At 42.4% G+C, this 110,773-nt stretch overlaps 3 protein-coding genes across 3 annotated transcripts; 2 read left to right on the forward strand and 1 right to left on the reverse strand.

The window, feature by feature from the left end:
- Nucleotides 1–13,202: 13,202 nt before the first annotated feature.
- kiaa1143 (KIAA1143 ortholog) lies at nucleotides 13,203–23,655 on the reverse strand. The gene is made up of 3 exons (XM_078199479.1): nucleotides 23,368–23,655; nucleotides 19,082–19,226; nucleotides 13,203–17,142 (listed from the first exon to the last, which is right to left on the reverse strand). The coding sequence occupies exons 1-3, from the start codon at nucleotides 23,473–23,475 to the stop codon at nucleotides 16,937–16,939; spliced, it is 459 nt and encodes a 152-aa protein (XP_078055605.1). The 5' UTR covers nucleotides 23,476–23,655; the 3' UTR covers nucleotides 13,203–16,936.
- Nucleotides 23,656–23,847: 192 nt separating this feature from the next.
- kif15 (kinesin family member 15) lies at nucleotides 23,848–90,578 on the forward strand. Its single transcript, XM_078199493.1, has 35 exons — nucleotides 23,848–24,031; nucleotides 27,502–27,538; nucleotides 27,959–28,145; nucleotides 34,362–34,438; nucleotides 36,348–36,385; nucleotides 37,462–37,562; nucleotides 38,710–38,889; nucleotides 39,465–39,674; nucleotides 40,544–40,669; nucleotides 41,004–41,126; nucleotides 41,715–41,838; nucleotides 43,256–43,356; nucleotides 46,365–46,574; nucleotides 47,723–47,900; nucleotides 48,109–48,250; nucleotides 48,580–48,721; nucleotides 53,033–53,230; nucleotides 55,399–55,506; nucleotides 57,822–57,927; nucleotides 59,651–59,816; nucleotides 65,228–65,387; nucleotides 66,386–66,471; nucleotides 67,901–67,979; nucleotides 70,666–70,752; nucleotides 72,768–72,872; nucleotides 74,263–74,385; nucleotides 75,388–75,534; nucleotides 77,730–77,825; nucleotides 78,691–78,855; nucleotides 83,210–83,307; nucleotides 85,623–85,695; nucleotides 85,915–85,952; nucleotides 86,377–86,542; nucleotides 87,910–88,041; nucleotides 89,274–90,578. The coding sequence occupies exons 1-35, from the start codon at nucleotides 24,013–24,015 to the stop codon at nucleotides 89,400–89,402; spliced, it is 4,257 nt and encodes a 1,418-aa protein (XP_078055619.1). The 5' UTR covers nucleotides 23,848–24,012; the 3' UTR covers nucleotides 89,403–90,578.
- Nucleotides 90,579–97,801: 7,223 nt separating this feature from the next.
- Nucleotides 97,802–104,484, forward strand: tmem42a (transmembrane protein 42a). Its single transcript, XM_078199505.1, has 3 exons — nucleotides 97,802–97,996; nucleotides 98,666–98,809; nucleotides 102,527–104,484. The coding sequence occupies exons 1-3, from the start codon at nucleotides 97,856–97,858 to the stop codon at nucleotides 102,668–102,670; spliced, it is 429 nt and encodes a 142-aa protein (XP_078055631.1). The 5' UTR covers nucleotides 97,802–97,855; the 3' UTR covers nucleotides 102,671–104,484.
- The last annotated feature ends 6,289 nt before the right edge of the window (nucleotides 104,485–110,773 follow it).

The raw sequence follows: 110,773 nt of genomic DNA on the forward strand, positions 1-110,773 counted from the left end.
TCTCATTCCTGTACTCTGTCTCGTCATTGTTTGAGATCCGACCCACTACGGTGGTGTCGTCAGCAAACTTGAAAATCGAATTGGAAGGGAATTTGGCCACACAGTCATAAGTGTATAAGGATAGTAGGGGGCTGAGAACACAGTCTTGTGGGACACCAGTGTTGAGTATGATCATTGAGGAGGTGTTGTTGCCTATCCTTACTGATTGTGGTCTGTGAGTTAGGAAGTTCAGGATCCAGTAGCAGAGGGAGGTGCCAAGGCCTAGGCCACAGAGTTTGGAGATGAGTTTCATGGGAATATAAATGTTGAAGGCTGAGCTGTAGTCAATAAATAGGAGTCCGACATAGATGTCCTTGTTATCTAGGTGTTCCAGGGATGACGGTGTTATCCGACTGGAATACTTAAATCTTTTGTTTCCCAGATAGGTTCCCCTTGTGTGACTAATAAAAAACAAAGAGCCAACTCAGATTTCACTTAAACAACTCTGTCTTTATTTAATGCTTCAGGTACCAATACTCAGCTTAAGTATACAATAGCTGCAACACTTATTTAAACTTAATTTACTTCATTTAACTTCAACTCTAACTCCAGTTTAACTTTAAGTTTGACTGAAAACAAATACTACCCGTTTGAATAAACTGGCCAGGTCCGGCCTCGGATTTGGATCTTCCCCGTGTTTTCTTTTTGGTCTTCTGATCTTCTTTGTTCTTCTCTGAAGCTGATCTTCAGGGCACATGTTGCAAATGTGATTCTCGAGTTTCTGCTAAGGAAAAGACTCAAAAAGTTCCTCTTTTTATCTCAAACTTTGCACATCCTTCCAGAAAATTCCCTGGTACTCAACCAATGATACCACCGGAAACTGCTCACATCGTTTGATTATAGCCGATGGAGTTACTCATAAACAACTCCCTGAATGTTTGTACCAAGCACACACCACCACCATAAATGGAATTGGGCAGGTATCGATGGTGCCATCCGTCTGGCATTTGTCCAAACAACCATCCTTATCTGGTCAACACGGAAAGTGTCAGGTCATGTCTCACAAACAGGCGTGACTTACGTCAGCCTTCTCTGACCCATACCCCTGTTAAACTCAACTTGGCCAAAATTCCCAGCATGCTCGAGTGTAGCTCTTAACCATTCTCATTGCTGCCTTGACCACCTGGCCACGACTGAGACAGTGGAGAGGGATTAACAATGAAGAGGGGAAATTATTTGATTTATTATTGTCACCTGTATTGGGATACAATAAAAAGTATTGTTTCTTGCGCACTATACAGACAAAACATACTACTCATAGAGTACATAGGGGCGAAGGAAAGGAGAGTGTGCAGAATTCAGTGCTGCAGTCACAGACTGGGTGTAGAGAAAGTTCAACTTAATATAAGGTAGATCCATTCAAACGTCTGATGGTAGCAGGGTAGAAGCTGTTCTTGAGCCTGTTGGCACATGACCTCAGACTTTTATATCTTTTTCCTGATGTGGAATTGTACGAACTAAGCAGTAGCATGCTGGGAAAATTGGTCAACTCTCTGGTATAATGTAAGAACGCTGACCAAGCTATTTCAAAATGCCAGACCCCTGTAAGAGTTAATAAGGCTGTATGAATAAATAAAACAAGAGAAGATCAGGGAGGAAGGAGTCACCGACCTTCTTCTGTTCCATCAAAGGACAAGATAAGGGTCTGAATAATGAGACAGAGAGTTCTGGGAGGTCAACAAGTTAAAACCTGATTAATGATATTGCTCACGATTCTATTACTAATCGAATTCCTGAATATGCTCTGGTCACGAAAACTGATAATAATTATGTATAAATACTGAACAGTTTCTCTGTGTAATTGCGGACTTGTGGAAGAATCAGCAGCTGTATCAACTGCTCTCTGACCCCAAGTTTCAGCCATATACTGCATGCAGTTATTCGTAAATAAATGCTTGTTATATTGACGGAACAAATTTTGTAGAGTCTATCTTTCACAGTCAAGAAGCAGGAAAGTTTCCACTTCAACACTGACACAGGAAGGTGATGATGTGGAGATGCCGGCGTTGGACTGGGGTAAACACAGTAAGAAGTTTAACAACACCAGGTTAAAGCTGCAAGAAAGGATGTCCCGAGGCATGGTACATTGGGGAAACTATGCAGACGCTGCGACAACGGATGAATGAACAGCGCTCGACAATCACCAGGCAAGACTGTTCTCTTCTTGTTGGGGAGCACTTCAGCGGTCACGGGCATTCGGCCTCTGATATTCGGGTAAGCGTTCTCCAAGGCGGCCTTCGCGACACACGACGGCGCAGAGTCGCTGAGCAGAAACTGATAGCCAAGTTCCGCACACACGAGGACGCCCTCAACCGGGATATTGGGTTCATGTCACACTATTTGTAACCCCCACAGAGTTTCACTGGCTGTCTTGTCTGGAGACAATACACATCTTTTTAGCCTGTCTTGATGCTTTCTCCAGTCACGTTGTTTTGTTTCTTAAAGACTTGATTAGTTGTAAGTATTCGCATTCCAACCATTATTCATGTAAATTGAGTTTGTGTCTTTATATGCTCTGTTTGTGAACAGAATTCCCACTCACCTGAAGAAGGGGCTTGCAGCTCCGAAAGCTTGTGTGGCTTTTGCTACCAAATAAACCTGTTGGACTTTAACCTGGTGTTGTTAAACTTCTTACAGGAAGGTGAAACAGAGTATGTTTGGGATGCGTGGGGTCCTTAATTATGCTGGCTGTTTTTCCAAGGCAGCAGGAGGTATAGACAGAGTCAATGGATGGGAGGCTGGTTTGCATGATGGACTGGGCTACGTTCACAACTCTTGGTAGTTTCTTGCGGTCTTAGTCGGAGCAGGAGCCATACCACGCAGTGATACATCCGGAAAGGATGCTTTCTATGGTGCATCTGTAAAGGTTGGTGAAAGTCGTAGCGGTCATACCAAATTTCCCTGGCCTCCTGAGAAAGTAGAGGTGTTGGTGGGCTTTCTTAACTATAGTGTCCGCATGGAGGGACCAGGACAGGCTGTTAGGGATCTAGATACCTAGAAACTTGAAACTCTCGACCATTTCCACTTCTTCCCCATTGATGTAGACAGGGGCATGTTCTCCACTACGCTTCCTGAAGTCGATGACTATCTCCTTCGTTTTACTGACATTGAGGGAGAGATTATTGTTGCCGCACCATTTCACCAGATTCTCTATCTCATTCCTGGACTGCGTCTCGTCATTGTTTGAGGTCCGACCCACAACGGTGATGTCATCGGCAAACTTGAAAATTGAATTGGTGAGGAGTTTGGCCACGGATTCAACGGGTCGAATGGCCTCCTCCTGCCACATATTGGCTCAATGATTCTAGAATGGTGATCAGGGTACTTAGAAAACTAGCTGCTCCTCGATGAGATCTCACCTGGACAGACAACTGAGAACCCTGTTTGGTATCTTACCTGTAGAACAGAAATTACGTAGTATCATCTGTCAGCAGTGAGATGGGTTGCACCAGTAAATTTGCTGTATTTTAGAGAGCTTTCAACAATTTTAGAAATTACACTCCACGTCCCCAAAGTGCCTGTTAGTAACAGATTCACTGAAGATTTAGTGGAGCAGCAATCGGCCTCTCATGTTCGTGGCAAATTTGAGAATTTACTGCCCTGTAGTTAGGTTGTTTATCTCGAGCATATTACCCATCTCATTAATTTACAGTTATACTCTTATCAAATGGCATTCTGCGATTACATATAAATATTGAGCAGGGTTACAACACGGTACATTCTAGTCTTAGTTACCCATCCCGTTTCCCTATTCCTTCACCCCTCTTCCTTATGAGCAGAGATTACACAAGTTAGATTGTATTCCCTGGAATTTAGAAGGTTAATGGATGACTCGATCGGGAGGTTTCAAGAGAGATTAAGTGGAACAGCTCGAGAGAAGATACTTTCAGTGGTTGGGGAGTCTTGGATTAGGCAGCATAGTCTAAAAATTAAAGTAAGACCTTTCAGGAGTGAAATTAGGGAATTATTCTGCAGGATACTGGCCTGAGGACAGGAGGGAATATGAAAATATATGTGTCGACCCAGCTACTCTGTAAAATTGTTTTTATTTTAAAAAAGGACCAAGCTTTACCCAGAATAGCAATGACTCTCAGCAGAGGAATTTCTAACCTTCAGACAAATAGTAAAGACTCGTTATCTCTAAAATGCGCTAATGTCTCTTCGGAACTACACAAAACCTCTTTACATTTCTAAAGAAGAATCCTGACTACCGGAGATGACATGTTTCCAAGGACAAAAGGGACACTGACTCCTCTATTAAACACTGCAAGATTCCAGACCTGGGGAAATATATCCTTTGTCCAACACCCAGGGGAAGTCATCAGGGGTATGTCACATGATCTCCCCCAATCTGCTAGAACATGTTATATTGGAACTGAACTCAGTTAGTCTCTGTTTGACTTCAGAAAAGAATTAGGACTCCAGGAAAACAGGTTGTTGTTGTCTATCATTGTTCCATCGAGCTGGTAGCACCAGATAGAGGTCTGCCTGGGAACATTTGCCTGGCCCCCAGCTGCACTGGGAACTACTGGAATATTTATGCCTTCAAGACTAATTCACCTCCACGTGGCTTCTCCCATCGCTGAAGTCCTTCCTCTGGCAAGACGGATCACCCTGAGACAGCCAGTCTGCTACCCTCTGGGGCGGCATGGTGGCACAGTTGTTAGCACTGCTGCCTCACAGTGCTAGGGACCCGGGTTCAATTCCGGCCTCGAGTGATTGTCTGATGGAGTTTTGCACATTCTAACTGTGTCTGCGTGGGTTTCCACTGGGTGCTCTGGTTTCCTCCCACAGTCCAAAGATGCGTGGTTGACTGGCCATGGTAAATTGCCCCTTAGGGTCACGGGGATTAGGAAGGTAAATATGTGGGGGTGCGGGGATGGGACCTGGGTGGGATTGTTGTCGGTACAAGCTCGATGGGCCAAATGGCCTCCTTCTGCACTGTAGATTCTATGATTCTGTGAATAGGCCATTGGAATTTTGATTCTGAACGCTGGACACACATTAAACCATATCTCTTATTTTTATCGTGATCTTGCTCTGTGCGCCTTTCTGTCCCTTATCCCTCTTTTATTGTATGAGTGCAAAAGGGACGGACATTTTGAAACTCTTTCCGACATTTTGTGCGTGCATCTAACATAAACCAACCCTCTTATTTTATCTTATCTTGAATTTGTTGTGAGGTTTTTAATAGAGGTTTGGATCACGCCTCTGAAGGATTAGGGAAAAAACGCCATCACTTTTAAAGGGGGAAATCAAGAATCAAAAACATCTTTCTGTTTACGCAGAGGAGGAGAGAAATCAGGACTGTTTAAATAAATCTCCCTCCTGTCCGTAACAATAACCCCAACATTACCATCCCTGGGTATGTCCTGTCCCGACCAACTGCCTGGACAGACCCACCAGAAGTGGCGGCACAGCGGAATCCAGTTGTAAGGGATTGCCCTGGGGGTCCTGAATATTTACTCTAGACCCCCATGGAATCTCATGTCATCAGGTCAAACATGAGCAAGGAAATCTCCTGTTGATCAACTCCTACTGCCACACACCTAGCCAAGCTGCTCCAGTACAGCTGTAACACTGGCATCTGCCCAAGTATGTCCTGTCCACAAAAAACAAAACAAATCCAATCCAGCCAATTACGGTGGCACAGTGGTTAGCACTGCTGCCTCACAGTGCCAGGGACCCAGGTTCGATTCTCGGCTTGGGTCACTGTCTGTGCGGAATCTGCACGTTCTCCCCGTGACTGCGTGGGCTTCCTCCGGGTGCTCTGGTTTCCTCCTACAGTCCGAAAGACATGCTGGTTAGGTGCATTGGCTATGCTAAATTCTCCCTCAGTGTACCCGAACAGGCGCCAGAGTGTGACGACTAGGGGATTTTCACAGTAACTTCATTGCAGTGTTAATGTAAGCCGACTTGCGACACTGATAAATACACTTAAACTTACTATTCAATCTGATAAATACACTTAAACTTACTATGCTACCAAATAAACCTGTTGGACTTTAACCTGGTGTTGTGAGACTTCTTACTGTGCCTTAACGTCAAGGCAGCATTTGACAGAGTGTGGCATCAAGAAACCCTAGCAGAATTGGAGTCATTGGGAATCATTTTGATTTGATTTGTCACATGTATTAGTATACAGTAAAAAGTGTTTTTTGTGCGCTATACAGACAAAGCATACCGTTCATAGAGAAGAAAGGAGACAGTGCAGAGTGTAGTGTTACAGTCATAACTAGGGTGTCGAGAAAGATCAACTTAGTACGAGGTAGGTCCATTCAAAAGTCTGACAGCAGCAGGGAAGAAGCTGTTCTTGAGCCGGTTGGTACGCGACCTCAGACTGTTGTATCTTTTTCCCGGCGGAGGAAGTGGAATAGAGGATGTCCGGGGTGCATGGAGTCCTTGATTATGCTGGCTGCTTTCCGAGGCAGCGGAAAATGTGGACAGTGTCAGTGGGTGGGAAGCTGGTTTGAGTGATGGACTGGGCTTCGTTCACGACCCTTTGTAGTTTCTTGCGTCTTGGACAGAGCAGGAGCGCAGTGGTTAGCACTGCTGCCTCACAACGCCAGGGACCCGGGTTCAATTCTGGCCTTGGGTCACTGTCTGTGTGGAGTTTGCACATTCTCCCTGTGTCTGCGTGGGTTTCCTCCGGGTGCTGCGGTTTCCTCCCATAGTCCAAAAGACGTGCTGGTTAGGTGCATTGGCTATGCTAAATTCTCCCTCAGTACACCCGAACAGGTGCTGGAGTGTGACGACTAGGGGATTTTCACTGAAACTTAATTGCAGTGTTAATGTAAGCCTACTTCTGAACAATAAATAAACTTTTTACTTTACTTTATCTTTGGACTATGGGAGGAAATCAGAGCACCAGAAGGAAACCCACGCAGGCAACGTGCAAACTTCACACAGACAGTGACCCAAGGCCGGAATCGAACCTGGGTCCCTGGCGCTGTGAGGCAGCAGTGCTAACTACTGTGCCACCATGCCATTCACTTTTTTATTTGTTTTAAATGTAAGACTGGATCTCTTTCCCGTGGAGAGTGGGTGGATCTATATTGGATGGACTGCTGTAGTTCAAGAAGGCAGCTCACCACCACATTCTCAAGTGCAACGAGGGGGATGGGCAATAAATGCTGGCTGAATCAGCAATGCCCACTTTCCATGGTGGAATAAAAAGTCAATGCAAGTCCTTGAGGAAAACTTTAATGAAGGTTTTAAAATGCACCATTGATAATTTAGTGGATAAATGCAATCACCGTCATGACTTTTTAAAAACTTGGTTGAAATCCTTATTTGAGACATTCTAAATTTTCATTGCTGCAGAAATTAGAGTTTAACATTTTTAAAAATGCATTTTGTACAATTCGTGGAGTAGACGTAATATATCACCACCTGGTGGTCTCAACCAGAAACGACAAGTAGACTCAAAGGTTTTTCAAATTCATCCCTCCTTTAAAGTTTATTTCACAACACCAGGTTAAAGTCCAACAGGTCTATTTGGTCGCACGAGCTTTCGGAGCGCTGCCCCTTCATCAGGTGAGTGCAGGATTTGGTTGCAGGATAATGTACAAGCACTCAACTGATGAAGGGGCAGCGCTCCGAAAGCTCGTGCTATCAAATAAACCTATTGGACTTTAACCTGGTGTTGTGAGACTACTTACTGTGCCCACCCCAGTCCAACGCCGGCAATTCCACATTAAAGTTTATTTATTACTGTCACAAGTAGGCTTATAATTATAGTCGCCACACTTCGGTGCCTGTTTGGGTACAGTGAGGGAGAATTTAGCATGGCCAATACACCTAACCAGCACGTCTTTTGGACTCGGAGCACCCAGGGAAACCCACGCAAACACAGGGAGAATGTGCAGACTCCGCACAGATGGTGACCCAAACTGGGAATCGAACCCGGGTCCCTGCCTCTGTGAGGCAGCAGCGCTAACCACTATTCTCTACCTAACAGTGCATGCAGTTTTCTTTTAGAATTACCCTGGGTTGCAGCAAATCAGTGGGTCTTACTTTCTTCCTCGCTGTGTCAAAAGCATCTGACCATTATGATTTAGTACTTGCCTTTGATGATCAAGGTGCATAAAGAAATGGCAACGACAGCAGATCTTTTTCTCACCAGTCTCTGGCAAACAGTATTGATGCACCACGCTGCAAAATAGTCCAGGAACACAATCGAGGGTGTAAAATAAAGTTGTGGCTGATTGCTCCCCCAGAGCAAGTTCATATAACAGCGCAAATAACATCAAAACACGATAGACCAACCAACATCCGCAGTAAATGCATTAATTGCTCAAGTCAGCTTTGTCATTTAATGTACAAGCAAAAAATAATGATCTGTATTCAACTTACCAGCAGGGGATGTCAGCAGGGGTTATCATTTAGTTTCTAAATGTCTCCATTAAAAAATAACAGCTCTAATTTACTAATTAAAAAGAAATAGGCAGTCACAGAATTAGTTGCAGTCTGGCGGGATCTGAATTCTATACTAAAATCCCAGGGTAAGAAAATTCTTGTTGGCAAATAACCTTATTGGCATATGGCAGAATCACTCATTTCCAATGCAAACTAACAAGGTTTATGGGACAATAAAGCTTGATACTTAACATTTCATTAGACACCACGTGAGACAGAAGTTCAACACATGTTGCTCTGTCTTTCCCCAGTTCCTGAGGCATCAGGCATCTTCTCTTGGTTCCTTGAATCTGGTCTCTTGACTCACGATGTCCTTTGAGATTTTAACTTTGTCATCTTAACTCTAACATATATACAATTCCCTCTGCAGCTTTAAGACTTCAACCCAGATTTCCCAATCTATATTAAACAGCTACCAGTCCATCTTAAGTGCTGAAGCTATGCACTTCACAGCTGTTTGCTGAGTGCGTCTCTCTCTCTCTCAAGCTATGCCTCGATTGAACAATTCCTTGGCTGTGAAATTGTTATACATTTTATATTCGCCCTCTATTAAGGACATTACCTTTAGCCCTAATACTGGACTTTAATACTGATCTCTATGTTGGATTCTTATAGCAATCCTTAACCTATGACAATTATTTTTGTCGCTTCTGGGTTCTTATAGCAACCCCCAATCTGGGCCAAATATCTCTCAACTGAGTGATGGACTGGGCTTTGTTCATGACACTTCATAATTTTTTGCGGTCTTGGACAGAGCAGGAGCCATACCAAGCTGTGATACAAACAGAAAGCATGCTTTCTATGGTGCATCTGTAAAAGTTGGAGAGAGCTGTAGTGGACATGCCAAATTTCCTTAGCCCCCTGAGAAAGTAGAGGCATTGGTGGGCTTTCTTAACCATAGTGTCGGCATGAAGGGATCAGGACAGGTTGTTGGTGATTTGGACACTTAGAAATTTGAAGCTCTCGACCATTTCCACTTCGTCCCCATTGATGTAGACAGGGGCATGTCCTCAACTATGCTTCCTGAAGTCGATGACTATCTCTTTCGTTTTGTTGACATTGAGGAAGCGATTATTGTTCCCGCACCAGTTCACCAGATTCTCTATCACTTTCCTGTACTCTGTCTCGTCATTGTTCGAGATCCAACCCACTACGGTGATGTCATCATCAAACATGAAAATCGAGTTGGAGGGGAATTTGGCCACAAGTCAGAGGTGTATAAGGTGTACAACACTCTCTGCCGGACAAATGCACCCTGCAAGTGTCTTGTGACTAATGCCATCCCTTAGTAAGTGCAAAGTGCTCAATGATGCATTCCTATTTAGCCAAAGTATGTACACCAGTGTCAACACAACTAGCAATTTCTTACTAAACATTTGCAACTCTTGACTAACGGAAGAATGTTCTTAGCTTCCCCCACAATTAGCTTCATGGACCTGCAACCCTCCTAACTATAACTTGTATCTTTTTGACAGGAGGTGCTGGGACACCTGGTGCTCTGACCACCTTCCGAACCATAATTTCAAGCTACTTGCTAGCTTTAAGACTTAACATATGCAAAATTCACAAATTATCCCAACAGTAAATACAAATCAAGACTTTTCAACACTAAGCTTACATACAGCAAAATCTGATCATTTAACCCACATTAGATTGATAGAATCCCTACAATGCAAGAGGCCATTCGGCCCATTGAGTCTGCACCGAACACAATCTCACCCAGGCCCTATCCCCATAACCCCATGCATTTATCCTAGCGAGTCCCCCTGACACCAAGGGGCAATTTAGTGTGGCCAATCCACCTAACCCGCACATCTTTGGACTGTGGGAGGAAATCCAAGCAGACATGGGGAGAACGTGCAAACTCCACACAGACAGTGGCCCAAGCCAGGAATTGAACCTGGGTCCCTGGAGCTGTGAGGCAGCAGTGCTAGCCACCGGGCCACCCCATTAATTACACAAATATACCAACAAGTCGAAGTTTTTCAATTTGCATATGGTTTGGGCTACATTAGGAAACTTGGTCCATTTTTCATTTGTGGCAGTAGTTGTATCACTTACGGGATAAATACTGGCCAGTACACCAGGGAAAACATCTCTACTCTTCTTCTAGTGCCGTGGAATCTTTTGCACCTCGTGGAGATCACAGGCAGGACACTAGTCTAACATCTCACCCGAAGTACCACACCTCAGACATTGCTGCACTCCCTTATTATTGCACTGGAGTGTCAATGTCCTGAAGAGAGTTGGGTGTCTTTGGCGTTTGCTTCCACTAAAGGCAGTTGAAGTAGAGTTTTTATATAGTTCAAGGCAGAGGTGGATAGATTTTTGATATGCACAGGTGTGAATGGTTATTGGTGGGTAGATGGGAATGTGGATTGCGGGTGATAATCAGCTCAGCCATATCATTGAATGGCAGAGCAGGCTCAAAGGGCCAAGTTGCCTACGCCTACTCTCAATTTGTATGCCATTACCTAAGACTTTAGAGTGGGGCTTGAACACTTGACCATCTGATTCAGAAGCAAGCATACAAACTTGAGCCAAGGCTAACGCCGAGTACTATAAATCAGGGATGTCCACATTGTGCTTGTGGACCGAATGCAACCATAGAAATCTGGCCCTCCGACAACTTGTTACCTATATATTTCTTACATGGTTTGTCCCGTTCGAATTTTCAGAGCCTGAATAATTGAGAAATGTTGGTCTTAGCAATATCGCTACATTAGTGAAAAAGCCTAATCCAGAATGCAAAAATTCATTGCATCTTCTGCTTACTCAATGTGCAGTGTGCCCTTTTATTTTCACAGTAACTTAATTGCAGTGTTAATGTAAGTCTACTTGTGACACTAATAAACTTTTAAAAAATAACAATGTTTAGCAGCTAGGCCTGAATGAATCAGTCTCATCTTGGCAACAATCTTGAGGCTTAATCAGACTGTTCACAATCTTGGCGTCATATTTGACCCCAAGATGAGCTTGTGGACATGTTTTTGCGCCATTGCCAAGAACACTCATCACCTTGCATCTCCCAACTCCACGTCTGCCTCAGCTCATCAGTTGCTGTAACCCTGATTCAGGCCTATTACCCTAACCGTAACAATTTCAGTGCACTCCTGGCCAGCATCCCACATGGAGGTCATCCAAAACTCTGCTCCCTGTGTCTTCTCTCACAGAGTCCCATTCACCCGTCACTCCTGTGCGTGCTGACCTACACACGCTCCTGTGAAACAATGCCTCGATTTTAAAAATTCTCACCATGGTCTTTTCTCCCCTCCCCATCTCTGTGATCTCCTCCATATCCCTCCTCCCAATATTTGCACTCATCTTATTCTGGCCTATTGAGCATGCCTGAATTTAATTGCTCTATTAGTGGCTGTGAAGCCCCTAATTTCTGCAATTCCCCCATTCCCTTAAACCTCTCCATCTTTCTCATCCTTTAAGATAACCCTACTTCTTTGATTAATCCTTTGACCATCTTCCCCAGGTAGCTCCTTATGCAGTCCAGTGTCAAATTTTGCTTTAAAACACTCCTATGGAGCACTTTGGAATATTTAATTACATTATAGATGTTAATTTGTTTCCTCATTTTGTTACAAGTCAGGTCGGATACTTCAAGGTGATCTCTGAAGCTCGCCTGACCTGTAATGTTTTACGTTGAATTTGGCTAGGATGAGCATGAGAAGTTTCACTTCAGGTGTGATTCAACTGACCCACGAGGAACTTTTATCAAAAACAAAGTTTAATTAAGAATATTGTTGACATGTATAGCAAGATACTTAGCAAAAACTTTTAACAATTACAAACAAGAAACACAACCACAATAAGGTATAACTCTTAAAGAATATCTCTGTGTTCCAACCAAAGCTAACATCCAATACACAAAACCCTCCAAATATACACAATACAGCATAGGTTATTGCCCACATGTTGCAGAAATCCAGCCTCCTGGGTTGAATGCAGAAAATGTCTTGTGAAGAAACTCAAGAGGTTGAAGTTGACTCTGTTTCCCAAAGCACAGCTTCCCATCCTCCAGCCTCCCATCCATTGACTGTCTACACTTCCCGCTGCCTCGGCAAAGCAGCCAGCATAATCAAGGACCCCCACGCACCCCGGACATTCTCTCTTCCACTTTCTTCCGTCGGGAAAAAGATACAAAATTCTGAGGTCACGTACCAACTGACTCGAGAACAGCTTCTTCCCTGCTGCTGTCAGACTTTTGAATGGACTTACCTTGCATTAAGTTGATCTTTCTCTATACCCTAGCTATTGACTGTAACACTACATTTTGCACTCTCTCCTTTCCTTCTCTATGAATGGTATGTTTTGTCTGTATAGCACGCAAGAAACAATACTTTTCACTGTATGTTAATACATATGACAATAATAAATCAACTCAAATCTTTTCTTTAAGAGGACAGGGAGAGAGAGACTGCTTCTTAGCTTGCAGCTAAACTGCTTCCCAAAATTAAACTGAGAGCCTAAAGGAAAAAATCCCTATCACCTGACTGCCACAGCTTAGCTCCATCCCCAATTACGTCACAAACTGTAAGCTGCATGATTTTAAAAAACCCTTTCTTAAAAGGTACACTCACATGACAACTTGGAGAGTCAACTTGCCTCTGCTTGCTGCTTCCTCCGTCTAAGACACCATAGATTAGGAAATAACTTGCGCATTGAATTATGAATAGGAAACTGCATCCCTCTAGAAATGTGCGTCTTATAATTAGTGCACAATTACCATGCTGAAATGGTAGATGTTACATTTCATTAATGAAAACCACAGTACAATTCATACAATTTGTCCTCCGAAGATGTAAAATACATTGGTTGCTTGAAAAAAAAAGTCAACATTGCATCAACATATAGGTACTGCTGTACAAAATACACACACAAAAAAATAGTCTAAACCTCAAGAAGGATAAAACCAAGGATGTAGTCACATCACTGTACAAACACATTGCTGGGCTTCCAAAAAGAAGCTTATTACACACATTCCCACATGCTCCATCTTCTTAAAGATGCTCATTAAAAAAACTCAGTTATTACTTATGCAAGCCAATGGTATTGTGCTCATCTCTTACCCACAAGACATACACATGCATTTACTTCTGGTAATTATTTAACTAATGAATAGGAATTCTCAAGATTCTTGGAGCAAAACGTACTTAAATGCACATTGGTTTAATATCAGTGCCCCCCTGCCCCTCACAACCCCCCCAATTACTTACTATGCAAACCTTTGTGCTGGAGAAGTGAAAAATCAGTACAGAAACCCAGATGTAAATCATCGTTCAGTGGCCTCTGCGGGGAAGCGGGTTTGCACGGACACTGGGCAAGGACAAAAGCTGGGTTCAGTTGTGACGCTGCTCCCATGACTTATTATCCTTCCACCATTCACAGCCAAGGCTCACACATAAAATGAACACTTGGATGGAGCGTTGGGAGGACAAGAGATGCCAGCAAAAAAGTCCAGGAGAAAACTGGCACAGTGACAGACACATATCAATGAAACGCTCACTTTTTCAATAAGCCAATCCTTCCGTGGGTAACTCGATGCTTAATATTCTGGCTAAAATTGCAGTGATTCAGAATTTTGGATGGGTCATTAAATCACCCACTAATATACAGATTCTTCCTTTTTCAAAAAGTCCATTGTCACAAATATTTCATTTGTTTTTAACCAACCAAGAGTTCATTAGCTGCCTAACCAAGGTAATGAGCCCGCCTGACCACAGCACAGTCCATTTTCAGAGAAATAAATGCTGTGGAGCTCTTACCTTCTTTACTCCATTTCTAATGAAACATGAACTCTTTGTCTCTTTCCACTGATGCCACCTGATCTGATGAGCATTTCAGTCATTTTGGCACAGGTGGCTGCCATTTGGCCCATTGGAGTTCATGCTGTCTCCCTGTATAGTCTAGTCAGTCCCACTTCATTTCTACAACACTGCAAGTTGATTTCCCTCAAGTACCCATTTCCTTTTGAAGTACTTTTTTATTTCCAGCATTCTCAGCAATTGCTTTTGCGGCACTTCATTGCCCGGTTTCTTTGGTTCTCTGCATATCAGAACGTTTTTACATACTGTTCTGAGCCAGTTTGACTGCTGCCATGGGTAAAGTCAAGCAGAGTAACAAATGTTGGGGGAGCAGACCACAGTTGTAATTTAAAGCTACCTGACTCTGACTTTCTGTAATGTAGACATGATGTGGAGATGCCGGCGTTGGACTGGGGTAAACACAGTAAGAAGTCTTGTGAGACTTCTTACTTTCTGTAATGTAGCCAGGAAGTATATGTGCTATTAAAGAGTTGGGTTATTTAGTACAGCAATTACAAGAAGATGCCCGCAAAACTAGGCTGCTAAAGAAAACGGGCAGCAGAGTGGCACAGTGGTTAGAACTGCTGCCTCACAGCGCCAGGGACCCGGGTCCAATTCTGGCCTCAGGTCACTGTTTGTGTGGAGTTTGCACGTTCTCCCCGTGTCTGTGTGGGTTTCCTCTGGGTGCTCCGGTTTCCTGCCACACTCCTAAGATGTGCGGGTTTGGTTGATTGGCCGTGCTAAATTGACCTGTCAGGGGACGAGCTAGGGTAAATATGTGGGGTTACAGGAATAGGACCTGGGTGGGATTGTGGTCGGTGCAGACTCGATGGGCCGAATGGCCTCCTTCTGCACTGTAGGGATTCTATGAAAACGATGACACTGAAGAACCTATGCTGAAATGCTCTACCATAAACTGAGCTGGTAGGCTAGGTATGCAATTCACGCTTAACAAATACCAGCTGCATTACTGAAAGAGGCACAATGTTGTTTTACAAACTATCCTATGGTGAGAAAAAAAGATGCTCAAGATGTCGTTTAAATTAAGGGACATTGTTGAAGTTTCTTTTTATTCAATTGTTGGCAGCAACAACAACCTGCATTTATATAGTGCCTTTAAAGCAATAAGGTGTCCCAACATTTGTCCTAAACGTTCCCAACAGCATTGTGGGTGTATCTATGTCACGTGGACTTCAGTGGTTCAAAAAAGGTAGCTCACCACCACCTTCTCAGGGGCAATTAGGGATGGGTAGTCAATGGTGGCCTAGCCAGTAAAGTCCACATTCCTCGAATGAATACATTAAAAAAAATATGGGGAAGGAAAGGTAGCGAGGGGTTTAGACAGGGACTTTCTAGAGGGTATATTAGTGGCGGCTTGCGGTACTGTCATTGGACTAGTAATCCAGGGTAATCCCAGAGAGACAGGGTAATGCTCTGGGGACCCGGGTTTGAAGCCCACCATGGCAGATGGTGGAATTTGAATTCAATAAAAACCTGGAATTACAAAAGTCCAATGATGACCATGAAACCATTGTCAACTATTATAAAAACCCATCCAGTTCACTAATGTCCTTTAGGGAAGGAATCTGCTGTCCTTACCTGGTCTGGCCTAGATTTGATTCCAGATCCACAGCAATGTGGTTGACTCTCAAATGCCCTCTGATATGGCAATCGGGAGATGGGCAATAAATGCTGGCCCAGCCTGCGATTCCCACGTCCCACGAACAAATAAAAGAAATACCAGACTCAGCCTTTGAACGGACTTGAAAATTAGAATTTTAAAATAGAGGTGCCATTTAAACAGGAGCCAATGTAGGCTGACAAGTGCAGGGGGAGTGAAGGATGAATGGGTTTGATGCGAGTTAGGACACAGATAGCAGAGTTAGATGATCTTAAATTTATAAAGGGTGGAGGCTGGCCAAAAGGGCCTTGAAACAGACATACAGCACTGCAATAAGGTGCAAAAATCTGAAACAGAAACTGAAAATACTCGGGCAGCATCTGTGGAACAAGAAACAGACGTAACGTTTCAGATCGATGACCTTTTACCCGATCCAGAATTTTCTTCCATACATGTACAACTGTGCGATAGATTTTTAAAGTAGATATCTGGCAGGGCATCACTTGCCAAACACATTGACAAAAATCAAACGCTGGCAACTAATTAATATTTTTGTTACTTTCTAAGACTATTTTTATTTCTCATATATTTTACTTTAACTTCTCACCGGCCTGATTTCATGCAACACTTGCTCTTGTAAAAATCCACTCTCCAGAGACTCGGCCCATTGATTTCAATGACAGGGAAATTAAACGTGGTGCTCAGTTTACTGCACACTGCCGCTGCAAAAGCAATATGCATTTAAGCAGGCTTCGGTGGACAAAAAAAAACAAGAGGATGGTATCTTCTTTTCTGAGCCTTCTCATCTTCTTTTCAATGCACTTACACTAACTTAACAGATCTTGACCATGATATAGGGAAGAAACAACACTGAGGACTGGGTGTGCTGGTACGGTTATGTGGCAATAACATACCAACCCTAGCTGTATCACCATGTAACAAAATCTATCGGGAATTGTACAGGACTGTTAAATCGCATTCATCCAACAGCAGGATGTTGATATCATTGAGAATTGAATGTAGGTAGCGTGCCTACTGCTCTCTAATCATCATCTTCATCATCCTCGAAAGACAGCAAGCTGCTGTTTTTCACTTGCTTCGGTTTATTCTCTGAGGTTTTGGGTTCTGCCCTCTCTTCTTTCTTCTTTTTGCTCGAAGTGGCAGTCAGACCTGCAAAGTTGTCATCTGACGAACGCTTTGCTGGTTTCCTAAATACAATCTTTCCATCCTCAGGTTCTGGCTCCTCAGCTGAAACACAAAATACAATAAAATTACGAATAATTAAGAGAATTCATTCCACGGCAAGAAAAAAGCAGCTCCGGTTACTGTTCTTCTTCTTCCATCGGGAAAAAGATATAAAAGTCTGAGGTCACGTACCAACTGACTAAGAAACAGCTTCTTCCCTGCTGCCATCAGACTTTTGAACGGACCTACCTCGCATTAAGTTGATCTTTCTCTACACCCTAGCTATGACTGTAACTCTACATTCTGCACGCTCTCCTTTCCTGCTCTATGTACGGTATGCTTCGTCTGTATAGCACGCAAGAAACACTGTGTACCGATACATGTGACAATAATAAATCAAATTTTTTTAAAAATCAAAATATTGTTCAGAGAGCGCACACAAATATTTCCGGCGACCTTTCTCTCTCTGCCTCATTACCCCACTGCTTTTCAATTAAAAGCGTCTTGGATTTCCTCGATGGTCAACCCACATAATAACAAAGAAACATAACCCGAGAGAGCAGAAGACTGAATGGGAGTGAATAAGTAACAAGTCTTGTCAGTAGATTCAGAGGATTATTTAAAAGGAGGAAACAGGAGTTAAATCGCCTGATCCTGGTATTATCATCATGAGATTACAGGAATTTGGTCACAAAAATTACTACTCCACAACTCAAATGAAGCTCTGCTACATCTAATGTTGACTTTTCTCCCCCCCCCCCAATTTATTCACTCACGAGATGTTTGCATCATGGCAAGGCCAGCATTTATTGCCCTTGATATGTTGGTGGTCTGCCATCTTCTTGAACCACAGCAGTTCACGTGTTTAGATATAATGTTATGGCATGGCAGATGGTAAGTGCCAGGCTGTCCAAAGGGAAACTTGAAACAAGCTACCACAATGGTTGGCAATTTGTATATTATGAGGAGGTACCTGAAGTCTAGATAAGTAACGCTCAGACCCCCACTTGTGATTTTAAATATTAAAGTTAAAGTAAAGAAAAAAAAACACAAAGTGCAAGAACAGCTTTACACAGTTAACGGTACTTCTACAAACACTTGCTAAAAGATTCTGACTTAAATAAACTCAAAGCTAAACCCTCTTTAGATGGCAAGGGTCCTCATAGAAAATTCCAATGATATTACTACACAATGCCCTGCTGTTGTCCTCTGAGGGTGGCAACAAAAATGGTGTTCACAGGTCTGGTGTCAGGACAGCAATCAAGATAGCACAGCCACACACAACAGCTTAAAGACGTCTTTTCCTCATTGATCTTCCACTCTCCTGTTTCTACAGTCCCTTAAAAGTTCCTCTTCCCAGAATTGATCAAACTTTTTTTTATTACTTTATGGCCGCTATAGTTATAAACTTACTATTTTGCCTCACACATTTACGATCTCCCAATTGTATATGCTTCCTTTCACATTCAACAGTCACTCCTCTTATCTGCCTGTTGTAAATTCCTGGCCCCTGTTTATTACCATTTCAACCGCTTGCCTTCAGACCTCCTGTATTGATGTTTTGACCTTTGCAGTCCAATTGTCTCCAGTTTGCTTAATCCATACTCACACACAAGCTGGTACCGAGTATATAGCAATATGACAATGATATTACAAAAACAAAAATTAAGAACTCCTACTTTCCTCAACGCCCGCAGTGCTATTAGGGAGGGAGTTCCAGGATTCTGACCAAAAGACAGCAACATATTTTCAAGTCATGATGCTGTGCGACTTCACCACAAACAATAAAATGTGCCAAGTGCACACTTACCAATTAAGCCACTGGGGAACACATTGCCTTTCAAACTACTGTCAATAGCTGAACCCAGTTCAAGGCAGCTCATAACAGATGTACTTTTGTTACTTTTAACAAACTGCTGTATAAATAGGGCACTGCACGCTACTACTAAAGGAAAAATTGATAAGTGAATGTTCACGGGTCAAGGACTGCACATTTACATACGTTTCTTCGAGCTTTCTGTGACCTTTTTGATTTTTGCCGCTTCATCAGCTGTCAAGTCACCCTGGCGGAGAACTACTACCTGCGGCTGCTCATCTTCTGGATCACTCTGCCCACTGTCACTGTCAACAGGTGCAAGCTGCTGCCTCTGAAAGCAAAAGAAACATTAATTCAATTTTCAAATTTTCTAGTGACCTTTTGCATCCTTTTAAAATTTGTCAACGAAAACATGGTTAGCAAGCGGCGATACCTTTGTAATCTTTGGATTTAGACTGGATTTGACAGTCAATGAAGCAAATGGCTGACCTCAAAGAAAGATGTCCTCAGAAATCTAGCGCTCTACATGGCATGGAGTTCCCCAGTTTGAATTTGGTACCAAGTCAAGGGAATCGTCAGGCAGGTCATCAAGCAAGGCAAGTAGCCAATGACATGGAGGTATTCTCATAGACAGCAAATCAGGTTGAAAAGCCATTGAAACTCAGTGGATTTAGGCAGATGATGAAATTTAAGTCAACTTAAATGTGGAATCTGTGAAAAAGGAGCAATGTGACATCCAGAAAATATAAAATTCTTTCTGGACCAGTGAGGCTGTTTAGCAATAATTATTAGACTGTTAAAAACCCTGTTGCAACTTCCTGAACAGAGTTGAACCTTTCCTGAGGATCTTTATAGTGGTATAGGAGCATACAAGTGGAAATTCTCATCAGTTCACTAATTTCTAATTGATTAAGTTTTTAAGTTTATTTATTATTACAAATAGGCTTACATTAGTACTGCAATGAAATTACTGTGAAAATCCCCTAGTCGCCACACTCGGCACTTGTTCGGGTACACTGAGGGAGAGTTTAGCATGGCCAATGCACCCTAACCAGCACATCTTTTGGACTCTGGGAGGAAACTGGAGCACCCAGTGGAAACATGCAGACCCCACACAGACGGTGGTCCAAGCTGGAAATTGAACCCGGGTCCCTAGCGCTGTGAGGCAGCAGTGCTAACCACTGTGCCACCGTGCCAATTATAGCTGGTAGGGTTCCAGCAGCCCACCTTGTTGAGAAGCATAGAATCACTGACAGCAACTTCTGGATTTCCACATTTAACTGTGAATATGTAGATTCCATAAGTTGAGGTCAGTTTCAAAGGAGTAATAGCAGCAATCATTGACAGTTTCACTGCCATTACTGAGGTAAAATCCAGGCTCATCGGTCGGTGGTTCAACCTTTGGTCAAAGTTAACTTTTTGGTATCTCAGGACTGGGAAGGAATTTTTCACTCCAATGGTTTTACAAAATTATTACAAGATTTGAAAAATAAAGAAATTGACAACGTAAAGCTAAGCAACCTACTCATCGTCGAATGTACAGATCACCTATTTTTCAAGCTGGAAATGGCTGTGGAACATAAGCAGCAACCAATTAATTGATAAGACTTGCACACAAACTGGTGTGGAGCAATTGGCAGAGAACAAACCTATTTTGCTAATGCTTTTAGGTAACTCTGAAGAAGCAACAATTTAATTTTTATATTTACAGTTTAAACCTAGTAAACTGTGTCAAGGTGCATTTTTCTCTACTCTAGTTCTCTGCCGGAAGGCAGGATCAATCCACGGCGTTGCTGGGTAAGGTACCAAAGCCACCACAACCGGCATGCTGTTGGCACCAATCTGATCCAGACACTTTTACATACATGTTGTCGTCCAGAGCTATGGAGAGTGATGGCAAAAGACTCCAATTTTCTTTCAATCACGTGGCTGACCCAGAATCTCTCCTACCCCTATTGTCTGTCATTGGTGTGTATTGAAAGGATTTGCCGGTTGATACGCAACCCATCTGGCCATCATGATATCCAAGTATCATGGTATAAAGTCTTAAACTGCATCTTGAACCCAGAGCCTCTGGCTCAGAGGCAGGGTCACTACCCAGTGTACCATAAGGCCCCCACAGGAACAATCATCAAACAGAAGTTGAGCCACATAAGAGATATGATCAAAAGTACGTTCCAAGCAGGAGGAGAGGGGGCTAAAAGAGGCTTAGGGAATCAATTCCAGAGATTAGAAGTCATAAGTAGATAAATAGAGATGAGATACTGATCAGTCACTAGGTCACTGAATGATGGAACAACCTTTGGGGTTTCTATTCCTATGCATAGAATAAGTTTCCAGGTAAATATTCAGCCTTCAAATATAAACTAGGAGAAAACAGAGAAATGACATCCCTTCAAAGAAAAAGGATGTTTAAGGCAGCACAGTGGCAGTGGTTAGCACTGCTGCCTCACAGCGCCAGGCACCCGGGTTTGATTCCTGGCTTGAGTCACTGTCTGTGCGGAATCTGCACGTTCTCCCAGCGTCTGCATGGGTTTCCTCCGGGTGCTCCGGTTTCCTCCCAGAGTCAGAAAGATGTGCATGAATGACAGTGAACAGCGTGTGTAATATTATTCATTTTTACAAATGTTTTACAAACCAATTGAACTCAAGTTGTGTCCTTCGAAAAACAGAGCAGTTTCTCCTTATTGGTTTATTAAGAAAAGACATCTTTTGAAAGGATAGGGTCAATTGTTTAGGTCAATAATCTTCCAAACTCAACCATTATCTCTCTGCCGATAGAATATATGATCTTTTGAAGTTTCAAGCAGGATGAGCCTTACTGGTGAACTTGGGAGACACGAGTGGAGTGCAACAATCACATGCAGGGTGGGCTCGCAGCCTCACCAATGAGCATGCATATAGGACAATGTGATGACAGAGAAATGACATCCCTTCAAAGAAAAAGGATGTTTAAGGCAGCACAGTGGCAGTGGTTAGCACTGCTGCCTCACAGCGCCAGGCACCCGGGTGTTTTCCAGAATGTTTTCTCCTAGTTTATATTTGAAGGCTGAATATTTACCTGGAAACTTATTCTATGCATAGGAATAGAAACCCCAAAGGTTGCTCCATCATTCAGTGACCTAGTGACTGATCAGTATCTCATCTCTATTTATCTACTTATGACTTCTAATCTCTGGAATTGATTCCCTAAGCCTCCCACAATCCAAAGATGTGCGGGTTAGGTTTATTGGCCAGGTGAAAAATTGCCCCTTAGAGTCCTGAGATGCGTAGATTAGCGGGTAAATATGTGGGGGTAGGGCCTGGGTGGGATTGTGATCGGTGCAGACTCGATGGGCCGAATGGCCTCCTTCTGCACTGTAGGGTTTCTATGGTTTCTATGACACAATGACACAGCAACCCATGTCCTTAAAAACATAATTTTAAAATTTCTACATGCAGCACTTCTTGTAATTTAGAGTGGGGGCAGGGGAACCTGATTACAAGTCCAGTTGAAAGGGGATTCAAATAGTTTGAGAACCACTTAAGTGAGAAACACCTGGCAGCACAGTGGTTAGCACTGTTCGCCTCACAGTGCCAGAGATCCGGGTCCATTTCCCAGCTTAGGCGAGTGTGTGTGTGTGTGTGAGTGAAGTCTGCGTGGGTTTCCTCCGGGTGCTCCGGTTTCCTCCCACAGTCCAAAAGATATACAGGTCAGGCAGGTCGATTGGCTATGCTAAATTGTCTAGACTCTCCCACGATGGAACGTCCTTGCCACATCCACCGTGTCAGTCATATGTTTCAATTCATTTTGGCACACACAAATGTGATTACGAGCAGATTTTTTTTAGTTATGTTGATTGAGAAAAGGTATTGGGCACAATACCTGGACTAACTTTTCTGCCAAAAGGTGTCATGGGATCTCTCTCTTGTAAAGATGTATTTTCACAGACTTCCTTAATGAATAGTTCTCCCTCAGCATATCCAAGCAGATGCAGAGTGTGGCGGCTAGGGTATTTTTACAGCATCATTGCAGTGGTAGTGTAAGCCTACTTGTGACACTAATAAATAAACTTTAAAAACTAAGCTATAGGCACCAACCCTTGAACAATACAGCACTGGATAAAAGCAAATTACTGCGGATGTTGGAATCGGAAACAAAAACAGAAAATGCTGGAAAATCTCAACAGATCTGACAGCCTCTGTGGGAAGAGAATTGAGTAAGAAGTCTGACAACAGTGCTAACTGAAGAGAATAGAACCAACGTTCCGAGTCTGGATGACTCTTCAGTCAGAGCGGGTCAGCACAGAAGCCGGCCATTCGGCCCCATTGCGCAGATGCTGCCACTCAATCTCACTGCACTTTCCTCATTATTTCTTCCCCTTTTCTGCTTGAACACGGGGGTTTTGAAGGGCATCAACCACTCCCCCCGCCGCCCCCAGATCAGTGGGTCCCGGCCTGGCTCGGGGGAACAATGAAGGTGTCGGACTGACCTTCGTTTCCACCGTCGGCCCGGCCTTGTAACCCACATCTTGCTTAAACTTCCTGAGGAAGGCGGGCTCGGCCGGCTTCACGTACGAGACATTGTTCCGTTTACTCATGGCTTTCGGTTGGTATATTTATCCGACGCGCACTTCCACCAAGGGCGCTCAAAGCTTGGAATAAGTCCCGCTCAACGCCATTAAAAAATGATAACCGGGGGAAGAGAAACAGGAGAACACCGACTTCATCACGTGACACGGAGCAACGGCCGCCAGTTTCAATCACGTGCTTTCCCTGCTGACCCCGCCCTCTAGTGATGTCACCAGCCCGCCTTTGTAATCGCGCCCTTCTCGACGGGCCACGCCCCTTTTGTGGACCCCGCCCTCCACCGTGCTACGCGACACGGCCTAACGTCAGCTGCAGTCACGTGCATGCCTTCTGGCCCCGCCCCCTCCACATCATGACTACCACGTGACCCCCCTCTAGCTGGCGCCCAAATTTAAACCAAACCGGCGGCCGCCATTTTGGAGTCATGTTTACAGCGAGAGAGTAAAAAGTCGCTGGTGGATTTTTAAAAATTTTCCCTTAAAAAAATAAAATAAACGACTCGTTTTTATTGCTTTGCTTTTTTTAAAAAAAATAAAAAGACGGGATAAATGTCTCCAGCCGGTAAAGGTTAGTGTTTGATCAGCCTTTCTCTCCGCTTGTTTGCATCCTCCACTCTTCTCCTTTCCCCGTTTGTTGTTGCCCTGAGGATTTGATTTATTATTGTCCCAGGTATTAGCATACAGTGAAAAGTGTTGATTCTTGCGCGCTATACAGACAAAGCATACCGTTCATAGAGAAGGAAAGGAGAGAATGTAGTGTTTAGCGTGTGGAGAAAGATCAGTCTCAATCCAGAAAAGCGCTTCACCCTCTGCAAAACTAATCGGTCAACACAAAAACAGGTCCCTATATTGTAAAACGCCACTAAGACTATGAAGAAGGAGCCTTACCAAAACAAAATTCACCAACCAGCCTCAAAGCATAGTACAGCTGGAAAATCAGCCCTAAAAATAAGTACTGTGATCATTATCAGTGCTTCTTCACCTTGGTAGTCAACACTGTTATTCCCACGAAACGCATCTCCAAACTCCATGGCCTGGGCCTCAGCACCTCCCTCTGCGACTGGATCCTGAACTTCTTAACTTACAGACCACAATTAATAAGGATAGGCAACAACAACACCTCCACGATCATCCTCAACACCGGTGCCCCACAAGGCTGTGTTCTCAGCCCCCTACTATACTCCTTATATACATATGACTGTGCGACCAAATGCCCCTCCAATTCGATTTTCAAGCTTGCTGACAACACCACCGTAGTGGGTTGGATCTCGAACAATGATGAGACAGAGTACAGGAATGAGATAGATAATCTGGTGAACTGTGACAGTAACAATAATCTCTCCCCCAATGTCAACAAAACGAAGGAGATTGTCATCAACTTCAGGAAGCGTAAAGGAGAACATGCCCCTGTCTACATCAACAGGGACGAAGGGTCAAGAGCTTCAAGTTTTTAGGTGTCCAGATCACCAACAACCTGTCCTGGTCCCTCCATGCTGACACTATAGTTAAGAGAGCTCACCAAAGCCTCTACTTTCTCAGAAGACTAAGGAAATTTGGCCTGTCCGCTATGACTCTCACCAACTTTTACAGATGCACCATAGAAAGCATTCTATCTGGTTGTATCGCAGCTTGATAAGACTCCTGCTCTGCCCAAGACCTCCAGGAACTACAAAAGGTCGTGAAAGTAGTCCAATCCATCACGCAAACCAGCCTACCATCCATTGACTCTGTCTACACTTCCCACTGCCTCGGCAAAGCAGCCAGCATAATTAAGGACTCCACGCACCCCGGATATTCTCTCTTCCACCCTCTTCCTTCGGGAAAATGATGCAAAAGTCTGAGGTCACGTACCAACTGACTCAAGAACAGCTTCTTCCCTGCTGCTGTCAGACTTTTGAATGGACTTACCTTACATTAAGTTGATCTTTCTCTACACCCTAGCTATGACTGTAACACTGCATTCTGCACTCTCTCGTTTCCTTCTCTATGAAAAGTATGTTTTGTCTGTAAAGCGCGAAAGAAACAATACTTTTCAATGTATGTTAATACATGTGACAATAATAAATCAAATCAAATTTCACCAGATTCTCTATCTGTTTCCTGCACTCTCTCTCCCTTCATTAATCAGATTTGCAAAAATATCATCTCACTATTTGCCTCACCATTCAACTGCACTGACTTGTGTAAAGTTGATGTATTTGCATGGTTTTCACAAACTAAATTCGCCACAATTTATGGGCCAGTGCCAATCAGTGAACATTCTGGCACTATTAGAAAAAAAACTGCAGGCAGGTGTATCTCAGATAGCTACAGTTTGATTTTCAGATTTAACCTCGCAGCCTTTGCATATAAATAATGGAGAGAGGCATTAGCTTTGTTTTTATTTTGTGTTTGAACAATATCAAACTGCTGTGGCTTAGCTCACTTGGTAAAACACGTGCCCGGGGATGTTTGTGACTTAATGAATGGCCTATCTCTGCCGGACTATTCTAAACTGGGTGGATGTTGAGGGTAATCGAAAATGTTTGTTTAGAATTTTCTTCACCAGAAATTGTCATTTTCCTTTAAAGAAACTTCTTGGACACGTTTATGTGAAGTTTATTTAATTTGTTGTTGCAGCAACTTATAAAAAAAATCCCCAGTGAATGAATTAACTACCTTTTAATTGGGGTAATCCTCTCGCTTCACTTGTGGAGTTTTCAATATTTTGAAACTGGATAGATAGTTGGAGTTAACATTGCATAATTATGTTCGAGTTTAACTGTGTGGCTCATCTAGTTCATCAATTCAGAAAGATCTTGTATTTTACCCTCTGCCAGATCTAATTGTTTCCTAAATGATTCCAGGGTTTTTACATTCCACATGCTGATCATCTTGTGTAAAATACTGCTTGATATAATAGTTTTACATTTTCTTTTACAGACTTGCATGCAGAAAATGTAGGGTTGATTTCCAGCTGTAGTTTTCTCCTGTTGGCCTGTTTTGAGATTAATGAAGTGGGAGCTCTGGGGCTCCTTATTTTACTCTTTTGATGTAATTTAATTTAAATAATCTTCTAATTTTGCCCATCTGTTGCTTCAACCTTCTTGATTGCCTTTATATAAGAACACCCCTTGGATTCTTTGTTACCAGGCGAAATGCTCAAATTATCACAATGAATCATAGAATCCCAATAGCGCAGAAGAAGCCATTTGGCTTCATCGAGTCTGCACCGACTCTCTGACAGAATATTTACCCAGACCCCCTTCCCCCTGCTCTATCCTCGTAACCTCATGTATTTCGCAAGGCTAATCCACATAACCTACACATTCTCCGACATTAGGGGTCAATTTAACCTTGCCAATCTACCTAACCTGCATATCTTTGGACTAGACTTATTGGGGAAGGACTGGGCTAAAACTAGCCCAGTTTTTCCCCAATAACCTGACATTTTGCAGTCTGGTCACCCTGGCGATTCTTCCAGTACCTAAATGTGACTCGTTTACCTTGATGACAAGTGCTGAAGATGGACTTTACAGGGGTTACTGTTTTAATCTATTGCTACAAATAATATAACCGATTAACAATTCAAAATGTCTAAATTCTAATGCTACACTCTTTCTCGCAATCAAACTAAATCAACCCTTTTTATCTTCAGCCAAAATCCTTCGTGAAGTCCTGTCTTTGTATTGAATGCTCATTTTGGATAGTTGGAGGACATATTTGAATGGAAAATAGTTGCCAATTTAGCACCAAATTCCTCATCCCATTAATAAAAGGAAAACATCAATGGGTATGAAGTGGAAGGAGAAGAGGGAAATACTTTAATTAAAAAACCCCACCCACTAAGCTCTGAGACGAGATATTTGTATTTGGAAGTTTCACTAAATAGGAGCAGAAAACGTAAAGAAAAAGACAGACCAGCAAAGTGGAACTCGGTAGTTGGTGATGCCTGGGCCAGTCCTATAAACCCCTGTTGATGAAGTGGGACAGAATATTGTGGTTTGTTTTGGAGTAATCTTCACAAAATTACAGTCTATTTGTTATGTGTTTCTTCAGGGGATGGTGTGGATTTGCCTTCTGTCCAGTCATCTAGGTAAGACATTATTTTTGATTTAAACAATACAATATCCTGGGGAGAAAGCACAATGGCTTGCATATCATACACCTGTTGAATTCATCTTTTAAATTATGAGTTGCTCTTGTCAGTGTTGCATTGTCAGTAGAGTCTCAGAAGAAACATTTTCTTACAAATATCCATTAGAAGTAGGAAAAAAGACAATCGTTCTACTGTGGTTGTAGTTCCGTTACTTGACTTTGCATCAAATAAACGTTGCCTTATTTGAATTGATATCCTGTGCTTTGATCTTTAAAACCATTTCATTCTTAAATCAGCAAAAGCTGAAATCTGAAATAAATGAAGTTTGGCAGTATTGAAGGGACTGTTAGATCGCTGTGCTGTCGACAATGGTTGAATTGGAGGACTCTTGTGTGATCTGAAGTTTTGTCACTGCAGTGCTGAAGGAGATTCCATCAAGGTCTATGTAAGAGTGCGACCACCAGCGAAGAACACAGAATTGTTTACAGATGGAGACCAAGGACTGTGTTTGGCAGTTACCTCACCAAATACTATCTGCCTGAATTCAAAACCTGAACCCAAGATTTTCACGTATGATCATGTGGCTGATACAGACACTACTCAGGTACAGTAAATGTACGACAAAACTTGGAGTTCTACAGTGAGCAGATTTTTTTTTATTGCAGTGTTGTAGTCAAATGATATTTGGAGATGAAGCATGATTGTTTCCTCCATTTTGTTTAACTTCTTTACCACTGCTGACCCATGTCTTGTTGCTTCTGACTGAGGGGACAGGTAGGTCGCTGATTACGTGCTTTTGTTGCAATTGATCTGACCATAGCACCGTTGGTAAGTAACCAAAGTTAATTTTCTTTCAATTTTAACTCATTCTTTCAGCCCACCCACGCAGACTGTATTTTATCATCTAGTAGCAAGTATTCACTGTATTTCACCTCTGATTGCATTGCTGAGGTCAGAAAATCTGCATGTGGACAATTACTACCCACATGGGGCGGCACAGTGATTAGCACTGCTGCCTCACAATGCCAGGGACTTGGATTCGATTCCTGGCTTGGGTCACTGTGCAGAGTCTGCACCTTCTTCCTGTGTCTGTGTGGGTTTCTTCCGGTTTCCTCCCACAGTCCGAAAGGCATGCTGGTTAGGTGCATTGGCCGTGCTAAATTCTCCCTCAGTGTACCCAAACAGACGCTGGAATGTGGCGACTAGTGGATTTTCACAGTAACTTCATTGCAGTGTTAGTGTAAGCCCACTTGTGACACTAAAATAAACAAACAAAAACATCCTAATGTGGAACAGAATATTGAACCACAGTGCTGTGTCCTCTCTGGCCATTTTGTAGTTTCTTTTTAAAACATGTTCAATCTTACAATGCTTGTCAACATGCTCAAAGATGGTATTGCACTATACAAGTAATCCAGCTTTTCCTATAGCCAAAAAATGGATATTGTGGAATTAATATACATTAGAACATGCTATAACTCCTATAGAGTCCAAAGTCTGGGACATGACTAAAAGTGTGTAATGTTGGTTTGACGTAGCAAGTGCTTCGCAAGCTAACATTTATTTTCTGCTTTAACATATTTGGAAACATGAATGTATACAGCAGTTATATGAGTAACATTGCAAAATTCCAGAGAGAGGGAGGGAAATCCCATTGTTTTGGCATGCAGCAGATACATACCTATGATGTGTTCTGAAAGGTATTGTTAGACATCACACTGCCTTAGTTGTACTGCTTTCTTTTTTAGTTTCTCCTCATAAATTCTAATAAAGACTCAGCTCAAATTTGTATTATATGTTCATGTAAAATGTCAACTTAATTAGTTTACATTTATTAATTAAAGAACCAGAAATAAGAAAAATATTTGGAGGAGACAGAGCTTTTTGCATTGGCACGATTTAAAAATAAATAAGCGCAGTATGCTTTGACTGCCAGATTTAGAGATTGCATCTGGTGTTTCTTGCTGATATATTTTTGAGGTATCTCCCCCTTTCAACTGTGTTTTCATGTAAATTCTATGTTCTATAAGCTTCTGTATCGTGATCATCATAATAGCAGAATTCAAACATGGGCACCTTTGGGTAGACTTTCACAGGTGAAAGGTGGGTATCTGTTAACTATTTTACTATGTTCATTGAGCCTGCTCCTCCATTCAATAAGATTTTGGCTGATCTGTTTTGGCCTCAGCGCCACTTTCCTTCCTACTCTCTTTACTATTTGATTCCCTTAATAGTCAAGAACTGTCTACCTCTGCCTTAAAAATATTAATTGACCCTACCTCTACCATGCTGTGGAAGAGAGTTCCACAGATTCGCAATCCTTGAGAGAAACAATTACCCCATATCTCTGCCTTAAATGGGAGACCCCTTATTTTTAAACTGTCCCCTGCTTCTGCTCACTCCCACAAGGGAAAACATCCTCTCTACATCCATAGAACAGTACAGCACAGAACAGGCCCTTCGGCCCACGATGTTGTGCCGAGCTTTGTCTGAAACCCAGATCAAGCTATTTCCTCCCTATCATCCCGACGTACTCCATGTGCCTATCCAATAGCTTCTTAAATGTTCCTAAAGTTTCTGGCTCCACTATCCCTGCAGGCAGTCCATTCCACACCCCAACCACTCTCTGAGTAAAAAACCTACCTCGGACATCCTTCCTATATCTCCCACCATGAACCCTATAGTTATGCCCCCTAGTTACCGCTCCATTCACCCGAGGAAATAGTCTTTGAACGTTCACTCTATCTATCCCCCTCATCATCTTATAAACCTCTATCAAGTCTCCTCTCAACCTCCTCCGCTCCAAAGAGAAAAGCCCAAGTTCCCTCAACCTTTCCTCATAAGACCTACCCTCCAACCCAGGCAGCATCCTGGTAAATCTCCTTTGCACTCTTTCCAGTGTCTCCACATCCTTCTTGTAGTGAGGTGACCAGAACTGCACACAATATTCCAAATGTGGTCTCACCAAGGTCCTGTACAGTTGCAGCATAACCCCACGGCTCTTAAACTCAAACTCCCTGTTAATGAACGCCAACACACTATAGGCCTTCTTCACGGCTCTATCCACTTGAGTGGCAACCTTCAGAGATCTATGGATATGAACCCCAAGATCTCTCTGTTCCTCGACTTTCTTCAGAACCCTACCTTTGACCCTGTAATCCACATTTAAGTTTGTCCTACCAAAATGAATCACCTCGCATTTGTCAGGGTTAAACTCCATTTGCCATTTTTCAGCCCAGCTCTGCATCCTATCTATATCTCTTTGCAGCCCTCCACCTCATCCACTACTCCACCAATCTTGGTGTCATCAGCAAATTTACTGATCCACCCTTCAGCCCCCTCCTCCAAGTCATTTATAAAAATTACAAATAGCAGAGGACCAAGCACTGATCCCTGTGGCACTCCGCTGGTAACCGGTTTCCAGTCCGAAAATTTTCCATCCACCACCACCCTCTGTCTTCTGTAAGATAGCCAGTTACCTATCCAATGGCCAAACTTCCCTCTATCCCACACATCCTTACTTTCTTCATAAGCCGACCGTGGGGGACTTTATCAAACGCCTTACTAAAATCCATGTATATGACATCAACTGCACTACCTTCATCTACACACTTAGTTACCTCCTCAAAAAATTCTATCAAATTTGTGAGGCAAGACTTGTCCTTCACAAATCCGTGCTGACTATCCCGGATTAAGCTGCATCTTTCTAAATGGTCGTAAATCCTACCCCTAAGGACCTTTTCCATCAACTTACCGACCACCGAAGTAAGACTAACCGGCCTATAATTACCAGGGTCATTTCTATTCCCTTTCTTAAACAGAGGAACCACATTCGCCACTCTCCAGTCCTCTGGCACCATCCCCGTGGACAGTGAGGACCCAAAGATCAAAGCCAAAGGCTCTGCAATCTCATCCCTTGCTTCCCAAAGACACCTAGGATATATTTCATCAGGCCCAGGGGACTTATCAACTTTCAGTTTATTCAAAATTGCTAGTACATCTTCCCTCCGAACATCCACTCTCAAGTCTCCTCAGGATCTTGCATGTTTCTCATTCTTCTAAACTCCAATGGTTACAGGCCCAACCTGTCCAACCTTTCCTTGTAAGATGGCCAATAAAGTACTGTTTTTATTCTTGAGCTGTTGCAGTTTGGGAAACTGAGCAGCCAGTTTGTCCCAGGCAGATCCACAAACAGCAATGTGACCGTGACCAGTTTTAAAAAATTAATTTAGGGAATGTTGCTGGTTAGACCAGCATTTTATGCCCACTGCCCTTGAAGGTGATCCACTGCAGTCCCTGAGATGTAGGTACACCCACTGTGCTATTAGGGAGGGAGTTCCACGATTTTGACCTGACAACAGTGAAGGAATGGCGATCTATTTCCACGTCAAGATGGTGAGTGACTTGGAGGAGAACATAGAATCATAGAGGTTTACAGCATGGAAACAGGCCCTTCGGCCCAACTTGTCCATGCCGCCCTTTTTTAAAACCCCAAAGCTAATCCCAATTGCCCGCATTTGGCCCATATCTCTCTATACCCATCTTACCCATGTAACTGTCTAAATGCTTCTTAAAAGACAAAATTGTACCCGCCTCTACTACTCCCTCTGGCAGCTTGTTTCAGACACTCACCATCCTCTGTGTGAAAAAATTGCCCCTCTGGACACTTTTGTATCTTTCCCCTCTCACCTTAAACCTCTAGTTTTAGACTCCCGTACCTGTGGTGGTGTTCCCCGGTATCTGCTGCTGTTGTCTTGCTAGGTGGTTGTGGATTTGGAGGGTACTGCATAAGGAACCTTGGTGAGTTCTTGCAGTGAATCTTGTAGATGATTCACACTGCTGCCACTGTTCGTTGATGGTGGAAGGATTGAATGTTTGTGGGAGAGGTAGCAATCAAGCGGGCTGCTTTGTTCTGGATGGTATTGCACTTCTTGAGTGTAGTTGGAGCTGCACTCATCTAGGCAAGTGGAGAGTATTTCATTACACACCTGACATGTGTCTTGTAGATAGTGGGCAGGATTTGGGGAGTCAGGAGGTGGGTTACTTGCTGCAGATTCCTAGCCTTTGACTTCTTGTAGCCACAGTATGTATATGGCTAGTCCAGTTCAGTTTCCTATCAATGGTAATGCCTAGGATATTGATAGTGGGGAAATGCCATTGAATGTCATGGGGCGATGCTTAGATCCTCTCTTGTTGGAGATGGTTCTTGCCTGGCATTTGTGTGGTGCGAATGTTACTTTCCATTTGCCAGCCCAAGTCTGGATATTGTCCAGGTCTTGCTGCATTTAGACATGAACTGCTTTAGTATCTGCGGAGTCACGAATGATACTGAACCTTGTGCAGTCATCAGTGAACATCCCCACTTCTGACCTCATGATGGAAGGAAGGTCATTGATGAAGCAGCTGAAGATGGACAGGCCTAAGACTCTATCCTGAGGAACCCCTGCAGTGATGTCCTGGAGCTGAGATGATTGACCTCCAATCACCACAACCACCTTCCTTTGTACCAGGTATGACTCCAAACAAGGAAGGATCATTTCTCTTCCCCCCACCCCCCGCCCAATCCCATCCCATAAATGTTGCCTTGAAGTCCCCCATCCCGTCCCGATCCCATCCCATCCCATAAATGTTGCCTTGAAGTCAAGGGCAATCACTCTCACCTTACCTCTGGCATTCACTTCTTGTCCATTTTTGAACCAAGGCTTGAATGAGGTCAGGAGCTGAGTGACCTTGGCAGAACCCAAACTGAGTGTCTGTGAGCAGGTTATTGCTGAGTAAATGCCACTTGATCAACACTTGATGACCCCTTCCATCTTCAGCCAGAAGTGTCAAATGGCAAATTACTGATGATTGCGAGTAGACTGATGGGGCAGTAATTGGCCAGGTTAGATTTGTCCTGGTTCTTGTGTACAGGACATAGCTGGGCAATTTTCCATGTTACTGGGTAGATGTCAATGTTGTAGCTGTACTGGAGCAACTTGTTCAGGAGTGTGGCAATTCTGGAGCACAGGTCTTCAGTACCATTGCTGGAATATTTTCGGGGCCCATAGCCTTTGCAGTATCCAGCGCATTCAACTGTTTCTCTATAATACATGGAGTGAATCGAGTTGGCTAAAGACTGATGTCTGTGATGCCAGGGACTCCGGAGGAGGCCAAGATGGATCGCGTATTTGGCACTTATGGCTGCAGATTGTTGAAAATGCTTCAGTCTTATCTTTTACCTTGATGTGCTGAGCTCCTCCATCAATGAGGATGGGGATATTTGTTTAGCCTCCTCTTCCAGTGAGTTGTTTAATTATCCATCGCCATTCACAGCTGAATGTGGCAGGACTGCAGAGCAAAGATCTGATCCATTGGTTGTAGGATCGCTTAGCTCTATCACTTGCTGCTTATGCTGTTTGGCATGGAAGTAGTCTTTATTTGTTGCTTCATCAGGTTGACACCTCATTTTTAGGTATGCCTAGTGTTACTCCTGGCATGCCTTCCTGCATTTTCCATTGTACCAGGGTTGATCCCCTAGCTTGGTGTAATGGTAGAGTGGGGGATATGCTGGGCCATGAAGTTACAGACTGTGGTTGAGTACAATTTTGCTGCTGCTAATGGCCCACAGCATCTCATGGATGCCCAGTTTTGAGCTGCTAGATCTCTTTGAAGTCTATCCCATTTTGGGTGTTGAAGAATAAATATTTAGATAATTTTGAGGTTGTGACAATTTAATCTGTGTTTTAATTTTTAAAAATTAAGAATGCACAGTATTAAATGATCCATGCCCCTGGAAAAGTTTGATTAAATATGCATTTTCTTGCACTCCATTTTGCAGGAAGCAGTATTTTCTGCCGTGGCTCGGGGCATCATTGAGTCCTGCATGAATGGATACAATGGTACCATTTTTGCCTAGTAAGTAATTTGTAACTTATTTACAGTGAATTAATTTGATGGTTAAAAAGAGTTGTAAGGCTCTTTCTGCATAATTTAAAAATTACAATAAAATGATGTACCTGGGTATCAAGAAAATTGCTGATGTTCTTTCTATTCCTGTCCCCATGACTTAAAGTTTTTACTTTTAGATATTAAATTTGATTCCTGTCCCAATTCTTGTGTTGGTAATACGTGTTTTAGTACATAGTGAAGTTTGGCATTCCCATCAGTATTACCAATAGGTACGTGCCTGTAGTGCGCAACAGTTCCGATTTAGTACCTGTTGGTACCAAGTTTGCATTGATACTCAGAGGATATCTCTTGTAAGATGTGCCATGCTGATCCAATATGAAATGCTTTTTTAGATTGTGATAAATTTAAAGAATTTCCGATAGGAAACTAGCCATGTGGAACTGACCTTGGGATGTTGATGTTGATATTGGAAGCTTCAAACGAAGAAGCTTCTGTTTCTAATGCAATCATTTGTAGTCTTTAGCACAAATCTGGATGATTGTAATACAGTGTTAGTTGTGCACTTTGTAAATACATCAAATGTTCTTTAGATGATATTCCTGAGAACCATTTTTTGCATGCCATAACATGAGTGTCTGACTTTATTGTAAGGTGGAAAAGGCTGTGGTCTGACATTGCAGGTTTAAAGTGACGCTCCAGGCCCTTGGAGCTCACAATGTCATAGTCTGCCAGCTTTGAGCCCATCTCTATAGAATCTCCAGTCCAGTTCCTGTCAATATCCCAAAACTGATGCTGCTTGACCGAGATCACAAGTGACTTCATTTGTGATTGTGACCATAGGCTGCTATCCATTCTTCTGCTTAATCTTTCTGCAAAGTTCAATGCACTGAACATGTCCTCTTCTGTCAACACTTTTCAGTTGCCCAATCCTTTGGACTGCTTTTGTATCATTTTTGCTTCTAACTATTTAAATGCATATCTCTAGCGATAGCTTCACTCATGGAATACTAAGGATTTGGCCTTTCCTTCCTAAAGCATTTGCTTCACCTTGGACATCAGCCTGAAGGCTTCTCTAAGTACTGCTAATGATATTTAGCTCTAATTCTTCATCACATAACTACCTCTGTGTTATCAGACTTCATGTTCAATGAGTCGTAATCTTGTGATTAATCCACTTTTTTTCCAACCTGGCACAAAATTATCTGCATTTGGTGCTGATTTAACCCATTCTTGGGTTTATGCTCAAGCTGAATAAGACCATATGCAACTTTTGAACTCGTATTCAATTTCAGCTGAGCTCCAAACACCATGTCCTTCCTTTTGCCAAGAATATTTTCTTCCATGTTCACAAACTGCCCCACTACTGAAAACCTTATCCATGTTTTTCATCTCCAAATGCATTTATTCCAAAAGTTCCCTTACTATCGTCTTTCATCCACACTTGCACTCAAATTTGTTCACAATGTTTCCTGTCATTTCCGACCCTTGTTTATACATCACTCCCATTCTCGCAGTATTACACTGGCTCCTGTTCCACAATGTATTGGGTTCAAGTAACCTTGGTCTTTAAATTACTTCAAGGCTTCGATCCACCCTATCTCAGAACCTCCTCCAGACTTTCTCTCTTGCACCTTTGTGCTCTTTGCAACTCTGACTTCTTCTTGAGGCCGTGTGTGTCTCTTTTGTATCTGAAAGAGGAGTAATTTTTCAGGTGCTTGGTTAAAAATAGATGTTCCGTGGAAAGTGATAAAGTAGGTCTTAATCTTCAGATTGCTGTACTGAACAAGGAAAGCTGGCTAAAATTTTAGACTGTCTTTAAAGTTTCTCACTTGTTTTCTCTCACCCACCCAAAATATTACATTAAAGTCAACATTGTGATGAGTGACTTATGAAAAATAATATTTCTTTTTCTCAGTGGACAGACTGGTTCCGGAAAGACATTCACAATGTTGGGTACGTGCACAATTTAAAACTTTTCTTTATATTTAGTTGCTTAATCTGTCAGATGAGGAAAAGCCTGGCCCACCAATATTTAGGAAACTTTGATTCATTGCATCAAACTGGAGAATCTGCTAATTTAAACTAATGTGTATATTACACACAAGTCACCCAATTAGAAAATATTAAGATACCATTTATTTTGAAATGTTAATATATGGTGACATTTCATGATTCTTTACATATTATCTATAGAATATGTGTAAATAAAAGCTACTGATTTTGCATAAAGTATGGTTGCAAAAGCCTTCTTCAGAGATAGGCTTGCTCTTGCTTTGTAAATTGTTATTTTAATCTCCTACTCCCTGTTGTGGTTCAGTTGATAGCACACTTGTCTTTGTGTCAAGACTAAAAAATCAAAGCTGACATTCCTTACACTGGAGCTGCCATCTTTTGGATGAGATGTTAAGCCAAGGCCCCATCTGGATCTTGGGTGGACGTAAAAGATAACAAGAACAGGGAGTTTTCCCTAGTGTCCTGACCAATATTTATCCCTCAATCAACACTAGTAAAACACATGAGTTACGTAGGGCATTGGTGAGACCATAGCTGGAGTACTGTATATATTGTGGTCTCCTTGTATAAGGAAGGATGTAAATGCATTGGAAGTTGACCTCCTGCTGCTCCTAATTGGTATATTTGTAGGTATGTTTTTTGTTTAAACACTTTTTTCCTACTACCTTCATCTATGCAATTCCATCAAGGGTGGAATTTTCTTTTGGGAAATGACTTACATGCATGTGTGTGCATGCAACAGCTTAATGGATTCGATAATGGACTGAAGAGTAATTTTGAAAAGCTCAGCTTTCTAATCTATTTACTGTGAGGATGTTGGAAATAAAGTTTGAATACTGTCAAGCTAATTATGAAATCCTCTGCTTTGCAGTGTGGCTCCATGCTGGATGCATTACCATGCAAAATTATCCCTTAGGGTATAATATACTCATTTGTCTTCAGTTATGTTTACAAAAGTACAATGCTCAAATGTTATTTTTATAACTGATAATGAATATTGTGTTTCGTGTCTTCAGGTCCCTCTGATGATTCTGACAACTTCACGCACAATTTGAGGGGCGTAATACCTCGAAGTTTTGAATACCTCTTTTACTTGATCAATCGAGAAAAAGAAACGGTATATTTTAAGATTTTTATGCACTTTTTCTATTTGTTTTTGTAATGTAACATTTGCAATTGTATGAAGTGTTGAACTTAAAATATCACAAAGTTCTTCAGTGCATTACCATGACTTGCATAGGCAAATGCAGCACCCATGAACGACCAGTTAATTTGTGTTTGTGTTATCATTTGAGGGAGGAATATTGGCCAGGTTAACAAGAACCCACTGTTCTTTAGCAGTTCCTATGGTGGACAGTATTTCAATATAATGCTTCATCTAATCTATGACACCTGGGAGTGTACCTTTCAATACTATTGTGACTTGCAAATCTAGATTGAGCCCAAATCTTGTATTTGTGCCTGAACGCACAGTTTTCTGAGCTATGGTTGCTTGTTTTGTATCTTCATACGCTTGTTTTTTCCCTTTGGGAAATAGTGGGAAAGTGTTGGAACGATTAACATAGAAACATAGAAGATGGAAGCAGGAGGAGGCCATTTGGCCCTTCGAGGCTGCTCCGCCATTCATCAAGATCTTGGCTGATCATCCAACTCAATAGCCTAATCCTGCTTTCCCCCCATAACCTTTGATCCCATTCGCCCCGAGTGCTATATCTAGCCATCTCTTGAATACGTTCAATTGATTAACAGGCTTTTTATTAACTAGTTGAGCCACACCGTGAATGCTCCTTCCGTGGCCAACAAGTCCAAGGAGCGGCACGGTGGTTTAGCAATGCTGCCTCACAGCGCCAAGGACCCGGGTTCGATTCCCGGCTTGGGTCACTGTCTGCGTGGAATTTGCACGTTCTCCCTGTGTCTGCGTGGGTTTCCTCCAGGTGGGGCTTCGGTTTCCTCCACAGTTCAAAGGTGTGCAGGTTAGGTGATTGGCCATGCTAAATTCTCCCTCAGTGTACCCGAACAGGCGCCAGAATGTGGCGACTAGGGGATTTTCACAGTAACTTCATTGCAGTGTTAATGTAGGCCTATTTGTGACTAATAAATAAAGTTTTTATTTTAAGTCCTGGAGCGGGACTTGAACCCAGGTCTTCTGGCTCAAGAGGCACAAGAACCACAAGACTCCAGCCACAGGCAAGGGAGGACTATCAACTGAGCCAGCTGTCAAATTTTCTTGAAATCTAATAATACACTTCTGTATTCCTTAATAGGCTGGCGAAGGCAAGAATTTTCTGTGCAAGTGCTCCTTCATTGAGATTTACAATGAACAAATATTTGATCTATTGGACGCCGCTTCAACTGGCCTATTTCTGCGAGAAAACATCAAAACAGGGGTGTTTGTAGAAGGGGTGGTCGAACAAGTTGTAACTTCAGCAGCTGAGGCCTATCAGGTAATTTAGTACCACTTCATTTACAATGAAAATACTTCGTTAGTAATGATCACCCCAGATTCTACTGTTTTATCTTCCGGCATTATGGTTGAGCAAGTCACTTGCCGTGCTGCAGGTCAGCATTTTTAAGAGGATTTGTTTTGTATTCAGATGTTTTTCCAGCAGTTCATTAAACAATCAAGCATGGTCAATTCTGAAAGTACATCAAATTTTATTATTTGTTGAAGCTACTGTGCTTGTTTAAAACTACATAAAATTCTCGTGGCAAATTTAAGTAATGGCATCGATTTACTGATTGTGTGGAGCAAGACTATTTACAAACTTGCTAAAATGTTTTTAAGATTTGCAAGATGTCTCGCCATTTTTTAGTTTACAAGTTCAACCATTAACTTGAATTATCCTGTTTGTTATGGAAACCTATGTTTTAATCGAGCAATGTGATGACCATATTTCTTTTCCTACTTGGGTCCCAATCTAATGAGTATATTTAAAATTACAAGTGCAATCTGTTAACATGCAGGAATTGTGGGAATGTGCAGAAAAGCAATGAAACATTTTCTAATTATTATTGATAGGTGCTATCCATGGGATGGCGGAATCGAAGTGTAGCTTCCACCTCAATGAACCGAGAGTCATCACGGTCTCATGCCGTCTTCACAGTTACTATACAATCAAAGGAAAGCATCAACAACCTAGTTAACATCCGAACATCGCAGCTGAACCTGGTTGACTTGGCAGGGTCAGAACGACAAAAGGATACGCATGCAGAAGGTCTTCGATTAAAGGCACAGACTTTTGTCGTCCTCTTTACAATTCCAAATTGCAGGGACCAGTTACTGCATCATACAACTGGAGTACTTCATACTAGAAAGATGTTGCAGTTATTGTAACTCGGGGCTGGATATTGTGGATATTATCAAACCCGCTGGTGGGTTTGAAAGCATGGGGCACGTACAATCCCACTGCCTACCTGAAATTTTATGGGGATCACATGTTTGTCCTTGGGCTTATTGAAGTCCCTCACTTAAGGGTCCTATCCCACTCCACAAGCATATTATCTACGGTGGAAAGAAACCCAGCAGCTTTAGCTGCACAGACTGATGTCTGGCAAGGGATGCCCCCTTTGAGGGTCCCCTGGGCGGTTTGGAGGCACTCCCACCTCCAGTTCAAACACACACACACACCCCCCCTCTCCTCCTTCACTGGCCTCTTGAACCCACCTCTCCTCGCTGAGACTCTGGATTGCCTGGAATCCTTGTTTTGGGACTACCTCGCCATCCAATTGGTTAGCAGCTCTCTAAATGCGGGATTCTCTGCCCCCCTCCCCTCTCCTCCCCCAGAAGTATCACTTTTCGGTTTCCAGTGCTATATTGCTGTATTATTATAACTTTTGTTTATGTGGATGGACATGGTTTTTTATCAAGTACAGAAATATTTTAGTGCGTGCATCTGTTCTAATTCACATGGCATTTCAGCAAATCTTGATTTCAAATTTAAAATTCTTTTAAAAACTTCTCACCGATTTCTTAATGCTGATTGAGCATCTTTAATGATCATCAAGCTGTATTATTTCAAAAATTATGAAATTTAAAGTAGAAAAATTCTTTTAATGTATTTTACTTTTTTAACACCTTTCCTTTTCTGCATGTTCTAGGAGGCGAGCAGCATAAACCGGTCACTGAGTTGTCTGGGACATGTCATTATGGGCCTTGTTGATGTGGCTAATGGAAAAAACAGGCACATCTGTTACCGCGATTCTAAGCTGACATTCTTGTTAAGGGTAATGTTAGATTAGCTTATTGAACACTTCTTGGAGATTTTAAGCAATTGAAAGATTTGTTTTCTGCTAATTGGTTAGTTATTACACTTTTATAACATTAAAATGATGCCCCAATCATCAAAAATCTAATTATGGAACTGAGCACCTTTTTAGTGTGTGTCAGCTGCAAATTTGCAACTATGTAAGTGTATCATACATAAAATTTGAACAATCCATGCTGAGTAACAATATAGGAATGTTGATAAGTCAATGGATAGCATATCTGGGGATGTTAGTTGCCTGTTAACTAACAGCAGCTTGGCTGACAACAGGTTAATGAATAATTTTGTTGCAGGACTCTCTTGGAGGAAATGCAAAGACTTACATTATTGCAAATGTTCACCCTGGGTCACGGTGTTTCGGTGAAACGCTCTCCACACTTCAGTTTGCTCGTAGAGCTAAGCTAATCAAAAATAAAGTGAGTTGAAGTTTTTGATTTATTCAATGTATGTCTCTGATGTTGGTGAACCAAGTTATGGTTACGCACCTTTTGTTGTGTAATTGAGAATATGTAACAGGCTGCCTAATCACTCAGCTGGTTACAGAACAGTTGAGCCATACGAACCAGGATGGTTCAATCTTCAGTATAGGTTGAATCAGCTGTGGGTGGCAATAGAAGTCTTACAGTTGACCTCAGTATCCAGGGTGAGGGAAATGGGAATTCGAGCTCCTGAATGTTCTCCAGTGACTATTGTATGAACATGGTGCAAAAAATGTGGCAGGAAAAATAAAAGTTAATGTTTAAAAACCTGAATATGAAGGCTTGTATTTCGATCTGCAAACTTTACGATTTCACTGTAGCTTTCCTTTTAATTTTTTTTAAGACTAAACTGCAGTGATCCATGTGGATGCTCTCTTGTAAATAAAAACATTCGATTTTCATTATTTTTATAAACATTATAATAGGCTAATGCTGTGCAAGAACATCTTATAAATTTTGTTGCCCTGTGATTAGTTGATTACTGTTAGATTGACGTAGCATCAACTTGTTCTCTCTTTGTTGCAGGCTGTAGTAAATGAAGATACTCAAGGCAACGTCCAGCAGTTACAGTCAGAAATCAAGAAGCTGAAAGAACAGCTTTCTGAGCTGTCTAAAGGACATATTTCACAGAATGTGGTGGCTGAGAGGGGTAAGGATTCCAGTTAAGACCAGACACTTTGAGGATAAAGCATTGGACACCAGGAAACAAGTACAATATCAAAATTTGACACCAAATGGATGGTATAGTTAGGATGAGGACTGTAACAAAATACAAACATGTGTTATCAAACCTGCAGAATGGGCTTGCAAATTACAAATGGATTTCAATACAGATAACTGTGAGATGATCCATTTTGATAGGAGTAAGAGGGTTACCTAGTCCTTGGAAAATAAGAGTTTAAGTAGGGTAGAGGGATAGAAGGGTAGAGTTACACAAATCATTCAATATAGCAATGCAGCTTGACAGCCGTAAAAACCACAGAAGAATTGGGGTCTATTTCTAGATGAGTACAATTAAAAAGAGAGATTATACTCAAAACTTTGGTTAGAAAACACTTGGAATGCAATGCACAATTCTAATATCTTACAAAAAAATGTATAGACACTGGAGAAATACAGAAATGATTTACAAAACTAATCCCAGAACTGAGAGGGTACAGCAATTTGGAAAAGCTGAACAGACGGGCCCTTTTTTTCTGATGGAGATCTTTAAGCTTATGAAAGAGTTTGATCAGCTGGATGTCGAGAAACTTTCCATTTGATGGGGAGTCAACAACCTGAGAGTCATAAATAAAGGTCACTAATAAATCCAACAAGGAACTCGGGAGAAACTTCTTTACTTGAAACAATGAAAATGTAAAACTTGCTACCACATGGTGCAGTGGAGACAACAAACGGCATAGATGCATTTCAGAGAAAGTGAGACCAGTACAGGAGGGAGAAGGGAATAGAAGGATATGTCACCTTCCTGGTGTGTTCTGGCTAATATTCATCCCTCAATCAAACACAGTTTATTTTTAAAAATCTGCTCAATATTGTGTTGTTGTTTATGAGAGCTTGTTTTATGGAAATTGACAGCTGCATTTCATATTCTAACAGTGACTCTGTTTCGAAAGCATCTTGAGACATCCTGAGGTTGTGAAAGGAACTATATAAACATGTTTTTCTTTTTAATTATATTTTCTCAAAGAGAAAAAGAATACAAGGATCATTGACCTTTTAATATTGATGCTGTTTAAGAAAGTGGCTGCGCTTAATGAAGTGGACCACATGCCTGTTGCAACCAAATGGCTTGCTTTAGTCTCTGCAGTTGACTCTTCAGTTGGCCACAAGAAGCATACAAAGGCCACGCAAATCCATAAACGTCAACCAGTTACTTGTTGCTGAGCAGTTTACTTGGCTTGCTTTATTTAAACTGTTTTGTTGGATCCAAGGAAAAACATTTTTGTGCTATTATTAAGTTTGCATTTCTATTGAGTAGAGTAAATGTCACTTAATAGTGACTGAAAATGCTTTTAAAAATCTCCCAAAAATCCAATTTGAATGTTTTCTTTTCACTTTATCAGATGCCGTTTCTGCGGATGAAAATGAAGTAGATGGCGGTGAATGGAAAAATCGTTTTCTGGAAGCTATGCTTCTCTGGGAGAACAGTGAAAGTCAAAACCAGGTTAGATTCCAGCTAAATTTCTTTCCCTTGGAGGAGAGGGCAAAGTACCCTCAGATACTGAAGCAGTCCATGTCCACAGCAGCAAGCTCATAAGTGGCAAGTAATATTCGTGCCATGCAATGACTATCTCCAACGAGAGAAAATCTAACCATCCTCCCATGACATCCATTGATTTTACCATCTCTGAATCCTTCACCTTTAATATGCTGGGGGTTACTATTGGCCAGAAACTAAACTGGGCCATTCATATACAACCTGTGACAACAAGGTTGTGTCAGAGGCTGGAATTCTGTGATGAGTAACTCACCTCCTGATTCCCCAAAGCCTCTACACCACCTGCAGGATGCAAGTCAAGAGTGTGATGGAATGCTCTCCACTGGCCAGGAAGAGTGCAGCTCAACAACACTCAAAAAGCTCGGAACCATCCAGAACAAAGCAGCCTGCTTGATCGGCACCCCATCCATCATCATAAATTTTCACTCCCTCCACCACCAGCACAAAGTGTGTACCATCAACAAGATGCACTGCGGCAACTTGCCAAGGTTCCTTTGACACCACCGTCTTGTACCCAGGAATATTTAATGCCCAGTTCTGCCCTCCTTGATCCAGTTCTCGGTTATAGCGGTAATATCATAGCTCCGTTTGTAGTTCACCAATCTTATTAACCACACTCAGCATTCATATACATGCACATCCTATATAACATTTCTCCTTACTCTGACCCCATCTAATGACTTGCTATACTCTACACAAATTCTATCGAACGCTCCAAGTATTCTATTTCCCTTGATATTACTCTGATCTATCCTTCTTATCAGTTAATACTTCTCTATTTCCCACTGAAAATTTTCCTCCTCTCCACTCTGAATTTCCCCTCAGGGGCCCATCCCCCCACCAATCTAGTTTAAATCCTTCCCAACAACAGTAGCCAAGGCATTAGTCCCAGCCCTGTTACGATATAAACCGCCCTTCTACAGGTCCTACCTTCCCTAGAACCAGTCCCAGCATCTCGGAAATCTGAAGCCCTCCCTCCATATCTCCAGCACGTGTTAAATTCCTCAATCTTGCGATTCTTGTGCTCATTAGCATGTGGCACTCAGAGTAATCCTGAGAATACTGCTCTTGAGCTTCTGCTTTTCAATTTCCTTCCTAACTCTCAAATCTGCTTTCAGAACCTCGTCCCTTTTCCTCCCTATGTCATGGTCCCATTGCGCACCATTCCCCAGAAGAATAGCCTGCAGCCACTCTGTGACATCTTTGACCCTGGCACCAAAGAGGCAACATACCATCCTGGAGTCACTCTACAGCCACAGAGATGCCTTTCTGCTCATCTAACTATGGAATCCCCTACCATTTGCACTTTCATTCTTCCTCCTCCCCTCTGCAACTGAGCCACCCATGGTGCCACAAACTTGTCTCTTACTACAGTCCCTCTGAGGAAACCTCTCTGTCACCAGTATCCAAAATAGAAAAGAGGATAGGGAGTGAGAGAGCCTCAGGGGATTCCTGCACTACCTGTCTTGTTTAGGTGCTTTGGTGGTCACCCAATTGCTTTCTGCCTGTGCACTTCTTAGCTGCAATGTGGCCAACTATCTACGCAATCCTCAACTTTGCGGATGAACCATAGTGACCCTAGCTACCATTCAAGTTCTGCAATCTGAAGTTCAAGATTTTTACAGATGATGATACTTCCTGCAGATGTAGTCATGGAGAACATTTTGTGCCTGCATGACTTCCCACATCCCGCAGGTTGCACATTTCACACGGCCGAGCTGCACTGGCATACCTTAAGCTTTATGTAAAGTCTTTACTCACCTGTCACTCACCCCCAATAGCCTCCTCCTCTTCCTCTCACGCCTCTTTGTGAAGTCTTGCTGCTTTCTCCCACTTGCATTCTTTTATTGCTTGGGCTCTTCTCTATAGAAAACCTTACAGTTACTAATAAATTGTTTCAGTATTTAAAAGATAGATGAGCAAAAGTAAAATACCCTCTAATCACTTATCTATTTTCCTATGACATTCCACTTGATTTTCTCCAGATTTGGTTGGTCCACAGAGACCCACCATCAGCAGCTAGATCTTTGTGAGCTCCTGGTTCCTCTTGCACTCTTTGAGCTCCTGGCTGCTTGTGCGCTCACTTTGAACTCCTGATTCTTCTGGTGGTAATGGAAACTTAGCTACAGGTTGGCCCTCTCCGTCCTCACCAACTCTGAGTGAACTCTTGCTCTCACTCGCACTCCATGTTTTTAGCCCCTACAGTTCTTGCTGACTCTCAAAGTGAACTCCTGTTCTCTCTGTTCTTTAAGCCCCCATGTTCTCGCCAACTGATTGTTCACTACAGTTTTGTCAAGGCTAGCTAGGAATGGGCAATGAATGCCAGTGATACTGGTATCCCAAGGGTGAATAATGTTTTAAAAACTAGCTGATTTTCAGCCATTTTAACTAATTTGGCCAATTGGATTCATTTGATTGGCAATGATATTGGCTTTTCACTTTATCATAGAATCATACAGTGCAGAAGGAGGCAATTTGGCCCATTGAGACTGCACTGACCACAATCCCACCCAGGCCCTATCCCCATAACCCCATGTATTTACCCTAGCTAACCCTAAGGGGTAATTTAGCATGGCCAATCCACCTAACCCACACATCTTTGGACTGTAGGAGGAAACCGGCACACCCGGAGGAAACCCACGCCGAAACGGGGAGAATGTGCAGACTCCACACACATACTGACCCAAGTCGGGATATATGTGACTGTGACTATTATAAATGTGACTGAATCCATTGCAGAGTGGAATTGCAGTAGAACTTAAAGTAATATTGACCTCGACCTATTGCTTGGTGTGGGAACAAGATGAGTCATTGAGATTTCTGCTGGTGCTAGCCATGTCCTAGAAAGTATTTGATTGGAAAGGCAGAAAGTTAGTTAAAGTGGAAAAGAAAGTATTCTTCCTATTGCTGAAAAAGCTCATGTGTGTCTTCTTTATCCCATTTTTGTTTTGCAGAACTTGAAAGAAAAAATTGGCCAACTTAAAGATGTGTGCGCTAAAAAGGAAAAGATACTTCAATCAAACAAAATGATTGTGAAGTTCAGGGAGACAAGCATAGCACGACTGGAGAAGCTGCTGAAAGAATCCCAAGAAAACCTACCTCCTGATGAAAAGGATGCAGAGATCACTGAGCTGAGGGAAGAAATTCAAACTTTAAAAAAGCAGGTGGGAAAGAAAGAGCATGCTTAGAATTTTAACTCAAATACTTGTCTTAAAACATCTTTAAATGGAGTAATTAATTTTAGTGGCTGATTTCTTCAGCTATGAAATCACTACCTTTCAATTCAGTTCATTGAAACAAGAGATGAATTTGTCCAACAGTTTAAGCAGAATTTAGTGTTGGTGTATTATAGTTTAGTCAGGGAGTCTTGAGTTGCTGTGGCAGTATGAACTTTTACATGCATGTTGTAGTCTGGTGCTATGGATAGTGATGGTAGAGGTTCCAACTTTCTTTCCAGCACATTGCTGACCAGGGATCACTCCTACTCTTACCGACTACCAATGTCTTGTGTTGGAAGGATTTGCAGGTTAATACTCAACCTGTTTGACACACACCTTCCTCGGCCATCAAGTCCTGGGGTGGGACTCGAACCTGGAGCTTCTGGCTTTGGAGCAGGGACGCTCTCCACTGTGCCACAAGATCTCCAAATGATTATTAACTCCTTATTAACTAATTATGCAGTTGTAAGGTTCTACCTTTGATTTTTTTTTAAAGTAAAACAGGATAACAAAACAGTAACTGAGTTTCACATATCTTTGGAACAAAAGAATCCTGGGGTACATATTCATAGATCATTTAAAGTAGCAACACAAGATAACATTGCCATAAAGCATAGATTTATTGAAAAGCACTTAAATCGTGTTAAACTTGTATAGAACTTCAATATAAAAGCAAAATGCTGGAAATGTTATAAGATAAAAAATAGAAATACTTTGGGGAGAGAAACAGTTAACGTTTTAGATCTTTGACATAATATAAAATCTTGGTTAGACCCCACTTGGATTACCATGTATTGTTCTCTCCATATTATGAGAAGGGCATAGAAGCATGGAGATGGTGCAAAAAGATTTATAAGAATGATACGAGAATTAAGAGGGTATAATTATTAGGGAAAATTGAACAGATTGAGCTTCTTTTGTTAATTAAAGAGAGCAACCTAATAAAGGGCATTAGATATGAAATTGGGTGTAAGGAGGCTCATGTTGAGGATATATGCCAGAATAGTTGAGCCAAGTGGCCTTTTTTTGTGGTGTACATTCAATGTATTGTTATTAAGTTCCTTGTAGAAATTTACAATGTCTTGTACTACTAGATTGAACAAGATCCTCGGGTTGCCACTTATGCAATGGAGAATCGTGCTCTGAGGGAAGAAAATAAATACCTGAACTCCTTGGAGAGTGTGAAACGTGCTAAGGAAATTACCTTACACATGGCAGCAGAATTGGAAAGAGCATTTTTGGAAGCATCTATTTCTGATAAAAATACTGGAGGTGAATATGCTTTTATACAATGTTTGTAATTTGATATGCAATTTGCTTGACAAAGCTGCAACCTGAGAAGTGACTGTATCCATTAGCAATGTGTCGGTATTATCAATGTATTGTTTTTTTTTGCTGTTCCTGATTTAGCAATAATATTTGTTGTATTGTTCCCATGAATTGTAATACGCAAGCGATGTTTTGTCAATTAATTTATAAGGTCAGACCTTGTACCTGTCACCCGTCAAAGTTGAAAACGTCTCTGCAGTATCACAAGAAAGGCTTAAAGCTCGACTTCTACAAGCACAGAGTGATTTATCTTCTGTGAAACAGGAGTATGAGGAATTTCAGGAGCTGACCAAGTAAGTCAATTGGTATTTGTTTGAAAATTTCTACCAATTAATAGTGCTATCAGTCAGAATTTTAATTATTTTGTTCAGTGTGTTTGTTCAGTTCCTTCTGTCATGAACTGGCCAGGGAGGTGAAGCAGATAATATGAGCCTCTGCCTCAAACTAAGGAGGTGAGCATGTGGTCCTGAAAAGGACTGCTCGTTGCTCAGAGGCTGATGAGATCAACTTTTACTTCCTGGAATTGAGGTTAACTTGTAAATTCCAGCAAATCCTGGAAGAGTAGGATTCCAACGTTGATTGTGTTCCGATTTGTATAAACTGAACTTTGTATTACTTGTAGGAAGAGACAAATGGAGTTGGAATTGGAGGTCCACACCCTTCAAAAGGCCAACCAGCATCTAGAAACTATTTTGGAAGCAACGAAAGCTCTTACACGTCAGGAGGTCTCCCAGCTAAATAAGATGCATGCTGAGACAATTAAGGTACATATTCCACGACATATTCACTATTGAGGTGATGGCTGATTTTAAATATTCCAGATTCAACTGAGGTTTGTTGAAAACTGATTTCAGTGGGGACTTAAATGCTCGGGGGTTGATTCTGTCATTTATTTGAGCCATTTTAGCAAAAGAGCTTTATTTTTTGATTCCTGTGGGATTTAGTGCCACGCTCCAAGAGGCAAGGAGATTACAGCGGAAGCAATTTGTGCCAATTGCTATTGTAGTTAATACTTTCGAAAAACAAATCCTTGCAAAATGAGCTGATACTGTCATTTTTTTTTTAAGGCACAAGTGAATGCACCAGTACACCACCTCAATTAAAAATATGTTTGTGCAGACACTTTTAAAGAAAAATTCCTGTTCCCATTTAGTTCTTGTAAGCATCTGGCAACACTTTGGTTGTGTTGAAAAAACTTAGAAATAAAATGAGTTCTTGAACATGATTGCTGTTAAATTCCTTGTCAACTTTTGTTGCTCATCCTGAGTTGCCCTTGAGAAATTAGTGGTGAGCTGTGTACTTGAACCACTGCAGTGTGTGTGATGAAGGTACACCCAGTTTTTAAAAAAATTATTTCATGGCATCTGGGTGTAGCTGACTAGGCCTGCATTTATTGCCCATACCTAATTGCCTATGAGAAGGTGGTGATCAGCCACCTTGAACAATTGCAGTCCATGTGCTGTAGGTAAATCCACAGTGCTGTTTGGAAAGCAGTTCCAGGATTTTGATCCGGCAACTGTGAAGAAATGGTGATCTAGTTCCAAGTCAGGCCGGTGTGTAGATTGGAGATGAACTTGCAGCTGGTGGTGTTCTCGTGCATCTGCTGCTCTCTTCCTTCTCGATCAGTGATTTCCAACAGGTGTGCCATGAAGACCCCCCCCCCCCCCCCCCCCCCCCCCCCACACACCCAAGAAGATTCAAAATGATTCAAAATTCATCTAATTAAGCTAAAACTAATCTTCGTCTTTAGCTCTGCAGTTGGCATCTCCAGGACTCGATGGATCTTGAGCATCTGAGCACATGCTGGTTGGAACAGAGCTGCGCACGCATGGTTAAGATTTTTTTTGTTGGTCAGCCCCTTGTGCATGACCAAAGGGACTTGGAACTGAAGACAATGGCCACACAAAAAGTGAAAACTCAAAATGGGTGCAAAATCCCTGGGAGAAATGAGAGAAAGAGAGAGAGAGAGAGAGACAGGAAGGGTTTAAAAAACGGCGGGAGGACAGGGAGAGGTTAAAAACTAAGTTCCCAGTAAGGGAAGAAGACAGAAAATAGGAGGTGTGCCTCAAAATGGTATCCTGGTATCCTGCTTCTTGAGTGTTGTTGGAGCGACACTATTCAGGAAAGTGGAGACTTGTGCCTTATAGATGGTGGACAGGTTTTGGAGAGTCAGGAGGTGAGTTACTTGTGATGGAATTCCCAACCTCTGACCTCTTGTAACCACAGTATTTATATAGAACATTACAGCGCAGTACAGGCCCTTCAGCCCTCGATGTGGCGCTGACCAGTGAAACCAATCTAAAGCCCCTCTAACCTACACTATTCCAATATCATCCATATGTTTATCCAATAACCACTTGAACGCTCTCAACGTTGACGAGTCCACCACTGCTGCAGGCAGGGCATTCCACGCCCTTACTATCTGAGTAAAGAACCTACCTCTAACATCTGTCCTATATCTCTCACCCCTCAATTTAAAGCTATGTCCCCTCGTGCTAGCCAACACCATCCGAGGAAAAAGGCTCTCACTATCCACCCTATCTAATCCTCTGATCATCTTGTATGCCTCTATTAAGTCACCTCTTAACCTTCTTCTCTCTAACGAAAACAACCTCAAGCCCCTCAGCCTTTCCTCATACGATTTTCCCACCATACCAGGCAACATCCTGGTAAATCTCCTCTGCACCCTTTCCAACACTTCCACATCTTTCCTATAATGCGGTGACCAGAACTGTACGCAATACTCCAAATGTGGCCACACCAGAGTTTTGTACAGTTGCAGCATGACCTCCTGGCTCCGAAACTCAATCCTTCTACCAATAAAAGCTAACACACTGTACGCCTTCTTAACAACCCTATCAACCTGGGTGCCAACTTTCAGGGATCTATGCACATGGACACCCAGATCCCTCTGTTCATTCACACTACCAAGTATCTTACCATTAGCCCAGTACTCTGTATTCCTGTTACTCCTTCCAAAGTGAATCACCTCACATTTTTCCGCATTAAACTCCATTTGCCACCTCTCAGCCCAGCTCTGCAGCTTATCTATGTCCCTCTGTAACCTGCCACTTCCCTCCGCACTGTCTACAACTCCACCGACTTTAGTGTTGTCCGCAAATTTACTAATCCATCCTTCCACGCCCTCATCCAAGTCATTAATAAAAATGACAAACAGCAGTGGCCCCAAAACAGATCCTTGCGGTACACCACTAGTAACTGAACTCCAGGATGAATATTTCCCATCAACCACCACCCTTTGTTTTCTTACAGCTAGCCAATTCCTGATCCAAACCACTAAATCACCCTCAATCCCATGTGTCCATATTTTCTGCAAAAGCTTACCATGGGGAACCTTATCAAACGCTTTGCTGAAATCCATATACACCACATCAACCGCTTTACCCTCATCCACCTCTTTGGTCACCTTCTCAAAGAACTCAATAAGGTTTGTGAGGCACGACCTACCCTTCACAAAACCGTGCTGACTATCCCTAATCAAATTATTCCTTTCTAGGTGATTATAAATCCTATCTCTTATAATCCTTTCCAATACTTTGCCCACAACAGAAGTAAGGCTCACCGGTCTATAATTACCAGGGTTGTCCCTACTCCCCTTCTTGAACAAGGGGACAACATTTGCTATCCTCCAGTCTTCTGGCACTGTTCCTGTAGACAATGATCAAAGCCAAAGGCTCTGCAATCTCCTTTCTAGCCTCCCAGAGAATCCTAGGATAAATCCCATCCGGCCCAGGGGACTTATCTATTTTTACCCTTTCCAGAATTGCTAACACCTCCTCCTTATGAACATCAATCCCATCCAGTCCAACAGCCTGCATCTCAGTACTCCCCTCGACAACACTGTCCCTCTCCAGTGTGAATACCGACGGAAAATATTCATTTAGTGCCTCTCCTATCTCTTCAGACTCCACGCACAACTTCCCACTCCTTGCCTGGCCCTAATCTTACCCGAGTCATTCTTTTACTCCTGACATACCTATAGAAAGCTTTAGGGTTTTCCTTGATCCTACCTGCCAAAGACTTCTCATGTCCCCTCCTGGCTCTTCTTAACTCTTTCTTTAGGTCCTTCCTGGCTAACTTGTAACTCTCAAGCGCCCTAACTGAGCCTTCACGTCTCATCTTAACATAAGTCTCCTTCTTCCGCTTCACAAGAGATTCAACCTCCTTAGTAAACCACGGTTCCCTCACACGTCTGCTTCCTCCCTGCCTGACAGGTACATATTTATCAAGGACGCGTAGTAGCTGTTCCTTGAACAAGTTCCACATTACAATTGTGCCCATCCCCTGCAGTTTCCTTCCCCAACCTATGCCAGCTAAATCTCGCCTAATCGCATCATATGGTGGGTCCAATTCAGTTTCTGGCCCATGATTACCCCAGTATATTGATATTGGTGATTCAGTGATGGTAATGCCATTGAATGGCATGGGGAGATGGTTGAATTATCTCCTGGCAAATGTGTGGAAAGAATGTTACTTGTCATTTATTAGTCCAAGCTTGAATGTTGTCTACAGCTTAATGCATATTGACACGGACTGCACCAGTATCTGAGGAATCACAAATGGTGCTGAATATTATGCAAACGTCAGCGAATATCCCCACTTCTGACCTTACAATGGAGGGAAGGTCATTGGTGAAGCTGCTAAAAATGGTTAGGCCAAGGACACTACCCTGAGGACATTCTGCAGTGATGTCCTGCAGCGGAGATGATTGACCTCAAGCAGCATAACCTTTGTGCTGGGTATGACTCCAGCCGATGGAGAATCCCCCCCACCCCATCCCTCCAATTCCCTATGCCTCCAGTTTTGACAGGGCATCCTGTTGTCTTGGCCAAATCCTTCCTTGATGTCAAGGGCAGTTGCTCTCACCTTGCCTCTTGAGTTCAGCTCTTGTTTTATTCTTAGCAGCCTTGATGTTGTAAAACAAAGTGTACCCAGCTTCTTCCTGTACCTGCTTATTTTTCCCCCTTATTGTCCCATTGTGTTTGGAATTGGTTTAAATAATGGTCTTCACTGTTATCTGTTTGTATGCTAATACCTGTCTTGTGATACATTAGAATATGACTACTCCAACAAAGCCTGTTTACAATCTACGATCTCGAATTATTCTACGCATGAGTCCTGAAGGAACTCCTGGCGCCTGTGAAGAGATTGAGCCAGGAACTCAGGAAAGCGATATTATGAATGAGCCTTTGCCACCTGAAATGAATGAACAGGCTTATGATGCGATTGCAGAAGAGCTTCGAATGGTGCAGGTTAGTGTTTCATAGTTAACTTTTCTTTCCCCCACTCCTCTGTAAAGGCCTGTGTTATAGTCTCACCTGAAGCTGAATTTAGAATGCTAGCTCTGTATTTCAGGTGAGAAAAGGATTCTACTCTGTACCTCTATGACAGGGGATGTTTGGCAATAGAAGAAGACAGATTTATTTTTATATAGTGCCTTTCCTCTTCAGGATGTCCCAAAGTGCTTCGCAGCAAATTAATTTGCTTTAAGCATTGACAGCAATTCTGCAGTTTCACCAGTAATTTGCACACAACAAATCTTGTGTTGTCAACTGAATTAATCTTCTTCTGACTTTGATGCCTAAGGCAGCCATAAAAGTAAGAAATCATTTTTGACAGTTAGATGAGTCAGTTAATAATTCCCATGCTTTTATTATTTAATAATGACCATGCTTTGTCCAAAGTAGCATAATTTTGCATATTGGAAAATTGTTTCCTCTTAATAACTTCTGATGCTTGGTGTGGTTCAGTCTTTGCCTATGTCCAAATAAGTTCTTTGGTGATGTATTTTTCTACTTAAAATAACGGTAGGATAGGAAAAGTGGCATTGTGATAGTTGGATATTAAAGAGAAAACTTGCATTTATATAGCGTTTCAGCACATCCTTGGTTACTACATGACCAGTAAATGTGTTTGGAAGCATTGCTAATTTGTTATGCAGGCAAACAGTGCAGCCAAATTTGTTGTTTTCCCCAAAACAGCAAATGAGATGAACAAATGGTGACAATAACAACAGAAGAATCCCCTGCTCTTCAAATAGTGCCATGACAGATGTCTTCTCTGCAAGTTACCTCTTTCAACAGTACAACATTCTGTTGATATAGTATTTCATCTTATATTGCACATTCGAGTGGCGTTTTAACCCCAAACTACTTTCCTCAAGCATGGATTCTCCCATCTGAGTTCCCAATGCACCCTCATGGAATTGAACCAACCTTTCACAACAATGTGCTAACATTTCCTATACATATTTTAGTGACATCATAGAAACCCTACAGTGCAGAAGGAGGCCATTCGGCCCATCGAGTCTGCACCGACCACAATCCCACCCAGGCCCTACCCCCACATATTTACCCACTAATCCCTCTAACCTACGCATCCCTGGACTCTAAGGGGCAATTTTTAACCTGGCCAATCAACCTAACCCGCACATCTTTGGACTGTGGGAGGAAACCGGAGCACCCGGAGGAAACCCACGCAGACACGAGGAGAATGTGCAAACTCCACACAGACAGTGACCCGAGCCGGGAATCGAACCCGGGACCCTGGAGCTGTGAAGCAGCAGTGCTAACCACTGTGCTACCGTGCCGCCCTTGCGACATACCCAGGACATAACTCTCTAGCATAGCCCTCTGACCTTGAGTTAGAAGATATGGCACCAGCAACATGTGGAAATCTCTTTTTTTCATGAGGATGGCTCATACCCTGTTTCCAATTGAACTATATCTCGCTTGCAGAATAAATTCATATTCTGTATGCAGGTATCTTCGTTGAATGTTGATGATCACAGGTTGTATGAATGGTGTTGCCTCCCTGTCTCGCACTAGAGCAGAAAGTTCCAGGGACATTGATACAAGTGTTGAAAATTAAGAAAGGTTTTGACAAGGTAAATGGAGTACTCATGTTTGTTAAGAGTTAAAATACCATACCTGTAAGAGCAGGTGAAATGAAATTCGCAATACTTATAAAAGGGAAGAGGTTAATAAATATATGCTTTTAAAATGTTGAATAGTCAGAGGAAAATTGTGAATATGTGGCTGCTAAAGTATCAACAGCTGCAGCATTTGCTCATTGCAACTTAAAATTAAAGGTGAGTGAGCAGTGCCCTGTTTGGATTCAAGTGCTGTTTGACTTGCACTTCTATGTCATTATTTCTGTGTTAAAGGAGACTACTGTGTAAGGACGTTTTCAGTATGCAGTGCTCTCTCCTTTCTCTACCTCCATTGCTTGCCTGTTTAGAATTTCAGAGAGAATTCATGGTCATACTGTGGCAAGGATCTGGTGAGCTGAATCGCCTTCTCTGTGGAGATAATCAATCCTATCTGCACAATATTATTTGAAAATTAGGGTTTTTTTTTCACTATGCCTAAAAATGGTTAAATATATCAACTAACTGAAGCTGGCTTTTGTCTTGCTATAGGAGCAATTGGCTAATCTCCAGACAAAACTGGATGAAGCGGAGAGCAAAAATGTAAAACTTCAACAAAATATTGACAAACTGGAACATCATTCTACTCAAATGAATGAGGTAGTCAATGTTTTTATCTCTTGCATTTTATCTTTTGTAGTTATGTGTTGCAGGTAGCCTTTTCATTTAAAACTTAATTTCCATGCATAAGAGGTGTGAAAAATGTGAAGTTTGATAGACAGCAGGAGTATGTTTTTTGGTTCTCTCTTTATGTTTCACATCCGTGTAAAAATACTCCTACCCCTATCTATTGCCATTCTCATCCTTGCCATCTAGCAGTGATCTCTATTCCCACGGTCTCGATTAATGATAAGGTAATCTCGATTACCTTGTATCCCATACCACCCAAATATCCCTGCCCTTTTCTAATCCTACTTGTATAAATACTTCTGCAGCTGTCAACCTGCTTAACGTCTCTCTTTCTCTCTCCTCTATCTTTTGATGCTCTTTTTCCCAGTAAACCTCATTACTCTTGCTCATCCTAGCCTTCTCCCACCAAAGACCCTGTCTCTGTGCTTTCAAGTTGAAGAAATGCAAACTTAAGTGTATTTGGTGCAGTCCTTGGTTTGGTCATGTATTCACCAAATCTAATTAGGTCACACCAATTCTGTTCCCCCCACTCTCTTCTGCCAAAACTGCTCGCTAATCCAGGATCATCATGGCAAGCAAACATAAAACCCTGACTTCTCTCCACAGGAAATAGGAGTATGAGTAGACATTAACCCTATCGAGCCTAGCTCTGCTATTAATTATGATCTTGGCTGATCATGGGTTTCAGTTCCACTTTTCTGTCTGCACCTGATTTCGCTTGATTCCGAGAGACCAAAGATCTGTCTATCCTAGACTGAATGTATTCCACCCTCACCCTCACCAATAATCCTTAAACACCTCTCCCTTTTCTGCCTCCTTTCCAACACATGAGAAACTTATTGCCGCTAACTTTCATCTATGCTGCTTCTTCCCGATTCCCAACTAACTTCACTATTTGCATCATCAGCTAGCATGGCAGTTGGGAAGTGATGATGCAAATAGTTCCCTCACCTCGGGTACGTCCTTTCAAAATGGCTGGTATCACCCACTCCTTAAAAGAAAATCCACCCTGTATTCCATTGTTATTGAAAATTCCTGCCCTATTTTGCCACTCACTCCTTTGAGTGTGTTGTCAAGTAAGAAATTTGTGCCCATTGTTCCCAAACTCTATGGGCAGAATCGTCCCAAAATCTGGCCGAGTGTCAGGTTTGAACTCAAAACCGGTGTGTATCTCTCCAGATACACAACTGAGTTTTCACATACTTGCGCACACTGCACACGCACTCCCCCCACCAACACACACCCACTCACATGAGGAGCCATGGGACTCCCCAGAGGGCCCAGGCATGTCCTTCACCAGCTAGGGATATACTTACCTGTGCGCCCCAGCACAATCATCACAATTGATGTTTGTTTTTGAAAACCAGTAGTGATCCGCATCAGGTTGTATGGGTGGGACGATACACCAAGGGCAGAAGTAGTGGCTGATAATGTTAAAATATAATATATGCTAATCAGACTTGCACCCTTCCTGAATTTGAACCTGATTGCATCATCGGAAGGGGGGGCTGGGAAAATTATGTTTGGAAATCTTGCTGGTACAAATCCCATTTTTGGCACCTCATGAGATTTAGTGGCTAATATGGGATTTGCATCCATGGCTAGCGTGGCCACTAAATCACAGCCCATATCTAAAGCTGTTCAATAAAGTTCCATCATTTGTTGTCACGGCACTGATGTATCCCAATCAAAGTTGTAAATAAGATCCTCCTTGATGGTATGGTAACAGTTGTATACTAACCTTCTGATCCTTTTAAGTTGTAAAGCATATCCAACATCTCTCCTCCATTGTCCAGTTCCCTGAGATTGAACTTTCATGGTTCTACTCTTTATTCTACAGTAGTCTCTCCTGCTTTCCCATGCTGTAATCTCTGGATTTCCAAGGATCTATTCTTGGCATCCCTGTGTCTCCCCTGCGGAGGGGACATGATCTGAACTTGTAACGTCAACTTCCAAATGTGAGGTGACGAATGCAAAGATTGAAGTGGAAACAGGAAATGCTGTCAAATGCAGTGACTTTCATACATTTGAGGCACCTGTTTTTACAAAAGCATGCACTATGAGGTGGATCTCTTGATGTTTGGGTAGGGGTGTTTGGCTTACTTGTTATGTACAGATACTTTGTCATAACATTGGAAGTTGTGGGAAAGTGAAAACTATAATGGAGTTGGTACCCATTTTTTTTGTTAAAACATGCAGATCCCTGTTGATGTACATATATAATTATAGTTTTATTTAAAACATAATCAACTACAGTAAAATTTTATTTGTCCAACTGCTCTTAGCTCATCATATCTGAACGGAATGATCGGAGCAAGGACCAACAGGAGCTCATTATGAAAAATAAGTGTTTTGAGAAAGAGCTGCAGGATTATCAGAATAAAAATGACAGTAAGTAAAATACATAATTGTTTGCAACAGTGTAATGCTTTTGTGTATTTCCATATTTGTGCTAAAGTTTCTAAATTCCAAGTCATGCACTGGTGTCCTATAATTGAGCTAAATTTTAAAATGCCCATAGTGAATCAGATACCTCGTTTTATAGATGCCTGAATTCACTGCTATCTTGGCTTGACCCCAGTTGCAACCAAAATTACGCTGCAGCTTGGTACTAGCCAATCAGCATTTAACCTGCCAATTTACATAGACTATACAACACAAAAATACACCATTTGGCTCAACTGGTCTATGCAACTTGGCCTTTTCCAGAATTCAAAGATTGTCAGGGGGCTTGACACACTAGATGTGGAGAGGTTGTTCCTCTTGCGGGAGAGTCTAGGATCAGAGGGCATAATCTCAGAATAAGGGGTTTCTCATTTAACACAGATGAGGAGGAATTTCTCCTGAGGGTTGTGAATCTGTGGAATTCTTTACCGAGAGCTGTAGAGGCTGGGTCATTGATTATGTTCAAGGCCTAGATAGACAGTTTTAATCAATAAGGGAATCAAGGGTTATGGGGGTAAGGCAGGAAAGTTGAGTTCAGGATTATCAGATCAGTCAAAGTCTCATTGAATGGCAGAGTAGACTTGATTGACCAAATGGCCTACCTCTGCTCCTAAGTCTTGTGGCCTAACTAGGCCTGTTCCAATTTCCAACTGAATTTCTGACATTTAAACCAATGTGATTACCAGAATGTAGTGCAACTGGTGTGTAATCTGATTTCCACTCAAAATATGTCTATCTGAACAGCCTATCATTCTGAAGGTGATCCAGAAACATAAGTAAAGTCTGACATTGCCTTATAAAGCTACAGCATAACCTGCGCTTCAACGTTTTGGCTTTTTGTCCTCACTCTCTATTTTAATTGTTTTTCTGCATTGTTATTAAATTGAAAGTACTGGGTCTATTGTTAAATTTCTTTCAAAGTGTCTATGTGACAGTTTGCTATTTTGCTCATTCCTTCTTTCAATATGTAGTACCTTGCATTTGTCAGTATTGAGTTTCTTTTGCCATTTTATTGCTGGTTTAAAGCTTTCTGAAAACCTTCGACAGACTGGCCTCTCACTTTCTTGGTTATTTACTCATCTGATACACCATTTAGTGTTTTGCTCTTTCTAGTTGTTACATAACTGAACTTACTCCATTCCACTAGGATTCCTCTCTTTTTGTAAATGTTCGTCCCATCCTCTCTTCCTCATTTGAATTGTGTAATTTTTCAGTTTGAGGGAAGAAATAAACTAGAAACCATATTTTGTCCTCTGACGTTTATGTAGATGTTAAATAGTGATTCGAGCATATATGGAAAATGGGATCAGGTATTTACTGATTAGACATGTGGGTACATTCAGTGAGGTTACCCCCCCATTGTAGTTGGCAAAGTTGGTTCATCGATAGAATCAGCGCTAAAATCTTAGCCCTATGACGTGCTTCCTTTGAATCTTGTTCCCTGTTGATATTGTTGAATTTACCTGATTTTATTTTTTTGTGAGCTAGATTTATGGAATTGTGAATCTTGCAATTTTACGATTTTAAAAAGACACTGAATCAAAATTGATACCCTATCTTGTAGTCATTTATTTTGCGTGGTGTTTTATTTAATTAATATCAAAACATGTATGCAAGTTGTTTCTAAAGTTGTAAATCAATCACGGCAACTGTTTTTCTGTTTTAACAGTATTACAGAGTGAAGTAAATGACTTGCGCGTTGTGCTGCGTTCAGCTGACAAGGAGCTGACGAATGTAAAGGAGGAATACAGCTCCTACAAAACTAAACAAGATGCAGAGCACAGTCAACTTTCTGAGCAGTTCATCAATGTCCAGTTACAGCTGGATAAGATCAGGTAGAGTTTATGGCATGCCTGATAATGGCGGGTGTTTATAAACTATCTGTTAACGGTATTGGCTAGATTTTGTGGTCAGCAACAAAATGACAATGCTCATTGACCCTCCAGTAAAGCTGCCCACAAAGATCCAATGATCTTTGTGACATGGATGTCACTGTCCCAAACATTAGTTTAAATCTACTGCTGAGTCATTGGGTCCAAACACAATGGTATCATCAAGCAGGGTAAACAACCAATTGCAGGAAATCAGGAAGTAAAATGCACTTAAGTATTCTTCACTTTTGCAGAGAGCAAAGTAAGTGTTTGAAATATATTCTTTATAGGGCAGTGCAGTGGTTAGCAATGCTGCCTCACAGCGCCAGGGATACAGGTTCAATTCCAGCCTCGGGTGACTGTGTGGAGTTTGCACGTTCTCCCCGTGTCTGCGTGGGTTTCCTCCGGGTGCTCCGGTTTCCTCCCACATTTCAAAGATGTGAGGATGAGGTTGATTGGCCTTGCTAAATTGCCCCTTAGTGTCAGGGGGATTAGTGGGTAAAATACTTGGCGTTATGAGGGTAGGACCTGGGTGGGAATGTTGTTGATGCAGGATCGATGGGCCGAATGGCCTTCTGCACTGTAGGGATTCTATGGTTCAATAATTATAAGCTGAAATATCAAACTTGAAAAAAATTACCATGAAAAAACTTTGAAATTTTATCAGAATGGAAACATTTGACGTTACACAAATATATAATTAGTTTTCCAGGCAACTGGGTTGTTCAATAGTTGTGACTTAAACTGTCATTAAAAACCTAGTTACATTCTCATTAACCATGCATTAATTCCCATCTTTTTCTGAACTTTCTTGGGTTTCCTCCTCTGCCATAGTATTGAAATGGCTCATATCAAAGTCACAAATAACAGCCTAAATGACTGTGGCAAAGATAAATTCTTCCTTATGCCTTTCTAGCTGTCTGCAGCCTTGATATGGTTGAACACACCATCCTCCAACACCATCTGAGTTCATTCTCAGGACAGCTTGGAGACACAGTGGTTAGCACTACTGCCTCACAGTGCCAGGGACCTGGGTTTGATTCCCGGTTTGGATCACTGTCTGTGTGAAGTTTGTATGTTCTCTCTGTGTCTGCGTGGATTTCTTCCCACAGTCCAAAGATGTGCGGGTTAGGTGGATTGGCCATGCTAAATTGTCCCTTAGTATCAGGGAAACTAGCTAGGGTAAACTCATGGGGTTATGGGGATGGGCCTGGGTGGGATTGTGGTCGGTGCAGACTCAATGGGCCGAATGGCCGCCTCCTGCACTGTAGGGATTCTATGATTCTTATCTATCTAATTGTAGCTAGGGAATCATCTGCTGTCTCCCACAAATTTAGATTTGATGGCCTTCATGGATTTATCCTTGAACCCCTTCTATTTATCATCTATATGCTGCTACCAAAAGCACATCTGTTTCCAAATGTATATTGACGGCATTTGCTTTTACATCGCCATCAGCTCTCTCAACCCCTCCACTGTTTCCAAATTGTCAGATGCTGGTCCGGCATACAGGACTGGATGAGCAAAAATGTCCTCCAATTAAACATTGGGGAGATCAAAACCACTGTCTTCAGTGTTTACCACGCATTCTACCAAGCCAGACTGTTTGCAACCTTGGTGACATACCTTGGTGAGATGGGTTTCCCTGAAGGCCTGTTTCCACCTCTGTAACATGGCCCGACTCCGTCCACACCTTCTGCAGAAAGCCTCATTCATGCCTTTGTTAACTCTGGATTTGATATTCCAATGCATTCCTGACCAGTCTCTCAACTTCTACCTTCTGTAAACTTGAGGTCATCCAAAATTCCCCTGTCCTAATTCCCACCACATCACCTGTTACCTCTGTATTTGCTGATCTACATTAATTTCTGTTATAATGAATGCCTTTATTTTTAAAATTCTCATCCTTGTTTTCAAAATTCCTCAACCCTACAACCTTCAGATATCCGTGCTCCTGTAATTCTGGCTTCTTGAGCATCGTAGTTTAAATTGCTCTGCTATTGGTGACCACGCCATTAAATGCCAAGGTCCTAAAATCCGCAATTCCCTCCCTAAACACCTCTCTCTCATCTCAAACAAACAAAGAACAATGCAGCACAGGAACAGGCCCTTCGGCCCTCCAAGCCTGCACCAATCATGTGTTCCTAACTAGACCATCCGTTTGTATCCCTCTATTCCCAGTCTGTTCATGTGGCTATCTAGATAAGTCTTAAATGAGCCTAGCGTGTCTGCCTCAACCACCTTGCTTGGTAGTGCATTCCAGGCCCTCACCACTCTCTGTGTAAAAGACGTCCCCTGCATATCTGTATTGAACCTTGCCCCCCTTACCTTGAACTTGTGACCCCTTGTGTTTGTCATTTCTGACCTGGGAAAAATCTTCCAACTGTTCACCCTATCTATGCCCTTCATAATTTTATAAACTTCTATTAGGTCGCCCCTCAACCTCCGTCTTTCCAGGGAGAACAACCCTAGTTTACTCAATCTCACCTCATAGCAAATACCCTCCATACCAGGCAACATCCTGGTAAACCTTTTCTGCACTCTCTCCAAAGCCTCCACGTCTTTCTGGTAGCGTGGCGACCAGAACTGGACGCAGTATTCCAAATGTGGCCTAACCAACGTTCTAACTGCAACATCATATGCCAACTTTTATACTCTATGCCCTGTCCAATAAAGGCAAGCATGCCATATGCCTTCTTCACCACCTTTTCCACCTGTGCTGCCACCTTTAAGGATCTGTGGACTTGCACACCCAGATCCCTCTGTGTGTCTATACTCCTGATGGTTCTGCCATTTATTGTATAGCTCCCCCCTGCATTAAATCTACCAAAATGCATCACTTCGCATTTAAATTCCATCTGCCATTTCTCCGCCCAATGTTCCAGCCTATCTATATCCTGCTGTATTCTCTGACAATGTTCATCACTATCCACAACTCCAGCAATCTTTGTGTCGTTCGCAAACTTACAAATCAGACCAGCTACATCTTCTTCCAAATCATTTATATATATCACAAACAGCAGAGGTCCCAGTACAGAGCCCTGCGGAACACCACTAGTCACAGACCTCCAATCAGAAAAAGACCCCACCACTGCTACCCTCTGTCTTCTATGGCCAAGCCGGTTCTGTACCCATCTAGCTAGCTCACCTTTGATCCCGTGAAATTTAACTTTTTGCACCAGCCTGCCATGAGGGACCTTGTCAAATGCTTTACTAAAATCCATGTAGACGACATCCACGGCCCTTCCCTCGTCAATCATTTTTGTCACCTCCTCAAAAAACTCAACCAAATTTGTGAGGCATGCCCTCCCTCGTACAAAACCATGTTGTCTATCGCTAATGAGGCTATTCAGTTCTAAATGTGTATAGATCCTATCTCTAAGAATCTTCTCCCCAACAATTTCCCTACCACTGACGTCAAGCTCACTGGCCTATAATTACCCGGGTTATCCTTGCTACCCTTCTTAAATAACGGGACCACATTTGCTATCCTCCAATCCTCTGGGACCTCACCTGTGTCCAATGAAGAAATGAAGATTTCTGTTAGAGGCCCAGCAATTTCATCTCTTGTCTCTCTCAGTAATCTAGGATAGATGCCATCTGGCCCTGGGGATTTGTCTACCTTAATGCTTCCTAAAACACCTAACACTTCCTCCCTTGTAATTGCGATTTGTTCTAATGGGTCTACACATTCCTCTGAGACACTACCAATCAACGTGTCCCTCTCCTTTATGAATACTGATGCAAAGTATTCATTTTGGATCTCACCTACTTCCTTGGGTTCTAAGCATAATTCCCCTCCTTTGTTCTTGAGAGGTCCGACTCTTTCCCTGACAACCCTTTTGTTCCTAACGTATGTATAAAATGCCTTGGGATTCTCCCTAATCCTGTCTGCCAAGGACATTTCGTGACCCTTTTTGCCCTTCTAACTCCCTGTTTGAGTTCTTTCCTACTTTCTCTGTATTCCTTCAGTGCTTCATCTGTTTTTAGCTGCCTGGACCTGATGTATGCCTCTTTTTTCTTTTTGATTAGACCCACAATTTCTCTGGTTGTCCACGGCTCTCGAATCCTACCGTTGCTGTCCTTCCTTTTTACAGGCACATGCCTGTCCTGCACTCCTATCAACTGCTCCTTAAAAGACTCCCACATGCCAGACGTGGATTTGCCCTCTAACAGCCTCTCCCAATCAACAGCCACCAAATCCTGCCTAATCCGGCTGTAGTTAGCCTTCCCCCAGTTCAGCACCTTACCCATAGGACAACCCTCATCTTTTTCCATGACTATCTAAAAGTTTACCGAATTGTGGTCACTGTTCGCCACATGTTCCCCCACTGAAACTTTGATGACCTGACCGGGCTCATTCCCCAGTACTAGGTCCAGTATAGCCCCCTCTCTAGTTGGACTATCAACATATTGTTCCAAAGAACCTTCCTGGACACATTTTACAAATTCCTCCCCGTCCGGACCCCCAGCCCTAAGGGATTTCCAGTCTATATGAGGGAAATTAAAGTCTCCCACTACAACAGCCCTATTTTTTCTACACCTGTCCAAAATCTCCTCACATATCCGTTCTTCAGCTTCCCGTGGGCTGTTGGGAGGCCTGTAGTATATCCCCAGCATAGTGACTGCGCCCTTCCTGTTTCTGAGCTCTACCCACAGTGTCTCGTTACATGATCCTACCAAATTGTCCACCCCCTGTACTGCTGTAATATGCTCCCTAACCAGTATTGCTACTCCCCCACCTCTTCTAGCCCCTCCTCTGTCTCACCTAAAACACTTATACCCCGGAATATTCAGCTGCCAGTCCTGTCCTTTTAACCAAGTCTCTGTCACTGCAACCACATCCAAGTTCCGCGCATGCATTAAGGCTCTAAGTTCATCTGTCTTGCCTGTTACGCTCCTTGCATTTAAGCAGGTGCACTCCAGGCCCTCCAGGCTCTCTCGCTTCCTTCCTTAAAATCTACTTCTTTGATTCAGCTTTTGGTCATTTGCTCTAATATCTTTTGTGGCTCAGTGATGTCCTTATGAAGTGTATGGAGCTGCTTTATTACATTATATAGTTAGTGAAATGTAAATTTTTTTCAAACTTTTTATTAGCGATAAAACAGCGTGAAAGAGCAAGTTCTCAGTTCAGTGATTTCTTGGGTCTTAACTACATGCCTTATGGAGAAGCATAGAATTGTCAATAGCAACTTCTGGATTTCCACATTTAGCTTCACTGGTGAACAGCAGATAGCTGTAAGTTTCGGAAGAAAAATGACTGACCGCTTTGCCATTAACACTTCAAAATACAGGCCATTGTAGTTAAAACTGAATTCATAATCTTTGGTGGGTGTGGGTTCTGACCTATTACACAACTTCTCTTTCAATACCAGGCTGGAGCATGAGAAAGTTCTGGAAGAGAAGCGGTCACTCCAAGATACTTACGATAATCTACAGGAGGTTGTGGAGTTTAAAGCGTATGAAACTGGGCAGCTGCGTGAAAATCTGGAACAGATGAAGGAGGAAAGTGAAGTGTTACAGACTAAAATTAGTGTAAGTAAAGGGAAGACTTAAATATATGCAATTGACATTGTGTATAAAGAGTTATTGTAATTGTCCTGATTTTTGTTTGTGTGGTGGGAGGATAAAATTTACCTACATAAGTGAATAATATTCACTTGACAATGGCACTGATGTTGAAGGAACAGATTATCCTCTTCTGCCTTGTACCTGGCCATGATGCATGAAGCTAGGAGACTTTGAGAGCAAACATAAAGCGTCTTCTCATAAAATGATGCACTAAATTTTATGTTTCATTTTAAAGTGTCAAGCTCATGTTTTGTTGGTGAGCATTAAAATTTTAAGCTCTGTGGAACATTTAACTTTCCATCTGAGACGTATCCTAAAGCAGAGTTTAGACATTGGAGCTAAAGATCTTCCCTCAAATATCCTGCCAAATTTTCCAATTAGCCAGTGAAATCTCAAACTTTAGCTTTCATTAAACATGATTTCAGCATGGAACTCAGCTAACACTGTTGAGAATCTATTTTCCTTGTTAGTCCTACGTAAAAAATATGATGTGAAAAACTCTAGGTCTGCGCTTGACCTAATGCAATATAAAACTGTATATAGTCAGTGTTTTATTATATGACAGATATGACCAGTGATAAAATCATATTTTTTTTGCAGTACATTATTTAAGTAAAAATTAATTGTGTATATATACACAGTTTGGATGACGGATTTGATTTATTTGGAAAGCAAAAGATGAACTCCCAAACTTAGCAAAGCATGTGCTAGGAAATTAATGCTGATTTCTCCCATCACCCTACCAGCAAACTTGTTCACTGTTGTAGGTTATTCTCCCTCAGAACTAAGCACACCTATCATGTAGAGGGTATGCCAATTTCCAATTAACCATCCATATACCATCATGTGCCAAATTGTTTTAAAATCTGCTTAGAAATATGAATTGTTTCCTTGTGCCTAATGTATTTTGGAATCCATTTGGAAATGTTTCCTTAAATTGTTCTATTTTGCATTAAATGTAGTCTTTACTGGAGCTTTTAGAAACTGAAAAAGAGCGCAATGAAAAACTTACTTCACAACTTCAACAAGATATAGAAAACAACTCCAAGTAAGTTTTTTTTGCCTTTGTATTCAGAAAGCAAGCTACAAAGGGAGACATTTTGTATTGGTACTTTGTTTTCCCCTCATGGTAGATGATTCAAAGTTTGAATGTCCAAGTTGTAATTGATTTCATTGCCCTCTCATGGTTGACGAGTCCAATTTGGGCATAGGTGTCTGCAGAACTTGGGAGTTCATGTTGTTGCTTCAGGGAACTTCTGCAGCTGTGCCACTTCTTTGGGTATGTTGAGTGTTGTGAATTTGACATAGATGGCTCGCCCTCAACATGCTGAACCAAATTTTGTTTCTTGCCTCCACATGGGCCGGTTGGCTGCAGTGTTTTCCTAAGGGAGGTGGTCTGCAGTGCAGAAGTTTGTGAGGCTCTTTTTTTTGTGTCCTTGTATCTTTTGCACTGACTACCTTGATGTCATTTTCCCTGAGACACTTCTCCATAGAAGATCTGCTTGCGAATTGTGTCATCCGTGAGAGGCGTAGCCTATTCATCAAAGATGAATTTTCTGGATTCCATATTGTTGAGTCCTGCAAGGTGATGCCCTTGCTGTTTGTGATTTGTGTTGCCATCATATTCTCATGATAGACCTTGTGTATCTTTGGTTAAAGCATTCCAGAACTTTGATGTGATGCTTAAAGCAGACCCAGGATTTTGAGCCAGATCATGTCTGGAGATAGCATGGCATTAAGCTGAAGGTTTGTTTTACACATGAGTTGCAAATGCAAGCAATGGAATTATTTTTCTCCCTTAGCTCCTTCAGCTTGCTTATGCACATTATAAGCTTCAAGCTGAGGTTTTACAATTGCAGTGATGCATAGGTACATCTCCTGTACACTTCAAGGTGAAATTTCTTTGTTTCCAGTGGAGCCTGAATGTGTTGGTGTATCACACAGTGCTTTAGAGGAGTTTGATACTGCATGTCTTTTTGCGTGCATTTCTCTATTTGGCAGGATTGATGTGAATGTGGGCCTCAAAGAAAGTGCAGGTAATTGCTCAGCCTGTGCAATAGTTGGCGCTCCACTCAGTCCATGTGCTTCAGACTAGCAGTTCACATTTTCAGACACTACCTCCTCTTTCTAAAGTCTATTTGGTTGCAGTAAATTGAAGAAGAGTGAAAATGTAATATTTTCACTCTGCACATTTCTGTTATGTATCTACTTCTAACAGCATACATGCAGCTGAATGTCAATATGTTAAAACTTTGATAAAGTGAGGTATAGATAAATATTTACTACATTTCCAATAGACCAAATGGTATTGGAGCAGCCATTTTAATTGGGTAATTAGAAGTCACAATAAATACTTTAATATCCTTACTGAATAAAAATATTTGTGGTTTTTTAAATTGTTTTTACGATAGCTGTGCCTATATTCTAGACTGTAGCTTTATTTTTCTTTTCACCAAATCATTGATGTATCTATGCAGGGAACTTTTGAAGGCTTTAGATGAAAAAGACTTGCTGAAGAAACAGTCTTCTGGACTATTGTTGAAGTCTGAGCAGCAGGTATATATGATTCTGGAAGGTCTTAATGGAAACATGGCCTGTTTCTTTTTTATTACTGACTCCTTACCCTTTTTCTTTTGTAGTGTTGATTATCTTAATGTGTTGTTCCTGTACAGTACTACTGTTTAATGTCTAACTTGAAATTCTGAGTTCAGCTCACTGCTTCCCCTCTCCATACCGTTTCCTAGCACCTCTAATGCAGTCCTGGCTGAGCTCTGTTAATTAACCTAAACTGGAGATGAAGCTCGCAATCTTCCTAGAGTATAGTATTCTATTGCACATGATTGGAAAGATATAGCATCCAAGGATTAAAAAACGAAAATCAAGCAAGCATGATTGTTTAAATCTATCTATATTACTTTTTAAAAGTTTTGTAACAGGTGTGTGTTCATAGGCTGTATGTCCATAGCGCAAAACAAAAATCTGAGTGAACCCAAAAATATTCCCACGGTATGCCATTTCTGAATGCACTTCTTACAAAGATCTTTCCAATTCCTTTTTGGTGACTGATGTACTGCAATGAATACCGTTGCAAGTAGTAACATACTAACTCAAAAACTAACTCTTAAACATACTAACATTATCCTTCTATCCCAAATTTTCCTCATATAGAGTAATTTGTTTCTCCTCTAAATACAGATGACAGTTTGCATACTTCTGCACTGCTGCGTGTTATGCTTGACTTGAAGTTATTGTGTTGCTTCTTTGTGCAAGGTTTCTGCCTTTACTGCCACATTTGTGGACTTGTGCCCACTTGGTATTTTGACTCCACTGCAGGAACTATCCAAGTTAATTTTTGCCATTCTAATAAGAACAGATTTGAAAAGTGTCTTTTTCCGAAAACAAAATGGAAAACTTTTCTTCTCTGTTAGGCTAGCAAATTTAGCCAGTAAGCAACTGAATCTTGTACTCCAGGAAGATTACACATTTAACCTCCAGTTTATGCTCATTAACTAAACTAAGCCAGGGTTGCAGTTGAGGTGTTGAAAAAGTTTTATTGGTCTGTTTAGCATATTCTACTAGTGTGAAGTTTTTGTTTAATATTGGATGGTGCCATCTGGATTTGTTTACACTACATCAAATAACAGATTTAACACATGGCATAAAAATGCAGAAATGGAAACCATGTGTTGTGTGATATATATCCATTTAGTCACTTGCTTTTTGCACTCCGTTACACATTGTTTACTAACACACATGCACATATCCTATGGGATCGTGGCTTTATTTGTGCTGCAACATTTGGTAGAGCACTTCTTGCACTTGTGCAAATACAGGACCCGATTTTACCATTTTGATTCGAAGTGCTGGGCGGACTTGAAACTGGGAGTGTTTCAGATCCAACTTTTAGACCCGTTCTCAGGCACCCCCATACGCACTCTGCCTGAAAAAATATCAGCAATTCTGAATCGTGCTGCAGAAGGCCGTGGGCAGGACTTAATGCGCCTGAAATCCTGCAGCTCTGATCAGCGTCTCAAACTGCGCATGCGCAGAAAAAAAAAAGATAGATGCTGCTCCCCTGCCACATCGCTCCTGGGCCGGATAATGCCCCCCCCCCTGATCCCCACAGACATTGCCCCACCCCTACAACATTACTAACCCCCTTATTCCCCCCCACCCCTTCCACCACCCAGACCGATCGCACCCCCACCCCCTCACCAATCTCAGGCAGAGTGGCAGCGGATACCCTCCCTTCCCTCTTACTGATTCCCCACCTCTCCTTCCCCCCCCCCTCCCCCAGATCTGAAGCAGAGACCCATCGGACGCTAGGCGTTTACCTCCTCACTAACTGGAGTGCCCGAATCAGACTTTTGTAGAGCATGTCTGTTTCGCGCCGATCCTGGATGGGCGAACGCGGTGGTAAAAGGGGGAGTGCCGGTAAGGTTGGACATGCAGCCCATTAAGTCAATTTAAATGCATGCAAATGCATTTTTGCGCCCATTTCGGGTGCGGTCCTGTTCACGACCATTTTTGGGCCTTGGTCAAGGGGAAACCGGTGCAGAGGCGGGCGCGGATTGCACTACTCGCCTCACGCCCGACTACCAAGTTTTCAGGCGCAACTTGATGGTAAAATTGGGCCCACAGTGTCAGTCTGATTTTTCTTCATCTGAAACTGGACAGACATGCTAAGCTAAGAGATGCAAGCTGAAACCTGATATTAGAATAAATTAAAACAGAATCACATTAGGATTGACTGTTCCCCAAATGTTCTGTTCATTTTATTAAAATTCTCATCAGAAATATATATTTTTAATAGGACTATTTGCAAAAATTATCAAAAAGATGTATTTTTTTTAACAAATCAATGTGTTCTTCGGTAAATGAACAATAAATGGCCAATATTACATTTTTAAAAAAATGTTCAATGTGGCACTTGAGGCGATGCCTTTGAACTCAAGGAACCCACTAATCGCCTCCAGTAAGCCTTTTCAACTTGCTTCAAAAGACTTAGTTAAATCTGCAATCACTATTTCCATTTTGTATACTGCGATGCATTGTGAATTCAAATGTTTATCTCCAATAATGAGGCAGAAATCTGAAAAGGGATTTGAAAGTGAATTGCAGGTCAGGTATGCATATGCAACAATTCCTGATGCCTTTCTGGTCGGTGGCAGGCGTAAATATTAGTATAATTCTTGTACAGTTTTTGGCTTAATGAATAATGTTGTTTTCTTCACATTTTAAGGCAATGGAGCTGAAAAATATGGAACAGAACCTGGCTGATGCAAAAAGGACTATTACTGATCTAGAAAAGAAGAATGCTGCTGATCAGGTATGGAAGTTGTAATTTCAAGGCGGTTGTGTGGTATCACAAGGAAATATTTCAGCAAAAAAAACAAAAATCAAAGCAAGGATTTAAGATGTTAAAATCTAAGATGTGTGATCTTATTGAACTTTCCAAAAGAGAAGCAGACCCAGTACTCCTTTCTCCTTCTTCATTGCGATCAAAATCTGGTCAACTTTTCATGGAAAGAAACAATAAATATTGTTGTACTAATTTGATAGCCATCTGTTTTACATCCCAACTGATATTTATTTGAGGAAATTGCAGATTAGATGTAGTTTAGTTGACAATGCCATCGCCCCCCCCCCCAACATGCTTCTTTTCTATTTTCTAATTTTCTCTTTGTTTTCTGAAGACTAACTCTACTGCAAACTGCAGAGAATATGGCCAGAGTTTTACCGGCCCGCCAGCCCCGATTCTGGGGGCGGGCAAGGCTCGAAGGATGGCATTCTCCGCTGGCCTCGGGCGGGATGGTGTGAAACTCAGGCGGACGTGCCGGTAAAATTCCGTCTTCTATCACAGCCATGCTTGATCTTGTACTTCAGCAAAACCCACCTCTGCAGTTCTGAAAGGAATGGTCAGAAGTCCTCGCTTCTCCCTTCCTTCCAAGCCACCCATGCTAAGAACTAATGCACAGCAATCAGAACTTCCCTAGTCATATAATTTAATTACTTGCTGACTGTGCCATCAGAGTGACCTCAGCTCATGGTTTCCTGATTTCAAACTCAAAGAGCTTTTGATTTTGGTTTATATAAAAGGTTTGTTGATGTGTATACTGAATACATTACCTTGAAATAACTGATTTGCACAATGCCTGATTAAGCAATTGCAATCCAGCTTCTAAAGCTGTTAGAATGGATTCGACTTTGAGGGTCATTTTTTTACACATCTTTGTTTGCCTTTATGTTGCAATAAACTGGCCAAGGCTACAGCTCAGCCACTATTCTAAGTCAATCCTTCATAAAAGGGGTCCATTGTGTATGCCTGACCTCTGGCTTTACCTCTGCACAAGATAAAATCACATTCAATCACATTACCACAATTGTAGCCAAGTTGTGATTTGCGCAGCTATATCTTAAATTATATTTTGAGCCTTATTGCATGTTTTATTGTGTAGTAGAGAGTACAAAAATGATGGTAAGGTGACTGCAAATAGTTGTCACATCTGCTGTTTTGTGCATTATGATTTATGCGTCTTGGGAAGTTGTATATTTTCGTTGTTTTGGTCGTATGGAGTTTTTAAAAATGTGTATCTTTTCTATCTGCAGCATAGTTCTGGCAAATAATAAGAAAATGGCACTGAAACACTCTCTTAAGCAACTAAAAAATTTGGTAAAGGATTCTCTGGGATTTGAAAAGTACCTTGTTTAGTTACCAGAGCAAGTCATATTTCTGTTAAATATCTTTGTGGTTTCAGGAATTTCTAGCCCAGAAAATTTTATAAATTAGCTGTATGAATCTAGTTACTGATAGAAGTATAATGTTACATCTGTACAATATCTTGCTAGCTATAGTTTACGTTTTTTATTTTTGTGTACGGTTACTATAACTCATTCATCTGTGCATTAGCTACCATAACCTAGCCATTGTTGTAGTAAATGTATTAAAGCAGATTTGATGACAGTGCTTTCATGGGAAATTCTGATGGTGTGGTTTGGGTAAAACACATTTGACATTCAAGGACTAAAAACCACCATTTTCTGGGACAGTTTAGGTATTTGGAGGAAAGATCTAGGTTAAAATTTTAAATTATATGTTCTTATACATATATTTTATTCCAAAGTAGTATCTGCAAACGAAACCTGAATTAGTCAAAACTGGGAAAATTGAAAAACATCTAGATTCACCCTAGTAGATATGAAAGTTGAGACCTCCATGGTATCATGCACGGTATTTAATAGTTGGTGATAACTGTGAAAATTAATCATTTACATTTGATGAGCCATGCGTGAGTAATTTCTAAAGAATTAGAATTGACCGATAGCATCTATTTCTTTTCATAGGAAGTGGTAACAGTCCTGATGAATCAAATACAGGAAATGAGAAGCACATGTAATCAGAAAACTGAAGCTGTTTCTGTCTTGACCCAAGAATTGGAGGACATCAAGGTGCGTTTAAATAACATCACAAGTGCGTACACAGCTGGGTCTTGATTATAGCCATCCTAATTTTTTTAGCTTTGTTGACAGAGCGATATTAGAACTATAAACTGAATTCCTTTGTCCTCTACCAGCGTCACTAACTTTACTAAACTATGTGCTTTATTGTTGAATTGCTGCTGCATCATTGTGTGGGGGCACATTGGATGTGGATTTTAAAGCACAAAATGAAAACCAAGTGCTTTCCCACAAAAACAAGGGTTGAAAATGTTTAGAGAATATCCCAAACTGCTTTTGCACAGCATCCGAATATTATCCTAAGCACAATTTTGGACAGGAGCCTGGGAAGTTGCAATGAGATCACTTGTCTTTTTATGGTAATTTGTGGAAATCACTGCTCTGGAGCAGACCAATCATCAACTTCAATTCTTCAACTGAAACTGTCGACTGTAATTTATTTTCTTATTCCTTTCCCTGTGACTAATTCAGTTTTCAACTCTTTAACTAATTCAGTGTAGTTGCTGTCTTACTAATCACTTCATGTCTTAACTAATTTGTACGGAATTCTAGTTTCCTCCTTCATCCTTCTTATGATCTTGAAATGATGGCTGCTTGTTACTGATTTGCTAACCAGTTGACCACATGCCCTAAATATTGTCCATATCTTTCAAACTCTACCAATCTTTCTTCATGATATGATCTTTCATTGTTTTATAAAGTATTATGATTATTTACTGCTCCTCTCCATGACATTGAGCATTTGAACTCATTTAAATTACTAGTACAGCACCATAACCATTACAGTGCTAAATTGGATCATCATGGCAAGTTGTGAAATTAATTTCAATACACCTGATAATTTCTGGTTGGCAGCAGGGAAGAAAACCAAGCCTGCCAGGTTGTCTATTAAGCTAACCGATGCCCAAGCCCTGTTGGTGTACCATAACTCTGCCCTCCTAAGTTTGTGTCCATTTTTCCTCCTCTGACACCAATAAGTATGGTCTTTCTAAAAGTTGTTTGATACATGTTTAATTAATCATGTTTGTTGTGAGCCCATGTCCACCTGGAGCTGCATTAAATTGTCTGAATCCTGTTCGCACAGAGTTCTTGTAGCTAACAGTCAAAGGGTACTTTTGCCCTATTCCATTTGGGCTGAAGTCAAACTCAAAGTCAGTTTTGTTGCACGCTGCAGGCCCATAAATCGCTGGTTTCAATGGGTTTGTTGAGCCATAGAAACCTAATGTTGTTTCTGGGGAATTGTGGTTTCAGAAATCCAATTGCTTTAGGAATCTCACTAATGCTGTTACTATGTGAAATAAATTGAGAGCAAGTTTCAAATTTTGTTCTTGAATTTGTGACGAATGCTGAAGAATAGTAATGTTTTCTGTTGTTGCTTTAGTTGAAGTACAGTGCTGCTGAGGCTGCTAAGGAGGAAAACAAGGTCTTCATTGAAAGAAAGGAGAAAGAAATCATGGACATGAGAGAGGCTGTAGAGAGAAAGGAGAATTCTTGCAATGTGCAGGTGAGACCATAAACATTCACCCGTCTCAGGTTTTTACACTGAGTGTTTGTTTTATTACTCGAGTTAAAAGTTAAACTTCTTTGTTAGTGGGCTTATCATTAGAAACAATATTTTCAGAGGGAACACTGAATGAAATGTGAGCTGTCTGAATTCACAAACATTATTATGCATATTAACGTTTTTGATCCCAATGACAAGAATGTAAAGATAAGTTTATTTATTAGTCACAAGTAGGCTTACATTAACACTGCAATGAAGTTATTGTGAAATTCCCCTAGTCGCCACACTCTGACGCCTGTTCGGATAATACACCTAACCAGATCCCAATGATATTGTTAATAATTATTTTTATTACATTTTCACAGGAGGATCTGTCCTTTAAAACGAAAGGATATTTTAAATTGCCACAGGATCCTAAATGTTTTTTAAATGCCCGCATGCTTATTGGTGTTGCTCTGGTTTTATACTTTCAAACTGCTATCAAGAGCAGCTGAGAAACCTTTCTTCCGTGATCTGAGGTTTTGCTTCCACATTTGTTTGGGACTTTTTGCATAAAGCCCATTGTGATGTTACTAGTGAGGAAAGAGAATTGAAAGCATTGAGGTTGCAATAATTAAAAAAAGACTCCAACAAATTTCCCTTTATAACTGGTTTTGTTTTTCTACATACACTACCTTGCATCTGACTTCTTATATTGTAACGGTATGTTGTTCTGGTAGATTAGTTTTTGCTGATTTATTTTCTCGTCTAATCTTTGTGTTATTTCTGTGAGTGATTAGAGATGCTTGATTTCTTTTCAACATATGTTCTCTCTCCCAGCACCCTCAACAGTTGTCCACACACTCAGTTTTATTTTAAGTTTGCAAAATTGTGAAAGTATAGGCAAAGTGTTTTGTTTTGGGGACCAAGGTAACTTAAAGGCGAGAACTATCCCTCTAACTGAAATCCCCGGTGCAATGGCTAGTATGCTAATGTTCTCACACCTTGCTTTTAAATCCTCAGATGGAGATGCTTTGTGAAGATCTGACCAATGCCACCCAGCAGCTTGATCAGCTGACAGAGGACTCCAAAAAACAGGCAACAATACTGCAGATGATGCAGGAAGAAGCAGAAAAAAATGCAACAATTATTAAAGAACTTCAGGAACAGGTAACAAAGTTAGAAGTTGCTACTACTTTAGTTGTAAAACTACAGTCAGATGTTGCCACTCAAGTTCTCTGCAAAGATAGTTATATCTTCCTAATTGCTTAGAAAGTTTTCTGATCACTTTATACTGAAGTTTTAGATTTCAATACACTGTGAATTTTAATTTGGTTAAAAAGAAATAAGCAAATGTAAAGTGAAGTTAGTAACATGGAGTAAGGTTTTTCGGATGGTGGGCCCCACCCCTCTCTGTTAGTTGAATGGGACAATCTCCTTGCTCTTGTCTTGACTTTTTAAACTCATTTATGGCATGTTGGTGCCACTGGCTAGGCCAGTATTTATTCCCCATACTTAATTGCCTTGGATAAGGTGCTGGTGAGTTGCCTTCTTGAACCATTACAGTTCAAGATGTAGGTACACCCACAGGGCTGTTAGAGAGGATGTTCCAGGATTTTGACCCAGCGACGGTGAAGGAATGGTGATATAGTTTCAAGTTAGGATAGTGAGTGACTTGGAGGGGAACTCCAAGTGGTGGTCTTCCCATGTATCTGCTGCTCTTGTCCAATAGTAGCGGTCATGGGTTTGGAAGTTGTTGCCTAAAGAGCCTTGGTGAGTTTCTGCAGTGCATCTTGTAGATGGTACACACTGCTGCCATTGTTCATCGGTGATGGAGGGAGTGATTGTTTGTTTGTGAAAGGAACGCCAATCAAGCAAGCTGCTTTCTCCTGGATGGTGTCCAGCTTCTTGAGTGTTGTTTGAACTGCACTCGTTTAGGCAAGTGGGGTGCATTGCGGACTGGCTTTTGGAAGAGAAGGTGAGTTACTCACTGCAGGATTCCTACCCTCTGGCCTGCTCTTGTAGCCACGGTATTTATTCAAGCTAGTTTCTGGTCACTGGTAACCCCCAGGATGTTGGTATTGGGGATTCGGCGATGGTAGTGCCATTGAATGCCAGAGAGTGATGGTTAGATTTTCTCTTGTTGGAGATGGTCATTGCCTGGCAGTTGTGTGGCGCAAATGTTAGCTGCCACTTTGTCATCTCAAGCTTGGATATTATCCACGTCTTGCTGCATTTGGACATGAACTGCTTCAGTATATGAGCCGCACATGGGCTGAATATTGTGCAATCATCCCCACTTCTGCCCTTTACGATGGAGGGAAGGTCATTGGTAAAACAGGTGAAGATGGTTAGGCCTAGGATACTATAACGTAGAACTCTTGCAGTGATGTCCTGGAGTTGAGATGATTGACCTCCAGTTTTGAAGCTTACAATTCAGCTTCTTGTTAACCTTTACATATGTATGCCTCTTTTGAATGTTGGAGCTATTGGAAAACTACAGGGAATAGAAGGCCCATTTTTGGCCATTAACTGATTATAGAACGTTCCTGAATTAAATTTGGGTGGGTTGGGGGAAACGAGGTGCGGGTATTGCTAGAGAGCCAGGAAGTGCACAGCTGTCTCTTGGTTCCACAAGCAAGGTAACTTTTAAAAACTCAACACTTGCCATTTGGTTAGCAGAGTCCCACCAGCCTCCTGGGGACACTTTTTTAGGAAATGCTAATTAGTCCAGTAAAGAACCCAAAAAACTGGAATCGCATGCTCCACTGAGTGTGTGGCTAATAAACAGGCTGTTTAATAGCACAAGCAAGGGACCTAATGCCTGTTTAAAACTGCTGCCTGGGGCACCTGAATATCATCAGAACCATTATAACACGAGACCTATTTCAGATGGCTTTGTGGCATTGAGCATTGCTTTGAAAAAATGGACACTTTTGCCCATTTCAGAACTGATGAAAGGTCATCGATCAAAAACATTGGTTGTAATTTTCCAGCCCTTCACACCAGCGCAATCTTTGTTCCTGCCAATGTGAACAGAGATTTTAATGTCTTGCTGGCCCCTCCAGTTAGGGCTGGAAAGTTCCAGCCATTAACTCTGTTTTCCTCTCCACAAATTCTGCATGATCTAAATTCTGCATTATCTGTTTTTAATTCAGATTTCCAGCATCTGCAGTATTTTACTTTTGTAGAATACTTCACTTCATAATTTAGACTTGAGGCATTTCATCCACTGTTAATATAAATCAGTCAAAGGTATAACTGAATCGCTACAGAATGTGTAATTACATGCTCCAGATGGTTAATCTGTTACTTCTTTTTTAAAAACAAAAGTTTTTAAGAATGTCTTTGTATGGGTTTTCCAGCTGAAGGCGAAAGATGATGAAATTCAAACAACAAAATGTGAGCAGAAGCTGAGGCAGATTGAATCCTTCAGAGATGTTTCTGCTGACTGGTTACAGGTGAGATGACAAAGTTTAGCATTCTTTCCCCATCCCCAATTTTTCTCCACTCCTTTCTAGAAGCAGCAGCCCTTGCTGCAGGACTGTTCCCTGGGTACCATACCCAAGTTGCTTCCCATACATTGTGTTTCGAAATGTAGCTTGTAATAGTGGATTGGCTTTGTACAAAATCGTAGAGTGTTAACAAAGTTGAGGTTCTTACTGCAATATTGACCACAGTGCATTATTTTCATCTAACTCCTTAATGCTTTTACCCTCGAACCAGCTGGGTGTTGAATGCATTTCTTCCACATAATAGCTGTTGGGGATCATGAAGGAATTGAATGAAAACAGGTTCATTGCTATTCTCAGTAGTGATGAAGCTCATAACATGAAGTTGGCTCAGATTGAGAGCAAAATATTGTAGCAGTTTGTCAGATATTGAAAATCTTTTAAACTGAAGAGCCACCTACTTGCAATCCAAGTTAGAAATTTATCATGAAACTATCATGATCATCTGGAGGTCCAGACCAAGGTCTGACCTAGAGGCCCCAATGATGAATGCAAAGGATAATTAACGGTGAGGGCAGTGCCTGCTTGAGGCATCAAAATAGGTTTTTGTTTTGATGGGATGGGGCTAAAGCCCTAGCATGTCCCTTTTTTCTACTTATGCTGGACCCTGTTCTTTCACAGCACAAATTCCATGGTGGATGTGGCCCTGGTATAACTGCTGGGGATTGCACAAGTGCTAATCTAAATATTCAGATCCACATGAGTGCACTTACATAAAAGGGTATAGCAATAGATGACTGTATCTATACTGCTATTGTAGTCCAATAATCTTGTTTATATAGGCATTATTTACAAACTCTTTCCTGCTCCACAGAGTCCAAGGACCCCTTCTACTTTCCAAACGGATCCTGTTAGATTCTTGGAGTTACAGCAGGAGAAACTGGATGATCGAAGGGCATCCGAGGCCACCCTAAAAGTGTTGGTAAATGAGATGGAGTTGGAAAGGGCAGCCAAGAATGAACAGATTCTCCAACTCAAGGTAGCATACGAGGGCACGCGTTCTTTGTTTTAACTGTTGTAAATTTTTAAAATTTTGTTTTAGACATTTTCAGATAGCTTAGTAAAATAATTTATTCTAAGTATTTTACATATAGAGTAACTTGTAGTTCAGAACCTGCTCCAGGCTGATGGACTATTTTTGGACTTTCACTTGCGTCAATCCAAAACTAGCTGCAGCAAAATAAATCTAAACTTTGCTGTGCACCAGTTCACTGCCCTGCATGTTCAGGAGTCTCCCGAATGGAAGTGGAATCTCCTGGGAAGAATGTTGCTTCCTTCCCTGCTGATCATATATGATCTATCAGCAAGAGGACCTATACGCTGTAATCTTAAACTGGTTTGCTGAGAGGAGTTATAGCTCACTTGCCATACTAAACTGATTCACCCTGATCCAGTCGAATTCTCATTTGGTCTCTTAGGTTCCCCCTTGAGCAGTACCTTTCAGGACTTTAGAACTATAAACTTCATTAATCTAAATTTGGAAGGGATTTATATAATGGATTTTTGCCTCTGCATAGTGAAGCAGTACAGGATGGGAAAGTGCCCAGTTTAATCTATGGTCTGTGCTGAATTCGCTGGTTTTGACTGAGGCAATGTTAGGAGGACTACAGTCATGCTATCCCCTCCTGGTCACTTTCCATCAATTGCTGCCAGAAGAACATACATCTGGACATTGAGGTGTAGGACAAGTAACTTATCTGTTATCAAATAGCTTCTAACATTCACTTTTGAAGTTTACTCATGAATAATATGTTTGAATGAGATACCAGCATCTCAACAATAAAGTATCAAACTTCAAGGAGGTGGAGTAAGTTACCAAAAGTACAGCAATAAGAAATTACATTTACATAGCACCATTTAACATAAAACATTCCAAGGCACTTCACAGGAACCTTATCAAATGAAATTTGACACTGAGCCACATTTACAATGAGGACAGCTGAATAAAAGCTTGATCGAAGAGGTAGGTTTTAAGGAGCATCTAAAGGAAGAAAAAGAGGCGGAGAGGTTTAGGGAGGCAACTCCAGAGCTTCGAGCCCAGGCAGCCGCAGGCATGGCTACCAATGATGAAATTATTAAAATTGAGAATGCTCAAGAGAATTGGAGACGCACAGATACCTTGGAGGGTTGTAGAGCCGGAGGATGTTAGAGTTGGGACGGGCTGAGGCTACAGAAGGATTTCAAAACAAGGATAAGGCTACACCTGAAAGAGGCTAGATGGATACAGGGGTTGAATATACGAGACAGAGAGTAGCGGTGGAAGGGTTTTTTTCGGAATGGAGATCTGTAGCTAGTGGTGTTTCGCAGGGATTAGTGCTGGGACCTCTGTTGTTTGTAATATATATAAATGATCTGGAGGAAAATGTGGGGGGTCTGATTAGTAAGTTTGCAGATAACATGAAGATTGGTGGAGCTATTGATAGTGCCAGGGATTGTCAGAGGATACAGCAGGACATAGATAGACTGGAGATTTGGGCAGATGGAGTTTAATCCGGACAAATGCCAGGTGATGCATTCTGGAGGATCAAATTTAGGTTTGAATTATAGTGTAAATGACAGAACCCTTAGGAACATTATCATTTAGAGGGATCTGGGTGTGCAGGTCCACAGTTCCCCAAAAGTGGCAACACAGGTGGCCAAGGTGATTAAGAAAGCATATGGCACATGTCTTCATCAGCCAGAGCATTGCGTACAAGAGTTGGGAAATCATACTGCAGTTATATAAAACCTTGGTTAGGCCGCATTTGGAGTATTGTGTGTCACACTATCAGAAGGACGTGGAAGCCTTGGAGTGGGTGGAAAGAAGGTTCACCAGGATGTTGCCTGGTCTCAAGAATGTTGGCTATGAGGAGAGGTTGAATAAACAAGGATTGTTTTCACTGGAAAGACGGAGGCTGAGGGGAGAGGTCTACAAAATTATGAGAGGCATAGACAGGGTGGATAGTCAGAGGCTTTTCCCCAGGGTGTAAGTGTCAATTACAAGGGAGCACAGGTTCAAGGTGAGAAGGGGAAAGTTTAAGGAAGATGTGCAGGGGAAGCTTTTCACGTAGAGAGTGGTGAGTGCCTGGAATGCGTTGCCAGAGGAGGTGGTGAAAGTAGGCACATTAGCAACATTTAAGAGGCATCTGGATGCAAACATGAATAGCGAAGGAATAGAGGGATACAGACCGAGTAAAGGCAGAAGGTTTTTTCTTTAGTTTAGTTCGGGCATCATGATCTGCACAGACTTGGAGGGCTGAAAGGCCTTTTCCTGTGCTGTGCTGTACTGTTCTTTGTGTATATCGAAAATTTAATGTAATCCATTTAAGTTTTAGAGGAAGTACAGGCATAAGTTAATGTTATGATCCCAGCTGATAACACTGGACAAGTCCAATCCCAGAATGAAATGTGATTTGATAAATCCTAACTTTTTTTTAAACCGTGGACTAGTTCACAGGAGTCTGCTGCTGAGCCTTTAACTCATAATAAAATATTTATTAAAGAAGAAAAATGAACTCTTACTGCAGAGAAAAGGGTTGGAAAGATCTCAATTCAAAGACAAGATGATGACTCAATTTCCCAATATTCCTTTATCTAGCAGTATCTTTACAGACACACAAACCAGTAAAGAGTTCCCACTAGCTTGACACAAAGGCTCCTTGCTTGGGACTGGCACATGCCAATTTTATTTTGGTCAATTCTTCAGCATTCACTTTTTCCTTCTCACCCAACTCGTATCCTTCCCTGAGACACCCAAAAATAACCACACTTTAAACTCTCTGTTTCAGTAGCAACACTGCTAAACTAGTCACATTACAGAGCCCTATAACAGACTATTCAGTTAACTAATGTCCCACTAGCCTTGTACTTTTCTCAGACAGCTGAAAAATCCCTGTCTTCACTCTCTGACACACGCTGAACTCTTCCTTGTCTTTCTCGGTTTGTCACTTGAACACCGTTGCTAGGTAAGAGGCCAGATTTTCTTTTCCTACTTTGTATTTTTCCCTCAAAAAAAAGTCTGACCTTTCAGCCACCGGTCTACCCTCTAGGCATCAAGGCTGATACCAAACCTGCATGAAACTGAAACCCTTTTTACCTTGCTTAACATGAGTTTATATATATATTCAACTTTAAAATTATGCATTGTTCGTAACAGTTACTGATATAGCTTGTTCATTTATAGGCAATCTTGCCAACCTTTGAGTTCTCAACTGCAGCTGAGTATTAAAATATTCCAACAATTGTCTCTCCTTTTGTCATGTTGGTTTATTGTCACCTCTGAATTAAAAAGTTGAGTATTTGGGTCCAATTCAGGATTGAAGCACGTAATCAGTGCTATATTGAGAAAGTGCTGTATTGATGGATGTATACCATCTTTCTAATAAGATGATGAAATGAAATATCATCTGTCTCTGTCATTCAAATGGATGTGAAAGATCCCATGCCACTATTTAAAATAGAACAAGGAGCTTTTCTGGTGCTCAAGGGAACATTCTTCCTTCAAGCAACACCACTAAAACAAGCCAACTAATCCTTCATCTCATGTGTTGTTTGTGTGTAGTTTGCTGCTGTGTGCCTAAAAAGAAACAAAAGTGATTACATTTGGAAAAGAAATCAGAAGTTGTTTTGCACTTTATCTTGAGAATAAATACAACTTTTGCTCTTTCATTTCCTCCATTATGAAAGATTGGATAATTGATTCCAAGCATGGTGGCCGTCCAATGCCTTTATAGGCAGCAGGACAGTGAGTGTTACCAGACAGCTCGATCAGGTCTTTTGCACCTGTCAAGGACCAGTCATTCAGAATTTCAACAAGGGTCACGAGTTTTAAATAAATAGCAGAATACCTGGCTGAGTTTTTATTTTAAATCCCGCCTGTAGTCTTTGAGCCTGTTTGTAGTGCCTGACTATTGATTGAAATTGCATAATCTTTACATACCATAGATTGAACCTACTCTTTGTAGCTGTGCATGCCACCCAATATATTTACAAACTGAATGACTGAGAGAGCTTGGACTGTGGTTTTTATTAATACAGTTCCACAAATGTTGAATGTACACTTTCTATCAACAGTCATGGCAAGATCTTAATATCCGTTGTCTGACTCTTTAAACATTTGAAGAGCTGAATCATTATGCAAGTGAAGTTTTGATGGCTCAAATAATTTTTTTAATCACTTTTCCTTAAGGAAATTATATGTTTCAGGCTGAAGCAACCTGAAAATTCAGTGTTGTCCTACATGCAGGACGTTTGAATTTGATTAAAGGCTTAGAAAATGAAAGATATTGGAAATCAAATTTCCCTATTTTTTGACCTTTTTTTTTTCCTTTTCCCCCCACCCAAAAATATTCTAGGCTCAGTTATGCGAATCAAAAAATCTGCGCTTGGAAATGGATGCTTTGGAGAGGCATTGTCGGAATTTGGAGAGCTCCCTAGAAAAAGGACAGAAAAGGTACAAAGTTGTGATAACAAGTCTGTTTCATTTATTTTGAAGGTGAAATCATTAAAAAACTTTTCAGCCAGAAGTCTGAGGAGCTTGTATTTTATATTCTGCTGCCTCATCATCTTTCTCTGGAAGTACAATATGTTATGTTTTTGCTCCTGGTACCTTTCAAAATCAATCAGTAGACACAGGAAGTGGTTAACATTGCAACTGTTCTTTATTGCTGTTGCTGTCGAACTAATACGAGAACCTGGGCCCTGCAATCCCACAATGCTCAAGCCAGACAAAACGCACAATACATTTTCACCTACAGTGGAACTAATTTAATCTTTGTAGCAGTACCCTGTGAACTGATCGTAATCCTCAGAAATATTTTGGGTGTTGTGCATCAGTTGCCCTTCCTCATTCTGTTGATTCCACTCCTTGAGGTAGGGTTCCTCCAAGTATCTCAGCACTTGCTATTTAAAGTTCGATTTTCAAGTTTGCTGACGACACCACCGTAGTGGGTCGGATCTCAAACAATGACGAGACAGAGTACAGGAATGAGATAGAGAATCTGGTGAACTGGTGCGGCAACAATAATCTCTCCCTCAATGTCAACAAAACAAAGGAGATTGTCATCAACTTCAGGAAGTGTAAAGGAGAACATGCTCCTGTCCACATCAACGGGGATGAAGTAGAAAGGGTCGAGAGCTTTAAGTTTTTAGGTGTCCAGATCACCAACAATCTGTCCTTGTCCCCTCATGCCGACACAAAAGCCCACCAACGCCTCCACTTTCTCAGAAGACTAAGGAAATTTGGCATGTCAGCTACGACTCTCACCAACGTTTATAGATGCACCATAGAAAGCATTCTTTCTGGTTGTATCACAGCTTGGTATGGCTCCTGCTCTGCCCAAGACCGCAAGGAACTACTAAAGGTCGTGAATATAGCCCAATCCATCACGCAAATCAGCCTCCCATCCATTGACTCTATCTACACTTCCCACTGCCTCAGCAAAGCAGACAGCATAATTAAGGACTCCACGCACCCCAGACATTCTCTCTTCCACCTTCTTCCGTTGGAAAAAAGATACAAAAGTCTGAGGTCACGTACCAACCGACTCAAGAACAGCTTCTTCCCTGCTGCTGTCAGACTTTTGAATGGACTTACCTCGCATTAAGTTGATCTTTCTCTACACCCAAGCTACGACTGTGGCACTATATTCTGCACTCTCTCGTTTTCTTCTCTATGAACGGTATGCTTCATCTGCATAGCACGTAAGAAACAATACTTTTCACTATGTTAATACATGTGACAATAAATCGAATCAAAAATATGGCCGTAATTCTCCGACCATTTACGCTGGTGGGATTATCCAGTCCTGCCGGTGTGGGGTGACAGCAATAGGAATTCCCATCGACAGCGGGAAGACTAGAGAATCCCGCCACCAGCAAACAACGTGCCATCTCCCGCTGGCAGGAAACACATGGCTGGGAGACTGGGGAATCTCGCCCTATATGTGTACTTAAAAATCAAGGTGAACAAATGATCTTAAGGCATACCAGTGACTCTAAAACTGTGGTGCTCTTAATACCACTCACAATTATAAATAAACTTAAAGCATGTAACCCCAAAAAAGGGCTGCCCATTAGGAATTTGTAGTTAGCAGAGCAGCCAAATTTGTAAATTATTATTCGATATTTTAGTACATTTACCAAATAGTTCATATAAATAAATATGCACCTGTGAGATTGCTTAATACAAAAGAGCAATTCTCCAGTTCTGATCTCTTGTGCATTGTGAATCAGCTGTCCAGGTAAGAGACAATGTTCTCTCTAATCTTTCCTTGCCTGGGTGTACCCCATTTCTTGTGCTGCATGGTTTCTTTAAGATTACTGCCCTTGGGTGCTGCTTAAAGGACACTCTGCCAGGCACGTTTTCGACTGCTGAGGTTCAGGCGGCATAGAGGGAAGAAAAGCAAGATACTGCAGATGCTGGAAATCTGAAATAAAAACAGAAAACGCTTAAAATACTCAGCAGATCTGCAGCATCTGTGAAACAGTTAATGTTTTAGTTTTGTGACCTTTCCTGTGAGCTAGATTTTCTTCTCGAGGACGATTAGGGATGGGCTATAAAATGCTGACCTTGCCAGCAACTCTCAGATCCCATGGGTGAATAAACAATCCTGAAATTGTAATGGTTACTAATACAAAAAAGCTGAAGTAAACTGCTAGACCGCAACTATGTTGAAAAAATGAATCACTTTCAGATCAGTTTGATTTTATGTTTCAATTTTTATTTTCTATGACATTATTTAAATTTGGTTCAATTTTTTTCTAAAGCGGTCACATAATTGACCACCAGCAGCATCTGAATGAGATTGAGAAGAAATTAATAGAAGAAAGAAAGACCAAGGTATTCTTAGTTTTTATAACATTTTGGCATTAAAAAATTGGGGCATGAGCTTCAGTTGCACTTAATCTGGCAATCTGTGTATTTGTGTGATTTTACTGCTTGCTAACATTGTTATTTCTTCATTGTACTTTCACACATTGACTAAGGCTATCCCAAAACCAAAATTTTGTCACTGTTTATTGTGGTCACAAAGGTGATTTTCTTCATTTAAAATTACAGGAAGCAGCAATCGAAAAACTGGCCTCTGTGGAAGCCGAGTAAGTAAATATTTTTAATTTTAGTACCAACAAGTGAAATTTGATGAGCTCAGTTGATAAAGGCACCATATGACTAAAGTTATACAGATCAAAAGATAAGTGGTTTGATTCCTGATTTGTGCTGTTATCTAATGACAGCTGTGCTGGGGTTGATGGAAATAGCTTGATCTCTTGGTTATAAAAAAAAATCTATGGGAAATTACCCATTAGGAAATTGTTCTTCATTTTATTCTGTCCTCTGCTTGCATCACTGCCAAGAAAAGGAAAGTGAAGAAGTACTTAAGTCCTTAAATACAGCTTGCTTAGCAAAATAGTTGGTGCATGCTTTTTTAAAAAAAAATCTTCAAATCTGCACACTGTTTGAAGCTGCTGTACCAGCAATTACACTTGTTAAATTGTGGATACCAATCTCTTCCATCTTTAGCTTAACAGGAAAAAGAACAACACTGGAAGCTATTCAGAGCTCCATTAAAGAGTTTCACGATGAAGCAGAGCGGACCAGGAGTTTAGAAGCACAAGCTTTCAATGACAGGGAAGAGTTTCGGTCAGCACTCGAGTCTGCTTGTGAAGAGAAAGAGAGACTTACTTGGGTAATGAATAAAATTGTTACGTTAAAAGCACGGAGAAATGAATGTAACAATTTAGTTGTATACATTCAACATTAAATTCTTTTAATTACAGGAAGAGGAAGAAAAATTTTAATTCCAAGACTTTGCCAGTTTAATTTGCTCACGTCATTGAGAGGAGGGGTGAGGCAGATATGACAAAAGACGAGTAATGCATTCATGTGACATCTGATGCATAGGTCGGACCGTACAGATTGTTATGGCTGCACTGTGGCTTTTTACGTGTGTTGCACTGAGTTAGGGTGAAATTGTATTCCAGCTTTAAATGTACAGCCCCTCTCAATTCAACTAAACAGATGATTCAGGTTCTAGCACTAGATTCTGACTTTATATCACTTAATTCAAGTTGGATAATTCAGATTTCAGCATAAAACAACTTGTAAACCTGAGAAATCTTAGAAACCCTAGAGCACAGAAAGAGGCCATTCGGCCCATCGAGTCTGCACCGACCACAATCCCACCCAGGCCCTATCCCCATATCCCTACATATTTACCCACTACTCCCTCTAATCTACGCGTCCGAGGACACTAAGGGCAATTTTAGCATAGCCAATCAACCTAACCCGCACATCTTTGGACTGTGGGAGGAAACCGGAGCACCCGGAGGAAACCCACGCAGACACGGGGAGAATGTGCAAACTCCACACAGACAGTGACCCAAGCCGGGAATCGAACCCAGGTCCCTGGAGCTGTGAAGCAGCAGTGCTAACCACTGTGCTACCGTGCCGCCCCTAATCTAGTAATCTAGTAATTTTATAAATATTCTTCTATGACTATTTTAATTGAAATTTGGGCAATGATGTATATTCACTGCTGTTTTGAGAGACTAAAGAGTGATTTGAAGCTTTTGACTTATCTTGAGTTTATTCGTTCTATCAAGGTGCATTTGATAGCACAGTATGTATTACATAGTTTCAAACGATTAAGTGTTTTTTGGGAAGAACTCTTTATCAATGTGACATTTCAGAAAACAATTTCCAGAATTTGACGGGCTTCCAATACGGAGACTACTTGTTTTTGGTTTAGTTGGTTTAAAGTTATCAGGATTGTTTTGAGAGATTTATAAAATAAATTCCCCATTGAGAGAAGCCACAAACAGCTGGCAGGCAGAGACATGATGGGCCAAATGGTCTCCTGAACACAATCACTCAATGATAAGCTGTTCTGTTGATACATGGAATCCATGTAGTCTTGGTTCATACCCAGGCACCATGTTCAAAAACACAGTGCACCACCCATTTCCTGGGGATGAATTGTCTTGTGTAGAATTAACGCTAACAAGATTTTTGTTTCCTCCTAAGCTTTCTTAATTCTTTATTGTCAATATGCAGGAGGTTGAAACTCTTAGAGAACAAGTGGCCAGCCTTACTGAAGAAAATGGCAAATTGGTAGGACACCAGAACTTGCAGCAGAAAATACAGCATTTGGTTAAAGTTAAGAAGGAAAATGTCCGTCTCCTAGAGGTATGATATTTTAAACCACAGGAAATCTCACTTTATTAGATTTTTGATTGAGAAAATTTTGTTCTGTTTGAAGTCACACACTGAGCACAATAATTATCCTGCTTTGTATACCTTTTTCTGCTCTGTCTCTCTTCTCGCCTCCATTGTTTATAATTTTTCATACAAGGACTTACTGGCTAGGCCAGCATTCTATGCCCATCTGAAATTGCCCTTGAGGTGGTGTGAGCCACCTTGAACTACTGCAGTCCATCTGGTGTGATGTACGGTTCACCCACAGTGCTGTTGAGAAAGGAATGCCAGGATTTTGAACCCACAACACTGAAGGGACAGGATATAGTTCCAAGTCAGGATGACATGTGGGTTGGAGGGATATCTGTAGATTGTGTTGTTCACATTTGCCTGCTGCCCTTGTCCTTCTAGGTGGCAGAGGTCATGGGTTTGTAAGGTGCTGTCGAAGGTGGGTTGCTGCACTGCATCTTGTAGATAGTACGCCTTGCTGCAACTGTGTTGGCATTGGAGGGAGCAAATGATCAAGCAGACTGCTTTAGCTTTGATGGTGTTGAGCTTCTTGAGGCAGGTTAAGAATATTCTATTATACTGCTGACTGGTAGATGGTGAACAGGCTTTGGGAAGTTAGGAGGTGAGTTACTCTTCACGGGAGTACTAGTCTCTGGCCTGCTCTTGTCTGTGGCATGTTTGCTGGTTTAGTTTAAAGTTTATTTATTAATGTCACAAGTAGACTTGCATTAACAGTGCAATGAAATTACTGTGAAAACCCCCTAGTCGGCACCTGTCCGGGTATGCAGAGGGAGAATTTAGCATGGCCAGTGCATCTAACCAGCACATCTTTTGGACTGTGGAAGGAAAACAGAGCACCCGGAGGAAACCCACAGGGAAAACATGCAGACTCTGCATAGACAGTGACCCAAGCTGGGAATCGAACCCGGGTTCCTGGCCCTGTGAGGCAGAACTGTGCTGCCTATGTCATATGGCTCTGTCACTAGCGTCTGCTTTTCCTCTGCTCCTATGGACTTAATAAATTAGAACTAATTGTCTCCTGCCTTTCATATTCAGATCTACCTTATCTTAGCACGAAACTCTGTTCAGGTTAAATGTGCTTCCATACTAGGTCAGCAACAGAGTATTCCCTCAGCTGCCCCTTGTGGTTCAATTTCCATATTCCATGGTTGTAGTATATGCTGTATTGTTAATTTGCATTTTCTTGTTTTTAGGAAGTGAATTTACTGAAACTGGAGAATATGAAATTGAGAGAACTGAAGAAGCTTGACCCGAATAAGTTGACCTTGCTCGATACATCAGATTGTGTGCTGAGGGAACAAGACGAAAATGTGCAGCAATAATGTGTAAATGTGCTTTTTGAATTTTGAGTTCTAGTAGATGTATCAAACTTTTTTTTTAACTCGTTGACAGCAATCTGATTTGGTATCAGGTCCATGAGAAAAGCTGATGTATTGAAATAGTAATGATCCTTAAACATTGTGTACAATTAGCCTCCAGTGTGGTTTTTTAAAAATATAAACTTTTAACTTCAATTACCAATGGCTAAAGTATCTTTGAAGCCTACACCTTATGGTATGTTTGTCTCCATGGCCGGTGAATAGTATGGAGACAGTCATATTTTTCACATGCAAGATTATTGTCCCAAACTACTCATTGATTAGCTTTAGTATCAGAAAGTATTGTTTTATTTTTGTACATCTTTACATGTCAATAAATTTTTGTTGATTGAGTTAGGATGGAGAGTTTCAAATTTAGGTGGTAGATTTCTAAAATACTCAGCAGCACCACAATATCCCTAGCAGACACTCCAATAACCTTTTTGAGTGTCCATTCTCCTATTTCAGTGATAACTTTCATACCGATTCATTGGTTTAATTTGAAGTACTGAATTCTCGGAGCTATACCCCTGTTGTGCAAATAAAATCTTTTTCTGGTCTTGCTCTGTTTTTGTTAGATTTCATCCCATATTTCCCCTTCTTCCCCCCCCCCCCCCCCCCCACTCCACCTCCTGAAAATAATAATTGCAAGGATATAATTATAAATACTAGCAGATCTGCCTATATGGCCTGGATGGGTGTCTGATATCTGCTCGTACAGGGAATAGTTGAAGAACTTCAGCACAGTCTTCCAGCTGGCAATCAGAAGTAGAAAGTCTGTTTTCCCCCCACTATTGCCCCAATTCCAGGGATTTAAAGCCAATTATAACATCCTATTGCCAACTTGGTTGAGATGAACTAATTATAATAAGCTAGGGAATCAGAATAGTACAATGCTGAACATCGATATTCCTGAAAGAGCTTTTATGTATATGTATGGTTAAATATGTTTGAATACAAATGAATAAAAAATGTGGAGTTATTGTTTGTCGTTTTGGGAAATGACGACAAACAAAATGCTTTCTACCTCTTGTCCAGAAACAGACCAGGAACTGTGTGAACTAACTTCTCAGTACCTCTCAACTGATTCATTGTACATCTCCGTCTGAGAAATATAAATGAGCAAAAAGGTTTGACTGTAGCATGTTTCATAACATTCCTCATTCCGTACAATGTGAAGCTGGAAGCAATTATAATTTTTTATAATACAGCACTTAGATATGGATCATTCTGTCCATTTGACTATACCCTGAGTTTACTATCTTGATCTTGCTATCTGGGAGCAGTGACAAGTAGAGACCAAGCACTTTCCATCAGGGAGAGAGAGAAGCCAAAAGAGAAAATGCTGGAAAATCTCAGCAGGTCTGGCAGCATCTATAAGGAGAGAAAAGAGCTGACATTTCGAGTCCAGATGACCCTTTGTCAAAGCTTTAACAAAGGGTCGTCTGGACTCAAAACATCGGCTCTTTTCTCTCCTTATAGATGCTGCCAGACCTGCTGAGATTTTCCAGCATTTTCTCTTTTAGTTTCAGATTCCAGCATCCGCAGTAATTTGCTTTTATTAGGGAAAGAGGGAGGTATTACTGTGATTGAAGTTTGCCCCCTCTCTGGCATTTCTCAGTTGCTAAAACAAGAATAAACACATTATTAGTGAAAAATTAAAGGGTGTGTAGATTCCTGAGAAGGAGAGGTACATATCTCAACAAACTGCCAATGGATTATGACTGATCTGTTTGAAATAAATGTATATTGATTGATTATTTTAAAAATGAACTTCTGAAACTGAACCATGTCTACTTTTAACGGAATACTGAGTCTGGCTGTACTGTCTTTGCACTTGCAGGTCAGATGGGTACATCTTGGCCGGGCAAGCACATTTGGGAAGGATTGGGGGCAGCTATGACTCAGATATTTTGTTTTCAAGAACATGAGTTTGTGCCATCAATGGTGCAAGAGTGTTTGAATAATTTGTTGCTGATGTGAGGTGCTGCAGGTTTTAAATAACTTTGATGGACATTGAAAGTGATTCTGTTCTTTGGGAGGCTTCTTCAGAAGTGAAGCAGTGCAAGCTTTCTATGTTCAGCATTTTACCTTTTTACTGTTCGTCACCCAAGGCAAATAAAATGGCAGCTCAAACTGTAAATGAGCCTTTTAAAAAATTATCTTGACCTTGTCTATTGTGTCCAACTGAATATAGTTTGCATACAAAAATAATTTTGCTGTAAGTACCAATATTTTTAGATTTCACAGAATTTGTTTGATTTGATTGCTTCACTGATTTTGATTAGTAAGATTGGGCATCTTTTCCATGAATATGTTTAACTTATTTATCAAAGTGCAAAATAATTGATCATTACAATGGATACTTGGTGCAAACCAAAATCAAGTGTTGCAAGCTGCTTAAAGTTGCAGCTTTTTAATCTGCTCCATAATTCTTATCTGAAAAGATTGAGTCAGATTGCATGTGAAAGAAAAGATGATGATGGGATTGAATTTTAGTGTGTACAAAAATCTATCTTTAATTTATTGGCGATTTTTCTTTCCAATATCCTTACCCACTTACAGCCAAAGATCCCAAACTGTGAAGTACCCACTTCTCAGCCATTTGGCAGCCTTGCATGCAACAACCAGTACAAAGCAAAAAAACTGAAAATGAGTATCTCATTTTTCAATTATGCCAAAATAAAAGTTACAGGTTTTATCCTGGGAAGATAGAAACTTGTGTAGATCATTCAATCTGTCAAATCTCATTTTCCATTCAGTTCGGTCAAGACTGATTAGTATTGAGATTTTCAACTGACCCAGCATCCATATCATTTTGAAGGGGAGAGTTCTAGATTTCCAACACCCTTTTTCTGATAAATTGCATTCCGAAGTAATTCCAATTTTAAAATTATGTCCCTTTGTTTTGGCTTCCCAGCCAAAGGACTTGGTTTATCTGCATTTATTCTACTTCTGCCTTGTCATTTATCACGTAAAGGCCTTGATTCGATTTCTCCCTAAACATCTAAACTCGGAGTACCAACTACTTTGTGCAAATTCAGTGTTATAATTAACCTTTAAGGACTTGTATCGAACCAAGAGATCTCTTGGAGCAATGTGCACAATCAGGTCTACAGGAGCATTGGAGAAGGTGCAAAAACAATTTAGTGGAATGATATCAGAATTGGGAAAGATTCAAAGGTTTTGGGCCTTTTTTCTGTATAAAAAAGACTGAGGAGCGATTTGACAGGTTTGCAAGATTATGAAGGAGCTTAATAGGGTGGATGTAGAGAAAATATGCCCACTTGAGAGAAATCAGACTGATGCTATAAGTATGAGATAGATTATTAATAATTCCAATAGGGAATTTGGGAAAATCCTATACCCAGAATGTGGGGCTCATTACCATAGGGAGTATTCAGGTGAATAATCTAGATGCATTCAAGGGAAAGCTAGGTAAGTACATGAGGGAGAAAGGAATAGAAGATATGTTGATGAGATTGGATAAAGAAGGATGGGGGAGGTTGATGCGGAGTGTAAACATTGAGATGGATCTGATGGGCTGAATGTCTCTGTGATGTATACACTTTGCACTCATCATCATTAAATTCAGTTTAAAAATGGAGAGATTTGCATATTGGATGCATGCTTGGAATTATTGGGCTGATTAATTTTAGCTTTGCAGTTCTCACCAAGTGCTGGTGAAATTCAGGCAATTAGACCATTAGTAAGATAGGTATGGCTGCTCAATGCAAATTTAAGACTGGGTACAATGAAACCCATCAGTTAATGCTGAGCCACTTCACCCTCAGACATTTTTTATAAATTTGTACCTCAACTTTTCAACGTCATCCACCCATAGTGATGTGATTACTTAGAGCTGTATCAGAAGTCATTCACCTTATTGATCTCAAAGTGAAGCTTAGCAGTTGGTGAGCTATTAGATATTGGGTTATTAGCAGTAGGTAAGCTGTGAGATGTTAGGTTATTGGCATTGAGAACACATTTGATATCGGATTATTGATGGGGGAAGGGGAGTGGGTAACAAATAGAAGCATAGAATCCTACAGTGCAGAAGGAGGCTATTCAGTCCATTGAGTCTGCACCGACCACACTCTCACCCAGGCCCTATCCCCATAACCCTCATGTATTTACCCTGCTAGTCTCCCTGACACTAAGGGACAATTTAGCATAGCCAATCTACCTAACTCACACACCTCTGGATGTTGGATTGTTGGCAGTGAACGAGTTATTAGATATTAGATTGTGGGCTCTGGGTGAGTTATTGGATTGGATTGAGGACACCGGGTGAGTTATTGAGTGGATTTTAACTGGCTCATCCTGCCCATTGATGGGCAGAGCGAGCTGGTAAAATCATGCCAGCTGGGAAATCAGGATCATGCCTGAGTTCTCAGCTCTCACGATTTTGAGAGCTGGATTTGCGGCAAGCTCAGCACCTTGCTGGAAATACGCAAGAGGCTCAATAAATTATTTAATATATTTAAATTTGAATTTCCATCTGTTCAGTGAGCCCGGCACTTAATCGTCTGGGCTCACTTGCCTTTACGGCCTCACCAGGAGATGTTATGTCTGGTGAGGGGAAAATACCTGCTCCCCACAAAAGGGGAGCAGTCCCGTTGGCCTCGCCAGTGGAACTGGAGGCCATTGAGGCCCCCCAGCCCCAGGGAGGCTGAGGGCAGGGGGGTGCCCCTTGAGCAGTGCCAGCCTAGCAGTGCCACATGTACATGATAGGGGGGCCCAGTCCGGGGGGTGCGATGCTGCTCTGCAACGGGATAGGATTGGGGAGGGGGGCATTATCATTCTGGGAAGTGGGGGCAAGGTGCCCATGCGTTGTGGGGCTCGCTTTGGCCTCTGGCCCCCTCAATTGCAGTGGGGGGCTGCGTTGAGGTTGCCTGCAGCAGCAGAGGCCTGGCTGCTTTCGATCTGCCAGACCCCTGCAGTTGCTCTTGAATATGTGCAGAATCTCATTCTGTGAACATTGAATGAGTTGTTGGGTTGGATTGTGGACGCTGGGTGAGTTGTTGGGTTGGATTGTGGACGCTGGGTGAGTTCCTGGGGTTGGGTTGTGGGCACTGGTGAGTTGCTGGGTTGGGTTGTGGACACTTTGTGTGGTGCTGGGTTGTGGGCACTGGGTGAGTTGCTGGGTTGGGTTGTGGGCACTGGGTGAGTTGCTGGGTTGGGTTGTGGACACTGGGTGAGTTACTGGGTTGGGTTGTGGACACTGGGTGAGTTACTGGGTTGGGTTGTGGACACTGGGTGAGTTACTGGGTTGCGTTGTGGGCACTGGGTGAGTTGCTGGGTTGCGTTGTGGGCACTGGGTGAGTTGCTGGGTTGCGTTGTGGGCACGGTGAGTTACTGGGTTGGGTTGTGGACACTGGGTGAGTTACTGGGTTGGGTTGTGGACACTGGGTGAGTTACTGGGTTGCGTTGTGGGCACTGGGTGAGTTGCTGGGTTGCGTTGTGGGCACTGGGTGAGTTACTGGGTTGGGTTGTGGACACTGGGTGAGTTCCTGGGGTTGGGTTGTGGACACTGGGTGAGTTACTGGGTTGGGTTGTGGACACTTTGTGTGGTGCTGGGTTGTGGACACTGGGTGAGTTCCTGGGGTTGGGTTGTGGGCACTGGGTGAGTTGCTGGGTTGGGTTGTGGACACTTTGTGTGGTGCTGGGTTGTGGGCACTGGGTGAGTTGCTGGGTTGGGTTGTGGGCACTGGGTGAGTTGCTGGGTTGGGTTGTGGACACTGTGTGGTGCTGGGTTGTGGGCACTGGGTGAGTTGCTGGGTTGGGTTGTGGGCACCGGGTGAGTTGCTGGGTTGCGTTGTGGGCACTGGGTGAGTTGCTGGGTTGCGTTGTGGGCACCGGGTGAGTTGCTGGGTTGCGTTGTGGGCACTGGGTGAGTTACTGGGTTGGGTTGTGGACACTGGGTGAGTTACTGGGTTGGGTTGTGGACACTGGGTGAGTTACTGGGTTGGGTTGTGGACACTGGGTGAGTTGCTGGGTCGGGTTGTGGGCACTGGGTGAGTTGCTGGGTTGGGTTGTGGACACGGGTGAGTTACTGGGTTGGGTTGTGGACACTGGGTGAGTTACTGGGTTGGGTTGTGGACACTGGGTGAGTTACTGGGTTGGGTTGTGGACACTGGGTGAGTTGCTGGGTCGGGTTGTGGGCACTGGGTGAGTTACTGGGTTGGGTTGTGGACACTGGGTGAGTTGCTGGGTTGGGTTGTGGACACTGGGTGAGTTGCTGGGTTGGGTTGTGGGCACTGGGTGAGTTGCTGGGTCGGGTTGTGGACACTTTGTGTGGTGCTGGGTTGGGTTGTGGGCACTGGGTGAGTTGCTGGGTTGGGTTGTGGACACTTTGTGTGGTGCTGGGTTGTGGGCACGGTGAGTTGCTGGGTTGCGTTGTGGGCACTGGGTGAGTTGCTGGGTCGGGTTGTGGACACTGGGTGAGTTGCTGGGTTGGGTTGTGGGCACTGGGTGAGTTGCTGGGTTGGGTTGTGGACACTTTGTGTGGTGCTGGGTTGTGGGCACTGGGTGAGTTGCTGGGTTGGGTTGTGGACACTGGGTGAGTTACTGGGTTGGGTTGTGGACACTGGGTGAGTTACTGGGTTGGGTTGTGGACACTGGGTGAGTTACTGGGTTGCGTTGTGGGCACTGGGTGAGTTGCTGGGTTGCGTTGTGGGCACTGGGTGAGTTGCTGGGTTGCGTTGTGGGCACTGGGTGAGTTGCTGGGTTGCGTTGTGGGCACTGGGTGAGTTACTGGGTTGGGTTGTGGACACTGGGTGAGTTACTGGGTTGGGTTGTGGACACTGGGTGAGTTGCTGGGTTGGCTTGTGGACACTGGGTGAGTTGCTGGGTCGGGTTGTGGGCACTGGGTGAGTTGCTGGGTTGGGTTGTGGACACGGGTGAGTTACTGGGTTGGGCTGTGGACACTGGGTGAGTTACTGGGTTGGGTTGTGGACACTGGGTGAGTTACTGGGTTGGGTTGTGGACACGGGGTGAGTTGCTGGGTCGGGTTGTGGGCACTGGGTGAGTTACTGGGTTGGGTTGTGGACACTGGGTGAGTTGCTGGGTTGGGTTGTGGACACTGGGTGAGTTGCTGGGTTGGGTTGTGGGCACTGGGTGAGTTGCTGGGTCGGGTTGTGGACACTTTGTGTGGTGCTGTGTTGGGTTGTGGGCACTGCGTGAGTTGCTGGGTTGGGTTGTGGACACTTTGTGTGGTGCTGGGTTGTGGGCACGGTGAGTTGCTGGGTTGCGTTGTGGGCACTGGGTGAGTTGCTGGGTCGGGTTGTGGACACTGGGTGAGTTGCTGGGTTGCGTTGTGGGCACTGGGTGAGTTGCTGTGTCGGGTTGTGGGCACTGGGTGAGTTGCTGGGTCGGGTTGTGGGCACTGGGTGAGTTGCTGGGTCAGGTTGTGGGCACTGGGTGAGTTGCTGGGTCGGGTTGTGGGCACTGGGTGAGTTGCTGGGTCGGCTTGTGGGCACTGGGTGAGTTGCTGGATCGGGTTGTGGGCACTGGGTGAGTTGCTGGGTCGGGTTGTGGGCACTGGGTGAGTTGCTGGATCGGGTTGTGGGCACTGGGTGAGTTGCTGGGTCGGGTTGTGGGCACTGGGTGAGTTGCTGGGTCGGGTTGTGGGCACTGGGTGAGTTGCTGGATCGGGTTGTGGGCACTGGGTGAGTTGCTGGGTCGGGTTGTGGGCACTGGGTGAGTTGCTGGGTCGGGTTGTGGGCACTGGGTGAGTTGCTGGGTCGGGTTGTGGGCACTGGGTGAGTTGCTGGGTTGGGTTGTGGACACTTTGTGTGGTGCTGGGTTGTGGGCACTGGGTGAGTTCCTGGGGTTGGGTTGTGGGCACTGGGTGAGTTGCTGGGTCGGGTTGTGGGCACTGGGTGAGTTGCTGGGTCGGATTGTGGACACTTCGTGTGGTGCTGGGTTGTAGACACTGGGTGAGTTCCTGGGGTTGGGTTGTGGGCACTGGGTGAGTTGCTGGGTTGTGGGCACTGGGTGAGTTGCTGGGTTGTGGGCACTGGGTGAGTTGCTGGGGTTGGGTTGTGGGCACTGGGTGAGTTGCTGGGTTGTGGGCACTGGGTGAGTTGCTGGGTTGTGGGCACTGGGTGAGTTGCTGGGTTGTGGGCACTGGGTGAGTTGCTGGGTTGTGGGCACTGGGTGGGTTGTGGGCACTGGGTGAGTTGCTGGGTTGGGTTGTGGACACTGGGTGAGTTCCTGGGGTTGGGTTGTGGGCACTGGGTGAGTTGCTGGGTTGTGGGCACTGGGTGAGTTGCTGGGTTGTGGGCACTGGGTGAGTTGCTGGGTTGTGGTTGCTGGGTTGGGTTGATTATTGATCACGTGATGGAGCTGTTGGCGGAAGTGACGTTGGCGGGGGCGGTTGGAGGCAGTTTGGGGTTTGAATTTTGAACCGAGCGATGGTGCCCCTGGGGCCGGGCGGCTCGGCTCTGCCCATGGCGCTGGCCGCCGGCTCCCTCGGCGCTCTGGCTTCGGCCGCCGCCAAACTCTCCCTGGGAGGCGGCAGTGTGCTGGCGGCGGAGCGGGAGGAGGCCGAGTGGGTGAGGGACCGGAGAGTGCGGAGTGAAGGAGAGGGGGCGGGTGTGGGCGGGTGAGGGATACGAGTGTGGGAGGGGAGGGGAGGAGGCTGGTGGGGGCCGGGGACGGGGAGGGACTGGGCAGAGGATGGGAGCTGAGGAATATAGTGAGTATGCTGGGGTCTGGGCTAGGTGCAGACTCGATGGCCCGAATGGCCTCCCCCTGCACTGTAGAGATTCTATAATGTATCCCCCTCCCTCACCAAAGTTTAAAGTTTATTTATTAGTGTCACGAGTTGGTTAACGCTGCAGTGAAGTTACTGTGAAAATCCCCTAGTTGCCACACTCCGGCACCTGTTCGGGTACACTGAGCGAGGATTGAGAACGGCCCGATGCACCCTAACCAACACGTCTTTCAGGCTGTGGGAGGAAACTGGGGCACCCGGAGGAAACCCACGCAGGCATGGGGAGAACGTGCAAACTCCACACAGACAGTGACCCAAGCCGGGAATCGAACCCGGGTCCCTGGCACTGTGAGGCAGCAGTGCTAACCACTGTGCCACCGTGCTGCCCAGTTTAGGTTTTCTAGGTCATGCTAACAGTAACATCTGTGCCTCTGATTGTTGAATTTAAGGTGTATTGAATGAAGAGTCCAAATTTCTGATCAACTTTTGAGATTTTACTGTATTGCAGCTGTACATAACCCTTCGGCTAGGCTGTGGTGGAATGGTATTTCTCCTTAATACTTTGATGTGGACACTTTTTGCAAAAGCACTGCGATATTCTTCTTCAGCACAAGTGTCTGTGACCACCGTTGCTTCCAATTTTCTCTCATCAGTAAGTATAGTTGGCTACACCATGACAGTATCTCTCGTGCAATGTTGTATTCCCCCTTATAGAGCAGTTGCCTAAATGCCAGAAAGTGATCTGGCAGAATGCATGCAATCCCTCTGAAACAGTCAGGGAGCAGTAGAATGGTGCATCAGTTAACTTAATTGGCTGGACGGCTGGCTAATGATGCTTGGCGACACCAACAGCGTGGGTTCAACTCCCATACCGGCCGAGGTTATTCATCAAGGCCCCGACTTCTCAACCTTGCCTCCTTTCCTGAGGTGTGGTGACCCTCAGGTTAAAATCCCCACCAGCCAACTGTCCACCTCAAAGGGGAGAGCAACCTATGGTCACCTGGGGCTCTGGCAACTTTACCTAGAGTGGTCCATTTACACAGAAGTGCAAAGTGATTTTGACTTAATTCTAACACCAGACTTGTGAAGTGTAAAATTGGTTTTGTGCCCAATCTAAAAATAGGAAAACATCCAGGCACTTCATAAAGGTTCAATCTAAAAGAAAAATGGACCCTGATACAAGAAGGAAGGTATTAAGATGGGTAACCAAAAGCTGGGTCAGAAATGGGTTTTAAGGATGATCCTCAAAGGGGAGAGATGACCCTTATTGACTGACTTAAATACAGGATTGAGAAGTTTGCATTTGAGTCGTTGATGTTTCAGGAGCCAGTGCGGTTCAGTGAGGACAGGAATTATGGTTAGGCAGGACTTGTTTGAAATAGGATACAGGCAGCAGAATTTTAAATATGCTGCAGTCATTAGAGGATAGGAGGGCAGTCGGCCATTGCAATAGTCTGGAACTGCTGAGATATGGAAGAGGTTTAGGCAGCAGGTTGTTTAAGGTAGACACAGTGTGGGTAATATCGAGTTGCAAGTAAGGTGATCTTCGTGATGGAGAGGGTATGGGGTAAGAAGTTCAGCGGAAAGGTTGAATATAACACTTAACATTTGAAGATTTTTCAGAAAGATTTAACTGGAGGAAATTTAGGTTCAGTCAAGACGGAATAATGGATGAGTGATCTGAAAGCAGTGGAGAGGCCAAGGGAAATGCTGGGCTGTGTTTTAAATATCCACACCAGATGTGTTTTCAGTCGGGGGCACCACATGCCCTGGCCACCCACCCCTGAGCTCACCCACTTAATACATCTGAAATTGGCAGCCAGTCCACCGTACTTAAAGAAATAATTAAGGGTCAATTAGACTTGTTACTAAGCCCATTGACCCTGACAATACACTGCCCACTCTGTAAAACATTGGGTGTAGACAGCCTAATTTTAAAAACTCATTTCTTCAAAGGATGGGAAGGGGGGTGCGGGGGGCGGGAAGGTTGTGGACAAGATTCTTCTATCTTTGGGGGCTATCCTGTGCAGATTGGGAGGCAAACCGACTAAGATAGACCCCCCCCCACCTTTGATGTGCTCGCTGTCTTAACCCCCGACCCCCACTGCCTAAGACTTATCTATTACCAGGGATCCCAGGGGGCATGTGGTGCCCCTGGCTGAAAACACACCTGGTGTGGATATGTAAAACACAGCCCAGCATTTCCCTTTGCCTCTCCACTGCTTTCAGATCACTCATCCATTATTCCATCTTGAATGAACCTAAATTTCCTCCAGTTACCCTCCTTGTTCCTAGTTGCAGTCTTGGCAGCACCTGGTGCATGTTAGTGAGCACTGCTGGGAATTACGGAACTGCTAGCCAATTGAATTGGCCGGCAGCTCCCAGGAGTGGTACTTTCGCTTCAGCGATGGGTAGAAGTTCCACACTGGCCCTGTTTAGCCTACCTGCGCTGCTCTATGGCTTGGAGCAGGTTGGCTCTATGCTGACTTTGCTTCCTGGAGTGAGCCGGCCCTGTAATATTCAGCCCATTGTTGGCATAGGTGTGGAGTTGGGTCCCATGTCTTAAGATGATATTGCCAAGCGGCAGTATGTGGGTAAGGAAAGGGAGGGAACTAAGGAGAAATCTTTGGGGCCTCTGGAGATACTATCGTTCTGATTAAAGATGTAAGAGTAGAACCAATTGAAGACAGTTCTACTGCATTGGACAAAGGTGAAGAGACATTGGAGATAGAAAATGTGGTCAACTATGTCATAGATTGAAGAAGTGTTGAGGAAGTTCAGTGTATTACAATCAAAAGACAGCATTTGTGTCTTTGGTTAGGACCATTCCGGAGCTGTGACTCATTGGAGCAATTCAAACAGGAATTATCAAGAAAGGCACAGAATTGGGAGGTGACAACATGTTTACAATTATTGGACAGAAAAGATAAGTTGGAGGTACGATAATCGTTTGCATGGAACGGGGACTGATGGCGGTGATTGTAAATGAGGAGATGAATTTATGATGCCACCTAGTGTCGGTAACAAGTTGGGTGGTCTACAGTTTGGTGGACATGGGGACAAAAGAGAACTGGTGGGAACATTCCTGCATTTTGAAGATATATGTCTTGAACCAGGACTTTGACACAGCCACAGTGAAGGAACTGTGATATATTTCCAAGTTGGCATGATTGGAATTGTACCTGGCACAAAAGGAGATGATTGTGGTTGTTGAAGGTCAATCATCTCATTTCCAGGACATCACTGCAGGCGTTCCATAGGGTAGTGTCCCAGGCCCAACCATCTTTAGCAGCTTCAGTACTCATCTTCCTTCCATCATCAGGTCCAAAGTGGGAATGTTCGCTGATGATTGCATAATATTCAGCACCATTCATAATTCCTCACATACTGAATCAGTCCATGTCCAAGACCTTACAGTATCGAGGCCTGGGCTGCCAAAGTGACAAATAACACACTGCCAGGCAATGACCATCTCCAACAAGAGAGAACCTAACCATCACCTCTTGACATTCAATGGCATTACCATTGCTGAAACCCCAATATCAACATCCTGGGGGTTACCATTGACCAGAAACTGAACTGGACTAGCCATATAAATACTGTGGCTACAAGAGCTGGTCAGAGGTTAGGAATCCTTCAGTGAGTAACTCACCTCCTGACCTTCCAAAGCCTGTCCGCCAGCTACAAAGCACAAGTCAGGAGTGTGTCAGAGACTTTCCACATGGCAGATGAGTGCAGCTCCAACAACACTTAAGAAACTCAACACTATCCAGGACAAAGCAGCCCGCTTGATTAATAATCCTTCCTCAAACATTCAACCCCTCCACCATTGACAAACAGTGACAGCTGTGTGTGCCATCTACAAGAGGCACTATAGTAACTCATCAAGCAGCATCTTCCTAAACCACAACCACTACGATCAAGAAGGACAAGAGCAGCTTGGACAAGGAAATACCACCACCTGGAAGTTCCTGTTGCTGGGTCAAAATCATATAACTCCCTCCCTAACAGCACACCTCATGGACTGCAGCAAGTCTAGAAGGCAGCTCACCACCACCTTCTTAAGGGCAATCAGGCTTGGGCAATAAATGCTGGCCTTGCCAATGATGCCCTCATCCCATTAATGAATCATTTAATAAAATGTAAATATTGTCATATTAGAAAATCATTCATTTAATCTGATTATTAGAGGGTCATATTTTTTGCTTTAATAGTCAAAGCTGTTGAATTTCTGAAAGCCATACTGACTACTACTCAAACTTAAAACTATTCTGATTGCTGTTGGAAAAGCACTGATGAATATTTGACAAAAACTTACCTGAGAAAACATGTCTTTTTTATATTTTCCAATGTGATTTCTGTATTTCAGGCTTTTCTTGGAAAGCTGCTTTTTGCAGAAGTTCACGAGCTGTTATGGTGGATTGGGATCACAATGACCCTATGTGGATTGCTGCTGCTCCACACAGTTAAAGAAAAGAAGGACCAAAGTAATGCTTACAAAAAAGAGGAATAACCTATTTGGGGATCTGGAAATCACTGCAACTAATGAAGTAGCCAGCAATAAACGAACTGGAACTGCTGAGAGAATGGCGAAAGTCTCTCTGCTTGCTTTCCCTGTTTACAGCCATGGACACCTGACATCTTTTGCAGAAACAAAGTCGTTTAGGGTAATCAGGATGAGATGGACAGAACTGTCCTATTTTTCCAATCACTGGAATAGCTCCCTTAAGAACGCCATCAGAACAAGAAAAGTTCCTACCATCAAGGCTGCTCTCCCCAATGTTTAATTCCCTGGATAAATTCTGCAGAATTTCTTGATCCTCAAAAGCTATGGAGCAAAACACTGGACTATATCCATCTTCACACTTCAACCTGGTTGGTTATGTGTGCAGATAACATTTTCTTAGCTACAGCAGTAAAGGAACCACTGTCTCCCAGAGTACGAAGTTGTTCCTCCTGCTAATTATACAGACATAGACTAATTGCTAGCCACATGTTTATTGAGTTCTAAGTGAACCAGGATTTATGTCCTCTGATGTTTGAAACCACTGTCGTCTAATAAAGGACAAGAGCAAAATCTAAAAGATAAAGCTGTTCATGAAACCCTGAAAATCAGCAATTCAAAAACACTTTGATCGAATAGTATAAAGACAAAATTAAAATAAGGACTGTGTGAGTAGAGATTTACTCTCACAATCTCATCCATTTCCATGCTGTAACATTGACAGTGAGTGTTGGAACCCCCATAGAACATAGTCAATGAACGTTCGAGCAGTTTCTCTTGGAGTTTTGCCAATCATACAGAAAGAGGTTGAGGACATTCTAGCATCTGGAGTTGGTTAAGTGTAAATCACAGCCTGATTTGAGGCTTCTAGTTCCATATCGATTGAGAAATCCTCCAATTTTGATTATATTTCTGTGACCTGAGATGTTAGTTTCTGTACACGCAAACTAGATTCATCCCATGTTTGAGTTTTCCTGTAAAAGGTATTTGGAGAAAAAAGTCTAATGAATAAGGAAAGTTTCAAGAGCACAAAAGAGAAATGCACACACCGCTCGTGCAGATCCTTGTGTTGTAGTTGACCATGAGGACCTGTCCGCAGTGTGACATTGATATTCATTTGTCCACCAGTGTAGCAAGGTGAAAGCATCTGTTAGTCCTGTGTTCGGAAATCAGGTTTGCGATTTTGTTTTACAAAAGAGGGGCTTTGTTTAGTAAATTGTTGCCCCAGAAAACACACCTTGTTGCCACGTTTTGTACATTACCCTTTAGCAATGCTTGAGCAAGGTAACACATTCTTCTCCAGAGCAATGAGAGGGTTTCAAGGTATTAACATATGGAAATAACAGCAACGCTGAATTGCCACAGTTAAAAACTTGACTAAATAAATTTGATGTACAACATTTTCATAAAGATGTTTAATAAGTTATGAATCCTCAAAAGTTCACCATTTTGGACTGTAATCACAATCGCCCTCACGTGTTTCACCATAATGGAGCAAAACGTTATGCACTGGCACAGACACTGGCCGGAATTTTACCGGCTTGGAGAACGGCATTCTCTGTTGGCCTCGAGTGGGATCATACAAACATTGGGTGGACGTGCCGGTAAAATTCTGCCCAATTTGTTGAGATGAATGAGTATTGTTCATTAACTTGGAATTTGTTACATGCAGGGATTTGGGATGGGTACATAATCAGCAGTACACTACCTGCCAGTTCAAATGTACACATTCAATATTTATTTGCTCCGTTTGTTCAGATTTACAGATGATCTAATTTGATTTTTTTTGCACAGCTGAAATAAAGGTTTCTGGGTAATAAGGACTTAGATCTTTGAAGTGTCTGCAATTTTTGTGCCAACTTGCAGCTAAGCAATTTATGGCCATCCAGTTAATATGAATCCTTTGAGTATTACAAACACAAGTGTGCAGAATTCTTATCCAGTTAGAAACTTTCATCCTTCTTACTTCCCAAATCAGATTTCTCAGATCCAGACCTCTTGCAAAACCTTGTTTGAATCTCTTTAATCCAGTTTCCTCCCCGCCCCAATACAAAGTCACAAATGTGTATACTCTGAAATAATCGACCATGTGATCCTCCGTCATTGCACCTCCTTTGTGGACAAGGTGGGTGAGACTAAGTACCCTTGTGTAGTTTCTTCCCTTACCTAATTGTAGTCAGTGCATCACCAGCAATGGATTCTCTTTCCGCCTCTGTCATTATCCAGAGTTCCCCACCACATTTAAAATTCTCATCCTTTCATTTAAATTCTTTCATGAACTTGGCTATCCTTATCTCGACACCCATTTCCGCCACACCCGCCCCCCCAAGCCCAAACCAACTCTCCCATTCCTTTTATCCTGACCTCAGCTACTCAGCACCCTCAGCCCTTGTTCACCATTAGTCATCATGCTTTCTGCTCTGAGATACCCTTGATTAAAACCCTTCAACTCTCCACTTCGTGTCTTAAGACCTTCCTTTAAATCCGGCAGAGACTGTTGTAACATGCACCCTTCCCCGTGGCTGTGAACACAGTGACATAGGGAGTCGAAAGCCCAAGTTTTCAGCCAAAAGCTGCCAGTGCAGATGTTCACCAAACTCAATTAGAGTGCAGGAGTGTAATTAAAAGTTATTTTCTTTGTATCAAGCAAGGAAACACAAATGTAGGGTCTTGTGTGTTTGCTATTTTAAATCTATTGAAAGACAGCTTGACACTGACTAATTGTTTTCAGTTTGCTGTCTGAGAAATAAAGCAACACAGATTTGTATTTGACCATATTTGACAGTGTTTAATCTTCAAAAAGATTGAAGAAATGCACACACAAAAGGTATGACAACCACTTGACACCACCTCTGGCCTCTTATTATAGCACTGGATTGTACCATTGTATAATTAGACAATATATAGCACTTTCAAACCTCAATCTAGAACAAGATCCAAAACCTCTAATGTGCCACACGTGTATTTGGAGTCATCTTGCTGTAATATTGATCTGATAGTGTTTCCAGCTTAGAAACTGGCCACTCAGGCCAACAGATGCACATCAGTGTTTCTCCTCCACATAAGTTTCGTTCCCACCTTTCTTTGTCTGATCTCACCAACCTATCTCGATATTCCTTTCACCTTCCTGTATTGATGATGTTGATTGGTGAGAAAAGTGGGGAGGACTCCCCGAGTCTTCCTTGAAATAGAGTCATGAGTCCTTTGGCATCCACATGCAAGCTTAACCTCCTCCAAAACAGTAATATATCAAAGGAAGTCAGACTCAAAGTGCTTTATGTTCTGGGCAGACATTGGAGTAAATGTTTGTCTTCATCACATGTGCAGCACTGTAATCTGGTGGAACACGTCCCCTGCCTGCTACAGGACATGCTTGATTTTTATTCCAATGACTATCAAGGGATCTACTCCACCACGTTACATCCATTCAGAGTCATCACAAAGTGTTCTCAGGTCTTGAACACTGTGCCCAGAGGATCACAGGAGACATTCAAGGCCAGGAGACGGTTCAGAGAAGAATGGAAAGCTGATCTTCAGTATCAGAAGTCCTGGGTATAAGGGAAGGTGAGAGAAACATGTTCTTCTTGGATTTTAAAATATTCTTTCAGGGGATGTGGGCATTGCTGGCTAGGCCAGCATTTGTTGCCCTTCCCTAATTGCCCTTGAGAAGGTGGTGGTGAACCTCCTCCTTGAACTGCTGTAGTCCATGTGTTGAGAGGAAGGTACACCCACAGTGCTGTGGAAAGGGAGTTCCAGAGTTTGACCCAGTTACAGTGAAGGAACAATGATATATTTCCACGTCAGGATGGTGTGTGATTTGAAGAGGAACTTATTCTCATGCGTCCGCAACCCTTGTCCTAGATGGCAGAGGTTGTGGGTTTGGAAGGTGCTGTTGAAGTGGTTTGGTGAGTTACTACAGTGCATCTTGTAGATGGTACACAGTGCTGCCACTGTGCATCATGGTGAAGGATGTGCATGTTTAAGTTGGTGAATGGGCTGCCCATCAAGCAGGCTGCTTTGTCCTGGATGGTGTCGAGCTTCTTGAGTGATGTTGGAGCTGGACTCATCAAGGCAACTGGCCTGGTGGAAACCAAACTGAACATCTATTCTATGTAAGTGCCCATCGATATGGCATGGTCTACACAACACTACAGGCTACAAGGTGAAGACAAGTAGAATCGTCAGCAACAATTCACCCCTCCCTGATGAGCTCAACGCATTCTCTGCTCGTTTTGAGCAAGAGGTCAGCGAGAGGATGTCATCTGCCTGACAGCTTCGGTCGAACCGGTATCCAAGGTCACCATCGCTGACGACAGATTGGCTTTCTTGAAATTTAATCCACATAAAGCGACTGGCCTGGATGGGGGACTCAGATGAACATTCGGATCCTGCATGGACCAGCTGGTGGGGCTATTTGCAGACATCTTTAATCTCTCCTTACTCCAATCAGAGGTCTCTACCCGCTTCAAGAAGATGGCCATCATCCCTGTAACAAAGAAAAGCCAGCAGCGTACCTTAACGACTATCATCCGGTGGCTCTGACATCCATCATTATGAAGTGCTTCGAAAGGTTAGTCATGGCACGCATCAACTCCAGACTCCTAAATTGCCTGGATCCACTACAGTTCGCCTATTGCCACAACAGGTCCACGGCATGCGTCCTACACTCAACCCTGGAACACCTAGATGACAAAGGCACCTATGTCAGACTCCTATTTATTGACTACAGCTCAGCCTTCAACACCATTATTCCTACAAAACTCATCTCCAAACTCCGTGGCCTAGGGCTCAGCTCCTCCCTCTGCAACTGGATACTAGACCCACAGATGGCAATCAGTAAGGATAGGCAAAAACAACACCTCCATGATTATCCTCAATACCAATGTCCCACAAGGCTATGTCCTCAGCCCCCTATTATACTCCTTATACACCTATGACTGTGTGGTCAAATTTCCCTCCAACTTGATTTTCATGTTTGCTGGCGACACCCCTGTAGTGGGTCGGATCTCAAACAATGACGAGACAGAGTACAGGAATGAGATGGAGAATCTGGTGAACCAGTATAAAGACAATAATCTCTCCCTCAATATCAGTAAAACAAAGGAGATAGTCATTGACTTCAGGAAATATAGTGGAGGACATGCCCCTGTCTATATATATAGTATATATTATATATATCTGTATAGTGTGCAAGAAACAATACTTTTCATTTATCCCAATACATTTAATTTGATTTGATTTATTATTGTCACATGTATTTACAGTTTCTTGCGTGCTATACAGACAAAGCATGCTGTTCATAGAGAAGGAAAGGAGAGAGTGCAGAATGTAGTGTTACAGTCATAGCTAGGGTGCAAAGAAAGATCAACTTAATGCAAGGTAAGTCCATTCAAAAGTCTGACAGCAGCAGGGAAGAAGCTGTTCTTGAGTCGGTTGGTACGTGATTTCAGAATTTTGTATCTTTATCCTGACGGAAGAAGGTGGAAGAGAGAATGTCTGGGGTGCGTGCGGTCCTTAATTATGCTGGCTGTTTTTCCGAGGTAGCGGAAGTGTAGACAGAGTCAATGGATGGGAGGCTGGTTTGCGTAATGGATTGGGCTACATTCACGACCTTTTGTAGTTCCTTGCGACATGTGACAATAATAAATCAATAAATTAAGTGCCGCTTACTAGCACTGTCAACCATATCTTCCATCACTTTGCCGATGGTTGATAGTACATTGATAGAGTGCTAACCAGCTGGGTTGGATTTTCCCTGCTTTTTGTGAAAAGGACATCCTTGGGGCAATGTTCCACATTGTTGGGGAAATGCCAGTGTTGTAGTTGTACTGGAATAGCTTGGCTATAGACACAGTTGATTCTGGAGCACAAGTTTTCAGTGTTGTTGCCGGGATACAGTCAGGGCCTGAAGCCTTGAGTGCATCCAGTGACTTCAACCATTTCTTGATATCATGTGGAGTGAATCAACATGAAGGCTGGCAACTGTGATGCTGGGAACCTCATTCACTTGACAGTTCTAGTTGAAGGTAGATGCAAATGCTTCAGCATTGACCTTTGCACTAATATGCTTCACTTCTCCATCATTAAGGATGGGGATATTTATGGAGCCTTCTCCGACAGTCAGTTGTTTATTTGTCCATTCACAACAGGATGTGGTCGGACTGCAGAACTTTGATCTGATCCATTGGTTGTGAGAATGCTTAGCTCTGTCTATCACATGCTGCTTTCACTATTTAGTCCTGTATTGTAGCTTCACTGGGTTGACAACGTATTTCTAGTTTGCCTGGCACTGCTCCTGGCTTTCCCTATTCATTTACCAGTGTCGATCCCTTGGCTTGATGTTAATGGTGAGAGAGGGGGATATACCAGACCATGGCCGGAATTCTCCAATCCCGTTCATGCCCTGCCACCACTGCCAGTAAGAACAGAGAATTTGGCGCTCAGCCGAAACTTCATTCACTGCAGCGGGACTGGATAGTCCCAGCCACAGGCGAGATCGGAGAATTCCGACCCATGAAGTTACAGATTGTGGATGAGCACAATTCTGCTGCCAGAGTTTCAAAACAAAGCAATTTAAACACAACTTTAGTTATATTAGAAAGTAACCTGTTAGAGTTCTTTGAAGAGATAACAAATAGGTTAGACCAAGGAGAGCCAATGGATGTTATCTATCTTGACTTCCAAAAGGCCTTTGACAAGGTGCCTCACGGGAGACTGCTGAGTAAAATAAGGGCCCATGGTATTCGAGGCAAGGTACTAACATGGATTGACGATTGGCTGTCAGACAGAAGGCAGAGAGTTGGGATAAAAGGTTCTTTCTCAGAATGGCAACCGGTGACAAGTGGTGTCCCACAGGGTTCAGTGTTGGGGCCACAGCTGTTCTCTTTATATATTAACGATCTAGATGACGGGACTGGGGGCATTCTGGCCAAGTTTGCCGATGATACAAAGATAGGTGGAGGGGCAGGTAGTATTGAGGAGGTGGGGAGGCTGCAGAAAGATTTAGACAGTTTAGGAGAGTGGTCCAAGAAGTGGCTGATGAAATTCAACGTGGGCAAGTGCGAGGTCTTGCACTTTGGAAAAAAGAATAGAGGCATGGACTATTTTCTAAATGGTGACAAAATTCATAATGCTAAAGTGCAAAGGGACTTGGGAGTCCTAGTCCAGGATTCTCTAAAGGTAAACTTGCAGGTTGAGTCCGTAATTAAGAAAGCAAATGTAATGTTGTCATTTATCTCAAGAGGCTTGGAATACAAAAGCAGGGATGTACTTCTGAGGCTTTATAAAGCACTGGTTAGGCCCCATTTGGAGTACTGTGAGCAATTTTGGGCCCCACACCTCAGGAAGGACATACTGGCACTGGAGCGGGTCCAGCGGAGATTCACACGGATGATCCCGGGAATGGTAGGCCTGACATACGATGAACGTCTGAGGATCGTGGGATTGTATTCATTGGAGTTTAGGAGGTTGAGGGGAGATCTAATAGAAACTTACAAGATAATGAACGGCTTAGATAGGATGGACGTAGGGAAGTTGTTTCCATTAGCAGGGGAGACTAGGACGCGGGGGCACAGCCTTAGAATAAAAGGGAGTCACTTTAGAACAGAGATGAGGAGAAATTTCTTCAGCCAGAGAGTGGTAGGTCTGTGGAATTCATTGCCACAGAGGGCTGTGGAGGCCGAGACGTTGAGCGTCTTCAAGACAGAAATTGATAAATTCTTGATTTCTCGAGGAATTAAGGGCTATGGGGAGAGAGCGGGTAAATGGAGTTGAAATCAACCATGATTGAATGGTGGAGTGGACTCGATGGGCCAAATGGCCTTACTTCCGCTCCTATGTCTTATGGTCTTAAACATTCCGGCAGGACTATTTCAAAGAATAGCAGGGGAGTTCTCCTCAGTGTCTTGGGCTGATATCTTTAAAGTTTATTTATTAGTGTCACAAGTCGGCTTACATTAACACTGCAATGAAGTAACTGTGAAAATCCCCTAGTCGTCACACTCCAGCGCCTGTTCGGGTACATGGATGAATCCACTATGGGTGAGACTCCAGCCTCCGTAAGGGGCTGGGAGGATTAAAGACTTGCTGACATGTGTACACAAAGCCTTCCAA

Source organism: Mustelus asterias, chromosome 2 (assembly GCF_964213995.1).
Source record: "Mustelus asterias chromosome 2, sMusAst1.hap1.1, whole genome shotgun sequence".
In the NCBI taxonomy this organism is placed as follows: Eukaryota; Metazoa; Chordata; class Chondrichthyes; order Carcharhiniformes; family Triakidae; genus Mustelus; species Mustelus asterias.

What these genes read in the sequence shown, in the direction of transcription:
- kif15 (XM_078199493.1), top strand. An exon ending in ATTCTACTCAAATGAATGAG is followed by an intron (nt 55,507 to 57,821) that starts GTAGTCAATGTT and finishes AACTGCTCTTAG; the next exon opens with CTCATCATATCTGAACGGAA. An exon ending in AGAAAGAGAGACTTACTTGG is followed by an intron (nt 86,543 to 87,909) that starts GTAATGAATAAA and finishes GTCAATATGCAG; the next exon opens with GAGGTTGAAACTCTTAGAGA.
- tmem42a (XM_078199505.1), top strand. Translation starts at nt 97,856, where the DNA reads ATGGTGCCCCTGGGGCCGGGCGGCTCGGCTCTGCCCATGGCGCTGGCC. An exon ending in AGCGGGAGGAGGCCGAGTGG is followed by an intron (nt 97,997 to 98,665) that starts GTGAGGGACCGG and finishes ACTGTATTGCAG; the next exon opens with CTGTACATAACCCTTCGGCT. An exon ending in CTTCCAATTTTCTCTCATCA is followed by an intron (nt 98,810 to 102,526) that starts GTAAGTATAGTT and finishes TCTGTATTTCAG; the next exon opens with GCTTTTCTTGGAAAGCTGCT.
- kiaa1143 (XM_078199479.1), bottom strand. Translation starts at nt 23,475, where the DNA reads ATGAGTAAACGGAACAATGTCTCGTACGTGAAGCCGGCCGAGCCCGCC. An exon ending in GGCCGACGGTGGAAACGAAG is followed by an intron (nt 19,227 to 23,367) that starts GTCAGTCCGACA and finishes TTTTGCTTTCAG; the next exon opens with AGGCAGCAGCTTGCACCTGT. An exon ending in CACAGAAAGCTCGAAGAAAC is followed by an intron (nt 17,143 to 19,081) that starts GTATGTAAATGT and finishes TTTGTGTTTCAG; the next exon opens with CTGAGGAGCCAGAACCTGAG.